This window comes from Anolis sagrei, chromosome 5 (assembly GCF_037176765.1).
Source record: "Anolis sagrei isolate rAnoSag1 chromosome 5, rAnoSag1.mat, whole genome shotgun sequence".
Classification (NCBI taxonomy): Eukaryota; Metazoa; Chordata; class Lepidosauria; order Squamata; family Dactyloidae; genus Anolis; species Anolis sagrei.
Window position 1 is genome coordinate 143,140,958 of NC_090025.1, and position 101,361 is coordinate 143,242,318.

At 40.5% G+C, this 101,361-nt stretch overlaps 2 protein-coding genes and 1 pseudogene across 3 annotated transcripts; 1 reads left to right on the plus strand and 2 right to left on the minus strand.

Annotated features, from left to right (window-relative positions):
• The first annotated feature begins 4,079 nt into the window (after window positions 1-4,079).
• Window positions 4,080-22,696, plus strand: MDM2 (MDM2 proto-oncogene). 2 transcript variants are annotated; one of them, XM_060777483.2, is made up of 11 exons: window positions 4,080-4,268; window positions 9,141-9,228; window positions 11,599-11,673; window positions 12,236-12,369; window positions 13,765-13,814; window positions 15,343-15,410; window positions 15,522-15,582; window positions 17,227-17,390; window positions 18,576-18,719; window positions 19,607-19,684; window positions 21,883-22,696. In XM_060777483.2, exons 1-11 carry the CDS (start codon window positions 4,162-4,164, stop codon window positions 22,450-22,452), a joined length of 1,539 nt encoding a protein of 512 aa, XP_060633466.2. In that variant the 5' UTR covers window positions 4,080-4,161; the 3' UTR covers window positions 22,453-22,696. The 2 variants fall into 2 exon arrangements, with proteins under 2 accessions (XP_060633466.2, XP_067325191.1); XM_067469090.1 differs by lacking the exon at window positions 4,080-4,268 and adding an exon at window positions 8,614-8,718.
• A 5,150-nt stretch (window positions 22,697-27,846) lies between these two features.
• On the minus strand, window positions 27,847-72,477 carry CPM (carboxypeptidase M). The gene is made up of 9 exons (XM_060777482.2): window positions 72,364-72,477; window positions 70,768-70,927; window positions 51,394-51,491; window positions 42,131-42,303; window positions 39,756-39,940; window positions 37,411-37,581; window positions 34,269-34,421; window positions 31,566-31,714; window positions 27,847-28,217 (listed from the first exon to the last, which is right to left on the minus strand). The coding sequence occupies exons 2-9, from the start codon at window positions 70,922-70,924 to the stop codon at window positions 27,975-27,977; spliced, it is 1,329 nt and encodes a 442-aa protein (XP_060633465.2). The 5' UTR covers window positions 70,925-70,927; window positions 72,364-72,477; the 3' UTR covers window positions 27,847-27,974.
• Window positions 72,478-73,650: 1,173 nt separating this feature from the next.
• LOC132777171 (ribose-phosphate pyrophosphokinase 1 pseudogene) lies at window positions 73,651-76,641 on the minus strand (annotated as a pseudogene).
• Window positions 76,642-101,361: the final 24,720 nt, after the last annotated feature.

A 101,361-nucleotide genomic window follows, 5' to 3' on the forward strand; every position in this document is an offset into this window, starting at 1 on the left:
TACTTCTTGATGCCTCCCTGTCTCTTTGGTACTGTGAAGTATAAAGAAAAATAACCATCCTGCCTACTACAATCTGGTACCCGTTTGATGGCATTAGATGGAGTAGAGTGATGATTTCTACTTAACAATGGTGGAAACAGGATTATGATTGTGTGTGTGTCAGGAGCGACTTGAGAAACTGCAAGTCGCTTCTGGTTTGAGAGAATTGGCGATCTGCAAGGACATTGCCCAGGGGATGCCTGGATGTTTGATGTTTTACCATCCTTGTGGGAGGCTTCTCTCATGTTCCCGCATGGGGAGCTGAAGCTGACAGAGGGAGCCTTGCCGGCACAAGGGTTTAATCCATTGCACCACTGGGGGCTCCTAGGAGTACGATGAAAAACATAAATGGGAGGAATACGTGAGAACTCTGGCATATCCCAGCCAGACAGTATTAAGTACCCTAGAGTTTGTGGTGGTGTTTTGCCAAATGGTAAACTGGCAGTGTAATTTTGGGGCCTGGGATGGAAAAAGGTCTGACGGAAAATTGGCTGTGGTATTCTGATTGAAGAGTCAAAGACAAGATTTAGAGGAGCCCATTGAGTTATTAGATGAAGGTTTCTGTAATTCTCTTGCTTGTATGGCTGCTTCTTCCTTGATTATAAGGCAGTGGTTCCCAACCTTTTTTTTTTTTTTTTACCAGGAACCACTCTTCAACATTAGTACCAAAGGGTTACGAATCAGTTTTTGGACAATTTTAGATTCGGTTTGGGTTGCTGATTCAGAAAATTGCATTGGATAGACCACATCAGCTCTAGTTTCTGATATAGAACATATGCCATGGTCAGTGACAGAATAAGTGGAAGGCAGCGTGAAAGGAGTTGAAAAAATAAATCATTACATAAATAAAGAGGAAAGAGGCTCGCGGATCAGATTTTCATCCTCACAGCCCACTGGTGGTCTGTGGCCCATAGATTAAGAACCACTTTTATAAGGAGTACTGAGAAGACTCTTTATAAGGATTGCTTGGTGGAGTCTTGTATCAATTGAGAGTAAGAAGAAAGTTTCCAGTTTGAGGAGGGCTTCTGCTTGTCTTCTTTTGGCAGACAAGCAAGCCTTGGCAATGGGATCCTAAGAATTATCAGTGATTGCATTAAATAGGTCTTTGTTATCAAAAGGCAAATCCTATGCATTTGCTGGTGTCATCAGTAAGGTCTTCAGAGTGTAACCATACATGGGGTTTATTGCTGTTGTATTCGACATAACTTTTACGGTAGTATTGGAACCAACTGGACTTGGATACTGCTACAAGGCGCATGCAGGTAGGTAAGGCAGTAGAAGCTTAAAAATGTATTGCAAAGACATAGTGTGGAATGAGACCAAGAAGATAAATTGTAGATAAAGTAAGAAAGATGAGAAATGTGAAAGTACATTTAATGCCAGAAAAGGAACTGATTCTGAAATAGTTTATAAACATACACTCGAGAGAATACAGACTATACAAATTACATGGATATGTTGTCCAATATATAACTTGCCTTAACTGTTTAGTTATTGCAGAGATTCTTTCCACCCAAAATTAAAGGCATAATTTATTGGTGGTTATTATGTGCCTTCAATTATCTTCTGACTTATGAGAGTGATCCTAAGACAAACCTATCATAGATTTTTCTTGCCAAGATATGTTCAGAGGTTTGCCTTTGCTTCCTCTTGAGACAGAGTGTGTCCAGGTTCACCCAGTCAGTTTCTATGACCAAACTGAGATTTGGACCTTGGTCTCCAGAGTCATAGTATTTATTTATTTACTTACTTACTTCATTTGTTGACCGCCGTTCTCAGCCCTAGGGCGACTCACGGCGGTGTACAACATATAAAAACAGTTTACAATAGACAATATCACAACAAATCAACCTAACAATCAATAATACCATTACACTAAATCATCCGCGCCGTCTCATTGTAGAATCATAAACCAGACTCGTTATCCATATTCCGTTCCGATCGTCATTACCAATAGTTGTAGCACTTAGTCAAACGCCTTCTCAAATAACCATGTCTTTAGACTCCTGCGGAATGCCATAAGGGAGGGCGCCTGTCTGATATCTACAGGGAGGGCGTTCCACAGCCGGGGGGCCACCACCGAGAAGGCCCTATCTCTCGTCCCCGCGAGACGTGCCTGTGAGGCAGGCGGGATCGAGAGAAGGGCCTCCCCAGACGATCTCAAGGTCCTCGTGGGCTCATAGGCCAAGATGCGGTCAGAAAGGTATTTTGGGCCGGAACCGTTTAGGGCTTTGTAGGCCAACACCAGCACCTTGAATTGGGCCCGGTAGCAGATCGGCAGCCAGTGGAGCTGGAACAACAAGGGCGTTGTGTGCTCCCTGCGTCCCGCTCCTGTTAGTAACATGGCTGCCGCGCGCTGGACTAGCTGAAGCTTCCGGGCCGTTTTCAAGGGCAGCCCCACGTAGAGAGCGTTGCAGTAGTCAAGGCGGGATGTGACCAGAGCGTGTACTACCGTGGCCAAGTCAGACTTCCCGAGGTACGGGCGCAATCCACTACAACATGCTGACAGCATGGGATTTGCTAACTGAGAAATGAAAAGCAGAAGTATGCAAGTCATCACCACCTGATTTCAAGTCATGAGAAGAAAATTATAAAGAGGTTTTAAATATTTTTTTTTATTTTTCTTACGCATCTTCATTTGTATATAATGGCTAGTGCATTGCTCACACAGATGTGAATATGGAAATCAATGTAAATACTGCCTGAAGACCTGTTACAATTTTTGGTATTGGCTTTTATGCAATGATATCAGTGTCTGCGCTGGGTTTTATTACTTTTCCCCTCTTTAAAACTATATCACAATTTAATTAAATAGACTTGTACATTTATAGTCAAAACTATGTCTTGCTGAGTGCAGTGATCATATTCCAAGGAAACTGGCTCACATATTTTATTAAACTGGTAATAAATGATCAAGCCTTCATAAATGTACAAGTTAAACTGGCTGAATTGGTCATGTTAAAGGCACATTTTAAATGAAAGTTAGAGGCCAATTTATTTTGTTTTCTGTGGCTGTTTGGGTCTAAAATGCTGTTATAACATAATTAAATAAAATAGTTAGTGTACCTTTTTAACAACAAATAGTATTTTATCTTTCTTGAATTGCCAGTTCTCTAGTTCTTCAATATCTGATGGTATTTTGAAAAGATTATCACATACACATTTATAACCAGAGGCTGGATGGTCATCTGTCAAGAATGTTTTGATTGTGTGTTCCTGCATGGCAAGGGGTTGGACTGAATGGCCCTTGTGGTCTCTTCCAACTCCATGATTCCATATACATACAGTATGTTAAATTTAATTACAAGTAACAGCTCTCCATGGGGTTAAATTGTTAGTTCCACCTATAGAAGATTAATTACCATAAATCAGTGGGAACTTGATCAATTTAGCCCTGTTTAAGTTCCACTGATTTACTCAGGAATAACAATTGGATGCTGGTTGTAGTAAGCTAAGCATTCCACATCATGTATCTGCTAAAGCAGACTGTTGTCTGCAAAAACTGATTACCCAATGTATGTTTTGTTCCTTATATTCAGAATATAAAAAGTCAATAAATTTCTTGAACAGTATGTTTAACTTATATTATCTAGGGAAAATGTCTAAGAGTGGAACAAGAAGTGAAATATCATGTTCTGTCACATGTAGGTCAAGGAATATTCCAGCCCTTTGAAATTCTGGTGATAAATGGTAGACACACACATTCCAGCAATTGCTTAAATGTCACCTATCTTGTGTACTCTTGGACCTTGAGTTTTAAGTTTAACAGGATTGTCCGGATAAGCCGTTCTTTCACAAGTGACTATATAAATTCCTCACGGAAATTCTCCTCATGTTTCCTTGGTCATGTTGTTGTTTAGCAGAGGACAAGCCTGGACAAAGATCAGTCCCTTGGAGACTTGCTGGATCAGAGGAAAAGCCTGTCTAGTTCAGCACTCTGTTGCCTACTTTCATGTTGCCTGATGACATGGAAATTCACACACAAAATATGAGAACAGAAACATATTGTTCACCAGCAATTAGTAGTCATTTATATGAGCTTAACTCTATACTGAAATCCTACAGTTGGTAGTTATAACATTTTTTTTCTCCCTTTCTCTGTTTCCTCCGATCCATCGTAAAATGCCATGGAAAGTTGTACTCATTCTATCCACCCTAGACACAACAACTCCACCCATGAGGTTGCTGGCAGTGGCTGCTATTGCTGGTGGAAGAAACCCAAGCTGCTGGTGAGAATACACATTAGTGTTATGAGAAGCCATGTGTACTATGCATGTCAATAGATACTTAAGTGTTAATGCTACATATACTTGGAATAAGTTGTGCTTCCTTCTGCAGGACTTGCTTCCAAATACATACATAGAGGATCAGAATGTGAGTGCATGTAAACAGTGTGATTGGGGAAAGAAATAAAGAACAGATTTGGATGCTTACTTGTACTGTGCTCAATAGCCTGGCTTGGAACATACAAAAACCCACTCACATTTCTTCTAATTATTGAGCAAAAATCAGTAATATAAGGGGGAAATGTGAAAGTATTATTTTGATGGAAGCAATAAACAAGCAAAAATGTGAGAGACCCATTCTCCCTATAATTGGTGGGGTTCAAAATGCTCTTTGATTGTAGATGAACTATAAATCCCAGCAACTACAACTCCCAAATGTCAAGTCTATTTGCCCCAAACTCCATCAGTGTTCACATTTGGGCATATTGAGTATTTATGCTAAGTCTAGTCTAGATCCATCATTTGAGTCCACAGTGCTCTCTAGATATATGTGGACTACAATTCCAAAACTCAAGGTCTATGCGCACCAAACCCAGTATTTTCTGTTGGTCATGGGAGTTCTGTGTGCCAAGTTTGGTTCAATTCCATCATTGGTGGAGTTCAGAATGCTCTTTGATTGTAGGTTAGCTATAAATCCCAGTAGCTACAACTTCAAAATAACAAAATCAATCCCCCCCTCCCCAACCCCACCAGTATACAAATTTGGGCGTATCAGGTATTTGTGCCAAATTTGGTCCAGTGAATGAAAATACATTTGCTGGACCAGTGAATGAAAATACATTCGCTGGACCAGTGAAAGAAAATAGATTAGCATAACTGTCATTTTGCTATAATAAAATTATAAATTATAGCAAATTTTGCTATAATAATAGCAAAATGACAGTTATGAAGTAGCAACAAAAAATAATTTTATGGTTGGGAGTCACCACAACATGGGGAACGGAATTAATTAATTAATTAATTTAAAACATTTATATTCTGCCTTTCTCACCCCGAAAGGGACTCAGGGCAGAGCACAGCATATATACGGCCGGGACACAAATTCTTATATACATACATACACATTAAAAACATTTATCAAAATTTTTAAAATACATCATTTAATACATCATTTAAAATACACCATTTAAAACGTCTTAGTCATCCATGTCAAATCTAATTGGCCTGGTAATCTTTCCTATTGCTGCTTTATTGCCCTGTCCCAAAAGCTTGGTCTCACAGCCAAGTTTTTACCATCCTTCTAAAGGACAGGAGAGAGGAGACCGACCTGATCTCACCAGGAAGGGAGTTCCATAGCCGGGGAGCAATCACAAAGAAGGCCCTGTCTCTCGTTAAGGCCCTGTCTCTGCATTAACACATATTCCTATTTTCAGGGGAATCCCTAAAAAGCAAATTTAGCTGTATTCCTCTTTTTTTCTAAGTTGCAGTCATAAGAGCACTTACTAACTAGTTGTTGCTATGTGCACTACACCATGCTAGCTGTCAGTAAGCCCCATTAAGAACATTCAAACAAACAGTGTATCTAATTGAGTATTTTATTCCTACATGAGCCAAATCAAGAAATGACATTAGCCTATGTGAAACCCAGAAACAGGATGAAAGCAACCACAATTGTCTTGGTTCCCCAGCAGCTGACATACAGAGAGATATTCAGATACAGAACTGGCCTATGTAACCATCGTGATAAGTAGTCACAGCTGGCCATTTCTTCTATTGTAAGGGCAAAGGAACCAAAATATTTCCCAAAAAAGCAGACTACTATGAATTTGTCTGATTCTTGTTTACTTACCGTATTTTTATCCTGCCTTTCTCCTGATGTCTACATTCAAGATAGCTAACGACAAATATGACACAATACAATAAAAAACCCACAAATGCACTGAAATACAAATATAAGCATTAAAGACAAGGAGTACTATGCAGAGCCAGATCCCTCTGGCGCCTTGATATTCATTGGTGGTTTCCCATCCAAGGACTGACCAGGCCTGACCCTGCTTAGCTTCCAAAGTCAGAAAGGAGGGGGGGAAAGAAGGGCTCTAAAGCTGTTAGGAATTGTGGGTCAAAACACCTAGAAGGCCAAAGTTTGCCCATGCCTGCTGAAGAATCAATGCAGTTTGACACCCCTTTAACTACCATGGCTTATTGCTGTGGAATCATGGGAGTTTGCTGAGGCATCAGAACTATTTGGCAGAGAAATGCCTTGTAAAACTCCAGCTCCCGTGACCAAATAGCACTGAGCCACGGCAGCTAAATTGCTGTCAAACTGCAATTATGCTACAGTGTCAGGCGTGGGCAAACTTTGACCATCCGGGTGTTTTGGACTTCAACTCCCACAATTCCTAACAGCCCCAGGTCTCTTCTTTTTCTCACTTAAGCGGCTGAGGGGGGAAAGGAAAGGGCCTGAGGCTGTTAGGAATTATGGGAGTTGAAGTCCAAAACATCAGGCATGGGCCAAAGTTTGCCCATGCCTGATGTAGATGCATCTTAAGAGTATAGGAATTGCACCATTTTGCATGGGTCTATTGATGTCCATTGAGTTTGGTTCCAGAGCAGTTAACGTGTCAAAAAAGCATTAATTCTAGATGCAACCTCAGTCATGTTTATATCTGTCTGCCAAAGAGTGCTGGCACCTCACCAAACTGCAAATCCCATGATTCCATATCACTGAGCCAGGGCCTGTAAAAGTGGTGCCAAACTCCAGTTACTTTGGACTTACAACACCCAGTCAATGGCCAGGGATTCTGGGAATTAAAGTCCAAAGGAGCTGGAAACATTTGGGAAACAAGTTGAGAATGAGGCCTATTGGGACCCATGCGCATGAGGAGTGTTTATTCTCTGCATGAAAGGATACGCATGGATGGAAGAACTCTCTTGTGTGTTCCCAAGGGAAAAGGGAACTGTGTTTTCAAAGGCTTTCATGGCCAAAATCACTGGGTTGCAGTGACTTTTCCAGGGTGTAGGGCATGTTTCTGAAGCATTCTCTCCTGACATTTCACCCACATCTATGGCAGTCATCCTCAGAGACTGTGAGGTCTGTTGGAAACTAGGCAAGTGAGGTTTATATATCTGTGGAATGTCCAGGGTGGGAGAAAGAACTCTTGTCTGCTTGAGGCAAGCGTGAATGTTGCAGTCGGCCATCTTGATGAGCACTTAATGGCCTTGTAGCTTCAAAGCTGGGCTGGTTGCTGCCTGGGGGAACCCTTTGGAGTTTTATTTATTTATTTATTTATATTCTGCCCTATCTCCCTGGAGGGACTCAGGACAGATTTCAAACATAAAAGGCAAATATTCAATGCCTGGACACAACAGAGATGCGTGATCGCATCTTTGTATACGAACCCATGAGATCCCTTCGATCATCCGGGGAGGCCCTGCTCTCGATCCCACCAGCATTGCAGGCGCGGTTGGTGGGGACGAGAGAGAGGGCCTTTTCGGTGGTGGCCCCTCGACTCTGGAACTCACTCCCTAAAGACATCAAACAAGCCCCAACGTTGGCAGTCTTCAGGAGGAGCTTGAAGACGTGTGGTTGTTCCAGTGTGCCTTCCCGGAATAATGATCTCATAGCACTTTGTCCTCCAAAGCACTTTACATTTTTTAGATCTGCTCGTATGCCCTTCCACAAACGCCACTATCACCTTCTGTCCATGTCCCAGCATTATTTCCATTTTAACTTTACATTTGGCCTTCCCACTGTTTTTAATTGCGTGTTGTCTTATTGATAATGTTGTATATTTTATTATCTATGTTTTATTTTAATTGCGTGTACTGTTGTTGTTTTGCTTGTATTATTGTATTTGGGCTCGGCCTCATGTAAGCTGCACCGAGTCCCTTGAGGAGATGGTAGCGGGGTACAAATAAAGTGTTATTTTGTTCATTTTCATGGTTTCCTCCTTTGTGTTGAAATTGTCCACATGCTTGTGGATTTCCATGCCTTCTCTGTGTAGCCTGACATGGTAGTTGTTGGTGTGGTCCAGCATTTCTGTGTTCTCAAATAATAGGCTGTGTCCAGGTTGGCTCATCGGGTGCTCTGCTATGTCTGACTTCTCTGAATCAGTCTGCAGGGCTTTTCATGTTCCTTGATTCGTGTCTGGGCAATGCTGCCTTTGGTGGTCCCTATGTAGGCTTGTCCACAGCTGCATGGTATAGACTCCCCACAAGGCCCGAAATTCAAAAAAGGAAACGGTTGGGGAGGGAAGACGCCGGTAGGGAGGCGCTCGCGAGGCGACCTTGTAGCGCGCGCATGCGCGAGAGGGAAAGCGAGAGCGCGCGCGCGCGAGACAGAGAGAGAGAGAGAGAGAGAGAGAGAGCGGCCCCAAAATGGCGGCGCAAGAGGGGCGCCTTGGCTGCCCCAATAGGCCCGGAGACCCTTCCGTGGCTCTCTAGGGTGGAGTCCGTGAGTATTTTGTGGGAGAGAAGAGCGGTAAAAGGCTCCCCCTACTTCCCTACTCCTTCTTCGTGGTTTGGGAATATAAAATGAGGGGGGTTTCTTGTGGCCCCTCCGTAGAAAGATGGGGAAGAGGGTCAAGGGCCGGGCCTCCACTTGGGAGCTGGTCAGCGGCCTTTATTCGCCCTCCTCCTCCTTCTGGTTGACTCAGCTCCGGTTTGGCCCCTCCCGCGGGTCATGCTCGGGCATGTCGGGGCCGCGGTTGGAAGAGGAGCGAAGTCCAGGCTTGCCTCTAGAGGCGGCAGTATTTATACTCGGCCCGCGTTGCCTTGCGTGTAATGGCCACAGCTTGGGGACTTCCCTGAGGAATGAATTCCCGGCCTCTGCTTTTGAAGCATTCCTGACGTCCTCCTCTCCTCTCCTCTCCACAGGCCAGTGTGCAAGACGAAGATGGCTTCTGCTCTGGAGCCTGCAGCAGCGGGCACTTCGGGCAGCAATGGCACCTCTCAGGAAACATTGGTGAGTATCCACAATCTCATGGAAAGGTTGCTTGCTTTTTTTGGCATTGCAAATACATCTGTGAAATCAATCCAACTGATTTCACTCTTAAAGGTGACTGCAGCACTACATCAACACTGTTTTTCGTGTGTCAGGAGCGACTTGAGAAACTGCCAAGTTGCTTCTGGTGTGAGAGAATTGGCCGTCTGCAAGGACATTGCTCAGGGGATGCCCAGATATTTCTTGATATGTTACCATCCTTGTGGGAGGCTTCTCTCATGTCCCCACATGAGGAGCTGATAGAGGGAGAACCTGCGACCTGCCAGTCTTCAGTCCTGCCAGTACACACTATAGAACATGCATGGGAAAACTTATGCCCTCCAAGTGTTTTGGACTTCAACTCCCACAATTCCTAACAGACTCAGGCCCTTTCCCTTTTCCCCCCAGCCACTTAAATCCAGGTGTTTTGGACTTCAACTCCCATAATTCCTAACAGCCTCAGGCCCTATCCTTTTCCCTCTCAGCGACTTAAATCCAGGTGTTTTGGACTTCAAATCCCACAATTCCTAACAGCCTCATGCCCCTTCCTTTTCCCTCTCCATCACTCAAGCTGAGGGCCAAAGCTTGCCCCTGCCTCCTGTAGAATTAATGCAGTTTGGAATCACTTTGGCCCTTTCTACATTGCCAGATTATCCACGTTATCGAAGCAGAAAATCCACATTATCTGATTTCAGCTTGATTATCTTAGAAACCTTCCACACAGCCATATAATCCAGAATATCAAGACAGAAAATGCCTCAACATCTGCTTTGAACTGGATTATCTGGGGCCCCTTCCACATAGCTAAATAAAAGCAGACATTGTGGAATTTTCAGCCTTGATATTCTGCATTGTATGTCTGTATGGAAGGGGCCTCTTGTCAACACTGAAATGTTTAATAATACATGCATTGTGAGATGTTTTGTAGATGTCATTCAAGTCAAAACACAACATTAATTCACACTTCATAGATACTTTATACACATACGTTGTAGGTCATTATACATATACACACACATACAATATTTTTAATTTAATTAATACTTTTGTGCACAAGACAAAGTTTATGTACATTGAACCAACAAAAGGCAATGGTATCACTCTCTAAGCTACTGATGTGGACAGTTTTGATTTCTGTGCAATATTGGGTTTTTTTTAAAAAAAAGAGGAGAGCCATTTCTTTTTCAATGTCCTCCCACAAAAACCTGCAGTCTCTTTTAACTGGAAATGAAATCAGTTGAGTTTATTTCCAAGTTGGTTACACGCCTAATGTGGAATAGAAGATCACATTCAAATTTGTTGTAAGCTATGAAATGTGCTGGGAACCATGGGGCCAGTCCAGTCTCTCCTCTCAGAATTGCTCACCTCGATCTCACCACTGTTGACTCACATATGGACCACACATAGAATGAGTCGTGGTCCATATATGAGCCAACAATGTGATGTGGCGGTTGAAAAAGCCAATGTAATTTTTTGCTGCATGAATAGGATCAAGGAAACAATAGTACCACTCTATTCATCACCTTGACTACTGTGTCCAGTTCTGGACACTATGATTCAAGAGGATATTGACAAGTTAGAACATGTCCAGAGACAAATAACCAAAATGGTAATAGGTCTAGAAAGCAAGCCCTATGGGAAGTGACTTGAGGAGCTGGACATGTTTAGCTCAAAAGAGAAGGTTAATGGAAACATGAGAGGCATGTTTACATATTTGACAGGGTGTCATATTGAGGGGGGGGGGGACAAGCTTGTTTTCTGTTGCTCCAGAGACTAGGACATTAAGCAGTGATTTCAAATTACAGGGAAAGAGTCCTCTTAAATGTTCGGAAGGATGTCCTGACAGTAAAAACTGTTTGCCAGTTGAATATATCTCAGAGTGTGATGGAGTCTCCTTTGGAGGTTTTTAAACAGAGTGGATGGCCATCTTTCAAGAGTGCTTTGGTTGTGCATTCCAATATGGAAGGGAATTGGAGTTATGTCTTAGATATATAGTTCTGCAAACCCTCTTCCTCAGTGTGTAGCTATGATACCTGAGAACACACACATATTTTGTCAATGATTGATGTGAAACATCTGTTAGGTTTACATTTCTTGTTGATCTAAGAGAACTTGTCCCAATCATGGTTATAAAAAACTTATGGATCTTAGATACTTATTTTCTGAAATGTTTATACTTTCTGGACAGGAACATTCTGGACATGCAACATTCCTGCTTCCTGGCAGGGGGTTGGACTGGATGGCCCATGAGGTCTCTTCCAACTCTTTGATTCTATGATTCTGTGATAGGACTAGCTCTCCAGATAGCGAGAACACCTGTTTAGAAATCCCTTGTTTTATCTCTGTTTTCAGGTCAAACCGAAACCATTGCTGCTGAAACTTTTAAAGTTTGCTGGTGCACAGAAGGATACTTTTACTATGAAGGAAGTAAGTCATATTCATTGCAGTAAGGTTGTACTACTTGCAACTCTTTAGTTACTGAATTGAACTTATGGAAAAGTATAATACTAATTAAAAATAAAGAATACAGTAAACTTTGGAGAACATATTGTACTTTTATCATTCCTTTTATATATAAGGACATAGGCCAAGGTGAAAACATCCTATTATTTCCCCTCTTCTCAATTTTCAGTAATGTTTCATAACTTCTGAATAGACAATTACACAATGAAAATTGAAGCCTGCATAAATGTTAATGTTTCCTGCAATATTTTACATTAGCAGAACTGTCATTATGGGATAAGTATGCAGAATTGAAGGAGGCAGGGAAGAGTGGCATATATAAATTACTAGAAACCGTTGGTGCCTTTCTTTATGTTAAACCCAATTCTACTCTTCATCTATTCAATATTATCCTAGAATTCATTTGTTGCCAGGATGTGATGGAAACCCTAATGAGAAACATGCATATATAAATGATATTGTAGTTCTGTATAATAATTTTATTCTTATTTTGTACAATAAAACATTTAAAATGCTTTTGTTATAGATACTCCTGTATATTGGTCAATATATTATGTCTAAGCATCTGTATGATGAAGAACAGCAGCATATTGTCCACTGTGCAAATGATCTCTTGGGAGAACTTTTTGGAGTGCAAAGTTTTTCTGTAAAAGAACAGAGGTAAATTTTTAATTTTAACATGGTAGTAAGCACGTGTTAGCTTTGTGGCTTTGGTGATGCTCCTACATATACAGTGGTTGTGGTGGGTGGGAAGCGTGACTAATTTTACTCAGTTTGATTATTTATGTTAAGGTTAAATATAAAACGATGGTTTCTTCAGTAGCGTTGCTCTGTAATAGTTTTAAGTGCTACAGGTGCCATGAAAGATAACTTTTTTTAACTTTTGGAAACAATATTATTCAATACAGGAGTTTATACTAAGAACAAACAACAAGATATAAGATGTATTTTCTGTTTTCAAAAATTCCAGTAACTGCAAGATACAGCTGTGTATTTCCTAAAGCTGCCCAGCTGCATCTGAAGAAGTTGACCTAGGGTGCAACTACAGTAAAATAAATACAGTTTGATATCACTTTAAATGCAGTGGGTGAATACTATGGAAACATAGGGGTTGTCGTTTTGGTGAGCCACCAGAGAGAAGAAAATTACCACTCCAAAGCATTGAACCATGACATCTAAATTTGTGTCCAACTGCATTAATTCTACAGTGTAGCTGCATCCAAAGTTTACCTAACATTCTACTAACTTCTCTGTTTGCTTCTGAAGCACTATAAAATCCCCTTGTGTATTTGATATTCCAGACAAAATGGCTGTGAGTTTGTTTAGGCGCTTCACTGTGTATAAAGTGAGATCCATGTGAAGATTTCCGTAATGATGCCACAGTCTTACAGCAAATCGATCAGCCCTCTTATTTTTTTGTGAAGTTTTTTTTGTGAACTTTTATCAACATTCTGATGTCTTAGAAAAACTGGATGCTTAATTACATCAGCTTTACTACTGGTAATAAATCCAATATAGTGCAGCCCTAAAAGCTCTTTAACAAATGGTATAAGTAGTAATTTTGGTCTAGATCAGTGGTTCTCAACCTGTGGATCCTTAGATGTTTTGGCCTTCAACTCCCAGAAATCGTAACAGCTGGTTAACTGTCAGGAATTTCTAGGAGTTGTAGGCCAAAACACCTGGGGATCCACAGGTTGAGAACCACTGGTCTAGATCAATTACATCTCAAGTTACCTGATGGCATGGACTTTTGTTCCATGTGTGCCAGGACTGGCACCATATTTTTTATCATTGACCAGAACTGTTTTGTTCTTTACTGGAAATGTTTTAACGTTATAACTTGTATGTGAGTGCTATCTGAAAGTCACAGAAATAGGGCTAATAGTACTTTTTTAAAGGTTGCAGTAATTTTCAGGAACTACAGTTCTGGAATCGTGAAAATTACAGATACTATGAGAGCTTTGAGAATAATGTGCTTTTTAGTGCAGGTTCATTAAAAATAAAATACCTAAATGTTATCCTTGAAAACTAAGATCATGTCCTATCTTTTTAAAGGCAATTATATTTGATGATTTCCAAAAACCTGGTAACTGTCAGTCGACAAGGTAAGTTACATGGCTATTGTGATATTATTAATAAGTTAATTAGGGAAAACAGTTGTTATATATTTTTATTAAGTTAAATTGCACAATAAGAATTTATTTGATCTGTTAGCAAACATTTTAGGGAAAGCAGGAAGTAACTTAGATGAAAACTAATTGTAGACTTGTCTTGTCAGTTGTTCTCAAGAAGTTTTTGAGATATGTAACACTTAGGTTGTAAAACTAGGAGCTGGTTTAGATGTCACAGAAAAGTATTCTTTTACTTGAGCAAAGCTTGATCTTCTTCACTTCTGTCATCTTCCCAGAAGAGATGTTTGGCCAATATTAGCTGTTTGGAAATTAGTTTGTTCTCATTGTAATTAATATTGCTGAAAGTTTGCTAATTTTAATGACTTATTAGTCTGTGGAAAAGTGCAAAGATTTCTGAACTCTCCCTGGGTACAGAAGGGCAGGAGATTTGCTCAAGCTTGTATACATCATCCTAATTAAAGTGCAGATGTGGTCCATAAATGAGAGAATCTATTTTTTCTAATATCAGTTTTAACTATTGTGAATTGCTGTTTCATTTTAAGTACCATAATGATAAAGCAATTAAATTTGTAACATAAAAGCCTGAATCCAGATTTAATTCTAGCTAAAGTAGACTCAGTTGCTGGACTTCAAGTAATCTTAATGCAAATACCAAGTAACCACTAGGTTTATTCTGTTGGTACTTATAGCTAGATTTAGGTATGTGGTAGGCAAACCATTGATCGTACCATTTTACTTAAAGCAAATAGAGCTGGGATACCAGTCTGCTTGAGGTATTATTGCAAATAATTCTGGATAAGAAAGTTAGGTAATTGGTATGTGCTTACCGAAAACATGATTTATTCATGTATTAGTGAAAGAACTTGGGGTGCATCTACACTGTAGAATTAATGTAATTTGACTGCACTTTAACTGTTATGACTCCATGGTATGGAATCATAGGGAGTTGTAGTTTCCAAGGCCTTTACTCTGCCAAAGAGTTCTGCTGCCTCACCAAGCTAAAGCTCCCAGTACTTCATAGCATTGAGCCATGACTATTTAAGTAGTGTCAAACTATTAATTTTACAGTGTAGATGCACCCTAGGATTGTCTTTGTTAAAATAATAACAGTAAAGACCAAAGGAAGACCCAGCTGGCGGTTGGCCCGAAGTGCAAATCCTGTCACACATACAAACATGGTTTGATAGCTATATTACTATCCTACCCTTATTTATGTCTGCATCACTAGTGATTTCCTAAAGGTATATTTTAAAATTATAATGGTAACATAGGTCTTGAAAATTTAAGATAAGCTCAGCCACAATAGCAATGTAAGCTGACTCTTGTAAATACTATTGCATCTTTTTTTGTTTTGTTTTTTAAATGTTGGAATTTCCCCATTATTTGCTTTATTTGAATTTGGAGTAATGCATATTGCTCGAGCTGCAGTTTAGAATCTTCTTGTTCTGAAATGTATATCTGAACAACTTTAGTGACTTCCAATGTATATTTCTTTTTAAAGACTCTAATAATGTTAACACATCTGTGAATCAGTCCAGGTGCCAACTAGAAAATGGAAGTGCTCTAAAGGTAATTTTATTATGCGGTATATTCCTATCTTTCTGTCTTTCAAGTATGATGTTTGGATTAGCAAAGCAGTTTTTTTGTGGAGTGTTGATTATATATTTTTTTTCAAAATAGGAATTTGTGCAAGACTCAAGTGAAGCAACTACTTCTAGGAGGAGGGCATACAGTGGTGCAGGTAAGAATAGGTGTCTTTTGCATATGTTTCATTACTTATAATAATTCACATATTTGAAGCTCAAGAAATTGTCAGATAATCAAAATGTCATAGAAAAAAAATGCTACTTCCAGTGTGAGGCTTATCTTCCTTGGTTCTTCCACATTTTCTTGGCCGTATGGTCATGTTACCTTGATTACATATATTAAGGTCTCTCCAAGTCGCCTTTGATCTTTTCTCCAGATGGAGACAATAACCTAAAAAGACAATAGAACAGCCCTTCCATACTTGACTTATGTCTACGTCTTCGGTACTCTAGTTTACATGTTTTATACATGTGCTACCTATTATTTGCTACTCTGAGCATCCTTATTACATCTACCTTTGTCGCAACAATGTTGCTCCAATTGCCATACAAAAATCCTCTCCCATCTGCTCATATTATTTCTTGCTTAGTAGAAGCTTGATTGGTAACTTAGTTTTTTTATCTTAAAATCTTAAAACATTAACGTTTCTAACTCTAGAAACCTTTAAGATTTATAACTAGCAGCCTAAGAATGAAACCATTGAACCCATTGGAGCTTACTACTTGTATGGAATTATCCTTCAAGATCTGTGAAATTTTGGTTTTTTAGTGACTTCTGTAGGCTTAAATGTTAGAAACCCCTTATAGGAATAATAAAAGTTAACTGGTTACAGTGTTGAAGACCAACGTTTGCTTTTTAGAACTTGGGAATCTCATGACAGAAATAGGCCCTGATCAAGACAACCCAGAACAAAATAAGGGTTTGCAAAATACATACATATACAATATACAGTCAATTAGTAAAGGTGTGCAAAATTATAGTTCCTCCTCGTGTAAGTCATATCTAATTTGTTAATTTTTTGGCTGGTTGCCATAAGGGAAGGCAGTGTGGGGCAGGACTAGCAGAATTGGGCGGGAAACTGAAAACACAGCATTCTGGGAAATGTAGTTTGGTAAGGCATTTCTCAGAATGCAGTGCTCAGCATCAAAAAGCCCAATGAAGGCTGCAGCAGCCAACTGTTTAGAGTGAGTCTAATAATAAGGAAATTATTTAATCTGCATAGATAATTCAAGTAAATAAGTAATAGTATAAATCTGTGCTAAGTTGAAGTTATGTGCTTGTGTGTCATATGGACATTCAAGGGGATTTCTGTTGTGGCTTTTTGGGGGGGATAAATGTTTTTGTCGAAACTTTCAAAAATCCCCTAAAATCTGTAGATGTGTGAATCTTTCTGAAACTTCCGGGGATTGACACCCTGCTTATCTTGTGTATTGTATATAAAAATCAAGTAGTTTTTTTTAAAGTGTGTAAAAAATTCAAAAAATCCCCAAAAATTAGTTGATGAGTGTAACATTCTTAAATTTGATGGGCTAACAGGGGAAAATGTGTGGTACAATTATAGTAAGTTTCACCACAATAGCTCTAAAAATTAGGGAGAAATGAGCCCTGAAGTTTCCCCACTTGTTCAGTTACTTAATGAAAAAAGTAACAAGTTTTATTAACCTCATTTTTACTAACTATATTTTAGAAACACTTTAGAAACAAAATACCAACACCCCCCAGTTTTGTAATGACCTTTGAAATATTTTTTATCGATTACACATGCCTATAAATTACCTATTTATGTCTAATCATGCAGAAGAACATGGTTCAGAAGATGTGAATGATGAAAGACAGAGCAAACGGCATAAATCAGACAGCATTTCTCTTACGTTTGATGAAAGCCTTTCATGGTGTGTTGTCAGCGGATTATATTGTGATCAAAATAACAGCAGCAGCTCTGCAGGATCTCCATCAAGTCCAGTAAGTAGAGATGGGTTTTTGTTTGGGAAATAATGCTTTATGACTCTCTCACAAGTCTTAAGAGACTTTGTGAACAAAAACTTACGTGTCCCTTCCAACTGTGAGATGCTATAATTCCATTACGCTCTAGTACTTAAATTTGCTGCTATATTGGCTAGATCTTGCTGGAAAATATTAAAAGTAATATTTACGTGTGTGATTTTTGGTTTCACACAAAATCCTTGAATGCACATGGTTTGAAATTGTTTTAAGTATGTTAACCAGTTTTAATCATTTTAACTTGTTAAAAAATTTCATATATTTAGCCTTTTAATACAATTACTATTATTTATTTTAAATGTGTTAGATTAGTTTTACTGCATTCTGCTACAAGATCTCTGGATTTAGAGTGGGATGGAAATATTGTAATAAATAAAATGTTTTTGCAAGGGATCTCAGGGTCTGTTCAACTCCTAGAAAATAGCACTATTCCTGATATTCTATTGTCTCTTATCTGTCCAATCTGCCCTGGTCTTTTTAATTTACTGTATAACTAGCCTTGATAAAAAAGATGGTGGGGAATTAAAAACCTTCCCCAAAGCAGCTCCCTGAATATTTTTTAAAGGACTGCTACTGATCTGCTTCACTTCTTTCAGAGTTCATTCCAGCTTTTTAGTGCAGGTGTACGCAGTGAAACGTGCTCATCTTTGGCACGGTCATATACATATTTAGTTTCTCTCTTGCTATAAAATACTGGCCTCAGTTCCATTTCTAGTCTCATTAAAGCTATGAAACTTAGTAAATCAATCCATTTACAATCTGTTAAGTCAGTGATTTCTCCTAATTGGGACTACAGCAGACGTTCATACATATGATAGAGGGCATGTTTTCTTTACTATATGTTAATATTTGAACAGCTGCTCAAATAAAAATATTTATCCTAGCATATAAAACTTTTGCTAGTTTGGTTAAAGAGAATATGCATTAATTCTAGATTAGTTTTTTGTTCTTTTTTGCAAGAAGCTGGTCCCTGTATGGTTGCAGGCCAATTTTTGTTCCTACAAGTGACACTTTTATCATTTTTGTGTTTGCTTTATTAGTGTATTCTACACAGATGTACAGCTTGCACATTATGGACTAGAAAGCTGTTTATTGCATTATGTTTGTTCTGGTCACAAACTGATTAAATTTTTTGGTCTCTTTTAGGATAACAATGCCAGTTTAAGTGATTGGCTAGATGATGATTCTGTTTCAGATCAATTTAGTGTTGAGTTTGAAGTTGAATCTATATGTTCAGAAGAATACAGCCCTAATGAAGAAGGTGTTGAACTTACAGATGAGGATGATGAGGTATGTTCAATACATGATGTTTGAGATATACAGTTAGTTGGCATGTTACTGCAGAAAGTACTCTCTGTAAACACTGGATTGGATCCAGGATTAGTCATGGCTAGAATAGATCCAATGGAATTAAGGTGAAAAAGTTCTGAATTTTCTGACCCATTGACAACAGGAAGCCTAATATATGTGTTGAGAATGCCATAGACTACAGAAAACAAATCAACCTATAATTGAATCAGGGTGTTTAGCTAGTCAGTCTCACTGATACTAGATACTGACAGCCTTTTAGCTGGAGAAACCAGTGGCTAACTTTCTGACTTATTAACTTCAGGGTATATTTTCCTGCAGTGCCCTGTGCCTTTTCTCAGAATGTTTTGTAACCCTGAGCATGATTTGAAAGATAGTAGAGGTTGATTTGGATTCTCATTTCAAATTTATCTTCCACAGCTGTTTTTACCTAGTTGTCTTTCCATGTCATCTAGCCTTTACCATTGTCTTTGTTAGAAGCACTTGTATAATTTGGAAGCAGACTGAATGAGAATTACAGCTGGTGGTATTTTGACAGATACCCAACAATATTTGTTTTTTCTATAAGTCAGCCTACATTTTAGGCTGAGAATTTGATTCAGTATGACTATGTTGAGAAGCTTGTCCCCATGTAAGCCGCCCCGAGTCTCTCGGGGAGATGGAGGCATGATACAAAAATGAAGTTATTGTTATTATATGAATTTTATTTTAAGACTACTGATGAGTCAAGTGGTTACATGCAGTAACAGGGTCTATAGTGTTTCCTTGCAAAATGAGAAAGCCATCTGTGTCCTGTGAACACATGATTTTTAACAACTTGGATTTGGGATGAATTTCAATATCAATTGGGTATTACATATTTTCATCAGATATATCAAGTAACTATATATCAGACTGAAGACAGTGATATGGATTCATTTGATGAAGATCCTGAAATTTCCCTGGCTGTAAGTAAAGTCTTAGCTTTGTACACATTGCATTGTTTGATTTTTTTAAAGCCAAATCAGAGACTCTAGTGCAAGTATGGGCAATCCATGAGCCACATATCATTGCCTCCAAGCCACACACCCACAGCCTGGCTTGCACCTAAATATATATTTCCCTTTGAGAAGGAAGACAAAATGGGGTTTCAAAACCAATGAAAATTTGCAGTCACTGGTTCATGCGACCACTAGAAATATCTTTTGGATGAAGGCATAACCCAAGGGTCCTCCAGAAGTCAAAACTGTCCAAAAAACCCACCAAGTTGACATTCCTGCTCTGGTAATGTAAAACATATACACTTAAAAAAATGTTTTAGGATAACATAGATTGACTTAGTATAACAATTGGGTGATAAGTGTGTTTGTTTCTCTTTATGACTCCATTGAGTTAGTGGACCAAATTCTGGAGCCACTCAGTGATGTCACATACACACACACCTGCCCCACAATCATCAATCTAACACAATTAGTTCATTTTTGAACTAAAGTGGAAAAAATACAAAATGATCTAATAAGTTTATTTGATAAATATGTAATAAAAAGTGGAATAGTGAAAAAGCAGTGAATAATTCTTACTGTCCCATGTCTAAAAAAAGCTGTCTGAATTATAAGAGAGCGTACCATCAAGTCAGCATTGTCAAAATTTGCTTACCTTGCATTATGCGAACTAGCTTCATACCCTTACCATCTACCCGTAGTTCCGATATCCTGATTTCTAGTGGGTTTGGTATCACTTTTACTCTCTTGATTAAATTCATAGATGTGACAACATCCAATCCCTTTTCACTTTCCCTACAAAACACTCCTAGCTGCCAAAGCTACTTTACACTATTCTGCTGTCCCAGTGAAGAACAGTAAGAGCTGGGTATGTTTCGCCTACAGAAGAGAAGGTTGAGAGGAGACATGATAGTCATATTTAAATATTTGAAAGGGTGCCATAAGGAAGAGGAAGCAGACTTGTTTTCTGCTGCACTGGAAACTAGCACTCAATAGAGAAATGGTTTCAGATTACATCAACTTTAGAAGGAACTTCCTGGCCATAAGAGCTATTCAACAGTGGAACTCTCTGCCTTGGAATGTGGCGGAGGCTTTTTCTCTTGCTAAACAGAGACTGGATGGCCATTCATCAGGGCTGCTTTTCTTGCAGGGGGGTGGACTGGATGGCTCATGTGCTCTCGTTCAACTCTATGATTCTACAGAAACCACATTTGAGAACTCAGAAAACCTTAAATTTCTGTTTAGGGCATAGTTGGGGAATCAAAGCTCTTAGGCTCAAAAATAACCTTCAGGGTAATTCCACCAAAATATAGCAGAGTACCAGGAGTAAACTCCATAACAAGCAGAAACTTACGTATGGAGAGACGGGATCACCTTCTAATCTTTAAGATGGCACAGTATTGCAGAGTCAAAACTTTGGGTTCAAAAATATTTATTAACGTAAAAAATATATCCTTGATAAGTTTTGGAGCTAACTATTTTATTAAATCTCATCTTCTAAAAAAGGCAAAAAAGTCAATGCAGCTACACTTTGCTGACAGAGAGGCAAAATGCTTCCTCATAGGAAGAAAGAAAAGCAGAAGTAGTATGGTGGAGACTGCATGGCCTTCCCAGGGCAGAAGTTCCCTCACAGAATTCTGTTACTGGCTAGCAGTAAAGGCAAAAACAAAGCCTTTAAGAAACATACATAGGAATGTAGTGGAATGAAATCCCTGAACTTTAGACCTGACTCTAGTCTAGCTACTCATTGAGGACTAGAAACTTGACGACACAAAAAAAACTTGTGCATTCCAGGGATGAAACCCAACAGGCATCTGGTTAGATTCACGGTGTTATGCTATGACGGAGTTTTTAGCTCCTCTTTGAGAGTTGCATGATACAACAGGCTCCCTTGAATTTGGACATCCCAGAAAACTTAGTAAGTAGACTGAAGGGTCAAGAACTGCTGAGCTGACAAACAAAATTTCTAAGCCAGTATATGCATGCATGAAAATGTCAGTGGTAGGGAGGGCATTACGGGTTGTCTATAAAACTGGATGGCTACATTAGTCTTTCCTCTTAAACACTTGAGTGCCTGCCTTTTGAAAATACAGAATTGTTGTTGTGTGCTTTTTCTTTTAATATGGTTCTTACATATAAGCTGTTTTATATCTGATTCACTAAAGGATTACTGGAAATGCTCACACTGCAATGAGATGAATCCACCCCTGCCGTCCCATTGTCCCAGATGCTGGACCCTGCGAGAGGGTTGGCTCCCAGAGAAATCTGAGAAGTCTCAAATGAGCAAACATGAAAACTCCACATCACCGCCCCCTGAAAAGGCCACAGAGCTCGATCAAGAGGATGGCTTTGATGTTCCGGATTGCAAGAAAGGGAAAATAAACGACGATAATAAGGAAACGGAGGATACCGAACAAAGTTCAGAGTCTCAGGAAAGCGAGGCATATTCGCAGCCATCAACATCCAGCAGTATGCTGTGCAGCAGTCAGGAAGACTCTAAAGAACCTGAGAAGGATGACCCTGTAGACAAAAGCCCAGAATCCAGTCTGCCTCTCTCCAGTGTCGAACCGTGTGTGATATGCCAAACGCGCCCCAAAAATGGCTGCATAGTACATGGAAGGACAGGACATCTTATGTCATGTTTCACCTGTGCCAAGAAACTGAAGAAGCGGAACAAGCCCTGTCCGGTCTGCCGGCAGCCAATAGAAATGATTGTATTAACTTATTTTTGCTAACTACTTAAAGAATCTCTATAGATTAATACAAAATATTTTGAAATATTATAAAAGTGTTTTAAAAAATTCCAGAGTCTTAATGCAACCTTTGTACAGGAATTGATCATTTAGGCAATACTGTTTTCAAAGTACATTTTGGTTGAATATGTACTGGCAGTCCAAACATCTACTTCTGAAGGGGTGGGACTCATTGCTTAAGGGAAGTAGGGAATTCCAACAATAAAAACTTATTTATTTCATGCTAGCCCTAATTATATGTGATTACATGTTATCATCTTGTATTTCATTCAAGATGAAATACATTTCATCTTGGTTCTTTTGGTACTATTACTTTGTTTAACCTTGTTTAACACTTCCCACTCCTTAGCACAATAGAGTAAAATGGCAATTCAGGTCTTGTCTATCCCAAAAAATTGGGATTAGAGCATTCAAGAAATGCCATCAGTCCTTCATTTACCTTTGTAATCTTAGAACTTGGATCCATTTAGCAAAAACTACTCTGATCTCAATCTGATGTGGGATTAATTGTGTGTGCAGTGTGACATTCAGTTATCTTTTTACACGATGCCTATTATATCGGTGCTCTTTTAATGGTGATTAAGAGATTGGAATTCATACCCTGTGTTCATCTTCTTCCCCTCTCTGGAATTAATTTTCCTCATTGACTTTTAGCTGTTACTGGATAAACACAGAGTAGAGTGTTAAAAAGTTTCAGAAGTTGATGTAGATATGTTGTCGAAGGCTTTCATAGTAAGAATCACTGGATTGCTGTGAGTTTCCCGGGCTGTTCCCACATCTATGGCACGCATCCTCAGAGGACAATTCAATACAAAGGAGGAAACCATGAAAATGAACAAAATCTGGCTGCTAGTATTTAAAAACTCAGGACAGTAAAGAAATAACAACACTCAAATACAGGGGAATTCCAGACAAACAATCAGGGCCAGCTAACACCACCCAATAAAGGATTCCCCCAGGCAGGAAGCAGCCAAGCCTTGAAGCTGCAAGGCTATTCAGTGCTAATCAAGGTGATCAGTTGCCTCATTCACACCTGCCTCAAACAGACTTCTTTTCCCCACTTTGGACATTCCACAGATATGTAACCCCACTTGCCTTGTTTCTAACAAACCTCACGACCTCTGAGGATGCATGCCATAGATGTGGGCAAAATGTTAGGAGGGAATGCTTCTGGAATATGGTCATACAGCCCGTAAAACTCACAGTAAACCAATGATGTAGAGACTTAATTGGCATCTTACATGTTTTAAATCTGTGCTGACTGTTCAAGAAGAATACATCTCTTTGTCATCCATAAAATTTTGGGGATACTAATCTATATGAGCTATGATACTGAGGCAGGAACTGCTCTGGTCACCAGGAGAACAAAGGCAGACACGCAAAGCCTCTTGGTTTTTATTTAAAGATGCACTATATCTGCAGTTTTATGGTGAATTACAGAGACTGTGTAGTTGAAATAGATTTCTTGATTCATATTTATCAACTTTGATGATAATAATAAAACTTTATTTATACCCCGCCAGCATCTCCCCAAGGGGACTCGGGGCGGCTTACATGAGGCCAAGCCCAATAATTACAACAAAGCAAAAATACAACATAAAAAATACAGCAATAAAATATAATGAAAATAATAATATAAAAAACAATACAGAGTAAAACACACAATGCAATATAAAACCACAACAATTGGACACAAGGGGTGGGGGGCAGGCCAGTTGCTAAGATTAAAACGTTTAAAAACATTGGGTGAGATAAGTAATGCAGTGTATCTGGAAGGAGGTTCAGACGGCACAAAACAATGGAGTTTAATTGCACTAGAGGGTGAAATAAAGTGCATCCAATAAGCTTCCAGTTTTGTTTTTAACCTGCACTGTTAAGTGGGATCTAGCATTCTAGTCTTGTTAGGATAAAAAACACCACAATGTGCTGCATGTTTTTACTTAACATGACCAGAATGAGAATATATATATATATATATATTGGGGGGGGGGGGGGAGCATATGCACACATGCAAATTTGTATATTTTATTTGTAAATATTTTGCCAAATACATGATCATATCCTCAATAAATGTCTATTTACTGGTGTTTCACATTCTTTGGCTTTACCTTTTGCTTGTTTTAATCAAAAACAAGTGACTACTAATGATGGTACAACATATGTTTTCTTAAAGGCCTCTCTACAGTTGGAATGGAGTGGCATCAGATTTGTGTTGTCAAAAGCTTTCATGACTGGAATCACTGGGTTGCTATGAGTTTTCCGGGCAGTATGGCCATGTTGCAGAAGCATTCTCTCTTGATGTTTCGCCTGCATCTATGGCAGGCACCCTCAGAGATTGTGAGGTCTGTTGGAAACAAGGCAGTGGGGATAATATATCTGTGGAATGTCTAGTTGGGAGAAAGAACTCTTGTCTGCTGGAGGCCGGTATGAATGCCTCAACACAGCACCCAAACACGAATCAAGGAACATGAAAGGCACTGCAGACTAATTCAGCCTGAAACAGCCATAGTAGAGCACTTGATGAACCAACCTGGACACAGCATATTATTTGAGAACACAGAAATGCTGGACCACTCTAACAACAACCCTGTCAGATTATAGAGAAGCCATTGAAAACCACAAGCATATAGACTATTTCAACAGAAAGAAAACCAAGAAAACGAACAAAATCTGGCTACTGGTATTTAAAAACTCTTAAAAATCAGGACAGTAAAAAATTACAATACTCAAAAATGGGGGGAATCCAGAAAAGAAACAACCAGGGCCAGCTAATTGCCTCCCAACAAAGGATTCCCCCAGGCAGGAAGCAACCAAGCCTTGAAGCCACAAAGCTATTCAAAGCTAATCATATGCTGCATTCATGCCCCAAACAGACAGTTCTTTCTCCCAACCTGGGCATTACATAGATCTGTAAACCCCACTTGTCTTGTTTCCAACAAACCTCACAGCCTCCGAGGATGCCTGTCATAGATGTGGGTAAAATGTCAGGAGAGAATGCTTCTGGAACATGGCCATATAGCCTGGAAAACTCACAGCAACCCACTGGCATTAGATTGTTGAAAGCCCAGATTACTTTTGGAAGTGGCAGCGTGCTTTCTGTTTCTTCAGTTCCTTCCTATACAACTCTTCTAGAAGTTGTGAATATTCTTTACCATCTTTCTGCAACCTATGTTTAATTTCAGAAAATATGGAAGGCCCAAGAAGTGTTCACTTATGTGTTGGGTTTCCTAGGCAGAAACTTCAGCTGAGAAGCCTGGTAGGAAGGGAGGAGACACAGAAGTGTCCGGCTGAGTCTGATAGCCCTTCATAGCATTGCAGCTACTTCACCTGAGGACACCGAAGGGTGTTGTAGTCTTAGCACAGGAATGATGCAATTGATGGGGTAGCAAAGAAAATCTGCTTTGTAGACCCTGCTAATCTGCTTTGTAGACCCTGCTAGTAGCTGGGGGGTTTGAAAGTTCATTCAATCAAGCCAGCAGGTTCTTAAAGATAATCCTGTGTAAACGGTTTTTTTCTTACTGTAGCACAATTTGAAGACTCCACTAAGGTCATGGAAGATGTTGTCGATCTACATTTTGCTATGGGACATAGTATCTTGAGCTATATCAGGGCTTCTTAAACTGGTTTCCAACCCCAGATGGGATCTCCTTGGCTCAATGTTGGGTCCCAAAATATTTGGCAACAGTAAAAGGTTTCTGAATGCTATTTATACAAATCTGTTAGCAAGAACTTAAGAGTATTTACAATGGACTTCTTTGAGCAAGAGCCAGCTTGGGACATTTTTGTGCTGGAGGAGGAGGGGTCAATAAAAGACATTGCTGCTCCTTCCACAGAAGTAGACAAAACTCTTCATCGTTGATGATAGCACCTTCCACCTCAGCTGAGGGCAGCTAAGGAACTTTTAACCTCTACATGTCCCTGGAAGAATGATGTGATGACTGAACTACATTATGTGGCAGTGTGTTGTATGCATTACATGGCATTTTGTTAGTTTAATGTGTTTTTTATGCTGCAGTGTTCAAAACTCTTATTGTATAATACTTGAGTATAAGCCTAGTTTTTCAGCCCTTTTTTAAGGCTAAAAAACCCCCTCTCGGCTTACACTTGAATGAGGGTCCTGACGAGAAGGTGTGGGGCTGACAAAAGCCCTTCTTTCAACCCCACGCCTTCCTGCCAGGACCCTCACCTCTCTGCGCAGCAACCCAGCTAGGTCGCTGTGCCAAGAGAGGAGAGGCTGTGCACCTTCTGTCCTCTCCTCTCAGTGTGTCAAAAAGAGTGGAGAGGCCATTCACATTGCTCTGCTCAGTCCTTCCCACCTCGGTTTTTCCCTACTTTTCCAGCACCCCTTTCCTACCCCACTTTTCTTTTTCTAGTTCCCCCCTTCCTTCCCCAGTCTTTACTATCCCCAGCCCCTTTCTCCCACTTTTCCAGCTCCCTTTCCATCCCAGCCTTTCCCAGTGTCCATGCTCTTTCCTATTTCAGTCTTGCCCCTTTTCCCACTGCAGTTTCCCCCTTTCACAGCTCCCTTTCCCACCATAATCTTTCCCATTTCTCCATGTGCCCCCTTTCCATTCCAATCTTTTCAGCCCCCCTTTCTTTTTGCACCCCAGTCTTATTCAGTTTGCAATCTTCCTTCCCCCATCCCGATCTTTTCCAGCTGCCCCTCTTTCCCACCCCAATTTCCTCAGCTTCTCCCAATCCCCCCACACTCTAGACTAGGGTCTTTCCCATTTTTCACCCACCTTTCCACCCCAACTTTCCTAGTTTCCAGCCTCCCTTTCACTCCTCAGCCACCCCCCTTCCCCCCTCAATCAGTTCTACTTTTCCAGCTACCCCCTTTCCACCTCATTTTCCTACTTTTTCAACACCCCTTCCCATTCCAACCTTTTTATGTTTCCTGACTTTCTTTCCCACCCCCTTCTTAAACCAGTCGTTCCCACTCTTCCTTATTCATATACACACAGCATTTCCCGCAAAATGTATAGTTAAAATAAATTATGGTGATTATACTGGAGGGATATGTAAGCACATTTACACTGAAGAAAGTTAGAATAATGATTTAATCAGAGTTGGATAGTCTTATCTTAAATTACAGTTTTATGTAAATATTCAAAAACATTTAACCTACTGATGCCTCAATTAATGTAATTTTATTAGTATGTATTTTTATTTTGAAATTTACCAGTAGCTGCTGCATTTCCCATCCTTGGCTTATACTCGAATCAATACGTTTTCCCAGTTTTTGTGATAAAACTGGGTGCCGCGGCTTATATTTGGGTCAACTTATACTCGAGTATATACGGTAAGTTTAAATTGTCCCATCTGCAGATCCCCGGATATGAAGCAGATATAAATATTTTAAGAAGAGTATGTGACTTCGTATTGAAATAGATACTATTTATTGATTGTCACAAATGTTTTGCACCCTGTTTTAAAATCTTGTAAATTCAAAATATAAAACATTTTTGTTCAAGTATTTTTGAAACCACACACATAAATACAGTTTATCTAAATGCTACATATAAACTATAAATTAAAATCAAAAAGTTAATACAAGGTTCCAGTGCTGTTGATGTGTTTTTATAGTAATCAGGAGAATAAAGTGGCACTGTAGGGCACGAAGGAGGTTCCAGTCTGCCAGGCTTTACATCAGAGAAAATGAAGTCAAGTTTCAGGGCACTGAAGTTTGCTACTGTGTTGGGTATATGTACTTCATGCAGCAATGACACGGATCCAGGTATTGTTGCCTAAAAACAAACAGAGTGAGAAACATGCTTACCATTTAGGAAACCATGAGGAAACTCCCACTTTTCCAGTGAACATGTGAAACTTCTTGCTTACCTTCAAATTGTTTTCAATCAATTATGGGAGTTACTGGGCAAGATTTACTCAAGGGAGGTTTGCCATTGCTTTCCTATGAACCTAAGAGTGTGTGTAATTTGCCCAAGGTAGGTTAGAATCATAGAGTTGGAAAAGATCTCGTGAGTCATCCAGTCCAACCCCCTGCCAAGAGCAGGAAAATCGCATTCAAAGCACTCCCGACAGATGGCCATCCAGCCTCTGTTTAAAAGCCTCCCAAAAAGGGACCTCCACCAGACTCCGAGGCTGAGAGTTCCACTGCTAAACAGCTCTCACAGTCAGGAAGTTCTTCCTAATGTTCAGGTGGAATCTCCTTTCTTGTAGTTTGAAGCCATTATTCTGCGTCCTAGTCTCCAGAGCAGCAGAAAACAAGCTTGCTCCCTCCTCCCTATGATATCCTCTCATCATGTCTCCTCTCAGCCTTCTCCTCTTTAGGCTAAACATGCCCAGCTCTTTAAGCTGCTCCTCGTAGGGCTTGTTCTCCAGACCCTTGATCATTCTAGTCGCCCTCCTCTGGACACATTCCAGCTTGTCAACATCTCCCTTCAATTGTGGGGCCCAGAATTGGACAAAGTGTTCCAGGTGTGGTCTAACCATTGGTGAGCACCCTCTGAGTTTGTTCGCTTAACCAATTACAGATCCACTTAACCATCGTTTTGCCTAGCCCATATTTGACTAGTTTGTTTGCCAGAGGATCATGGGGGACCTTGTTGAAGGCCTTACTGAAGTCCAGATACGCTACATCTGTAGCATTCCCCGCATCGACCCAGCTTGTAACTGTATCGAAAAAAGAGATCAGATTAGTCTGGCATGACTTGTTTTTGATAAATCCGTGTTGACTATTATGGATGGTGAATGGATATTTGAACCTTGGTCTCCCAGAATCCTAGTCAAACATTAATACCACAATACAGTAGAGTCTTGCTTATCTGACATTTGCTTATCCAACATTCTGTCTTATCCGATACTCTTATCCGACACCCCACTTTTCCTCCAGTATTTCCTCTTAAATTAAAGGAGCGCTCCCCAACTGTTTCTCCATTCCCAGTAAGTGAGAAAAGCAAGGCAAGGCAAGGAGGAGGAGGAGGAGGGAGGAAGGAGGGAGGGAGGGAAGTGGGAAAAGTTGCAGAACTGGAAGCAGAAGGGTCCTCCCTCTTGCACTTTGTGATTTTCATGTTACTCTTCCACATCTGGGCACTTCCAGCTGGGCCGCTCTAGCCCCGAGACCTAGCCTTGCCTTAACCCTTTGAGTGCCTGCTGTTAGTATTCTAGGTGTCTAGCATCATGTCAGATGGGTAACAGTAGGAGACTCCATGTTAGCTGACATTTTTGTTTATCTGAAGTTCTGTCGGCCCATTTATGTCGTATAAGCAAGACACTACTGTACTACAGAATTAGATCTTGGTTTACATCAAATCAGTCAAAAGCTGATATCCTAACATAAACATATAGCTATTCTGCATTTTTCAGCACATGGAAACTATTAAAGCCCGTGATGCAGTTGTTTACCGTGGAGAAGAGGAGGAGATTCAGAGCATGCAGGAAAAAAACAAGGGTACACTCCCAAATGGAGTACCCATTTTCTCTTGCTCCAGAAGCTCAAAAGAGCTGGATCATCATGGTCTGAATCACCTAACCCTGCCTTCCCATCACCACTGGGAAGAAACAGCAGGAGTAAATCCTCCCATACTTGACAGCTTTTGAGCAGTGGGAGGTTTCTGGATGAGTTACGAGGGCAAGTGAATGGCACTATGTACCTATTTAAATATCTAAAGGAACCTGATCCTGTCTGATCTTGGAAGCTAAACAGGGCATCTCTGGTTAGTACTTGGATATAAGAAACTCCCAATCCTGTTGTTAAGTAAAGGTTTCCCCTTGACATTAAGTCTAGTTGTGTCTGACACTGGGGGGTGGTGCTAATATCCATTTCTAAACCAATGAGCCGGCATTGTCTGTAGACGCCTCCTAGGTCATGTGGCCAGTATGACTGCATGGAGTGCCATAGCCTTCCCGCTGGAGCAGTATCTATTGATCCACTCACATTTGCATGTTTTCAAAATGCTAGCTTGGCAGAAGCTGGGGTTAACAGTGGGAGCTCACCCCACTCCCTGGATTTGAGCTGCCAACCTTTCAGCCAGTAAGTTCAGCAGCTCAGCACTTTAACCCGCTGTGTCACCAGGGGCTCCTAATTCTATTGTATGGTTAGATTTGTGCTTGTGGGATCTAGAACCTTGCATATGCAAACCTGCCTATACAATGTGCTTGGTTCTTACCATAACATAAACTAGATAGACTAATTTGTGGGGTGAACTATAACTGTTGCCAAGGGGTTCAATCCTTATTCTGCCATGCAAAACCACAGAGTGATCCTGGAGAAGTCACACTCTCATCCCCAAAAAGCCCTGTGATAATGTCACTTTAGGATCTCAGTAAGTCAGAAATTATTTGAAGGCACACAACAACTAGGTATGCCACACATGACAAGATGTTTTGCAACCTCTTTAGCAAAGACACATTTCGGCTTCATTTTGTAACAGCTAAACTAAATCTCTTCCAAGCTTATGTTGTATTTATATAACTTATTTCGTACACCAACGAAATTAACTTCTATTTTGCAACCATAACAAACAACTAAATCTGTAACAGATGGCCTGCCCAGTAAATACAGACCTCCCACACTACTATAATGAGTAAAAGAATTAAATGAGAGATTCCTTCAAATAACAGGGTACATTTTGGAAGGATGACAGAACGCTTTTAATCAGAATCTGATCTTTGGAGTTGGGTCTGTGAAAAGCAAGGGTTTTTCAGCTATGGTTCAGGTAGACCCTAGTGGGAAGCAATTTCAACGCAAACTAAAACTTTGCACAGAAATCTATGGGGATAATAAATAGAGTATCAATAGGGCACAGTGCAGTAGTGGGGGCTTCAGGCAGCTCCCTCAACCTCAAAATGCTTAGCTGGAGAAACAAATGACTAGCACAGAAAGGAGCAACGAATCCCCTCCTGTGTGTGCCCAGAAGTCCTTAATCAATATGAGTACACCTTGGCCACAATTACAGGCATAGACAGCGGTTCTCTATCTGTGGGTGCCCAGATTTGGCTTTCAACTCCCAGAAATCCTAACAGCTGGTAAACTGGCTGGGATTCTGGGAGTTGTAGGTCAAAACACCTGGGGATCCACAGGTTGAGAACCACTGGCATAGTAGTTCATGTACCTGGACAGGAAGACTTACATTAAGTTTATAAGTCCCAGGCAGTAACAGAAGATAATATTCTCCATTTTCTCTGGTTCTGTAAGGACACACATGTTGTCTTCCTGAAGCTTCCACTATCGCACCTGGAATAGGTTTTCCATTCATATCCAAAACACGACCTTTTACTCCTATAGGGCAAGAAAGAGGTTAAGAGGAAAGTGATCTTACATGCATTTCATTTTGTGACTACAGCATCATTGCTTTTTCCTAAAGAAGGGCAGTGACATTGGAGGGCATCACTGAGCACAATCTAGTGATGACCTTTGTCTTCAATTCTTAAGGCTGTAGAGAAGGATGCACAACTTAAGACAATTGCATCCTAGACCACAGTTGTAGTGTAGGGAACATATCATGTGGGACGAAGCCAAAACATGAGGTTTCTGAAGCTGGTAGAGCAGGTATGGGCAAATGTTGGCTCTCCAGGTCTTTTGGACTTCAACTCCCAAAATTCCTAACAGCCTAGGATGTTTGATGCTTTGCCATCCTTGTGGGAGGCTTCTCTCGTGTCCCCACATGGGGAGCTGGAGCTGACAGAGGAAGCTCAACCCACTCTTCTCACATTCGAACCGCTGTCCGACAAGCACAAGGGTTTAACCCATTGCGCCACTTACGGCTCTGGGTAACTATGTGTTACCTACTCTATCACATACACATGGCTTCCGAATAGGAACCATTTAGGAATGTTTTCATGTTCAGCCTTTTGCAAGCCACAGGAGGGCAGTGTTGTTTTAGAGCAATACACTGCGCATTTCAGTGGGGCCCATACAAGAAATGTTGCTAGTGGACAACAAAAGAGGTACAATGGAGTCGTAATCTTACCTTAAGATAGGGAGGCTACTCTGACAGAAACTGAGCATCACTGAACAATTGGGTGTATTGTAATCCTGTTGATTAAGGCTGAGGCTGAGCTAAAGAGGACTCAACAAGAGCCAAACTAGATAAGGAAGAGGAATGTTTTCTCAGCTAGTGGGGAAAGAGCAGGAGCTGGAAAAACCCTTTTCACAAATACAACACTGGGTATCTCCCTCCTTGCATGGCCACTGGCCACCTTTGCGGCAGGATTCTGGGACTTTGACTCTCTTCCACCCAGAATGGAATTTTACAAGTTCTCAGAAAGAGTCAAAACAACCAGTTTTCCATTCTCTTCCTTTGCTCCTTTGTTCAAGACCAGTGTTTCTCAACTTGGGGGTCAGGACCACTGGTGGGGGGTTATGAGAGGTTTCAGAGGGGTCAATAAAGACCATCAGAAAACATATATTTCTGATGGTCTTAGAAACCTTTTTGGAAACAGACAGTGAATCCTCCCACCAAAAGCTCTCCTCTGCTATGATTGCACGTGTGGGAAGTTTGACCTAATTCTATCTTTGGTGGGGTCCAGAATGCTCTTTGATTGTAGGCGAACTATAAATCCCAGCAACTACAACTCCCAAATGCCAAGGTCCATTTTCCCCAAATTCTACCACATTTGGGAATATTGAGTATTCGTGCCAAGTTTGGTCCAGATCTATCATTGTTTGAATCCACACTGCTCTCTGAATTAGGTGAACTACAACTCCAAAACTCAAGGTTAATGCCCACCAAACCTCTCCAGTATTTTCTGCTGGTCATGGGAGTTCTGTGTGCCAAGTTTGGTTGAATTCCATCATTGGTGGAGTTTAGAATGATCTTTGATATTAGATTAACTATAAATCCCAGCAACTACAATTTCCAAATGAAAAAATCAATATCCCCACCCCCATCCCATCCCACCATTATTAAAATTTGGGTGTATCGGGTAATGTGAATAACTGAATATCTGCATATCAGATATTTACATTATGATTCATAAAAGTAGCAAAAATACAGTTATGAAGTAGCAATGAAAATAATTTTTATGGTCGGGGGTTACCACAACATGAGGAACTGTGCTAAGTGGTTGTGGCATTAGGAAAGTTGGGAAACACTGTTCTAGACACTGCATATCATTTTTTTCTTTAAAAACACAATGAAAAGGTACTCCACAGTAAATGTTTACATGTTGCAATCTAATGATATTTCACAAGTGACATTTAACAAAGCCAATTTAAAGATAATTCCTCCACCTTAAGAACATAAGAACCATGTTGGAGTAGGCAATGGACCATTTCTGTCTCATATTGTTCCCACATTGTGGTCAACCTGTTTTTTCAGATGACCATCAGCAGGGTAGGAGTGCAGTGGCATTTTCCCAGAAATATATAGACAGAAGCATTCTGATACTGGAGGTGATATATAGCCATTCTAACTAATAGCCAATGAGGATCCTAACTTCCATGAATTTAATTTAAGGAGAGGTAGATTGCAGCCATGATTGTTTTAAGTGGAATCAAATTGCTATAATTATATAATGTGAAAAGGATGTTAATCTAATTTCATTTAGACCCATTGTCATTATGTTTATTACAAAGCAATAAAACACTCAACACAGTTGGAATCTTGTTGGTTAGTTTCACCCTGAATTCATCATACAGGTAAAACCAACTGAGCTATTCTAGTTAGGACTAACTATAGGCTTTATGCCTATATGTAGTAAAAGGAAATGTCATGTAGAAGCAATGTTATCAGAAATAACATTCTCTTAAATGTCCACTTAGGATTTTTAACCACATGATTTAAATGAGAGTATGATGAAGACTAAAGATACCTTCAGGTGATGCAACTTACCCAGATGCACTTGCTTAATATACTCAATCAAAGCAATTTTATTGTCATTCCAAAATGATGGAAGTTCATCTTCGGGTGGATACTGACAGCATGATACTTCTAGTGTAATTTCAAAGCACTGAGCCCAGATATAGTTATAATCTTGCATCCCACCTAAAGAAAACATTTAAAGGCATAGTTGAAACACCATGAAGAAAGAAATATGCACACCAATATTGTTTTTAATATGCTGGATTCTAAGAGTTGTAGTGCAAAATTATTGGAAATAGCAACCTTCTTCAAACTCCCACTAGTAATTTCTTTTGTCTATGATTCTGTTTGCTTACTGTATTGTATATTTACGTATGTTTTTGGTATGCCGTTTTCCCTTTACTCTATGTTTCTTGAGGTTGTGGGAGGGGCTGCAGATCATATGATCAGATCTGAGACTGCTCAGAGCTCAGACTCCATTTTAGAGGACAGGCGTCATTAGACTGTGGACTGTTGCTTTCATGACTGAAATCACGAGGTTGCTGTGAGTTTTCCGGGCTGTATGGCCATGTTCCAGAAGCATTCTCTCCTGACATTTCACCCACATCTATGGCAGGCATCCTCAGAGGTTGTGAGGAAACTATGCAAATGGGACTTTTGACTGTTAAAAGCGAACTCGTGTTGCTGTTCATTATGCCCTGTATTATCTGCACAGCAAAACCACTTCAAATCCATCTGTAACTGGATTGACAAGTTATGTACCTGTATGCTGAATACATGAAGGTTGTAAGTAAACCAGATATGTTACTTTTAATGAAGTCTACTTTATGTTTGTCTCTTGAGAGCATGATATAGAAACAAGATATTTTATGGGAGAGTAGATGTTTTTGGGCACTGAAAAAAACCTCACTGAAGAACTGCTATATTTTGTGCTTTGGCATAATCTCTGTTCCAACAGATCAGAGACAACTAAGTTATCAGTCTAACAACTGAAAACCAAATCGCCTTGCATGAGTACATGTGGTTATATACCACTGAAGAGAAGATTTTACTCTCTTTTTTTTTGGCTCTTCTCTGAAAGATCATACTTTTACAAAAGCTTATGATTTTCAAATGGCAGTGAAAAGGTTATGGAGAATCTGTTTTTTTAAAAAAAATGTGCCTCCAGAAATTGTAATACGCAAATTGTTCTAGTGACAAAAAGCAATTGTGTTACTTCTATGGGGGCAGGACCGCATTCAGGAGGAGGAGGAAACATGGAGATAGTTCCTAGTGAGTTCTGGAGGATTTAATGTAGCCTTCTGGCCCCCAGAAGTTGCCCATTCCTAGCTTAAATGGATTTTTTTAAAAAATAGTTGAAACAAAGTTAAGAGCTATGGTTATGGAAATGTGTTTGTCAATAAAGAATCATATTTCTATTGCCTGGCAGCAAATGTCAGAAGAAAAGATGAGTCAATTGCATGAGGAAGCTGGAATAGGAGGAACTTAAGTGAGATGTGGAGCAACAGAGAAGAAAGGGGATGTGGAAGACGCATCAGGAACACATGCAGACACTGCCTTGCAAGGATGGAGTAGTCAGATGACAGGAGATGTAGCCTCAGTCCATGCCATGAAGTGGTGGCTTATGGGTGACTAGTAACGTTCTTGTTCCTCAACCCATTTCTACCTGACCTCATCCTGATGGGCATCACACCAGTACAAAAGCCATCTTACTCTTCTATAATAAACCAGCACATTAGAACACAATTTTGATACAACTTGGTACAGAATGAGTGTGCAGTCTAGCCAAAGCAGGTTTTCATTTCACTTAGTATGAACTGAAACACATAGAAACTAACTTAAGCTGGTGTGCAAAAATACCCATAAGACACAATCCCCTGAAGTGCTCTGCTGTATTGCTGAGTTAATCCTTGTTTGCCAAATTTTAGTATGTATGTTCACTCTCTTTTCAAAGCCACAGACATTGTTTGCCCGGGGGACCATGGGCTGGCTCGAGCTTTGGAATGGAAATGAACGTGTCACTCAGCATTCATAACTCACCTCCTTCTACCTTTTATGCTCCCCCTACCTCACAATCCACCCTAGGATATAGAAAGCTTATGTGAACTAAAAAAATAAGGAAAACATTCCCTATAAACAGAGGACTGTTAAATAACTCTACCATGTTGGGATTGATTTAAGGCTCTAGGGCAGTGTTCTCAACCTTCCTAATGCCGTGAACCCATGTTGTGGTGACCACCAACCATAAAATTATTTTCATTGCTACTTCATAACTGTAATTTTGTCACTGTGGTGAATCATAATGTAAATATCTGATATGCAGTATGTACTCTCATTCACTGGACAAAATTTGGCAGAAATACCCGATACGCCCAAGTTTGAACACCCCACTTGGGCAGTTTTCCTGCTTCTTGGCAGGGGGTTGGACTGGATGGCCCATGAGGTCTCTTCCAACTCTATGATTCTATGTATATAAGGAGAACATTTCAGGGCACTTCATGACATGGCATATAGTATACAGCTTTCTGTCCTGATTCACTCAAATTTATAGGGTCCTTGAAACTTTGCCTTCCACAGTGTCCCACTGCTTTCCTCTGTCATGTTATCTCTATTAAAGATGGAAAGCCAGAACAGTTGCACAACGCAATTTTACATAATTGTAGCAGCAGGCTCCTTCCATTTGAATGCACCTCAGGGCTGTGGAGTCTGTGTTTGAGATTCATCAAAAAGAGCCAAGTGGATAAATTTAGACTTGAAACACCACCTGAACAATGGCTGAGTAATAACACGGATTACTTTCAAGTGCCAGAGTTGAGTGGCACTCCTAATATTTTCTCATTGTCGGCAACCCCAAGGTTTTTTTCATTTAAGCAGTCTGATGTGTGTGGGGGGGGGGGGGGGAGAGTTGTTGTTGTTGACAAATATGGTTCTTAATATTAAATAACTCAGAACTACCATTAATCAGATCTTTGAGTAGATTCCAAACTACCTTTCGGCTACCCAAACATTAGAACAGTAAATCATGAACCTGAATCTTGAGATGTTGTTATACAATTCTTAAAAGTTGCAGTCAGCTAGAACAGTACCCAGAACTTAGTCTAATAATCAGATTTAGGAGCAATTGCCTATAGATAGGAGTTGTAGAGTGAGAGAGAGAAAAAGAAAGTCTTACCTAGCAGCCTGTACCAAGCATACCCATTTGTAATGCCACCTGGAAAGTCATCTCCATTGTGACATGCAGCTCCTTGAAACATTCTGGCGTGATTGTTTGCATATGTTTTTGCAAGGTGCACAAAAACATCATTATCCAGTGTTTTGCTACTGCCTTGTAAAGTAATTGTAACTACAGGGGGGGAAAGTGATCACAGTAAAATTGAATTAGTATGGGGTGAGGGGTCTTACATACATATTACAATTGATGATTATGGTTCCTAGGTAACAACAACAGCAGCAGCAGCAGCAACAACAACAATCTTTATTTGTATTCTGCCCTATCTCCCTGAGGGGACTCAGAGCGGATTCCAGCATATATATAGACACAGGCAAACATTTAATGCCTCTGAAACACTATGAAACACAAATATACAGACAGACAAAGGCAAAGGCTTTCCCTTTTATCTCCAGCTCTGGAGGTGGTACTCAGCTCTGACTCTGAGGGAGGTGCTCTAGAGCAGTGGTTCTCAACCTGGGGTCCCCAGATGTTTTTGGCCTTCAGTTCCCAGAAATCCTAACAGCTGGTAAACTGGCTGGGATTTCTGGGAGTTGTAGGCCAAAAACATCTGGGGATCCCAGGTAGAGAACCACTGCTCTAGAGGTTCCTCCCAGTGTAAAATAAGAGTGAGATTGTTGTTCTGTAGCCCTGGTGGTGCATCTGAAAGGACCAAGAGACTCCTATGAGCTTCCTTCCTATCTGTAAAGCTACAGGAAGAAGCTGGTCACAAAGTTACATTGTCCTGTGCTCCTAGCCTCAGTGAATGTGAAGGACTGACTGTACCTGTATATTGTGGTAATATACAGGTACATTCCGCTGGACTGGCCATGTTGTCCGAATGCCCGATCACCGTCTGCCAAAGCAGTTACTATACTCCCAACTCAAGAACGGGAAACAGAATGTTGGTGGACAGGAAAAGGGATTTAAAGATGGGCTTAAAGCCAACCTTGAAAACTGTGGCATTGACACTGAGAACTGGGAAGCCCTGGCCCTTGAGTGCTTTAACTGGATGACAGTTGTGATCAGCAGTGCTGCGGAATAAGGCAATAATAATAATAATAATAATAATAATAATAATAATAATAATCTTTATTTATACCCCGCCACCATCTCCCAAAGGGGACTCAGGGTGGCTAACATGAGTCCAAGCCCAAAAATAATACAGCAAAGTTAGACACAAAGCAACACAAAAATTACATCACAACAAAATACATAAAGTAACAAAATAAAATAAACAGTGCAAAACAACATAATAAAATCATGAATTGGGGGCAAAAGGGAGAAACGTGCCAAGAGGAAGGCACCTAAGCCAAACCTGACGGGGACTGCCTTCAACCTGGAAATTGATGCCCTCACTGTGGAAGAACATGCAGGTCAAGCATAGGGTTCCACAGTCATCTACATATCCACTGCCAAGACGGCCATCATACTCAGACAACAAGGGATCGCCTAAGGTAAATGTGTGAAGGGAAAACTACCTCAATTCTATTAAACATATGGCCTGCTTTGCAATATGGGCCATATAAGCTAATATAATGAAGTATCCTGTTATGAATTTTGGATAAGATAAAGTGTCCCATGTGCAAGTTCCTTTGGTAATCAGAACAAAGTTGCATGTAGGTGTAAAATGTCAATTCTCCATTCATTCTAGAAGTATTTTATCAGTGTGGACACCCATGGCTTTAATTGAATAGATGTTGAAGGTACAACTATATAAGAGGTTTTCTATGTGTCTGTCTGCCTCTTATTTTTCAGTATCTTCGTATTTCCCAACCTAATGACCTACAGACAATTTTGATCACAATCTTGATAATAACTGATATTGGAGATGCTACTGGGATTTCTAGTCAAAATATGTGATGGTTGTGGGGAGATACTTCATTTTATAAAATAGGATTTGACACGTATTACATATAATATGTACACCACCAGAGCCCCCGGTGGCATAGTGGGTTACAGCGCTGAAATGCTGAACTTGCTGACCAAAAGGTCGCAGGTTCAAATCCAGGGAGCGGCATGAGCTCCTGCTGTTAGCCCCAGCTCCTGCCAACCTAGCAGTTCGAAAACATGAAAATGTGAGTAGATCAATAGGTGGGAAGGTAATGGCACTCCATAAAGTCATGCCAACCACATGACCTTGCAAGTGTCTATGGATAACTCTGGCTCTTCAGTTTAGAAATTGAGATGAGCACCAACCCCCAGGGTTGGACACAACTTGACTTAGTGTCAGGGGAAATCCTTTACCTTTTACTTAGGGGTCACCAAGGTATTTAGTTCTCCAAAATAAAAGAAAGGTGTCAACTTACCTGAATCACCATTATCAAAAGGGTAACTTGCTACCAATGCTCCACCATGCAGGTTAGCAGAGAGTACAAACATCTCATTTTTTAACCAGTCCATCACTGCTCGAGTCTCTGGCTGGACTGAGGCATTATTCTTGTCAAAGGCATCCGGAAAGTTCCTGTTCAGGTCTTCAAAATTAGCATTGTACCTTAGCAGGATATAATGAATATAATTTAGACTCCAGTCTGAAACAACTTCAAATATTAGATTGTAATGTGACCATCTAAGGACTGTCCATCTTCTAGGACCATCGTAGCATATTATTGCCTCTTCTAAAGAAGTCTGAGCTTTCTGTGGTGTTTTTTGTACTCCAAGTACAATAGCTGTTTGCAATAGCGTCCTGTCTATGAGGGAGAAAAAGCAGGGCTGATATACAAAGCAGAATGAATATGTCTCCAGACATAGAACACACTAAATCGTAATTCATAAGTGCAAAAATCTCAACTTACTGTTTGACATCCAGCTTATGCAGTTCTCAGACTTTTCATGTTGATGTGGATGTCACAATTCTATATCAACCAAAATTCTGCTCAAACCCACTGCAGCCCCTGCCATCCCATATATTTTTTATTTATTTATTTATTTATTTATTTACGACATACACACACACACAAACACACACACACATATTCACTCATTTCCTCGATGATGGAGAATCAAGGGAGGGCAGTGAACAGTTCAGTTATTTTCTTATAGCTTATACACAGTGAGAGGCGTTCTCTGGAATCTCCCAGAGCTCTTTCTCCTGAACATTATTTCATGGTGTGGATCCAGTTACAAGAAAATTGATTTTTCCTTCATCCAGTCACTGTAAAATACCAGAACATTTATTTGCTGTTCCCCCTGATCTCCACCTTTCAGGAAATGGAGAGGTGCTGTGGAAGACAAAAGGTAGACATTGGAAATGATGGATGGGAAATGTGAGGTAGTTACCCATGTGTGGTAGGTAAAGGTAAAGGTTGTCCCCTGACATTAAGTCCAGTTGTGTCTGACTCTGAGGCGTGGTGCTCATCTTCATTTCTAAGCCAAAGAGTCGGCGTTATCCGTAGACACCTCCAAGGTCATGTAGCCAGCATGACTGCATGGAGTGCCGTTACCTTCCAGCTGGAGCAGTATCTATGGATCTACTCACATTTGCATGTTTTTGAACTACTAGGTTGGCAGAAGATGGGGCTAACAGCAGGAGCTTACCCTGCTACCTGGATTTGAACCTGCTCTCACATCATAGGTAACCTTTCTCTGGGCCACAAGATTTCTCCCAGATGTTCCTCTAATAGAGCAACCTCCCTCCATTGGTTGTGCCCATAATTTGCGCAGTCTCTCCATGCCATAATCTTGCTATTTTTAGGACCTGTCTCCTTTAGAAGCTATTTTCACTTTCTATTGATCTCATACAATCTTAGTTTGATGGTCCCTAATTTAATGTTCTCTATGGTTTAAGCTTCTGGCAGGCAAATAGAGAAGCTGAAAACCAGTCAAAGTAATAGAAAGTAGGGCCCCAGAATGTTTTGGAAAATAGAAATCCCCATAACCTTTTGGAGATTTTATGATCTTTGGAAAGGCATGACCTTGTTAGAAGTCAAAACCTTTTGAAAAATGATGCCATAACCTCTTGGCAAAAAGCATGACCTTTTGGGGAAATGACATTCATGCAAAGCAGTCAGGTTTCTCAGTTGTTAAACTGAAGTGCTTAGATATGTCTTTGAACTGTTAGGGACAAAGACATGCCAATGCACAAAACATACACACATATATAGATAGCAGAGATTCAGAAGTCTTCTTTTAGTTACCCAAAAACATCTACTCTCCCTTAAAATATATTTGACTTTAAATCATGCTCTCAAGAGACAAAAATAAGCAGAATTCTTTAAAAGTAACATAGTTGGTTTACTCACAAACTTCATGTATTCAGCATACAGGTACTTTGCATATGAATCCAGTTACAAGTAGATTTGAAACAGTTTCTCTGTGTAGGTAACACAGGGCTTTTCCCCTCATAATCAACAGGGCATAATCTAAAGCATCTCTCTGTTCTGAGAGTCTAACAGAGTCTCTGTCTAGTCTGAAAGTGCAATGGAGTCTCTAAGCATACTGTTCCTACTGACATCTGAAAGCATACTGTTTCTAAAATGGAGTCTGAGTCCTGAACAATCCCAGACCTGATCATATGGTCTGCAGCCCCTACCACAACAAAAAGCTAAACAAAAACTGCAAACCAATACACACACATACAGTATAGTAAGCAATTTTAATTATATCCATGACAAATAACTAGTGGAGGTTTGAAGAAGGTTGCTCTTTCCAACAGAATGGATGTCCCTGCCCATATCCTTCTTACCTGCCATATGGGGGGAAACAGGCAAACTCTGTTGTTGCTTCAAATCCATCAGGGTTCATTGAAGGTAGGATGTGTATCCGGGTGCTGTCGATAAGCCTTGTAATGACTGGATCATGCTGGTCACTTGTCACCAAAAGGTCTATCAAATGCAGCAGCAGCTCACGTCCGACTGCCTGTGTTAAGAAGTATGAGAGAAGGTGTTTTAAGTGCAGCTGGCAATAAGAAGTAGCACAAATCTAAGCTAAGTTAATATAAAACACAGAGTTAATATGCATGACTAAACACTCCATTGAAATATGGTTCATGTTGGTTTTTTTCCAGACTTAAAAAAAAAAGACAGGAGGGAAAATACTACAGTGCAAAACATATGCGAAGATTTGAGTTCTTCGGTTCTCTTCATTGAGTAAAATGTAAATAGGTAAAGGCTTTCCCCTGACATTAAGTCCAGTTGTGTCTGACTCTGGAGGTTGGTGCTCATCTCCATTTCTACACCGAAGAGCTGGCGTTGTCCATAGACACCGCCAAGGTCATGTGGCCAACATGACTGCATTGAGTGCTGTTATCTTCCCATCGGAGTAGTACCTATTGCTCTACTCACATTTGCATGTTTTCGAACTGCTAGGTTGACAAAAGCTGGGGCTAACAGTGGGAGCTCACGCTGCTCCCCAGATATGAACCTGCAATCTTTCGATCAACAAGTTCAGCAGCTCAGCGGTTTAACCCACTGTGCCATTGGAGGCACAGTGGGTTAAATCTAGACATATAAAAAACTCAAAGCATATATGTATGTTTCTACCACAAAGGCTGTTGCTAGGTGAAGTGGCCCTCTGAGCTGTCACTGGGAAATAAAAGTGTATGAGGGGAAGGAAAGAAGGAAGGAAGGAAGGAAGGAAGGAAGGAAGGAAGGAAGGAAGGAAGGTGCCGTAAAGAGAGCCATGTTGCCACGAAGAAGGCATTGTGAGGTAGGCCTTCTCAGAGCTGGGGAATGGAGAAAGGAGAAGTGCAGGAAATAAAGAAAGAGAAAATGAAGGAAGGGAAGGGCAAGAAAGAAAAAGAAGGGAAGGAAAGATGAGAAAGGAAAGAAGAAAAAGTATGAGGGCAGGGAATGAGAAAGAAGGGAAACCAGGGGGACAGCAGGTCTTCTGAAACTTGGACAAAGCCGGGTAAATACGTTAGTCAATAAATAAAAAACGGACTAGGAAAGAGAAAGAGGGATTCAAATCAACCTCAACTCTGCATGTATTGTGATATAATATAATGAAGGGCCTGTAGACACTCAAAAGGGGGTAATCGAGTGATATAGCAGTGGTAGGTTTCATCCAGCCATTAATTTTGCCACTTTTCTAAACTGTGTGTATCTGATACAAAGTTCACAGGGCTTTTTCTGTAACTGAAAAGCAGAAGGGAATGTTGGTTTCAACACAATTGTGCGAGTGTGTGTCTCTGATACAATGAAATGTATCAGAGACACTCACTGACACTACAGACACTCATCTGTAGCTCGTATGTGGTAAAATTCTCTTTATGCAAGGCAGGATAGTAAGACGCCCAGCTCGCCAACTGGATAGATACATGCTGAGCAGGTATGGGCAAACTTCGGCCCTCTGGGTGTTTTGGAAGGGGCCCGAGGCTGTTAGGAATGGTGGGAGTTGAAGTCCAAAACACCCAGAGGGCCGAAGTTTGCCATAATGTGATTTTGTGAAAACGGTTCCTTGAGATGGAAATTTATATCACAGTATTCCTTTTTACTTTGCAAGGTTATCACTGTCCTGCATTAGACTTTCCAAATCTGATTATTGCTTTATTGTGTCAGAAGAGACTTGCAAGTCGCTTCTGGTGTGTGAGAATTGGCAGTTTGCAGACGTTGCCTGGAAACACCCAGATGGGTACCATCCTGTGGGAGTTTTCTCTCATGTCCCTTCCCTACATGGGAAGCTGGAGCTGACAGACGGGAGCTCACCCTGTCTCACGGATTCAAACCACCAACCTTCAGGTCAATAGTTCAGCCGACACGAGGGTTTAGCCCATTGCACCACGGCAGCTTCTTCCAAATCTGATGATCTTCAGATATTTTAAAGGACAACTGTTGGTTAGGGAAAGTTGGGGAATGCAAATCCAACCAATATCCAGGATTCCAGAGGTTTTACAGCCTGGGTATATTGTAATTTTCTATTTCTATTTTTGGTATGATGGAGCTTTTAATGCTTTCCCTAGCCGATGGCATGTGTCATAGTTAATATTTAATACCTTAAGTAGAGTTTTAATTCCGCACTTGTCCTTTGACCCTTAAATATCAGTTGCTGGTAGATTATTACTCTTTTCACAACAACATTTACTAGACGTCAAAAGTTCCTCTACTGGTAGGCTTGCCATGATCTCAAATCCCAATAATGAACAGGTAACAGTTCCAAGCAAATGCAAATGGTAGAGGATTTCATTCCTATATTAATCCTAGTCACTTCGAAAACACAAAGTCAATGATGATGACTACAGCAGGTTGGGATTGAGATTAAATTGTGCTGCTGATCTGGCAGAAGCAGACTTCCTCACCCCTTATTCCACATAGCCAGCTATCCATAACTACTACACATAGAAAGCTGTAGGGCTCTGCTGAATGTGGAGGGCTGTGGTGGTTTTTCACCAAAATTAGGTAGAAGTGCTTTACTTTGCTTGCTTTATTGCTATCCTCCCCTCCTCCCAACCTAAGTATAGAAAATACAATTTTGTACAGATGGAAACTAAGCCTTGTGTGGCCACATAATATCAGAGTGTGGTCAACATGGCAAAAATCATTGATGACGAAGAAGACAAAAGCTAGAAGGTGCAGTAGGTTGCTTTTGCCTAAGACTACAGGGAAGGACAAAAATATTTTTCTTAATTCGCCTCCCAGAATTGAATGGAACTTAGGGCCCTTCCACACAGCCATAAAGCCCAGAATATCAAGGCAGAATAATCCACAAAATCTGCTTTGAACTGGGATATCTGAGTCCAAACTGCCATATATCCCAGTTCAAAGCAGATAAAGTGGGATTGTATTCAGCTGTGTGGAAGGGGCCCTACTTTTGCACCTTGAACACAGTTTGCTGCATGGAAATAAGTTTAGGATAAAGTGGGAAAAGGAAGGAGGAGAGAGAAACCAGGACATTTTAAAAGCTGTTTGAAAAATGGGACAACAGAAGATTAATCCAGATAGTCACTGCCAAAAGCATAATAAATGCCTGAAGACATCACAATATATAAAAAAGGATGTGGTCAAAGGAGAAGGGATTTGGAAGGAGAGGAGAAACTTGAAACTTGCTAATCAAGACTGAAGAACTGCATAAAAAAAGAAGAAAAACTTCATCAAGAAGGAAACACCAAAGAATAAATGGACCAAAACATTTATTTATAAACTATCCCTCAAGGCAGGATAAGCTCCCAGGAGTCAATACTATTAAAACAGTATAATAAAAACAACCCATAACAAGGGCAACAGTAACCAACAATTAAACATAGAACAGTAATTATAAAATAGTTATTTGACATGCTGAAATGCCTGGGCAGGTAAGATGGGATGAGCCTCACCCATAAGAGGCCAGCAAAGAGAAGAGAAAGCACCAAAAGGAGGAGCTACATAAAAGGAGCCAATATGATGAGCATTTGGTTAGTGGCAAAAGAGGGGGTTCAAGAAAAAATGGAGAAGACAGCAAAGTAAGATGGAACAAAAATCATAAAAGGGACTTTAAAATCATGGGTTGTTTACACTTAATACAGGATAGCTGTAGCAACATGTAAAAAGGATGCCGAGACAAAGAGACAAGCGTAAGGTGATCAAAGAACAAATGAGAGGTGAGCAGACAATAGGATCAAATGTTCTAATAGAAGGATCTTTGGTGGTGGAAGCTTATTCTATCAGAGGAAAATAACTCTTAGGCCCCTTCCATACTGCCATATAAAATCCAGATTATCTGCCTCGGAATGAATTATATGGCAGCATGGCTTCATACAACCCATCGAGGATTATCTGATTTGATAATCTGGATTATAAGGCAGTGTAGAAGGGGCCTTGCATACAATGCTGAGACATAAATAGATGAGTTAGTGGCCTGAAAGTTAGACTATGACCGCGTTTGAATTCCAGCTTTGCCATTAAGTCCACTGGGTGATCTTGAGCAAGGACCTCTTCACTCAGTCCACAGGGGCTCTGCCATTGCACTAGCAGTTGCTGGCGAATGGGAAGGCACACAGAGTGCCTCATGGTGCTCTGTACGCTCTCCTTCCCACATCACATGGTGGCGATGGGACAGGGCATGTTGGCACCTTGTCCCTATCAGATGGAAGAAAGGGCAGCAATGTGTGTTGCCTCGCCGCCATCATATGAGGAAAAGGGGAGGAAAGTGCGGGTAGCTCTGTTGAACCTACGCAAAAAATACTTTCCTCCCTGTGGTAGAGGAGGAAGCACATTTTGACATTTCCCTTCCACTTTGGGAGGAATGTGGACAAGACCTGCTGTACGTAGTCTGATGGCACTTGGTAGGCCCTGTTCAATCCCCAGCTAAAAGCCGCAAAACGGAACTATCTGAAGATGTCCCAAGTCATACTCAGCCCCAGAGGAAAGCAATAGCAAACCACTTCTGAATCTTGCCCCCCCCCCCAAAAAAAACCCCAGTGATAGTGTCATCATAGCTTAGATATGTGGAGAAAACAGGAAACAATGAGTTGGTCCTCAAATAGAGTACATCTACTGAATCCATTGGGATATGAATAAGTGCTGCTGTCCCAAATTTGCTGTTTAGTGTAGATAACTAAGCAGAGCTTGGAAGGGTTATTTTTGTAGTATGGAACATGTTGAGCATTTCTAGAAGTATTATACCCAAAGGTCGTTTTTCTAAGCTGTGTAACAGAGCACCCAGTTGATATATCGCAGGTGGCAAACCTTTGAGAGTTGGAGTGCCCTAACTGCAATCCAAAACCAGCTGTAAGGTGAAAAGGGGGGTGAGCTGGTATGTGTGTGAGAGAGAGAGAAAGAGAGGGAGAGAGCAGCAAATGGGAGTGAATGAGCATGCGGGGGGGGGGGGGGCATGGCATGAGAGCCAGGAGAGAGGGCACTGCATGTCCCTTTTAGCACACGTGCCATAGGTTCACCACCATTGATATATTGGGTCGTTCTTTTTCAGAACTGAATAAAAGAGAAAAGAAGATTCACAATTCACTTCTTATTGTACATAACATTTGTATCTTCTAGTACTTCCAGGAGACTTAGTATTACAAATGTAAAGGTTTCATGCAATTATTCTGTCTTCTCTTCTTAATAATATTTTAATGGTGAGATAAAAAGACAGAAATAGCAGTGAGAAAGTACAGAGAGCCAGCATGGAGTCATGGTTGGACTATGATTATAGAGATCAGGATCCAAATATCCACTCAGTCATGGAAACCCACTGACTGATCTCTCAGTCTCTGAGGAATACAAAGGCAAAGCCCTTCTGAATAAATCTTGCCAAGGTCCCTTCCACACAGCTAAATAAAATCCCACACTATCTGCTTTGAACTAGAATATATGGCAGATAACCTAGTCCAAAGCAGATATTGTGAGATTTTCTGCCTTGATATTCTGGGTTATATGGCTGTGTGGAAGGGTCCCAAGAAAGCCCTGTCATGGAACTATTTTAGTTCCTATTTTAGTTCTCAATCAGAGTAGACCCACGACCCAGCATGGTGTAGTGGTTTGAGCATTGTACTATGACTTTGAAGACCAGGAAACCATGAAATCCACCAAGTGGCCTTAGGCAAGTCAAACTTTCAGCCCCTATTTGAGATCACACAACAAGCCAGAGGACATTAGTTGTTGTATGCCTTCAAGTCAGCCTTAACACGGAGGCACACAACAAGAAGAAGGAAATTGATCAGCACCCCCTTGAGAAAAATAGCAGGGTAATTCCACAAGGCATATTTCATTTATCAAGATCTTTCACAGGTGGACTCACACTAACATCATGTACCCAGGGCCCTCTTATTGAGGTGCACCAATGTAGATGGGGGTAGTGTTAGATGTGTACGACTTTGTGTTGTTCATCCCAAGTCATGTCAGGCCCCATCGACACTGCCATATAATGCAGTTTCAGAATGCGGATTAACTACATTGAACTGGATTATATACGTCTACACTGCCATATAATCCAGTTCAGTGCAGTTAATCTGCATTCTGAAACTGCATTATATGACAGTGTTAATATAGCCTCAGACACAGTAGATTACTGGTAACTGCAAACACTCATGCAACTATAATCCAAGCACTACCCTTTGAAAATTATCTCAGGTAACTACTACTAATAGTATTGTCATCATTACTACATACAATTGTTGTTATGCTTGTTCAGTATAACACACTTATTAATGGACTCAATATCCAAGGTTTCACTTACCCACACTTCAAAATATTTCCCCTGAAATATTTGTGGGTTTCTAAGTCCTCCAGTGGTATTCTATGGTATGTTTCTATCCCAAGTATAGTCAAAATACAGGGTTCAATATCATCCACAGTTTCAGTTATCCACAGAGGTGGTCTTGCAACTTAGCCCTTGTGGACATTGAGGGTCATACTGTATTAAAACTAATATGATTATTGTGGCATTTCCTTAGCATTATTTACGGGTTGAGAACATATAGCTAGTGCTGAAACTCCTGTTCTCATCAGTGGATGTTTAGAGGCATCTCTTTCTACCAAAAACCTTTAAAATCTGTGTATGTTCATGCAATTTGAACAATGATGTTTGAACCTAATATACGAGATATTACAACATATACACATTTTAAAGCATATCAATGATAAAAATATTTTTAAAATAATCTGCATATTCAACTTTATGAACTATATCATGCAGCTAATGTTATATTTGTTATCTTTTTTATCTTAATAACAAATGTGTTACATATACTTTTTAAAAATGATGAATAAGGGAACTGCAAATACTCTTTAGGTATAACACACCTGTGTACAAATTATACACAATACAAGAGAAATATCAAAATGAGATTGTAAATCTATCTTCTTTTTTCGGTCCTGGGTGTCATACTTTTCCAAGGTCCATGCCCTTCTCTGGGTGCGTTTACACTATGGAACGAATGCTCTTGGACCCACTTTAAATACCAAAACTCCATAATATGTGGTCCTGGGAGTTATAGTTTCCCAAGGTTTTATTGTTTTAATGCTTGTTGAGGTATAGTTTTAATTGGAATTTATGTTTAATTGTGGTGTTACTATTCTAATTGTTTGTATTGGCATCGTATCAGAGCCCAATGTAAGGCATTGAATCTTGCCATTATTTATGTGTAAACCGCTTTGAATCCCCCCAGGGGTGAGAAAGGCGGCATATAAATACTGTAAATAAATAATAAATAAGGTCCATATCCTTCTCTGGGTGCATCTGCACTGGAGAATAAATACAGTTGGGATTCATTTAAAATGCCGTTGTTGTTGTTGTTATGACATGTCTCCATGCTGTGCAGTCCTGGTAGTCATAGTTTTCCAAGGTCCATGCCCTTCTCTTGGTGCATTTACAATATGGAATGAATGCCTTTGCACCCCACTTTAAAAAACATAGCTCCATACTATGTGGTCCTGGGAGTTAAAGTTTCCAAAGGTCCACACCCTTCTCTGTGGGGCAGCCGAGAGAGAGAGAGAGAGAGAGAGAGAGAGAGCACATCACAGCTTTCCCTCCCTCCTGGCTTCTTTGCTTCCACAGCTGATATTTTCCCCACAAAGAATGGGGGGGGGGGGTTGGTGAGTGATTACAGTTTGATGGGAAATCTACTGAAAGAATGCTGAGTACAACTAAGTAACACGGATACATTTAACAGTGTGATGAAATTAGGGAAATCATCTGTTTCATTTAAAACCCGAACTCTACTTTACCAAACACTTCCCTGCTTCTATGTGATGAAGTCCATAATATCAACACATTTGGTAACTATGGATTCTGTGTTGATGGATTCAACTATCCACAGTTTGCATTATTTTTAATTCCAAAAAGCAAATTTTAATTTTGCCATTTTATCTAGGGAACACCATAATAATTATGCCATTGTATATAATGACACTTGAGCACCATGGATTTTGGTTTCCACAAGGGGTCCAGGTACCAAAGACCAGGAAATACCAAGAGTTTCTCAGCAGAATGAAAATATTTCCAAGTTTCCCAGTAGTCCTACTTCAAGAAGTCGAAAACCAATATAGCCACTTTTTATGAGATTCCTTTCTAATCTTATAAAACAATAGGATTTTCTATTCTTGCTCATTAAGAACTACAATATCTGTACATGTTATCTAGGGCTCTTCCAGACAGGCCATATCTTGCAGGATCTGGTCCCAGGTTTTCTGTTTATCCCAGAACATCCACGTTAAAGCAGAAACCCTAGAGTCAGATCCTGGGACATAGGGTCTGTCTGGAAGGGCCCTTAGGGCCCTTCCACACAGCCCTACATCCCAGAATATCAAGGCAGAAAATCCCACATTATCTGAATGTGGACTCAGACAACCAAGTTCAAAGCAGATATTGTGGGATTTTCTGCCTTGAGATTCTGAAATATAGGACTCTGTGGAAGGGCCCTAAATCAACAGGATAGAAGAAACAAAGTATGCATTTTCCACCCAAACACTTATAGGACAACCCTATCTATCTCTACTCAGGCTGGATCTACACTGCCATGCAATCCAGTATCTGATCCCAAATTATCTGCTTTGAACTGGATTATATGAGTCTACACTGTCATATAATCAGCCTGGATCTACACTGCCATATAATCCAGATTATCAAAGCAGATAATCCACATTATCTGCTTTGTACTGGATTATGAGTCTACACTGTGAAGTAATCCAGTTCAAAGCAGATATATGGATATTATATGGCAGCGTAGAAGGGGCCTCGGATGTTTCAATGTGGCACCTCCCCAAAAACAGAGTTGAAACTCTTATTGAAAAGTAAGTCCCACACACAGAGAGTGTAAAAAAACATCTCCTCTATATGTTAAATGTGTACTTTGATCATAATTTAATTGATCACACACCTCTCTTCATGACAGTTTAATGCTTCCATATGATCAAAATTCACAAATGGCTAATTAACCCCTAATGATTTATTGGAGTCAGATTGACCTCAAACCCACCACTACTCTTTTCTTTAACCCTTTGAAGTCTCCTCTGTGTATATGAGTTGGACTACTTCCAAGGCACCTGGTAAATAATAAGGTTAAAGAAACGGCAACAGTTGAAGTTGTACACGTACCTCGTTCCCATGCATATTAGCAACATACTTGAACTCTGGTATGCCAATCCTATGTTGGGTTGGGAACCTTCCCAGAGCAAGAACCCACAGGTCTCTACCTTTAAGTGGAAAAGAAATTTTTATGTATACAGTGTTGAAACAACACAAACAAAAACAATGGAGACTTAGAACAAATGTTTTTGGCTTATAATTGATTCCTCTCGCTTTCTTTCCCCATTCCTGTTCCTAGAATAGAAGATATTTAATCTTTAGGGACCCTTCCAGACAGGCCCTATATCCCAGGATCTGATCCCAGGTTTTCTGCTTTAAACTGGATTATATGAGTCCACACTGCCAGAAAATCTGGGATAAACAAAAAACCTGGAATCAGATCCTGGTATATAGGACCTGTCTGGAAGTGCCCTTGGATATATTGACTGTGGGCTGTTCCGCACACACAGACATATAACCCAGAATATCTTGACAGAAAATCCCACAATATCTGCTTTGAACTGGGGGTGCTTTCAGACAGCTCTAAATCACGGGTTTTAAATAGGGGCAAAAAATCCTGGGAGTTCAGAGTAGGTCCACATACAGACCTGTTGGTCCTGGGAATTCTGCCTCTGTCATCCAGACTTGATGCTTTGCTCCAGGATTTAGAGTCTCCCAAGATGACTTCCACAGGAAACCTTGGCAGGTTTTTTTTTTTAAGCCCGGAAATGCAGATACGCAGAGGTCTGGATATGCAGATCATTGCAAAAGTTTGATTTTTTTTTCTTGGCCAGAAAAACTGTGCCCTCCACATGTTTCATGAAGTTTCTGGCACACAAACATTTTTTTTAACCTTCTACTTAAGTGGCACCTTCTTTTTAAAAACCGACCGATCAGGAACAAATATCTAAAACCTGGGAATAAATCTAGATAAAAAATCCCATGAGTTCCAATTCAAAGCATATAATGTGGGATTTTATTCAGCTGTGTGGAAGGGGCCTAAGAAGGAGTGTTTTTGCAATCCGTAATCACAGAACAACACAACAAAGTCTAAATGAAATTAGGGAATGATCATAGTGACTGCTGGATTCTGGAAGTTATAATCACAAAAATAACTTTTCCAAAGGTCTGGTTATAACTCTGAGTCGTTGTGCACAAGATTGCAGCCCCCGAAATTCTTTTTTTAGCTTAGTCAATAAATAAAGAAATCCTTAAACGGTATAATGGGTACAAAATAGTTTACTCGGCCTCAAAACTAAAACAGATTGTAAGAACGAAAGGATTTTATTCATGAGAACAAGGCTGTTAAAATGCATCAACAGGAAATGTGCTGGAAAGGAAGTTAAAAAACACAAAAAGTAAAACAACCCGCTTTTAGTAAAACAGATGTATGTATGGTATGGTACAAAAATAAACTTTCTTAACAAGCCAAACAGGGAATAAATGGTTGGTCAGACATTTGGAGACACTGGGAAAACTGCAAAACTAAATACGTCTAAAAGGCTGTTGGTGTATATATTTTAAAAGATAATGTAATGGTTTGTTTTAAGGCATTTTGGTCTCCGAGGTATAAAATCCAAGAGGCATCCCACCCACTAATTAATTAGAGGGCACAAACCACTGGGAGGTTCTCTACCTCATTGAAATGAATGGATATACTCTCTATTCACGACCATGGTATTAGTGCAGTAGATCATTCTAGTGGACGATGCCCCATTCAATGCCAGGGAAAGTTACATTTTAGAGCTTTAACTTGCAGAATTCCCCAACCAGAACAATCCTCAATCTTGTTTGCTGGATACTCATGAGGGCTATAACAATTAGAAAGAAAACCAACACTTTTTCCAGATGCTGGCCTCAATCTCATTCTACTACCCAAAATCCACCATTTGAAGCGGCTGCTTCAGCTGATTTTTGGCTTCATTGTTTTGAAGCCTACCTATGGCACCTACTATACTGCCATATAATCCAGATAATCCAGATTATCTGCTTTGAACTGGATTATATGAATCTGGATTTTGTTGGAGCATGCACGGAATCAGTGTGTGTGTGTGTGTGTGTGTGTGAACTGTAAAATAAGATGCATGAAGCTGATTGGTCAGGCAATGTCCGGGGAGGAGGCTGAGCCTGGGACTTCTGGATATTGCTACATTTTTTTCAGGCTTGAGCTTTGCAGGTGCAAAGCTCAAGCAGACAGAGACAGTTTAGAAGAGGGAAGCAGAGAGAGACAGAGTTTGGAGTGTGCTAAAGACAGACCATTTTAAATCTCTCATTGATGGACATTGTGTGAGTTGATGCAACTGATTGTACATATGTTGTTCTGAACTACGAAGAGTAAACGTTCTTTACTGTTCACCTTTCTTTACTGTGGCATATTTTCTTTCTCTGGCAAGGCAGTGTGTGGGCTAGTCAAATGTGAATGACACATGGTTTATTTTACATTATGCTACAGATTTTATATGGCGGTATAGATGGGGCCTCAAACAAAGGCTTAGTAGAAATTAAACAACAGGTTCAATGGGGAAAGTTGGCGTTATTCAATGAAGACAACAATGTAAATTTTCTCCTATAGTTAGGAACAGAAATGGACAAACTGCTTTTCAGAAGTAATAAAATGCAGTATCACTACTATCTTTAAACAGAAACCAGCTGCTCATTCACTTATCATCACAATGATCAAAGCTGGTAACACATAATGTTACTTTTATACTACTCATTACTTTTCTATTCTAGTTCAAGTTCACTTTATTATGATCAATGAACAGTTTGTGTTCTGTCGCACGCAGGGCTTGAAACGAATTGCTTTTAAAACAGGACATGCAACTTTAGCCCAGCAGGAAGCCAGGGGGCCCGAAGAGAAATTCTTAAGGATTTTCACCATAAACAGTCTTTAGATGGCTTGTGAAATATAACAAAGTATTTTATTGGTGAACAATCAACAGAAACTTCTTTTGTCTTCAAAAGGTTAAACAAATGCTTCCAGGCTTTTGTGCAACTGGTGGCTTCTAACTGTTACTTTTACTCTAAAGGAAAATCCCTTTCCAAACTTCTCCCAGGCTAACTGTGAACCTAAACCTAACTGATGTGGGCTCCACTACCGGGTTGAACTGCATCTCAAAGCACCGAGTGGACCTACCAGTAGGCCTGTAGTCACTTCAGCTGGAGTTCTTAGATATTCAAAGATGCTTTCCCCTCCAAAATTCCTCAGAGCTTTAGGGCTGTTTCCCTGGGAATCTTTGGGAATCCTTTTGCTCTTAAGACTGTTCTCCCCCGGGAGGTCTTAAGGGTTGAAGCCTTTGTACAGGAGAAAGTCTGTACACGTCCTGTACATTGACTTCCTAGCTGAGACTAACTGAAAAATGGCTCCCTTCCCTCCAAAGCCCAAAGGGGGGGGGGGGACCAGGGGGCCTAATGATAATTGACAAGCAATTGACCCAATAACTGCAAAGTAAGGAAAGCCATCTAACTGCAAAGGCATAGAACTTTAAAATACATGCAGTAATCAACAAATAGCAAGATAAGCTGGAGCTCCCGGTGCGGCTGTACCAGAACAGTTTGAGAGAAGAGGGACATAGGGCCGTACAAGCATATCAGAGTTATAGATTAAGAGATTTAAAGCTTTAAAACAAGTGTATCATTGTTAGGACATTAAGATAATTAACTTAAGAATTTAAGCTAAGATAAAAATCATATACAGGATTATATTAAAACCCAACACAATTTATGGAATTAAAGGGAAGGGAATTTAAAGGGAGGGAACACAGGTACTCATGTGGCACAGGGAAGGGAAGTCTAGTCAGACAGAGGAGGGAGCAACATCCATACTATAATTAAAACACTGTAATCCCAATTTTCTGCTAGGACTCGCTTGTGCTATCAGTCATTGACAGCTGGATTTTAATTGCTGCCATGCAGAACTTGGCAACAGTATATGTTATGTAGCCAATTTAGTGTCTGAAACAGCAGGGAAGGCAAAGGGGAAAACCAGCTGCCCTCTTGCGTCAATGTTAAGGTGTTTGTATCTTGGAGTTATCCCTTTGTTTCAAGCAAAATTATCCTGTGCAGAAATGAAAACAAAGGTGAGGGGGAGTGACATTATTATCACGCCAACAAAACACATCCAACCCATCTCACTGGGCAGGCAGTGGCAGGTTGCCAACTGCACTAAGAAAATTAAAAATTACTCACTGGAGCTAGCTGTTGTGCTGACAGGATCCAGGTGCTACTCCCTTTGAATCATAAGTACCTGGAAATAGGCTACCATAGGTTGTTCGTTTTTCATTTACAGAAACATCTCACAATGATTGGCAGCTGATATTTGATGCTTTCCAACAAACCTCTCCCACCCTGCACACACCCCAACAAAATGCAATTTTTCAATTGTTGTATTTCTGTAGGTTGACTCTCTGAGCAATTTTAATGGGAACACTTACATACGATGAGTTGAACGACTTGGTATTACTTCCAAATGGGGGTGTCTGTCATTACATCCGACAATTGTTTTTGCTCTTTACACAGCAAAAGCAACTACAAGCAGCCCCCAAGTTATGATTAGGATAGGTTCTGTAGGTTTGTTCTTAAGCTGGATGTGTATATAAGTTGGAACAGGTACATTTTTAATTGTAACTCCAGCCATATCTATCTATCTTTCTATCTATTGATCAATCAATCTATCTATCTATCAGGCTTGTTTGATAAAAAAAATGGTTCAAATTTGTTTCAGATGTAGGGGGCAATGGTGGTTTGATTCTAAGAAAAAAATGTTCAAAACTTTTCAAAACTTGAGAGATTTCTGAATTCTTCCTTAGTGGTTTGAAAGTGTTATTTCCTGTTTCATTGAAAGTAGTTGTTTTACTCCAGGAGCGGGGGGGGGGGGGGGGGGGGGGGGCAGGGGAGCAAAGGGAGGAAATTCATCCACTCTGGTTTAAAATGGCTTCCCAGGCTTGAGACAGAAGCGGGGGGGGGGGGGGGAGGAAAGGAAGGAAATTAATCCACTTTGGTTTAGTTTAAAACATCTTCTCTGGCTTGAGCCGAGGCCAGGAACCAGAAGCGGGGAAAAGCTGAATTATTTCCGACTCACTTACTGCTTCATACAGAAATGGCAGAAAAGGCTTTGGAAGGGCAAAGGGACTTCCAGTTTCCTTAAAAACTTTGAAATCGCTTCAAAAAGCAAATCTTTCTGAATTTATTCCGAATTATGAAGATTCTGACTGAACCTAACCATGCCTACTATCTATCTATCTAGGTAGCAAAGGGAAGGTTTAACACCCCTGCAAGGTTTGTTTTGCTGTCTGTGAAGTTGTTCTGAAGATTTCACCTTACTTTCTGTCCCTGTAATAATTGGATTTTGAAAAAATTGCCTTGTTGTAGAAACAAGGATTGATGATAATGCTTCAGTGGAGACACCTTTTCCCCATGATAACTCTTCCAGGAGTGAATTTCCCTTCTTGGGGTAAATTTCTCTCACCCATGTTCTTAACTAGGAGTCATTTGTAACTCGGGGACTGCCTGTATAGGATGTAGTGAAGGACACACTCATTAGTTTTCACTGTACGTTAATTGCAGCCAAAGGAATCATTCAATACAAGGTCTACATGTGTTCTCTCCAGACATTTTTGTGGCTCCTGGACAAAAAAAAAAAAAAGATGTTACGTTTCTGGAAGATTTGAGGAACAGCAATTATCATCTCTAGCACATAGTGTGCTTTTCTCTACTTCCAGAAGAACATCTGTTTGTTTGTTTTCTTGTTTTGATGCAGGGATGGAGATCTTCATCTTTTTATATCTGTATTCACGCAAAAATATCCATGCTGATAGATTGCCAGCACTTGCCCACTTCTGCTTTGTTAGGATAAACCAAAATAGTGTAAAAATACAAACCACTGAGTTATTTTTCTTCTTTGTACTCTACCGGAGGGTGGTGCAAGTAGTGAAACTACCTTCAACAAATTGCTGTCTCCTAACACGAGACAATTTTTTTTTATATGTAATGTAGTGGGCAATTGTAGAGCACCTTGAGACCAATTTTCAGCCCTTATCACCCAAAACATGCAACATATATCCTAGGTCCCATCTACACTGCTCTATAAAATCCATATTTTCTGCTTTAAGTGGATTATATCATAGAATCATAGAGTTGCAAGAGACCTTGTGGGCCATCCAGTCCAACCTCCTACCAAGAAGCAGGAAAATCTCATTCAAAGCACCTCTGACAGATGGCCATCCAGCCTCTGTTTACAAGCCTCCAAAGAAGGAGCCTCCACCACACTCCAGGGCAGAGTTCCACTGCTGAACAGCTCTCACAGTCAGAAAGTTCTTCCTAATGTTCAGGTGGAATCTTGTTTCCTGTAATTTGAGGCCGTTATTCCACATCTTAGTCTCCAGGGCAGCAAAAAACAAACCTGCTCTCTCCTCCTTATGACTTCCCTTCACATATTTATATATGGCCATCATGTCTCCTCTCAGTCTTCTTGTCTGCAGGCTAAACATGTCCAGCTCTTTAAGCCGCTCCTCATAGGGCTTGTTCTCCAGACCCTTGATGGTTTTAGTTCCCCCCCTCTGGACACATTCCAGCTTGTCAACATCTCTTTTAAATCTCCCTTATATGGCAGTGATCTGGCTCCGATATAATCCCATTCAATTCAGATAATGTGGATTCTCTGCTTTGATAATCTGGGTTTTATGGCAGTATAGAAGGGGCCCTAGTCAATTTACAAGAGTCCAAAATGAAACAAAAATATACATTTTTGACCATTTCCTGTTGATTTCGGTAGGTGTTTGGAGGTTTTTGGGGTTTGGGGGGGGGGCGGGCTGGCTTTTTGGAGATTTGTAGGAGAAAGGTGGTAGAGGACACGGTATTTACCATTAAACAAAAACACATTTTGGTGATTTGGGTTCCCTTCCACACAGCCATATAACCCAGAATATCAAGGCAGTAATGCCATATAATACAATTCAAAGCAGATAATCTGGATTTTATATGGTAGTGTAGAAGGGGCCTCATATTAAACATCCAGAGAAATCCATAAAATCGGTGGGCTGGTACCAGTCATAATTAAAAGTTTGTTGTGTTCCTTCAAGTGGTTTCAGACTTTTATGGGGGTTTCTTGGCAAGCTTTGTTCCGAGTGGGTTTGCCACCATACTTTAAATGGGCCTAATCTAACCAAGACTGAATTAGTCACTGAAGCAAATTGCTCTAAGCATCACAGCCTACTGAGGACTAGATAATAAGTTGTAATTTCCTTTAAGGAGAAAAAAAAAAAAGAAAACCCTGAAAACATTTTTGAGCATGTCAGCTTACCCTACGCCAAGCACGCTGCCATAATAAAAGGCAATCTTCATAAATCTTGCAGTTAATGCACCCAGACAATACCCTGTAGTTAGGAGACACAATACTCTTCAAAAGTTATCGGAGCCAGATCATAATTGTTGCCTGACCTGTTGTAAGTGGTACATGTGATGAACTGTTTCTCATGTAAATAGGTGTAACAGGTATTTCTGAGCACCAGAAAGCTATAGATTTTAATCTCAAAGTACAAAATAAACCATGTTAATCCTGCTTCCACAAGTCTGCCCTCCACATTTGCTGGGGTCAGGAGCAAAGGACTACTGTGAAATTAGAAAATATGAAGAAAGGAATTGCTATGTTTTTCCTGATATAAAACCATTCTAAAATTTCTAGATCTTACAGCATGACTCCATGGTCAACTCTGTCAAAAACTGACTATATAATTGCATTGGAGGACCTAGAGCAGGCACAGGCAAATTTTGGCCCTCCAGGTGTTTTGGACTTCAACTCCCACAATTCCTAACAGCCTCAGGCCCTTTCCTTTCCCCCCTCAGCCAGTTAAGCCCATGGTCCTCTAAGGCCCACTGGTTCCCACAATCGGGGCTCAGCTCTCTCCCCTTCCCCAAACTAAACCCTCATCAGTCTCCGCAAACCCCTTCGCCGCCCTCCAGCCACCTCGGGAGCCACAATATACACCACACCATGATTTCCCCCCTATTTCCCTTTTCCATTCATTCCCTAAAATGCTTGTCCTCAATTAATCTAACCTTTGCCCCACTAACCCAGAAATTGCACTAGTCTTCACCACGGATACTGAGACCTGTCATTTCTCCCTCAGTATCCGCGGATCTTTGCTCCATGCTTCCTCTTGGACCCTTGCCCATCTCCCACCTCTGTAGGTGTCCCAGTTCTCCCAGAAGCCTCAATATACACCAATCTTTATTTTTTTTTGATTATCTATTCTCTTCTCCATAATTCCCTTGCATGCACCTTATCCCAAGTCCCATAATCTGCATCAACACTAACTCTCATGGATATGGGAACCCATTGGGGTTACCCCGGTATCTGCAAATTCATTGCATATGTGCCCCCCTTCCCATGGGTACTGGTAGCCTCAGAGGTGCTATTGAGTTTACTGTTATACTAAAACAAATTAGTAAACATGGCTCTTCATGTATGCCAAGACTCAGAAAACAGAAGTTAACGACTTCTTAAAAATCTATCTGACCATTTTCTGCATCCTTATTGATTTTTGTGTGTGTGTCAGGAGCAACTTGAGAAACTGCAAGTCGCTTCTGGTGTGAGAGAATTGGCCATCTGCAAGAATGTTGCCCAGGGGATGCCTGGATGTTTTAATGTTGTACCATCCTTGTGGGAGGATTCTGTCATGTTCCCACATGGGGAGCTGGAGCTGACAGATGGAGCCCATCTGTGCTTTCCCCAGATTCGAACCTCCCACCTGCTGGTCTTCAGTCCTGTCGGTACAATGATTTAACCCATTGCACCATTGGGGGTTGTTAGCCAATTTAGAGCATCACTAAGACTGGATGCCTAGTGGATGGGCAAAAGGGATGTCCTTTTGGGACAGAACAGTGGATCCTCCTGCGACAAAATATTGCAGTGTGGGGTGCTCCTGTTTTGGATAGCGGCCTCTCCTTCTTCTTTTCCAGGATACTCCATTCCATTTGTCTCATATTTTAATCTAATATTCTATAGTAATTCTTTACTGAGGGTTCTGTCTAAAAAAATTAAGCTCCTGCAAATTCCATGCCTGCTAATACCTCCAATTTGTGTAGATAGTATTCTAGGAAACATATATTGAAAATGAGTTTGCCATAAGTAAAGAATGTAGGTGTTTACTTAGACAAACATACATCATAACACGTGCTGCTAACGGGCAGAAGAGGTTATGGATCACAGCAACTGAATGAGGGATAAAAGATGTCTTAGGTGGGTTCCTGGCAAATGATGCCACATTGCCAACCCTCAGAGTCTGGGTCTAGGTGGGACTTCTATCGCAGAAGGAAATGGCAAAACAGAGGAGCATAAAATACTGAACAACATTATTCAGGTGGAGAACAGCCATCTGAACTCATCCACAAATGTATCCATCCTGCTGATATTGCAAATGTTATAAGTCATTCAGTGGGGAAAAGAAATATTAAAAGGGTGACTTCCTAAAGATGAAAAAATGCAGGTGCCCAAAACGTCAAGTGATCGGCTAACAGAAGTCAGACTTATATGGCTTACTGGAGGGTCTTTAAGGCACTGGCCTTAAAATGAACCTAAATGCCCATTCCACAACTTCCTGTGCCCACTCTGTGATCGAAGTAAAAATACCCAGTTGTGTAGCTGCCGACATTGAAGTACAATAACTCATCATGCATAGCTGTTCCCATACCAGAGCCCAAAAATGCAGGCAGCGAACTAGTTCTACCTGTATTTTGTAATGCTAACAGGATTTAATCAAACTAAGCCACTTTAAAACACTTTGTATTCCAACACAATTAGCTCATAACCGTTGTTGTGGAGGTTATAGCAAAGCTCAAAGGAGACAAAGAACCTTGAAAGGTCAGGAATCATCTCTTTGAGCCCTGTTTTGTTATATTACTTAAGTATCACATAGCTTATATTACTTAAAGTATCACAAAGTATCACATAGGAGTCCCCAGTGGCACAATGGGTTACAACATGTGAGTGTGGAGAAGAGCAAACCACAGACCACCTATTACTATGCAGTCTGAGTCCTGCCGCATGCACAATGGAGGACCTTCTCCTAGCGACACCAAAGGCGCTCCAAGTGGCCAGCTTTTGGTCAAAGGAAATCTAGCATAAAGCCAAGTTTTAAACTTTGTTTTTGGTTTTTATACATTATAACTGTATTCTCAATTTGCTTCTGACACCATAAATAAAATGTTTTTATTGTATTGTTACTTTGTAGAAAAATACAATGTATTATTTTTTCTTATTTATTTGAAACATTATGAATTTTTTCTGATCTCCGCAAACAGAAACATACTTCCTCATTTGAAAGAGCTATGTCTTATAAGACTATAACTATGGGTGCATCTACACTGTGGAATGAATACAATTTGACATCACTTTAACTACAGTCTTTTGCTTTCTCTGGCAAATAGTGTTCTTGCCTTACCAAACTACAGCTCTCTTTTTTTCCATGTCAGGAGCAACTTGAGAAACTGCAAGTCACTTCTAGTGTGAGAGAATTGGCCGTCTGCAAGGATGTTGTCCAGGGGACGCCCTGATGTATTAATGTTTTAGCATCCTTGTGGGAGGCTTCATGTCCCCGCATGGGGAGCTGGAGCTGACAAAGGGAGCTCATCTGCACTCTCCCCAGATTCGAACCTCTGACCTGTTGGTCTTCAGTTCTGTCGGCACAAAGGTTTAACCCATTGCGCCTCTCATGAATCCTTAACATTGAGCCATGGAACTTAAAGTGGTATCAAACTGTTTTCATTCCCCATTCCCTATAGGTATTTCAAATTTGGATACTGCTGACTTAATAACCAAGGTCTAATTCTGCAATGAACTCCAGATGTGTGCATTTTATACCACTGTGAGCTCAAACCATAAGTTGAAGAGTTCTGCTTTGTATTTAAGCAGACAATAATAAAACAATTTAGTTTCCCATATGCATATTACATCTGAAACTAATGGGGTTTAACTCTAAACACAGAATTTTAAAAACAGGTTGTAGGCGTCATTTGGAATTCCGATGTCAGAACGATTTCCTCCCCAAATGTCATATATGAACAAAAAGTATGAAGGGGAGCAGAGTGAGCTTTGCACAAAGATCGGATTGTCACTCTGCGCTGTGCTTATTCAGCATGAACAGTACCGGACTAAAGAGCTGGGCGCCACATTCATCTGTCTACCTGGCACTGTTTGTGGTAAGGACGTTTTCCAAAAACAGTGAAAGATAATAGGCATCTAGCCTTTCTCAACAAAATGATGACAGCTTCTACGACGAGCAAAGTTCATTTGGAACAAAAAGATCTCCTTAAATGGCTGGCAACATATGACTAAAAATGGACCACAAAAGTTCTCAGGTTAAATCAATTAGATCCTTTATTCCCCTGAATTCCTTTCATTTCACATTTGTTCAGAAACCCCAAGGAAGCTAGATTTCTATCACCACATTTGCCATGCACAATTCTTTTTACCTACAGACACAAAACATTTGCAACCACATCTGGCAGCAAAATCTCTACAGCTAGTTCATGTCAACAGCACTCCTTCCATACAGTTCCTCATGGTTCCTAACAAATCCAGAATCAACAGGGTTCTGAGGATAGATGACGGACTTCTCAAGGAAGTACTGTACAGTATTTCTCAAATAAAAGCGTCATCTGCCAAGCAAGTGACAATTTGAGGAACTTAATCTGGCACACCACAATGAAACTATATTAGGAAACAAGAATCTGGTGTTAAAGCAGATTTTGATGTGGCAACAATTTTTTTCACTATATCTAGATCAGCATTTCACAACCTGTTGATTGGGACCTCTGGAGGGTGGGTCACGAGGATTTTTAGAAGGGTTGCCAAAGATAATCAGAAAACATATATTTCTGATGGTTTTAGGAACCACTTTGGCAGAGAAGGTTGAAGATCTCTCTGCCTGTCCTTCCCTTTCTTTTTGGAAACTGATGGTGAATCCTCTCACCAAAAGCCCTCCTTCTCCGTGATTGGCCAGCCTCTCAGTCAAGGAGAGGGCTATGTCTGAGACTCCAAGTAAGGAGGGGAGAGCAGGCATTCTTGGAGCATGGCAGCGTAGTACACATATGCAGGGCAAGGGAAAGTGTGTGAGGCTGGAGGAAGGTGCGCGCCAGTGAGTCCCTTCGAGACATGGGGGGGGGGGTTCTGTGTGGGAAGTTTGGCCCAATTCTATCACTGGTGGGGTTCAGAATATTCTTTGATTGTAGGTAAACTATAAATCCCAGCTATACAGCTTCCAAATGTCAAGGTCTATTTTCCCCAAACTCCATCAGTTTTCATATTTGGGCAAATTGAGTATTCGTGCCGAGTTTGGTCCAGATTTATCATTGTTTGAGTCCACAGTGCTCCCTAGATGTAGGTGAACTACAACTCCAAAACACATGGTCAATGCCCACCTAACCCTTCCAGTATTTTCTGTTGGTCATAGGAGTTCTGTGTGCCAGTTTGGTCCAATCCCAACATTGGTGAGGTTCATAATGCTCTGTGGTTGTAGGTGAACTATAAATCCCAGCAACTACAACTCTCTCAGTATGCCCAAACTCCACCAGTGCTCACATTTGGACATACTGGGTATTTGTGCCAAATTTGGTCCAGTGAATGAAAACACCTCCTGCATATCAGATATTTACATTGCACGTTTATTTAAATAGCAAAATTGAAGTAGCAACTAAAATAATTTTATGGTTGGGGGTCACCACAACATGATGAACTGTATTAAGCGATTGCAGCATTAGAAAGGTTGAGAAACACTGATCGAGTTCATATCCATTTACTCAGAAACTATTAGACATTTAAGATAAGACATGTTATAGGAAGTAAAAACAGTCTAAATTATATGTTTTGTTGAAGGCTTTCATGGTCAGAATCACTGGGTTGATGTGAGTTTTCTGGGCCCTATGGCCACATTCCAGAAGCTTTCTCTCCTGACATTTCACCCACATCTATGGCAGGCATCCTCAGAGGTTGTGAGGTTTGTTGGAAACTTGGTAAGTGAGGTTTACATATCTGCCATAGATGTGGGTGAAACATCAGGAGAGAATGCTTCTGGAACATGGCCATACAGCCCAAAAACTCAGAGCAACCCAGCCTAAATTATGTGTACTTGGCAGTGACTAGCATATGCACCAAATGGTAAAACTATTTAATGAACATCACAATTGTGGACAAATCCACTAGTATTCTGATCATGGGATTGCCCTATTATTTTTTTTAATTATAATCTAGGAGCCCCCAGTGGTGCAGTGGGTTAAACCCCTGAGCCACTGAACTTGCTGACTGGAAGGTTGCAGGTTCAGATCAGGGGAGCGGAATGAGCTCTCGATGTTAGCCCCAGCTTCTGCCAACCTAGCAATTTGAAAATATGCAAATGTGAGTAGATCAATAGGTACTGCTTCGGCGGGAAGGTAACAGCGCTCCATACAGTCATGCCAACTACATGGCCTTGGAGGTGTCTATGGACAATGCCGGCTTTTTGGCTTAGAAATGGAGATGAGCACCAACCCCCAGAGTCAGACTCGACTAGACTTAATGTCAGGGGAAAACCTTTACCTTTACCTCTATCACCCTTTCCCCAGATTCCCTTGTTCATCCTGATCTCAGCTGTAGCTGAAAGAAAAATGGACTTCCCAATCACAAAATGCTGTTCAGTGTTATTTCTGTTCCAATGCCAAATAATTTGAGATGGCTTGGTCCTGAATGGTCAATTAAGACCCATTAACTTTGTGGAAGTGGGAATTGGCTATAACAGCTTGTTGATAAGAATCAATAAAGCTGTCTGCAGTTTTTGACATTCCTTGTGGACCTAAACTACAGTCCTGATGGACTGCCTCTGCTTTTTCACTTGTTGCCAGGTTATCTGGAGTGCTGATGGCATTTAAAGTTTCTCAGTAACTAGCATAGGCAACAAGACTGTTACTATTGCACTGCTATCCCTATGGCCAAACACAACTAGGGCTCCACACTTGGATTAAATTAGGAGAACCATTATTTAACTTCCTCGCAAACTTTAAAAAACACAGAGCTGCTGAATGGTTCACATCAGTAGAAAAGAGGAATGCCCAGGTCTTTTATTCATATTTTAAGGAGGGGAATTTTCCCCAAAGTTGCTATTCACACCATAGTGGAGGGGATACAGTTTCCACAATCACTGTTGCAACCACACTGGACCCGTACAGCAATTTCTTAACTAAACTACACACACAATCGAAGAGCTATGGATTCTCCACCATAATGCAATGTTGATGTTTATATATCTATTTGCCAGCACTTGTATATTTATTTGATACATCGTGTCATCAAATTCAAATTATGACAGGCTATTATTGCAATGCAGTGAGTATCCTTGCTAGTCTCCAATTCTGGGCACCACAATTGAAGGGAGATGTCGACAAGTTGGAATGTGACCAGAGAAGGGCAACTAAAATGATCAAGGGTCTGGAGAACAAGCCCTATGAAGAGCAACTTAAAGAGCTGGGCATGTTTAGCCTGCAGAGGAGAAGGCTGAGAGGAAACATGATGGGAATGTATAAATATGTGAGGGGAAGTCATAGGAGGAGGAAGCAAGCTTGTTTTCTGCTGCCCTGGAGACTAGGACACAATGGAACAATGGCTTCCAACTACAGGAAAGGAGATTGGACATGAGGAAGAACTTCCTAACTGCGAGAGCTGTTCAGCAATGGAACTCTCTGTCCCAGAGTGTGGTGGAGGCAACTTCCTAACTGTGAGAGCTGTTCAGCAGTGAAACCCTTTATCCCTGAATGTGGTGGAGGCTCCTTCTTTGGAGGCTTTTAAACAGAGGCTGGATGGCCATCTGTCAGGAGAGCTTTGAATGTGATTTTCTTGCTTCTTGGCAAGGGATTGGACTGGATGACCCACAAGGTCTCTTCCAACTCTATGATTCTATGATTCTAAGTGTTTTTCTTATTTTGTCTTTAAAACCACTGGATTAATGAACAAACACTTCAATGGAATAGTTGGAAACAAGCAAAAAACTTTATTACTAACTGCCATCAAGTTGACTCTGACTTTTCTAAGAATTTAGAACATGTCATTTCTCCCCTGGATTAAGTGCTGGGAAAGATATTTGGATTCCTCTAAACAAAGGAGAACCAGTTTTGTTCATTAATGAGAAAACAAAACAAAACAAATAATGCAAAAGGTCAGCTTTATCTTAGGGAGATATCAATAAAGAAACTTTTGTCTTTGTGAAATATCACCGGAGTATTGCCCACATACTGTTAGTAACACGATTATAGTTCCAGTTAGATGTTAAAGGAATGAATAGCCAACAACTTGGCATCTGGTGAAGTAAGCTATCCAGGAAAGCACATATTATAGATGCCTTCTTCCCAATTTATATCAAAGGTGCTAAAGATTTTTCTTTTTATGTTTTTTTTTTCCGTGTCAGAAGCGACTTGAGAAACTGCAGGTCGCTTCTGGTGCGAGAAAATTGGCCATCTGCAAGGACACCCAGATGTTTTACCATCCTGTGGGACGCTTCTCTCTTGTCCCTGCATGGGAAGCTGGAGTTGACATATGGAAGCTCACCCTGTCTTGCGCCTCCGGTGGCGCCATGGGTTATACCCGTGTACTGGCAGGACTGAAGACCGACAGGTCGCAGGTTCGAATCCGGGGAGAGGCAGATGAGCTCCCTCTATCAGTTCCAGCTCCTCATGTGGGGACATGAGAGAAGCCTCCCACAAGGATGATAAAACATAAAACAATAATCCAGGCATCCCCTGGGCAACGTCCTTGCAGACGGCCAATTCTCTCACACCAGAAGCGACTTGCAGTTTCTCAGGTCGCTCCTGACATGACAAAAAAACAAAAACAAAACCCTGTCTTGCGGATTTGAACCCCGACCTTCAGGTCAGCAGTTCAGGGTTTAACTAGAGTTTAACCTATTGCGCCACCACGGTTCCTTCTTTTTATGCTAAAACAAGTTAATGCTGTGATTTCTCAGAGTTCTGCAACTATCTCGTAAATTACCAAAATGCCTCGAAATGTTTGTGTGTTCGCCTGCCTTGTTTAGATCAGTGCTTGGAAAGTTTACCTTTTGGGCTAAAACCCAGAGAATCTCTTAGATAGTGGCTGAAAAGTAACATATCCAAGTTCTGGTTTGGTTATTTGAGATTGTATTATCTCAGTCCTAAACACATGGCATAATAAGAGGTGTAGCTGGGGGAGTACTGAAGACAGGCCCCCTCCAAATAAGAATTTTGCTCCCCATGAAATTTTCCTCACATTTCTCGCCAAGAGTGAGACACTCTAGAATCTTGATATTTGTTGTGTTTGCATCCCCTTTGTCACTTTGCTTGCCCCTTTGTTTACTGTAATGCTAGAAATCTGGAAAGTGAGGAAAACTTCCATTTCAGGAGCAGAGTTACTATTTGATTGTAAACCTCCTTGAGTCGCCTCCAGGCTGAGAAAGGCGGTATATAAATCTATATAAATAAAAATGTAATGTTTGTTTGTGGGATTAGAATAACTCAAAAACCACTGGATGAATTGACACCAAATTTGGAAACTATATGCCTATCAGGCCAATGAGTGACCATCACTCATAAAACACAGAAAAACATAGCAGAAGGGACTTAAAAAGCAAAGAAAAAAACCACCCAAAAATTACAACGCATATATATACACACAAACACACATATATACACACATGCATATGCATATATAAACACAAAACACATACACAGAAAGGGGGAAGGAAGGAGGGAAAGAAGAGGGGAAGGAGAGAAGGAAGGAAAGAAAGAATGGTAGAGAAAGAAGGAAAGAGAGAAGGAGGGAGAGAAAGAGGGAAATAAAGAGGGAAAGAAGGTGAGAAGGAAAGAAAGAAGGGTAGAAAAGGAAGGAAGGGGAGAGGATGGAGAGAAAGAAGGAAAGAAGGAGGGAAGGAGAGAGAGAGAGAAAGAAAGAAAGAAAAGAAAAGAAAGAGAGAAGGAGGGAGAGAAAGGGAAAGAAATAGGGAAAGAAGGAGGGAGGGAAGGAAAGAAAGAAGGGTAGAGAAGGAAGGAAGGGGAGAGGAGGGAAAGAAATAGGGAAAGAAGGAGGGAAGGAGAGAAAGAAGGAAAGAAAGGAAGATAGAAAAGGAAGGAAAGAGAGGAGGAGGGAAAGAAGGAGGGAAGGAGAGAAGGAAAGAAAGAAAGGTAGAGAAGGAAGGAAGGAGAGAAGGAACAAAAGAGAGAAAGAGGGATGGAAGGAAGGAAAGAGACAAGGAAGGATGAAACCAAACAGCAAAGGAAGCAAGAAAATAAACAGGTAGAGAAGCAAGAAAGAAAAAGAGAAAGAAAAAGAGGGAAAGAAGGAAAGAGGGAGGGAAGGAAGGAGAGAAAGAAAGAAGGAGGAGAAAGAGGGAGGGAAGGTTTGCCACAGCAACGCGTGGCGGGTAAAGCTATTATGGTAAATAAATAAATAAATTTGGAGGAGAATGCCCTTATTTTATATCCCATTCACTGCAGCAACAAGCCTAAATAGCCTAAAGGCACCAGATCCCATCTGATCTTGGAAGCTAAGCAGGTTAGTAATTTGGTTAGTATTTGGATGGGAGGCCACCAATGAATATCAGATGCCTTTGTCTATATCAGAGGAAGGAATTGGCAAAACCATCTTTTGGGTATTCCTTGCCTAAGAAAACCTTTTGGAATTCATGGGGTTGCCACAGATCAGCAGGTGAATGTATATACTCACAATCCTGGGACTGAACTGGGACAGGTCCTGTTAAATATAGCAGATCTGCTCCCCCAGTTCCCCAATTTAGGAACACCTAACTTACTCTGAATGGGAATCCCAACTGGTTTAGGTGACACTTCATCCCACCAAAGGGTACTTAAGAACAATATGGCACTATCATAATAAAGTAAAGATTTTCCCCTGACATTAAGTCCAGTCATGTCAGACTCTGGGGGGTGGTGCTCATCTTAATTTCTACGCTGAAGAGCTGGCATTATCCGTAGACACCTCCTCAAAGGTCATGTGGCCGGAATGACTGCATGGAGCGCCATTATCTTCCTGCCAAAGAGGTAACCATCTGCATGTTTTGAACTGCTAGGTGGGCAGAAGCTGGGCCTAACAGCGGGAGCTCCCCCTGTTCCCCCGATCTGAACTGCTGGCCTTTCAGTTTAACCCACTGCGCCACAAGGAGCTCCAGCACTATCATAATCAAATCTACACAATGTTTCTGAGTTAAAAAAAAAACCCTAAAACACTGGGTCTGGCAAAGGGATAAAATCACACACATATATACATACACGCACACACACATATATACATATATACACATATAGTATGTTTATATGGGACCCAAGGCAGCTTCCAGAAACAGCAAATACAAAGCAGCTGTAGTTTGTCTTCCAGATCCACAGATTCTATACTCATAGGTTGAAACTACATATATGTGTTGTTGAAGGCTTTAATGGCTAGAATCACTGGGTTGCTGTGAGTTTCCCAGGCTGTATGGTTTTATGCTCCAGAAGCATTCTCTCCTGACGTTTTGCCCACATCAATGACAGGCAACCTCTGAGGATGCCCACCATAGATGTGGGTGAAATGTCAGGAGAGAGTGCTTCTGGAACATGGACACACAGCTTGGAAAACTCACAATAAACCCTAAATATATTTATACTGAAAAATTCCAAAAGACAACCCTTGATTTTTGCCATTTCATACAAGGAACACTAATTTACTATGTAACACGATTTTTGTTCCTGGGCTATAAATGTCATTTCCTAATTGATTCTATTATAAAAACATGGGGAAAATTTATTAAACTGCAAAAACTTTGGTTTTGTGGGACCCCCGGCAGCACATTTTGCTATAGTTTTTAAATTAATATATCATAGAGTCTCAAGCACTTCAACATAGTTTGTGGCAACCATAAAAACAAAGTTTCTGGAGTATAACAACTACTTTCAAAAAGTAAGATAAAGGTAAAGGTTTCCCCAAGACATTAAGTCCAGTTGTGTTCAACTCTGGGGGGTGGTGCTCATCTCCATTTCTAAGCCGAAGAGCCAGCATTGTCCACAGACACCTCCAAGGTCACGTGGCCAGCATAACTACACAGAGTGCTGTTACCTTTCAAAGTGCACCACACAATTAAACAGAAAATAACACTTTCAAACCAGGAACAGATTTTTTTTTCAAAAAATGTGTTACATAGTGTAATGGTACTTGAGCATCCATGGATTTTGGTGTCCAGGGGGAGCCTTGGAACCAAACCCCAGTGGATACCGAATTTCCACTGAAAGGAGGAATCACAATCCTCATCACATTTCCTTCCATTGTTCTCTCTCTTCTTAGAGGCATGAAAAAGTTCCCAAATGCATAGCAGGGAGAGAAAGCAAGAGGAAAAGAAGAGGACCCATGCACACCAGCCTTACCTTGCACCGACCGGCCAATGCTGTATAAGTGAGTGATGGAAGAGTGGTTCTTGCTCACACCTTTCAAGAAGGCTTCCATCTCCTCGGTGTGGTGGTAGCCAAAGTCCAGCGAAGAAGCCAAAGGCAGCAGGAGATACACCAAGCAGAGCCCACCCATCGCCTGGGAGGAAAGACGCAGAGCAAGTGGTCAGGAAAGAGACCTAGTGTGTCTGGGGGCCTGGATGCAGCCCTTTGAGTTCTTTTCTCAGGCCCTCCTGTCTCTCACCATCCTTTCTTTCTTTCTTTCTTTCTTTCCTCCTTCCCTCAGTCTTTCTCTTGCCTTCCTTCCTTCCCTTCCACCCTTTCATCCTTCCTTACTTCCCTCTCTCCCTCTTTCTCCTTCCTTCCTTCTCTCTCTCTTTCTCCCTCCAATCCCTTCCACCCTTCCTTCCTTCTCCTTCCATCCTTCCCTTCCACTCTTTCATCCTCCCTTCCATTGCTTTTGTCTTTCCTTCCTTCTCTCTTCCCTTCCCTCCCTCTTTCTCCCTCTCTCCATTCCCTTCCACCCTTTCATCCTTCCTTTCCCCTTTCCCTCTTATCTTTCCTTCCTCCCTTTCCTCTTGTCTTTCTTTCCTTCTTTCCTTCTTCCTTCTCTTCCCTTCCCTCCCTGTTTCTCCCTTCCTCCATTCCCTTCCACTCTTTCGTCCTTCCTTTCTTTCCTCTTTCTCCTTGCTTCCTTCCCTCCCTCTTGTCTTTCCTTCCTTCTCTCTTCCCTTCCTCCTTCCCTTCATTCCTTCCTTCCCTCTTTCTCCCTCCTGTCATTGCCTTCCACCCTTCCTTCCTTCCTTCCTTTCCTTTTTCCCCCTTCCATCTTTCCCTTCCACCCTTTCATCCTTCCTTCCTTCCCTCTTGTCTTTCCTACCTTCCCTCTTTCCTTCCTCCTTCCCTTCCCTCCCTCTTTCTCCCTCCCCTCATTCCCTTCCACCCTTTTGTCCTTCCTTCCTTCCCTCTTTCTCCTTCCATCCTTCCTTTTCACTCTTTCATCCTTCCTTCCTTCCCTTTTGGCTTTCCTCCCTTCTCTTTTGCCTTCCTCCTTACCTTCCATCCTTCACTTTTGTCTTTCTTTCCTTCCCTCTTTCCTACCTCCTCCCCTCTCTTCCTCTTTCTTCTTCCATCCTTCTTCCCTTTTTCTGTCCTTCTTACTCTCTTTCCTTCCTTCCTCCTTCCCTTCCATCCTTCCATCACTGGGCAGCCAGTCCTGCGGCCCCCAAGTTAGAAAGTTTGCCCATGCATGATCTACACTTAAGCGGCTGAGGGGGGAAAGGAAGGGGCCTGAGGCTGTTAGGAATGGTGGGAGTTGAAGTCCAAAACACCTGGAGGACCCAAGTTTGCCCATGCCTGCAGTAGAATCAATTCAGCTTGACACCACTTGAACTGCTTTGATTAAATCCTATGACATTCCTGAAAGTTGTGTGTGAGGAGGAGGAGGAGGAGGCGTAAGACCTTGTCAAACTCCTAGCATCCCATAGCATTGAACTCTGGCAGTTCCAAGTGGTGTCAAAGTGCCTTAATTCCAACATACCCGCATGCAACCTCCCAGGGCTTCTTCCTCCTCACCCCAAAAGCAGCCCAAAGCCCGCTTTTTGATCTTGGGATGACTCCTGTTGCTGCTGCTGCTGCCTCCCTTTCCGCAGTCCTCCGACTCTTCTGCTGCTGCTGCTGCTTCTCAGGCTTTGCAGCCAAGCTGCAGGCAGCGCCCAGCGCAAGGAGAGTCTCAGCAGTGCTGGGACAGCCCTCCTGCCTATGACTGACGCAGGAGGCAGCCAATCCAGGAAGAGAAAACCAAACCTGTCCCCAACCCAGCCCTAGGTGTCCTCTTCCAAAGTACCAACCATGTCAGGGAGGGATTATTAGGGATGCTTCGTTGATTTTTAATTTTTTTTTAAAAAAAAACTTTGCACAGAATTATATTTATTATTTATTTATTTAACTACATTTTACATTTATTGATTTTTAGTTACTACATTTATTTTTATTTACTACATTTATTTACTGCATTTATTTATTTTGCTACATTGATATGCCGCTTTTCTCCCCCTAAGGTAAGGTAAAGGTTTTCCCCTGACAGTAAGTCCAGTCGTGTCCAACTCTGGAGTGTGGTGCTCATCCCCATTTCTAAGCTGAAGAGCCGGCATTGTCCGTAGACACCTCCAAGGTCGTGTGGCCAGCATGACTGCATGGAGCGCCGTCATCTTCCCACCAGAGCAGTACCTACTGATCTACTCATATTGCTTCTGCCAAACTGCTAGGTTGGCAGAAGCTGGGGCTGGCAGCGGAAGCTCACGCTACTCCCCGGATTAAAACCTGCGACCTTTTGGTCAACAAGCTTAGCAGCTCAGTGGTTTAACCCACTGTGCCACCAGGGGCTCCTTTTCTCCCCCTGGGAACTCAAAGCAGGCTCTATGAGAGTTGAATGAAAAGTAATGCCTCCATCTTCATTACTTGGGTTTGGATGGGAATATTTTAATAAATCAAACGTGGAAATAATCCTTAGAATGTGCTCTTTAACTACCACTATTCACTTTTCAACATAATCACCAGACAATTCGATACATTTCTGCCAACGTTGAACAAGATTTATGAAGCTGTCACGGAAGAAGTCGACACTCTGTTTCTACAACCCATTGTGCACAGATCTTCCAATAGCCAAGCAAAGTAATAATGTGACTCACACATTCTAGTGAAATGCCAATTATGCTTGAAATTTCTCTCTGAGTAATATGACGATTGTCCTGAATCAATCTGTCAATCTGCTTGTGAAACTCAGTGGTTGCTGTCACAGGACATCCAACTTTTTCCCAAGCATCAGACCCAGCCCTTTCTGGGCCTTTCGCCTTCTGCTTTTCAAGGACACCCTACCTGGAGTTTTGGGCAGTGCTTCATCTTGTCCTCTTGAGGGATGGTCTTGGTGATGACCATGGCCTCAAAGCAGGGGCTGTTGATGCGGGAGATGTCTGGTCCTGAGAAGATCCCATGCATCAGGATGGCATACGCTTTGGTGGCGCCTGTGGAGACCAGCTTGTCTGCCGCGTGACAGATGGTGCCGCAGGTATCCACCATGTCATCTACCATGATGACCACCCAGTCCTTCACGTCCCCCACCAGCACCATGCGATCCACCTCGTTCGCCTTCTTCTCCTCCTTGTGGATGTTGGAAAAGTCCGCATTCAGCCAGTCAGCAATGGAGGTCACTCATTTGGCTCCTCGGACATCCAGCGAGACGATGGTGCAGGTCTTCCTAGAGTTGGAAGCTGGTGCAGGTCTACCTAGACACTCTAAGGGCCATCCAGTCCACTATTGTTCACTAGCAGCATATTCCACTGTCCAACAGCTCTGACAGTCATGAAGCTTTTTGTATGCTTTTAACTAATTTTTAAATGTTTTATGTTTGTGATTTTAATTGTTTTTGTTCAATTTTAATGTACAATGTGCCCTTGGAATCCACTTTTGTGGAAATTACAACGTTCTTCAAGCCTCCTCTAGTCATTTGTTTGTTTATAATCTTGTTGCTTACTTATTGTATACCTGTTCTGATATGCAGCTTTCTTTCCTTGCTCTATGTTTCCTGAGAAGTTGTGGAAGGGGCTAGAGACCACATGATTAGACTCTGAGACTGCTCAGAACTCAGACTCCATTGGACATTGAGACTGCTCAAACACATGCCTGCTATTGCTGTAAGAGAGATGTCCTGTGCCATCTGCATACAAAAACTATCTCAAACATATCTGCAGCTGATAAGTCATATACCTATGTATGCTGAACACAGGAAGGTCATGAGTAAACCAAATATGTCATTTGTTTTGTCTCTTGAATGCATAATACAGAACAAGTTGTTTTATGGGAGAGTAGAGATATTTTAGGGCACTGAGAAAACACTTCTGAAGCACTGCTATTTTGTGCAGTGGCATATTCTCTGTTTCCTAACAGATCAGAGACAACAGGTTATCAGTCTAACAACTAAAGCCAAATTGCCTTGCATAATTACATCTGGCTGCATATCACTTGAGAAGATTCTACTCAAACAGGTTTTTGGCTCTTCTCTGAAAGGTTATGCTTTTCTAAAAGGTTATCATTTCCAAATAGTTATGAATGCCATTTTCCAAAAACTCTGGATACCAAAATCCATGGATGCTGAAGTTGCATTACATATCTTGGCACAGCACAGTGGTATCCTTTATATCACATGGGAATTGTTTACTTTTTGGATTTTTTTCCCTAGCTGTTGATGGTGGGATCCGTGGATGCAGAACCCATGGATATGGAGGGCCAACTGCATTTAATTTACAGTTTCTGGGAGCTGCCTTGAAGAAAAGTGGCCTATATATAAACAAACAACAAACTAGGCAGTCCTGATAAGCAGGAAAAGAGTTGGATGTCTGTAGCTTACAAAAAAAAAAACACACACACACACACACACACACAAAAACAGTGACAGGATTGTTCCTTACAGCAGTCTTGCATTCATAGTACAGAAATAGCACTGGAATTCCTTTTTAAGAGCCATGGCTCCATTTTATAGATTCCTAGATCAAATGTTTAGGTAAGAACAAGCTATTAATCCTGTGATCCCATAGGATGAAACCATGGCAATTAAAGTAGAATAATAGCACTGTGTACCATGAATGGTCCTTGGTTGAGTGAGCAAGTAGTTCCTTGTGCAACCAATGAAAAATATGACAGAAGAGATTGTAGGTTTAGTCCCATCCTTTTCAAAAGAGATCGTAAATCAGATACAACTGTTTTATAATACCTGTTCATCTATATCAGTGATTCCCAACCTTTTTTTCTTGACAAGGGGCCACTTGACCAGAAACTACTTGACCAGGGACCAGTTTGACCAGGGACCACTTGACTAGGGACCACTTGACCATGGACTACTTTGGCCAGGGACCACTTGACCAGGGACTACTTGACCAGGGACCAGTTTGACCAGGGATCACTCTTCAACATTCATACCAAAAGGATTATGAATCAGTTTTTGGTCAACTTTAGATTCAGTTTGTGGTGCTGATTCAGAAAATTGAATTGGATAGACTGCATCAGCTCTAGTTTCTGATACAGAACATATGCCATGGTCAGCAACAGGGAAGGAGTGGCAGGTGGTGCAAAAGGAGCGGAATAAAATAAAATAAAATAAAATAAAGAGGAAGGAGGCTCACAGATCAGATTTTTGTCTGAGGCCAACCGGTAAAGAACCACTGATCTATATAATAAGGAACATCGATTACTTCAGTCATTTCTTCAAGATGCAGGTGACTCTGTGCTTTGTTGAGAACACAACTAAGTGCATACAATACCAGGATGGGAAAAATCGACTAATTTGAAATGTGGTTGTACTATGGATTGCCAAAAAAAAAAAAATGAATAAGAGAACAACGCAAATCTGAACTCTCACTAGAAGTGATATGACTTCTTGGAAGGACAACAACGCTAAGGAAATTTAAAGGCAATAGGAAAAGATGCAACATCTGGAGGACCACAGAGTTCTCAGATATATGTAAACATCAGAACCAAAAAGATTTCTCTGTGTGAGGATATGAAAAATAAGGCAGGTAAAGCAGAATAGTTCATCAGTTGTGCTTTGTCAATGACTGCTATGCTACATCTGTACCAGTTTTAAATTCTTTTGCATAGTTACGATATGTCAATAAAACCTAGAAGATATAAGCCCCAGAACCTGTTCCCATGGCAGCTCTAACAAAACTTACCAATCACAACTTTGTATACTGATGATGTCTTCATATTACCTTTAAGGGGAGCATAAACAGGGAACTCGGCCCATGGCAACACTGGAATTGCCCATGATGTCATAGACAGAGCACAATCCTCTTCCATTCCCAAGAGTAACGCATTCTACATGTGGCTGCCCTTGAAGATGGTTTGGAAAGCTGTAGATCCTGAAAAAATGAGATTGTTGATTGAAGTACTATGTAGAAGCTACATAATACCGGTCTTCGAAGAATTGCGCTCACTGGTGAGACACTTCTTATATGAATTCAGATGCTAGGGATGGCATCCGCAGTCCTAATGACTTGAGTCCAACACTTGGAGTACCTCTCCCTATATATCCCAACTTGAGGACAGTGGTCTAACTTCCATCAATGGAAGCAATATGTAGTGGGAGTACATGAGAGTGGGCTTTCTCTGCCATGACTTTCCATTTGTGGAATGTCCTCCTTTTGAAGGTATGTTTGGCATCAATGTTGGTCTTTTCTGTGCCAAGCTAAAATGCGGCTATTGATTAAAGCTTTTGGGGCCAATTGATATTTTCTGAAATGAAAAAAGTACCTATTTTCAAACTGTTTCAACCTTTTAAACCATTTTAATTTATTAATTTGTTTTTTTTGTCTTTTTAATTTGTATTGTTTTAAATTCTGAATTGTTCCAAACTGTTTGAATTGATGTTGCTCGCATATCAACATGCCATTTAACAATTTAGAATGGGATGTAGCTATTTACCATTTGTAAATAAATGTGAGTCAGATAATCCATTAGAGCAGCCAATAGGAAGCACACTTAGAGAATTGAGAATTTACAACTGGGCTTGAGCCCAACTGAAGAGCTGCCAGCAAACTCCACTTCTGATACATTTGTTCTGATACTTCTCACTTTAGTATCTTTTCCACTGATACTTGAGGGTCCTGCTGATGGTAGAGAGAAGGAGGTTTTCGGAGTTTCAGAGTGAGATTTCTCTGACTCCTGGGCATTGTCTGTAGCAATTATTTGTGTAATGTGAACTTCAACAGATTTGCAAACTGGCATTCAGCAAGAAGAACAAAACAATCCCTGGTATTTTAGAACTGTTTGGCATTTCAGATCAGAAGTGGCCCGCAGTGCTGGCTTGGGGCAGTAAATCAATTTTTAAAAGAGTTATCCAAGGTGCTGAACCGATTTGGGGACTAGCTCTTTTAAAGTTCAGGCTAGTACCCAAAGGAGATTCACCACTATTTCTGATACAGACGTTGCCAACTGCTTCTAGCAGTTCACTAGAAAGGAGTATTGCCTGTGAAAAAGAGATGAGGGGGAATCCTCCTCTGAGGACATATAGAGGTCACAAGTAAACATCCTGCTGAAAACTCTGCCATATTTTCGGAATAAGTTTACCAAGCAGGCTGTGTTTCTTCTGCTTCCCAGTGGATTGTACAGAGTTTACAGGCGCTACTTTTGGGAAAAGCTATATTGATTAGGGGCCTCCTGGTGGCGCAGGGGGTTAAACCGCTGAGATGCTGAACTTGCTGACCAAAAGGTCAGCAGTTCGAATCCAGGGAGCGGTGTGAGCTCCTGCCATTAGGCCCAGTTTTTGCCAACCTAGCAGTTGGAAAACATGCCAATGTGAGTAGATCAATAGGTACTGCTTCTGTGGGAAGGTAACAGCGGTCCACACAGTCATGCTGGCCACATGACCTTAGAGGTGTCTACGGACAACTCCGGCTCTTCGGCTTAGAAACTGAGATGAGCACCACCCCCCAGAGCTGAACACAACTAGACTTAATGTCAGGGGAAACCTTTACCTTTACCTATATCAATTAGAGATTTCTGGGAGTTGCAATCTTTAAAAAGACATTTTTGAAGTATCACATAACCTGCTTTTTGGGGAAAGGATGCCCTTTGAGATCATAACCTTTTGGAAAACCAGAATCTCCAGAGCCTTTTGGAAGTGTGACCTTTTGGAGATTAATTGGCATTCACACAATTTGGAATATCGTAACCCTTTTGTAAAGTATGATCTTCCTGAGAAGAGCTAAAAACTCATTTGAGTGGATCTTCTCTTGCGTGGTATATATCCACGCAAGAGCAAGGCAAATTAAGTTTCTCGGCTGTTAGACTAGTTATATCTTTGAACTGTTAGGAACAAAGACATGCCAATGCACAAAATATATAGCAGATCTTCAGAAGTGTTATTTCAGTTGCCCAAAAACATCTACTCTCTGATAAAATATATTTGGTTTCAAATCAAGCTCTCAAGAGACAAAAATAAGAATTCTTCATTAAAAAATAACACAGCTGGTTTACTTACAAACTTCATGTATTTAGCATACAGGTACATTGCATATCAGTTGAAAGTTTCGTAAGTTCTCTAAGGCATTCTGTTGCAGTCTCTTCTCTGTCTAATGCATAACCAATGCAATACTAAATACACACACACTGACTTCTAAAATGAAGTCTTAGTCTGAATAGTCGCAGATCTGATCACATGGTCTGCAGTTCCTCCCAAAACGTCAAACAACATAGAGTTAAGGGAAAACTGCAAACCAGTAATAATAATAATAATAATAATAATAATAATAATAATAATAATAAACCTTTATTTGTACCCTGCTACCATCTCCTGGAGGACTAGGTGCGGCTTACAAGAGGCCAAGCCCAAATACATCAGTAAAAAACAACAAAAAAGTGAATTGTAGGTGAAGCATTATGATGCTATGCAGTGACAAGTTAAGGCAAGTACATATTTACATGCTTGGAGTTATTCTCACTATAGTCTAACAAATCATTCTATACTGAAACTCTCAGAAACACATCAGGCATTAGGTCAAAGCATGTTTCTTCATTTCATTTCAGAAAAACACAACATACTTTTCATTCCAGGAAAGAAGTGTATTGTTGCTAAATATAGAATAGCAGCCTATCCTCATAGCAATAAAGATGATACTTTAGTTAATTTTGTGGTGGGACAGGGAAAGAAGGAGCCTTGGCTGGTGAAAAGGTGTCTTGTCTAAATCTGGCATTTTGAGTTTGTTCCAGCTGTAAACGACTGCTTTACTTTTGGCGGCATAATTAACAAGCAGCCAGGCATTCCAAAAATCCAAAGATATTTTTTTCACTGAGATGGGGTTTAAATAGCACTGTAGCGTTATAGATTCATAAGTTCTGGGCATCTGACTGCAAAACTACAGGGCTATCATTGGTTAGGTTCAGCCTGCCCCCTCCTTTTTTGGAACTTCTATGCTCTTGTTCAGTGGTTCTCAACCTTCCTAATGCCATGACCCCTTAATACAGTTCCTCAGGTTGTGGAGATCCCCAACCATAAAATTATTTTGGCTGCTGCTTCAGAACTGTAATTTTGCTACTGTTATTAATCATAATATAAATATCTGATATGCAAGATGCATTTTCATTCACTGGACCAAATTTGGCATAAATACCCGATATGCCCAAATTTGAATACTGGTGGGGTTTGGGTGGGGGGGGGGGGGGGGAATTGATTTTGTCATTTGGAAGTTGTAGTTGCTGGGATTTATAGTTCACCTACAATCAAAGAGCATTCTGAACTCCGCGAATGATGGAATTGAACCAAGCTTGGCACACAGAACTCCCATGACCAACAGAAAATATTGGAAGGGTTTGGTGGGCATTGACCTTGATTTTTGGAGCTGTAGTTCACCTACATCCAGAGAGCACTGTGGTCTCAAACAATGATGGATCTGGACCAAACTTGGCACAAATACTTAGTATGCCCAAATGTGGTGGAGTTTGGGGAAAATAGACTTGACATTTGAGGGTTGTAGTTGCTGGGATTTGTAGTTCACCTACAATCAAAGAGCATTCTGAACACCACCAATAATAGAATTGTGCGAAACTTCCCAAACAGAACCGCCATGAGCAACAGAAAATACTGTGTTTTTTATGGTCTTTGGCAACCCCTTTGACAACCCCTCATGACCCCTCCAGGGGTCCCGACCCCAGGTTGAGAAACACTGCTCTTGTTCATTCATATTTAACAAAGAATCCAGAGGATTTAATTAATGTTCTATTCCCATCTAGTATTGTTTGCTGCCCTGCTTTTTTCTAAACCGAATTAGTAGTGTTTTTAAGTATTTAAGATATGATATTGCCAATTTATATGGCATCAAGAAAAAAATATGTTGAAGCTTTCCATGGTTTATGTAGCTAAAGAGGATAGTCTTCTGCTTATGGGTTCTACAGGTGTCTACTGATTAGCGTCTCGCTAACTGTTTCCTAATTAACATTTTGGCATTTTGACACTATATCATGGACTTTAACTAAGTATAAGAACAACATCCTATGGAAATCTTGGGATTTGCTGTTGATGGTGGAGCATTTAGCATATTCAGCTAGAAAGCTCTCACCAAAGTCCAGGTTTTAGAATTCCATAGATCCCACAACTCTGATATTTGCCCAAACATTTGCTTAAGCAACATCAGCCATATAAACTATACTCGTTCCTTAGTATCTGCTAGGGTTGGTTACAGGATGTCCATGGATACTAAAATTTGTGGATGCTCAAATCCTATTATATACATCCAATAGTGTAGTAAATGGCAGTCCATTTTATAAAATGGCAAGATCAGTGTTTAATTTTTGGATGTTTAAAAAATATTTTCAAGCCACAGATGGCTGAATTCATAGATGCAGAGGACTGACTATGCAACTTGGTCAGCAGTGTACAATAGAAGATGTAAATACATAGCTGAGAAAAGCACGCAATGGTGTGACAGTGACATTAACACTGGTGCTTACCAACCACAGCCCAATGTGGCATTGTTGCCAAGTGTAGTAGGGAGACAGGTTGGCCATGCTACTATGTCAGAATTATACAGGAGGAACCAGTTGGATCTTAAGGACAGGAAGACACCCTCATTTTGTTACAAACACACCCACACAACATAATCTTTGAGACATATTGATCCCACAGAATGTCGCACGCTGGAATACAATAAGCAAGAGGTGCCAGCTATAAGAGGTTCAGTTGCTCTATTGCCACACACTATTCACAGGTATTGTTTCATATCAAGAGAGAGGGAAGAGGAAGCCTTCTGATGCAACACCTGGAGAACTACAGAAAGTAAACACTGCCCGCTGGGCAAAAGTCACAAGAGGTGAGGATCTGAAACAAGATAAGAACTTGATACACAGGCACCATAGTCATAAAGAACATACTGGCTGCAAGCATCAATTGCACTTGTGTGAGTAAAGATGTCTGAATGCCTAGGGTTATTATTACCGGAGCTGATAGATTGGAAGCACTGCAACATAATGTGTGTTGTGGTAAGTTGTGTTGGGCTCACTGGCTCTCTCCATGTGTTGGAAGTATGAGGATGTCATTTCTTTCATGGTATCAAACTGGTGGGGCAATATTTCCAGTGATGCCAGAGGTAGTTCTACCATTTATAAAGCGATTTGGAGTTTTCAGTGTTGTGAATTCACCTTTCTCTCAGTGTAACAGGGCCATATCTTTCTTAACCTGGCAACTTTGTTTACATTGGGAAAGAGCAACTTAGGGTGTATCTAAACCAGGCATGGGCAAACTTTGGCCCTCCAAGTGTTTTGGACTTCAACTCTCACAATCCGTAACAGCTGAAAAGCTGGGTGGGATTTGATAGAAACATAGAATAACAGAGTTGGAAGAGACCACATGGACCATCTGACATGCAGGAAAGCACAATCAAAGAACCTTTGACAAATGACCATCCAGCGTCTGTTTAAAAGTTTTCAAGGAAAGAGCTTCCACCACAATCCAAGGCAGGGAATACCACTGTTGAACAGCTCTTACAGCCAGGTTTAGAATGCTCTTTGATTGTAGGTGAACTATAAATCCCAGCAACTACAACTCCCAAATGACAAAATAAATCCCCTTCCCAAAACTCCACCAGTATTCTAATTTGGGTGTATCAGGTATTTGTGCCAAATTTGGTCCAGTTAATGAAAACACATCTTGCATATCAGATATTTACATTATGATTCATAACAGTTGCAAAATTACAGTAGCAATGAAAATAATTTTATAGTTGGGGGTCACCACAATATGAGAAATTGTATTAAGGGGTTCGGCATTAGGACGGTTGGAAACCACTGTTTTAAAAGAATGACTCCTTCATGTAACTCATTCTCCCTGTGACTTTTCTGTTCAGTATGTAAATGACATGTTCAAATTTTATCCAAGTAAAAACAGTAAGGAGCTTCTGATAAGATAACATCAGGTACAATTAAGTAGAGTTTGCCAGAAAATATACGATAAGAGGAGAATGACTGCCATGGTGACTCCCAACATGGCTTGATGGATGGTAATGTACTGTCAGAACAGCAGACACAAACATTCACATCTGCCAGCATCTAAATTTACACAACTTTTGTATTTTTTGATTGGTCTAAGAAAGATATTGTCAAGACTCAGAAATGTTTTCTGTTGTTAATTACATAAAGAACAAATGTTTAGGTTCTCTTCTGGATAAGTTACAACTTGTCAATATTCTTCTAACACATTTGGTTAAGTGTATTTGCGAATATCTATTTAACCTATTTTCTGCAATAACATTTATTTGGGAACATGGGTAATTGACTGAAGTTTTATCTACTTATCAATTTTGCCATTTCTTATGGTTGATGTTAATGCTCCGATTTTGTTTTCAGACATGATATTGTTTTTATGATGTTGTTGTGATTGTGTTATGTTTTTATTTTATTTATTTTAATGTGGTTGTTTTATCTGTAATCTTTGAGCTTGTCCCCTTGTAAGCCGCCCCAAGTACCCTTGGGGAGATAGTGGCAGGGTATAAAAATAAGGTTGTTGTTGTTGTTATGCTTGATTGCTCCTTACTGCCTAACTGACCTATACAGGAGTGTGCCATTTGAGTGAGGATTACTGCCTATGCAAAATAAACATGTTGTTATGTTCATCAGTAAAAGAAGTACTGATAGTGACACAGTAGAAAGTCCCAATGCTAAACTATGACCAATATATGCCTCTCCTTAAATGACTTCTTTTGTTTTTTGCAAATTCTATTTTGAGTCTAACTTTTCAGTTTCCGCTGCCTGCAAGAAATTGAGGAGAGATGGATTGGCAGTATGTTGATTTGGCTATAGTTCTCTCGCGCTTCAAACACTGTTATTATAGAGATGGTCTGGGAAGAGTGACTATGGGAAAATTCAAATAAAGAGATTAGCCGAAAAGGACAAGTTCCCTCCTGGGAAAACATTACTACGGGAATCATGAAAAACAGACCAGTGGGGTGGAATCTAATTCTTTCAACAAACGAATGCAAAAAAGGGGGGAAAAGACAACTGATAATATTTTTTTCTCATTATGTTCAGATTGATGTGACAGATGTTCATATTATCTTTTCACACAATGACTCCACTTTAATTGAAAGGGCAACTTCCTATGGAATCCAAGGATTGCAGTTTTAGAATGAACATTTAAGATTTATTGAGTAAAGAGATCTAAGCATTCACTACACTACAAGCTTCATAATTCAGTACATTTTCATTTCTGTTAAAGCAAAAACATAGCACTATGATTATGTAGTGAGAAATGCTGCTGACCTGGTTATTCAATGCTATTTCTCTGGATCTGAGGATCTTTTGTGAAGTGAGGTGTTACTGTGACATTTGAGACTTAAGTAAAAAGTGTTGTTGCAGTTTTAGATGTAAAAAGTACAGTTAAGTGTGTAATCTGTTGTAGGTGTTATAAGGTAAGGATCTGTTGGGAGGGGTGAGAGAATGGGATACCAAGATCCAGAATTTCTGAGGGAGAGTGTGATCTGTCAAGATTAGGATTAGTAATTTGTCAAGAGTTAGGAACAGATGTTGGAAGACTTAGTTAGGTGCAGAAGTTTGAGTAGTTAGGAGAGTTAGGGAGTAGGGTTGTGCATTTGGCATAAACCTTGACCTGTTTTGGGTCCTGGCTTTTGGTGGGGGTCTCAATCCATTTTTGGGAGTCTCCCGAAATCAAGAGGGCAGATATCTGTTTTTGCTCTGTGGGGCCAAAAAATCCGTTCTCTATCGGAACATTATGGGGAGAGGGCTTCCTTCCCGTATGCTTTAAGGACACTTCTTATCTGCTGTTTCTACTCTAGAGGAGGAGCTGGGCTGCAAGCACTGGCAGGCATGCACACTTTCCGGGCAGTCCTTGTCTTGGAAAGAGAGTGTATGTGTGGCATGCACTGCAAGCCCAGGAAGTGCATATGCCTGCTAGTGCCTGCCACCCAGCACCGCCTCTAGAATAAGAAGAATTTCTTACCATAGAGTAGGTGCTGGGTGGCAGGCACTGGCAGGCACATATGCTATCTGGACCTGCACGCCTCACATGCACTCTCTTTCCAAGGCAAGGGGGCAAGTTCTGGGAGGTGCTCGGCTGCAGGCATGCGCTCTTTCTCTCCCAGGCTACACCACACCAGGCTACACCACACTCATGCACTCTCCAAGGCATTTTAAGGAGACTTCCTTCTAGATAAGGAAGAGTGATGACCTCCTGGAAGAAGAGAGTAGTTTTCATGGAATGAGGGTTTACCTTTTGTTTGCTGGGGGATTAATAAAAAAGATTAAATGGTAATGCCAAAAAAGCAGGCTTGGAGCTGGTACCCGCTCATGCTTGCATTCGTGTCAAGCTCATTTTCGTACTGGGAAAGGCCTTCCCATTATGTGCTCCTTAAATACTGAAAGAAACTAAAGACATGAAGGAAATGGGAGAAACAAATTCCAGGAGGGACAGAGATCGAGATTAGCTAGAGGTAAGGCTAAGTAGTAGATGACTGTAACAGAGAGTGAAAGATATGAAGATATGTCAAACTTCTGTTTCAATATTCATTTTTGTACTTTTATCATTGTTGTATTAATAATAATAATAATAATAATAATAATAATAATAATAATAATTTGTTCCCTTCTCTCCTCACAGTTCAAGGAGGGGTACAACACAGACAAAACACATACGGTATATCAAAATACATAGTACAAAAATTAAAACATGATACCAATAGAAGACAAATTTAAAATTTACAGCTCAAAGCTGACTGGGAAGGTCTGCCAAGAAAGATAGGTCTTTACTTCTGTCTTCAATTTTGACAGCTCGTTTATCTGTTGGATCTCTTCCAGCATGTCATTCCACAGCCTCAGGGTGGCTGATGAAAAGTATTACACAATTGAACCTCTGAGGACACAACATATTTGAAAGGTTGCATTCACATTCAGTGTCTGTGGTAGCAACAGTTAATACAGCTTAGTGGTGGCCAGTGGGAGATAAGGTGAATGAAGTCTTGAACAGGAATCATAAGCATATCTCAGAGGATTCCACAATTGGTGGCCGTAGCAAGGGCACAAGAGGAGGACCTCACCTCCATGGCAGAAGTGGGGATAGATGGAAGCTCTCACATTTGGTGGCATGTAATTCCTTATTGTGGAAAATGTTTGCATTATTCTTAACAGAGAAAAAGATGTTAACATTAGAGTGGGAACAAGCCAACAGACACTTCAGTGCAGGGTTGTCAAACTCATTTTCATCAAAGAGCGCAACAGTCTTATGGTTGCTATCAAAGTGTTGCTGAATCGATGGATGGAGAATTAGTGGATACCGAGGGCCAATATTTTGTTTACATAGTGGTTAGTGCTCTTTAGTTTTTACCCAGTTTGAGTCCCCAAGAAGTTGTGGATTGTAGCCCAAACATGTCAACGGCAAACATCTGAAATTGGAATGGGAAGCTTCCTTAGTTGATAGATATTAGATGAGTCACTGTCTTTGTGTAAAATTGGGTAGTTCATGAAATCTTTGTGTGCAAATGACACCCACCTGTATTTCTCCATTCTATCTAAATCTGAGGGATAAATGCAAAGACTGGAGCAATGTCTGTGTGGCATTAACTAGACAATGCCCAAAAAAATGAGAGGCACTGAATGGAGGCACTCCAGCAGAGAGTTCCTAAATTTGGAAAGTGGAAATCCAGCATGTTCTGGCTGCATTTGCCTTCCCATTGGAGAATCAGATATTGAGGGTATTTCTGGATCCAGGTTTATCATGGGATGTCTGAATGGCTGCAGGGTTTAAGACTGCCAGCTTACATGGCTGGGTCACCAGAGATATTCATTTGTAAACCCAAGCTAGCCTAGTTACTGTGAGGTAGTCCCTTCATGTTTTGATTACAGTAAGATGACATTCGAGGAGATCCCCTTAAAGATGGCTCCAAAGTTATAGTTTGAGCAGCATATTGCTATTCTGTTACTGAAGCTGGATGGAATTATATTATACCTAATCCAAAGGGATGAAAATATTATAGCATGCAAGGATAATATTTGCTAGAAAAAAAAACTCCCAATATTCCTCTGCAATATTCTGCATAGAAAATAAGTTTGTTCACAAACGACCCACATTATTTTCTCTGTTGAATAATTTATCTGGAATAGTTTGGGGGGAAAAAATCATTTTTTTTTTGTTTTTTTTTTTAACTTTTTATTTTTACAATACAGAAAATACATACCTTGCACACACAAAACATTTACAATTCCCACCACCAACATGAGGATTATTATCTTTCACATATTCATTTCTTTTTGAGACAATCATTATTTCTTTATCTTTATACATTTCCATCCTGTATGCTATATAGCATTTGTATCTTATTTCTTATGACCTGATCTCCAGAATGATTCATAATATAGTTCATTACCCTTGTCCATCTATCTTCCATTTCTCTCATTCGATTTTCATTGATTTTTAAATCATTTAATTTCACATTCATAATTTCGAATTCCATTTGCTCCACCATATAATGGTACCATTTATTTATTGTCCATTTTGATTTATCTTTCCACCCTAATACTATTACTGCTTGTGCACATTCAATTATTGCTTCTTTTATTTCCCTTTTATTTCCCATTTCCTCTCTTTTCCCTAATACCGCTAATTCCTTTGTTATGACCCACTCATTTCCTAATATTTGATTTGCCACATTTTGTATAGTCTGCCAAAAGTCTTGTACATATTCACATTCCCACATCATGTGCATAAAGTGCCCTTTCTGGTGGCATCCATGCCAGCACTGACTACTCCCCTCTTTATAGTAATATGCTAATTGGCAGGGTGTGCGATACCATTTGTGCAATATTTTCCTCCTCGTTTCTCGTACTTTAGTATTCCTTTCCGTCCCTATTATCTCTACCACATTTCTCATTTCTTGTTCCGAGATTTGTAACTCTGTTTCCCACATAGTTTTCAAGTCCTGTATTGTACATCCATCGGCCTCTATTAGCATTGTATATATTTTGCTGGCCTGTGCCTTCTTTCCTTCCCCTTTTTCTCTTATTATCTTTTCAAAGGTGGTATCTTCTCTCTTAACCATATTGATATTTTCTTTTGTTTTGCAATATGCACAAATTGCTCTTATCTGTAACCAGTTTTCTTGCCCAAGCCATTGTTTAATTTTATTCTCCCTTACCTTTCCCTCTCTGTCATATAATTATTCTACTCTCTCTATTCCTTTTTCCTTCAATATCTGGATATTTCTATTCATATTTGATTCCTTATCCTTGTTAATTATCCATACTGTTGACATTTTGGATTTTAAACTATTTATTCTCCCTTGCCATTTCTTCCACACTTGCATTGTTCCTTTCATTGGTCCTGTTAATTTATCTATATTTCTCTTATCCCATTTTCTAAAAATTATTTCTTCACAATTAACTCCATTCATTTCCTTTTCAAATCTCACCCATTTTTTATTTGTCACTTGTAATTCTATTGCTCTTTCAATTTGGAAGGCATCACTATATAGCTCTAGGCATGGGCAGCCCCATCCCCCTTTCATTTCTTTTGCAATTCTCAATTTTTTCCTTACTCTTGGTCTTTTCCCCCCTTCAACCCAATAATTTAGTTTCCTATCCCATTCCTTTAATTTTGCCAAGGGAGGGATTCCTGGGAGAGCCTGAAATAGATATATAATTTTTGGAATTATCAATATTTTCAATGCCCTTATCCTAGACATCTGTCTCAAATTTTTATTCTTCCACCTACTCAATTGTTTTAACATTCTCTTCCATGCCATTCTGTAATTTCCATCTATTATTTTATCAAGTGTCTTATATATCCAGATTCCCAAATACTTAATCTTTTTAATACCCAATTTTAACCCTGATTCCTTCCTTATCTCCAATTGTTCCCTTGGGGGTGTATTGATAAATAATATCTCTGATTTCTCCATATTAACTGATAGCCCTGATTCTTTTTTAAACTCCCTCAAAGTTAATTGAATTGATTTAATCATTTCCCTTGGTCTCTGTGTCAAAATTATTGCATCGTCCGCATACAGGTTCAATCTCAATTCCTCCGGGGGGAAAAAAATCATGAAATCCTTGCTAGTCTGTCATTCTTTCCAATGGAACTTCTCTGTTATCAAGAAACATATCTTTCTACCTGGGTATCAATAATGATAAACATTTGCTCCATTCCTACTATTCCCTTTGGCTACTGTTGGTGTATTTTGTTGGCTGCGGAGCAACCTTGGTTCTATGGAACTATTTATGCTGTTAACATGTACTTTTCTCCCAAGTAAATGTGACATCAACAGTTTCATAGAACTAGTAGAAACATGAATACCATCAATCATGATGAACACCTACATTTATTACCATGTTGGAAAGACATCACCAGTCAGTACCTGGTGACAGATGAAAGGCCTCAGTTAAATCAACCTTTGAAAGTTTTATGAAGTATGAGTACGTCACATGTACCATAGTGTGATCTACCAGAACATCCCACATCACCTTCCTTATATTCTAAAGATGCTTGTAGTTTTTTTTTTCCAGCCCACTTTTTCCTGTGACTTGGTTGGATTGAGAAATGGCCTCTCATCTCTGTTATCTTAGTTTTGGAATTCCCTCTCCAAGCGAGCTCAGCTAATAGTCAATTTTGGTAGCTGTTAGGCAGCCTGAAAAATCCTTTGTTATCATAGGCTTTTGAAGTATATTTACTTTTTCTTGCATTTGCTTTTTATTACTGATGTTTGTATAATGGAGACCTATTGCAAATCAACACTGCAGTGTGTAGTGAAGCTGTTTCAATCAAAATACCCATATTCCCCACCATAAAACTCAGTTTCATCCTGCTTCCCTACTTCCCACCCATTAGTCACGTGGAGGCCACTAAACACAGCAGGAATGTTTTTGGAGTAGTACTCTATCATGGCACAGATACTTCTGAAAATATCTTACCAATATCAAAATTAATTTGCTTATCAATATCGCTCTTGTACAAAATGTAATTGTGTCAGACCCAAATAATTATAATAGGTTGTGAAGTCTGCCTTTTCTTTACAAAGTCTATATGGATTCTTCTTTTGCATGCTATATTATTCAGTAATAATTATATCCATGTGGCCAAGTGATATGGCACTATGGTAATTTTTTATTATTAAAGGAGAGAATGGTATCAAGTGTATCAATTCCTATAATTACTGAGGTGATTTCAGGGAGGAGGAACTGTGTTGTTTTCAAGCCTAATTTGAGTTCAGATTAAAATGGGTTACTGTGACATTACTTGGGTCAAATTGGGGCAAGATATTGCACACTGCAGCTGGGATATAGGCTTGTGTGAGTTCAGGTTCCATCTACACTGCCATATAATGTAGTTTGAAACTGCGTTACATGGTCAGTCTAGATCAGTTTGACTGCATTAAAACTGCCTTATGAATCTTGGAGCCACCGATAGCGCAGCAGGTTGAACCACTGAGCTGCTGAACTTGTTGACTGAAAGGTTGGCAGTTCAGATCCAGGGAGTGGGGTGAGCTCCCGCTGTTAGCCATAGCTTCTGCCAACCTAGCAGTTTGAAAACATGCAAAGATGAGTAGATCAATAGGTACCACTTTGGCAGGAACGCAATGGTGCTACATGCAGTCATGCCAGCCACATAATCTTGAAGCCGTCTACAGACAACGCCGGCTCTTTGGCTTAGAAATAGAGATGAGCACCCCCCACCCCCCAGATATGGACACAACTAGGCTTTAATGTCAAGGGGAAACTCTTACCTATATGAGTCTACATTGACCATATAATGCCTGAATTAAGAGAGTCAGAGGGAGAAGGTGGCTTTCCAATTGATAATTAATAGTATGATAGATTTGTGAATGTTGTTCCATTTTTAATATACATCCTATCTTTTTGCTCCGTTCTCCAAGTAAAAATTCAATTCAGTACAAAATGATCAGGATGGAAAACTTTTCTGGTTACCAACTTTTACATAAATGGTTGCCAGGAAGACAAAATTAATTCCAGAGGGGAAACACTGATCTTGATCCTTCATGCGAGATAAGTCATCACCTCTCTCCGAGAGACATGATGCCTACATTTCTGAAGCCAACGACCCAGAGACTCTTGCTTAAGAATGGGACGTTTCATAAATATCATGTCTAAAATCTGTTTTGGCACCAGCCCTGCAATTTTTAGAAAGGGTATTGACAAGGTTGCTAGGAGAAAAGTGTAGAGGCCATGGATTGTGGAACAAAACAGGAGTTTCTCCTTGAGAGGGAGAAAGAACGCATCCCAAAGGTTATGCATAAGTAGTTTGAGAACTGCAGCAGTATGCAGTATGTCATCACAGCGCCACAGAGTGTCTTTTATAAGGGGATCAGTGGAGCTTTGTCTGATGCTGGTGCTATCATTCCAGGACCTGGTTTCCAAGCTATCATGAATGTGTTATTATTGTATGCTTAGTATCGGTTTTAAATTTAACCCAACAGAGCAGTACTTTTACAACAGGACTGAAGATATGCTTGCCTCTGCATTCACTTGTGAAACCACCCATGTCTTGCTTTTCTAGTCCATGGATAGGAAGAATGACTTCATTATTGTTGGATTCCAAGAGCTCTGAGGATTGGAAATTATACTCTGCAGATTACAATCAACCATTTATTTTTTAACTAAAGTAGGGGAGGTTTGCTGGCATTACCTTACTGATTTGGTTGAGTTTTATGCCCTCCCCAATACTCCCCTGTGTTTTACACTTTAGGTTGTCAATTCCCCTTTTCTTTATGTACTGTATGTGTTGTGATTTATCATTCAGGCTGGATTTACACTGCCAAATAATGCAGTTTGAACTGCATTATATGATCAGTGTAGTGTAGGCCCATATAATGCAGGTTGAACTACATTAAACTATATCATACGGATTTACACTGACCATACAAATCAAACTCTTTTTAGATAGACCCGCGCTTTGTCATTGATATACTTTTTATAATTGGTACTTTTACAATGTTTCTGATTATAGTAATGTTTATTCAGATTTTATTTGTGCTTTTTCTAATAAAAAAATGGATTGGTTTCCTAGTAAAAATTCTTGGAAGTACAAAAACAGAAAGTGCTGCAGTCTAACAACACAGAGTCGCTTAATTCTCACTCTGGGTTTTTTTTTTTTTTTTGGTGGCTTTCACAACAATGTATGTTATTTCTAGTTTATTTCAGTCTTGGTCCTCTGATTGTTGTGATCATTTTGCTCTGCCAACTCCACTTTCTCTCTCCAGTATTTCATGTTTAACAATTTGCTTTTTCAAAACAACAGATAGACAACCATAAATTTTCCGTTCTTGGCTTAGGCTGTCCTTCACAACTAGGCACTGTCATTTGTGTGGTTTGCTCATCTTGTACACAATATTTTAAAAAATCCTTTGTGCTAAAAAGTCATATTCTTTTCTTGGGTAAGGGGCTGCGATAGCACAGCAGATTAAACCGCTAGCTGCAGGAAATATGCTGACCAGAAGGTTGGCAGTTCGAAGCCGTGAGTCAGGGTGAGCTCCTGACTGTCAGCTCTAGCTTCTGCCAGCCTAGTAGTTTGAAAGCATACAATGCGAGTAGATAAATAGGTACTGACTTGGCGGGAAGGGAAAAGGGACCCCATGCAGATATGCAGACATGCCAGCAACACAATCTGAGATGTCTATGGATCACAGGCTCATCGGCATGGAAAAATTGAACAAGAGCACCACCTCCAGATACTTTGTGTTGTATGTCGTTGTTCACAGCATGTAAAAGGCATTGAATGTTTGCCTCATATGTGTATTGTAATCCGCTCTGAGTCCCTCCGGGGAGATAAAGCGGAATATAAACAAAGTGTATTATTATTATTATTATTATTATTATTATTATTATAGTTTAATTTTAACCTGAAGTTTTTTGGCAGTGCTTAAAAAATAGGAAGAAGCAATGTTCCCATTTGGCAATACAATGAAATATGAAGAAAAAATTATTAAATCAACCAGTATGGGAGAAGGTCCAGCATGCATGGAGATTTATGCCATATATAGTATATGCTGGTGTTAGAACTACAGTGGATCCTTAACAACTTTTGAGCTTAGGTTCAAGAACCCCATGTGGATACCAAAATCCATGAATTCTCAAGTTCATTTATATGCAATAACATAGTAAAATGTTTTCCCTTATATAAAATGATAAAATCAAGGTTTGCTTTTTCCAAGAGGAATATTTTCAAGCCATGCATGGTTGAATTTGTGGGTACAGAATCTGTAGATACGGAGGGCTGACTGTGTTCTGCTAAAGTGATATATATAAATAGTATTCTGCAGTCTTATGTAAGTAGATTATTTTAACCCGATATGGACAAAGAAATAAATTCCAAAGTACATGGTTTGGAGAAAGAAAATTATTTGCTATGTGGCAACATACAAATGCAGTGTATTGTTTCAATATTGATGTCAGTCTGAGATTCAGGCTTAAAGCAACACATTTGAATAGAACTCAGTTCCATGTATCCAACTGTCGAATGGGTCTTTGTTTCTTGCAATAATTGAGCAAGCCTTCAAAATAATGTATAAAAGCTTTCCACAAAGTCTTTGCAGCTTATTGTTTAAATCGCCACAGGGAGGGAATGTGGAGTGAGCCAAAGCTTCTTACATTTGCCAAAATATATTTTCTTCTCCAGTTAGACAGTTGACCCTAAATGAACTTATGCATTAACTTCAGCAGAACTCATCCAACTCGGTGGAAGAGTTTGGGAAATGTTACTTTTCTTACATGCTGGCCAGGGAACTCTGGGAATGGTAGTTCTAAAAAGTAACCTTTAAAGTCTGTAGCAAACATGTGAAATACCCAAAGCTGTGTGGTTCAAATTCATGTTTAACAAAGTTTTTAGGGCTAAATCATAAGTACAGTTGTTGTTAGACTGCAACTATTCTTTACCACTGGCTATGCTCATGAGGGTTGATGGGAGTTGTACTCCAACAACATGTGGAGGTCTGCACTCTCTGAACTAAAGCCAATATTCAGCATACATAGAATACACCTATCTAAATCACTGGGGCTTAAATTAGCTGTGACTAATGTCCAATTTATTTCAATGGATCTATTCCAAAGATTACCAATATTAGATTTAGCTTAGAGTCCACAGTTTTGCAGTGTTATTGAATGACTATATGAAATTTAAAAGCAAAGTTACTGTTTAGGATAAGATATATTGATTAAGCTGGTTCTACCACTAGTGCGAATAAGATGACTTAATGCGAATAAGATGAAAATTGCGCTATGTCAGTAATCTGAATGAATATGATATTGCAAAATCTCACCCTCCAAATTATAAAATATATGAAATATATGAAATCCTAGATGCAGCTTTGCCGGACCTGGGAAGTGCATGCACCCTTTCCTCATACTAAATTGCCCTTTGGAATGCTGCTTCGACACATCCAGACCACCTCCTTCCATAATACTTTCACAATGAATTGGAAGTCATGAGAAGAAACAATCAATCAATTCACATCAGAATATCTGTGTCTGTTTTCTACTTCCACTGATAAGATTAGGGCTAACTGTGGGAAAGATCTGGCACCCATGCCTCAAGCCAGCCTCACCTATTGGGGTCATAATCCCCAAGTTTCCATTGGGTGCACTGGACTAAGCCTTATTGTGCTAACCAAAGCTAGCCCATTAAACCCATCAAGGACTCATTACATATTGCCACACCACATTCCTTTGGAATCGTGCCCTTTTCAGAGTTGGACCATTCAATGAACTCACACTTCAGATAGTCCAATGACATTTATTGAATTTCCCACCATTTGAACAGCCAATCAGCGAAGACATTCGATGTAGTCCTGAGCTACTCAGGATGCGGATCCTAACCAGACTGCTTCGCAACCAATCAGGAGCTGGTGCAGATTTGTTGAATAACTCTCAAATTAAATAAGAATGCTCTGTATTCACATTTGAACTATGTCAGTACTTTGGAATACATTCTCCACTGACATCCTCTTTGGCCATTGAGAGTACCTCTGGATTTACCTTTCTGTCCTGTCAGTGTCTGATTTGGCCTTCTGAAATAGCTAGACACTCAAGGCCCTTGAACCCGCATTTTAGAAGAGTTGCAATCACTCAACAATATGGTGGATGGTCCAATTCATTCCCCATACATCAGAAGACTAGTTGAAGGCTAGTTTGTAGTTGATCTGGTGGTTGCTAGAGCAGGGGCTTGCCAGGACAAAGGGATCCCTCTCCTTCTTTCATCTCCTTCTGACCTCAGTCTGGCAACTCCATGTGGTCCTTCCTCTATGCTCTCTTTAATTTTTATTCCTCCTCCCAGTTCCACCTCTACCAGGCCCGTAGCCAGAAGTTTGATTCGGGGGGGGGGGGGCGACTCTGAGTGAAAGAGGGTCTACGCTAGCAAACCTTTTGTATCATTACCCCAATACCCCATGCATATAGGATATATTGAGCATGGTGATCAGATCATGATATGAATAAACATAAAAGTTTAAATAATGTACCAGTAAGGCCTTTTCGCAGACCACCATGAAAATTTGCTACATGCCTGACCTCTACTAACCTCTTCTGGAAATATCTTAAAGCTTCATTTTCCTATGCTCTTCTTCTCTACTCTTACCTCTCTGTTCTTGTACTCCTTTCCTCCATCTGCATTCATTTTCCTCCTTCTCTCTTTACTTCCTAGAACATGTTGAAATTAGTTTGGGTTCTGTACTATCCCCTTAGAACAATACACTGCCTTTGTTTGGCTTGTAACTCCTAGATTAGCTTGCATTCATTAACCTCCCATCCGCATTTCAGAATTATAGCAATTTGACACCACTTTAACTGCCATGGCTCCATCCTATGGATTCCTGGGAGTTGTAGTTTGATGTTGCATCAGAGCTCTCTGACAAGGAAGGGTAAATATCTCACAATACTACACATCCTAGGATTCCATAGCACTGAGTTATGACTGTTAATGTGGTGTCAAACTGTTATAATTCTGTAGTGTGGATACAGCAAATAGCATTTGATGTCTTGTTGAATTAAACATTTTAGCATAATTCCACCATGAAATGATTCACCTCTTGTAAACATCGCCTTTTAATGCCAAGATACTGCCACAATTATCCTGGTGTGCAGAGGATACATTTGCAAAGATACATTATATCCACCGATCATAAATTCATTCCGTGTATATTTTTATCTATGCATATTTTAGAGGTATTCTCTGTATGGCACACTATGCTCAGGAAATAACCTTGCTTATATGTATTAAGCCTAAATATGAATATTTTCCCCCCATGGAAAAGTTCATTCCACTGAAATAGACACAATTTAATAAAACTGAAATTAAGACACTGAGAAGTATTTTCTATACAGATTTCATAAGAAATGTAGTCACTAATCACATCACTCTAAGTACATTTACTTTGAAATTAATCCCCTCGTTCATCCGCAAGTTGATGGGAGTGAAATTGCTTTCAGAATTAAGATTTCAGAAAAGCAGATGCAAAATAATCTGACAGTAACTTGGGAATCTTAGTCAACTGACTCCTTTTTAAGTAGTTGTACCTGTCTACCTTGTCTGCCAGTTCCTTTGAAAATATTAGGTAGTTATTTGCAGATTTCTGTTTTCTTTCTGTACCTTAATATACATTGAGAAACTGACCTTATTTTAAGACCATATTTTGAGGGTCATTCAGTGTGGAATTCTGTTTGAAAGATGTTTATAAAAAAAGCCTTCCTCTCAAGAGTATCTCCCATTGTTTTCAGAGGGAATTTGATATCTATTTGTTTTGCTGACCCATTTCTGTTTTTATTAGCAATTTGAAACATTGACAGTTCATAATTATCTCATCAAATGTTTTGCTTTATATTTGAAACTTCCAACTGCAGTTTTAAATCAATTGCAACTCAAATTACTTTTACCTATAATAATATTTCTATTAGGAATAACTTTGGAGCAGTATCTGTTTTTTTTAGATTAAAATATAAATCCATTTGATATTCCAAATGTTCCAATGAAAATGATATATGCCTGTATGCATATATGTGTGTTTTTGTGCATAGATGAATGACAGCAGATGTACATAAAATAGCTGCAAGATATTTGATAAAGAAATCATTTTTTCACACAATAATTGCAGACTTCATGATGAACGGGAGGCAAAAGGAATTGCAGGACTAGATTTTAAATTTACTTTAGTTACACTGACATCTGCTGTCAGAACTATATATGGCAGTTTATAGAAAAAAAATATTAATAGAAAACTATTGCTGCATTACTACTTGGCCCAGCCTTATTTTTCATCCTCAATGCTATGATACTTCATCTTGTTGATGGGAAGCTTCCTAATGGAGTAGAAATAATATATCGGGCAGATGGAAAGCCAAAACCAAGGTCACAAAAACGTCTGTTATAGAAATCCAATATGCTGATGATAACATAATCTGTGCAAATTCAGAAGATGACCTACAAGCCACTCTAAACTCCTTTGCAGAAGCATACGAGAAGCTCATTGAACATCAAGAAAACCAAAGTGCTGTTTCATCAGGCACCAGCCAATCCATCTGCAATGCCAGAAACACAGCTTAATGGTGTAACATTAGAAAATGTTAACCATTTCCGCTACCTTGGCAGCCACCTCTCCACAAAAGTCAACATTGACACTGAAATACAACACTGCCTGAGCTCTGCGAGTGCAGCATTTTTCCAAATGAAGCAGAGTGTTTGAGGATTGGGACATTTGTAGAGATACCAAGGTGCTTGTTTATAAAGCTATTGCTCTCCCAACTCTATTATATGCCTCCCTTTTGCCCTCCATTCATGCCTCTTCAAATTCCGCAGCACTGCTGGTCACAGCTGACCTCCAGTTAGAGGGCTTAAGGGCCAGGTTTTCCTGGAACGATTCCATCAGCGTTGCTGCTGAAAAATCCTGCAATTCTCTTGGGAGGATAGGCAGACAAATGAGACCATACAGGAAGAAGCAAAGATCACCAGTACTGAAGCAATGCTCCTATGCCATCAACTCGACTGGACTGGCCACATTGTCTGAATGCCCGATCACCATATCCCAACGCAGTTGCTATACTCACAACTCTAGAATGGAAAACAGAATGTTGGTGGACAGGAAAAGAGATTTGAAGATGGACTTAAAGCTAACCTTAAAAACCATAGACACCGAGAACCGGGAAGCTCCGGCCCTTAAGCACTCTAACTGGAGGTCAGCTGTGACCAGCAGTGCTGTGGAATTTGAAGAGACAGGAAGGGAGAAACATGCTAAGTGGAAGGTGTGTCAAGCCAACCCTGACCGGAACTGCCTTTCACCTGGAAACGGATGCCCTCACTGTGGAAGAACATGTGGGTCAAGAATAGGGCTCCACAGTCACGTACGTATCCACCACCAAGACACTACGCTTGGAAGGCCACCATACTCATACAACGAGGGATCCCATAAGTAAGTTTTCTGCTGCCCTGGAGACTAGGATGTGGAACAATGGTTTCAAACTACAGGAAAGGTGATTCCATCAGAACATTTGGAAGAACTTCCTAACTGTGAGAGCTGTTCACTAGTAGGACTCTCTGCCCCAGAGTGTGGTGGGGGCTCCTTCTTTGGAGGCCTTTAAGCAGAGGCTGGATGACCATCTTTTGGGGGTGCTTTGAATGCAATTTTTCTGCTTCTTGGCAGGGGGTTGGACTGAATGGGCCATGACGTCTCTTCCAACGCTATGATTCTGTGATAAGTAAGTACTAGTAGTGCAGTTAGACCTCGCAGTCCAGCCAAAGAGGAACATCGGAAGTATAAAAATAGTTGTGTGCTTTTTAGTTAACACAACACACAATATATAAAACCAGGAAAACATATGCTGGAAATGTGACAAAGAGAAAGGCAATCTCTGTTGTATGCTATAGGGATTAAGGATTATTGGAAGATGAGGCATAATACAATTAAGAGTATTTGACAAGTAGAACTAGAATTTACACTGCAGCTGTATCGTCTCAACATGATAGATGAATGAATTAATCAACTTAAAAGGAGAATAATGATATATATGATCAAAATAGCAAAATGGCAAAAAATTGGAAAATAACTGAAATACGTTCTTTCATCCATGACTGGCAGCTGAAATTAAGAGAAGTGATGCAAATGGACAAATTATCTAGGATAATGAAGAAGAGCTCTCTAAACAAGGCACAGAAAGAGTGGGAGAAATATTTTAAGGAATACGTCTTACACCAGGAAGGATAGAAAATGTCTACCAATACATAAAATATGAATGTGACATTCAGGGAATAGTAACTATATAAAAAGAAGGACTTTAAAAGACTTAAAAACTTCAAAGTTAGAGGAAATAAGGAAGTACTAATAGTTGCTGTGAACAAAAGTAAACATGAATTATTTGTTTTCTTTTCACCGAATGGAACTCGAGACGATTAAGGAAGAGCCTCAGCCTCAAAGGTGAGGAAGGAAGTGTAGAAAAGACATTGAAGTAATATATTAATTTTTTTATTTTTTTATTGGATTGTGTTATGTTTGTCTGGTTTAATGGTGCCATTTTCCTGTCTTTTTGATGATGTCTGTTTTTTGTTGAAACATAAGAAAAAGATTTTAATAACAATAATAATAATAATTGTGTGCTTTTGTTCTTTTCTAGGAGCCCCCGGTGGCACAGTGGGTTAAACTGCTGAGCTGCTGAACTTACTGACCGAAAGGTCGCAGGTTCAAATTCAGGGAGCAGTGTGAGTTCCCACTGTTAGCCCCAGCTTCTGCCAACATAGCAGTTCAAAAACATGCAAAATGTGAATAGATCAATAGGTACCACTCCTGTGGGAAGGTAAAGGTGCTCCATGCAGACATGCTGGCCACATGGAGGTGTCTACGGACAACGCCGAGTCTTTGGCTCTTTGACTTAGAAACAGAGATGAGCACCAACCCCCAGAATCGGACATGACTGGACTTAATGTCAGGGGAAAACCTTTACCTTTTACTTACATTATAATATTATAAATATTATATGTATATACAATATATTATATTGTTTGTTGTTGTTGTTCATTCGTTCAGTCCCCAGTGGCACAGTGGGTTAAAGCACTGTGCTGACAGGACTGAAGACAGACAGGTCGCAGGTTCGAATCCAGGGAAAGGCGGATGAACTCCCTCTATTAGCTCCAGCTCCTCATGCAGGGACATGAGAGAAGCCTCCCACAAGGATGATAAAACATCAAAAATCATCCAGGCGTCCCCTGGGCAACGTCCTCGCAGACGGCCAAATATCTCACAACAGAAGCGGTTGCTCCTGACACGACAAAAAAAAATATCGTTCAGTCGTTTCCGACTTTTTGTGACCTCATGGACCAGCCCACGCCAGAGCTCCCTGTCAGCTGTCACCACCCTCAGCTCCTTCAAGGTTAACACCATCATTTCAAGGATACCATCCATCTTGCCCTTGGTCGACCCCTCTTCCTTTTTCCTTCCATTTCCCCCAGCATCATTGTCTTCTCTAAGCTTTCCTTTCTTCTTATGATGTGGCCAAAGTACTTCATCTTTGCTATATTATATTATAGAGGTAAGTAGAGGTAAGTCAGGATGTTCTTCCATCTGAACATTAGGAAGAACTTCCTGAGTGTGAGAGCTGTTCAGCAGTGGAACTCTCTGCCCCGGAGTGTGGTGGAGGCTCCTTCTTTGGAAGCTTTTAAACAGAGGCTGGATGGCCATCTGTCAAGGGTGCTTTGAATGCAATATTCCTGCTTCTTGGCAGGGTGTTGGACTGGATGGTCCATGAGGTCTCTTCCATGATTCTCTATATATTATATTATATATGCTACATTATATTATTAAGCATAGCACAGGAGACAAGGTGGAACCCTCTCTCTTCACTCTGACCCATCTCAAGAACAGAGAAGCATCCTGAGCTCTGAGGATCACCTGGGAAGGAATCCCACTGGAGCATTGCAGTGCACCCAAATACCTGGGAGTCACTCTGGACCGTGCTCTTACCTACAAGAAGCACTGCCTGAACATCAAGCAAAAAGTGGGTGCTAGAAACAATATCATACGGAAGCTGACTGGCACAACCTGGGGATCACAACCAGACACAGTGAAGACATCTGCCCTTGCGCTGTGCTACTCTGCTGTTGAGTATGCATGCCCAGTGTGGAACAGATCTCACCACGCTAAAACAGTGGATGTGGCTCTGAATGAGACATGCCGCATTATCACGGGGTGTCTGCGCCCTACACCACTGGAGAAATTACACTGTTTAGCCGGTATTGCACCACCTGACATCTGCCGGGAAGTAGCAGCCAATAGTGAAAGGACCAAGGCAGAGACATCTCCAGCTCATCCCGTTTGGGTATCAGCCAGCATGTCAACGATTTAAATCAAGAAATAGTTTTCTAAGATCTACAGAGACACCTCAGCAAAGGAGAGTCCAAAAGTGGCAGGCTCAAACCCAGAACCTCAACCAATGGCTGATACCAAATGAGAGACTCCCCTCTGGGCACACAGAAAACTGGGCGACTTGGAAGGCATTGAACAGACTGCGCTCTGGCACTACAAGATGCAGAGCCAACCT

Bases quoted from the DNA above. Each gene is read 5' to 3' on its own strand.
- CPM (XM_060777482.2), bottom strand. From the start codon at position 70,924: ATGGGTGGGCTCTGCTTGGTGTATCTCCTGCTGCCTTTGGCTTCTTCG. The intron at 42,304-51,393 runs GTACGTGTACAA...TTCTTAACACAG, and splicing joins CTAATATGCATGGGAACGAG to GCAGTCGGACGTGAGCTGCT. The intron at 31,715-34,268 runs GTAAGTTGCATC...CTTGCCCTATAG, and splicing joins TATTAAGCAAGTGCATCTGG to GAGTAAAAGGTCGTGTTTTG.
- MDM2 (XM_060777483.2), top strand. From the start codon at position 4,162: ATGCCATGGAAAGTTGTACTCATTCTATCCACCCTAGACACAACAACT. The intron at 15,583-17,226 runs GTAAGAATAGGT...CTAATCATGCAG, and splicing joins GAGGGCATACAGTGGTGCAG to AAGAACATGGTTCAGAAGAT. The intron at 17,391-18,575 runs GTAAGTAGAGAT...GGTCTCTTTTAG, and splicing joins CAGGATCTCCATCAAGTCCA to GATAACAATGCCAGTTTAAG.